The sequence below is a fragment of the Oncorhynchus mykiss genome, chromosome 13, assembly GCF_057628025.1.
Source record: "Oncorhynchus mykiss isolate SJ-2025 chromosome 13, ASM5762802v1, whole genome shotgun sequence".
NCBI lineage: Eukaryota > Metazoa > Chordata > Actinopteri > Salmoniformes > Salmonidae > Oncorhynchus > Oncorhynchus mykiss.
In genome coordinates this window covers 60,626,440-60,770,618 of record NC_143034.1, presented here as the reverse complement: position 1 = coordinate 60,770,618, position 144,179 = coordinate 60,626,440, and the positions used below count along the sequence as shown (strand labels likewise).

The following is a 144,179-nucleotide window of genomic DNA, read 5'->3' as shown; positions in this document are numbered from 1 at the left end:
GAGGACAGTGAGAGGATATGGAAAACTCAGAGAATTTGCAGGAGATGCTGAAAGACTCCTGGTTTTATGACCACTGGACTAGACTGGATGAGTTCAATATCGCAGTAGACACCTGTATAGAGAAACACACGTCAATGAACATCATTGTCAGTTTTCATCCAAACATAGAAATTACCATTCTGTATGAACAGATTCTCACAGAAGGCAGCTGCTAGCAGCATTAGGAGCAGATATGGAGGGGACAAGGTTTGTGTTGACTGTTGGGTGCTGCTTTTTTCAGGAAGTCAGACAGACACTGTTAATTAGGGAAATAATCAGAGGGAGGGTTTGCATTGACATGGAGATGGTGGGGGAGACAGTATATAGGAGGGTATATAAGACACTTCAGGACCATCACCACTATTAATGGACACAACCTTTACAATGTGAAAGCTCACAGACTGTTACGGTTTTCTTCTGACGAGGAGGTGTAGCAAGGATCAGACCAAAATGCAGCGTGGTAATTTTGATACATGTTTAATAAAGAAAGAACACAAGAAACGTGAAAACCTAAACAGCCTATCTGGTGAAAACAAACACAGAGACAGGAACAATCACCCACGAAAAAATACTCAAACAATATGGCTGCCTAAATATGGTTCCAAATCAGAGACAAGGATAAACACCTGCCTCTGATTGAGAACCACTTCAGGCAACCATAGACTTTTCTAGAAAACCCCACTATACCACAATCCCAATACCTACAAAAAAAAACAAGACTAAACACACCACAGGATAAACCCATGTCACACCCTGGCCTGACCAAAATAATAAAGAAAACACAAAATACTAAGACCAGGGCGTGACACAGACCCTCTTTAGATTATATTTGTGTTTATACCACGTGAAAGTAAATCATTTAGTTAATCCACCAGGTCATAAAACTCTTCGGGTACATACATCGGCAAACAAAAAGTAGATAAGGACGAATGACAAATGGTTAAAAATGTAAGCAGCAACTACATTCATGTTTTTATTAGAAAACTTCTAGAAGAATGATTCAATATTACATATTAATTCAACACATTGAAGATCCTCCATCAATTAACTAAAATATTGAGACATCAGTAAAATGAAGATAATGGGATATCTATTGTGCATCAACAACACTATAACATATCTAACAGGTGTGTTCTCTCTGTGTCACTGTGAGATGATACTGTATATGAACATCTATGTGGGTCTCATTTCCTTATCACAGCCAGATGATGTGTGTGCATGTACTTGTGTAAGTACATTCTTTCTACTACAAATGTTTTTTTGTACGGCTTCCCTGGACTGATTGGGAGTAAAATATTGATTGCCGTGCTAGCTGTGTCTACATAAGCAATCCACTCAACTCCCCCAGAAGTCTGTATGATTCAGTTTATTCCATAGCTACTGAATGTGAACCCAGATGCTGTACAGGTCAGTTTGTGTGATTCCCCAGGCTTTTAAACTACTGGTCCAGACTCAGTCAGTGTCTGACCATGAACACCTGTGGAAATAGAAAGCAGAGATGTCGGCGTTGAAATGAAAACCTTATGTCAAATTGTTCAACCTGTTAGATATACTGTCAGTAAGAGTATTACTGTGGAAGGAAACGTGGTGATATGTGTAGTTCTCTAAAGTTAGTTAATACAGTCCTCAGCAGAAACAACCTTCAACAGAGACGTTAATAAAGTTGGAGGACTAGAGAATTTGCATGAGCTCAACCTCACTGGGAGGACCAATCACAAGAGGCTTTGATAAATACCCCAAGTTCACCGTTTAAATACTTTCTATATAATTATCCTTTAATTTACTGGGTAAGTTGATGAACACATTCTCATTTACAACACTGACATGGTGAAGATATGCGATGTCAAAATGCTGAATAGTTATGTGAGTGGATCAATGTTTCTGTACTATATGTTACTGAAGAGTACCAGAGAGAAACCACGTTCTTTGAATCAACGTTTGAAAAATATATATTTTTAAAAAACATTGTGGAAAGCTTTTCAATACAGGGCAAATCCTTATTAACTAAGCCTGCCCCCTATAGTGTGAAATTGGAACTGAAAGTCACATCTCTGCTCTTCAGTTTCCATGTACTATAAAGTATGTCCCCAGAGAATAGGTTTTTGCACAGCTCTGGCGGTGGTTTGTATCACTGTGGGGGTAGCGAGCACAGTAATACACAGCTGTGTCTTCAGTCTGGAAATTCTTCCCTTGTAGAAACACTGTGCTGCTGGAGGAGTCAACAGTGAAGCTGATTTTGCTCTTTAATGAGTCTGTTGTGCCACTGCTACTACTACTACACAGGTATCCAATCCACTCCATAGCTTTTCCTTCAGAATGGCGAATCCAGTTGGTGCAAGTGCTAGTAACAGAATAACCAGCAACCTTACAGGGGATGGTGACAGACTCTCCTGGACTTACAACCATAGAACCAGGTTGGGTTAATGTGATATCACAGTAAATACCTGTAAGAATAAAATACACCAATATAGTAACATTGTTCACAAACAACCTTAAATATACATTAGAATTATTTATATTTCTGCCTATCCAAATACGTGTAGAGTCCCCACGCGCCCCCCCCCCCCCCCCCCAAATCAAGAGAGACTCACAGGAGGCAGCTGCCAGCAGCAGCAGCAGAGATGCAGGGATCATGGCTAGAAGCTGAACTCGTGGGAGCTGCTCTATTGTCCAGTACTTAGAGGGGCGTACTGGGACTAACATGCATAGACGGGTTGCTTTATATAAGACAGAGGTAGGGGTAGAGGTGGGAACTCAGAAATTTGCATAGGGAAAGAAGTGCATGTATGAAGAGATCAGGAATAACACTGAAAACAAGAGTACTGTCCTTATTAAAGCTGTCAGTTAATGACACTACATTTATCAGAGATGGAACTCTTAAATTATTTGAAAAACATTCACTTTGGGACACATGATTATATGGATATGTGCTTGCATTCTTTAGTAGTCTACTCTATAAATGCAGTTTTTTTTTCAATTATACAGTATGTATGTACATTTTGTCAAATGCATTTCCATGACTGACATTTGTGTGAACATTGTCTTTCTAAAACATTCATCTGAGGGTATTGATGCTGTGTGTGCTGAATGGAAAAGTGGTGCTATGGCCTCACTCTTCAGGATTTTCATATGTAGGTACAGCTTACTTCTGGAGTCTTCTCTGGAGATGGTGAATCTATCCTCTTATGACTGGGAGTAGTAAATATTACCACCATGAATATGACCAATCCACTCAAACGCTTTCCCTTTAGCTCATCTGATCCAATGTATTCATCATAAATGTTTTACAAATCCAGAGACACAGACAACAGCTGCCAGCAGCAGCTGCAGAGATGCAGGGAGCCATGGTTTGTGATGAAACTAAACTGGTGGGAAATGCTCTTCTTTACTCTCCAGGGCTCAGAGGGCCTCTAAGGACAGACAGACAATGTTTATAAAGAGAAAGAACCAGAGGGTGGGTTAGCATTGACGTAGAGAGATGTAAGGAGGGGTCGAACTGTAGAGGTGAGTGAAGGACTTAATAAGAAGGTCCACAGTTTGGAACTTGTGAGGTTGTGTAATGCCTGATTCCAACTCAGACCCTCAAACACGAAGATCCCCTGAACGCAGCTCACTCTCCAGATCCCAATCATCTGAATTCTAATCACCTGTTCACACACTATTTAGTTCAGTTCTGGGCACCCCATCACTGTGAGGTATTGTTTGTTTTGTGACACTTCTTTTGGAGGTTTGTTTTTCCCGTGATTTACTCCTCCCGTGTATGATAGTTTTTGCCTGCCTCACTAACGGCGCCTTTTGCCTATTCCATGCCTGTACTTTATCGGATTTCCTGTTACCTACTTGTTGCCTGATCTCCCGGACTACATTACTAGCCTTTTCCCTGCCTGTACTGTTCCCCATTTGGACCCCCTGTGTATAACCTTCTGCCTGCCCCTGGACCCAGCTACCTGCTTCCTCCTGAGGCCCTTTGCAATAAACACCTGCTGCGCCCAGTGCTTGAAACCAGCTCTCTGTCTCCCCTCGTGTACATTACAGAATACCTCACTAAAAACGGCAGATGGATTTAGCGGAGCTACAGCTATGTCTTGCCCGACAAGAGGAACGAATCTATGAACTCTGCGACCTCCTTCGCCAGTCCATTCCTGCTTCACCAATATCATGTTCCACAGCCTCCTCTCGTTCATCTCCCCCATATCCATGCCTAATCAATACGGTGGATCTCCAGGGAAATGTCAAGGATTTCTCATGCAGTGTAACCTGTACATTGACCATCACCGCGCTGACTTCACCTCTGACAAAGACAAGGTGGACTTTGTCATCTCCCTACTCACAGGCATAGCCCTGGATTGGGTCACAGCCCTGTGGGCTGCTCATAGTTCTGATCTGTCCTCCATGCGCTCTTCAAGGAGGTGTTCGACAATTCAGTTTCAGGTCGTCAAACCGGGTACCTGTTATGTGAGCTGCGACAGGGCCATCGCTCCACCACTGAGTATGCCCTTGAGTTCCGTACCATGGCTGCCGGCAGTGGATGGGGTGAACCAACTCTCCTTACAGTCTACCGGAGGGGTTGTAATTGGGAGTTACAGACCGAACTGGCCTGCAGAGGAGACTTAACGGACCTAAACCAATAAATCCAGATGTCCATATCCATTGGCAACCTACTGGTGGACCGCAGACCAATACAGTCGCCCATGGCCTGTGAGTCTTCCATGCCCTTCTCTCGTCCACCACTGTCCAATAGTCCAGAGCCCATGCAACTCGGCCGCGCCCGTCTTACGCCTGCCGAGAGACACCGGAGGTTACGTGAAACCCTGTGCCTCTATTGTGGAGAGAGTAACCACCTACTCAATAGCTGTCCGATTCGCTCCATGACCGAAAGTATCACCCTTCAGATTGGCATTCTTCACTCTGAGGTCATTCGGTTAACTTCTTTCAGATCAGTAGCGTCCCACCTCGACCACATCTGGTGAAATTGCAGACCACCAAATTTATATTAAATTACTGTAAATATTTAACTTTCATACAATCACAAGTGCAATACACCAAAATGAAGCTTAAAACCTGTTTGGGATAGGGGGCACCATTTTCACGTTCGGATGAAAAGCGTGCCCAGAGTAAACTTCCTGCTACTCTGGCCCTGATGCTAATGTATGCATATTAGTTGACTGTTGACGAGGTGGGACGCTAGCATCCCACATACCCTAGTGAGGTTAACCCACTGTTCCTAGGCCGTCATTGAAAATAAGAATTTGTTCTTAACTGACTTGCCTAATTAAATAAAGGTAAAATAAATAAAGAGTCTGTGTGTCCCTCTGAGTCCTGGAGAGTAGAGATTAACGCTTGCGGAATCCCTTGCCAACAGCCAATGAAATTGCAGGGCGCCAAATACAAATCAACAGAAATCTCATAAATCTCATAAATCAAATTTCTCAAACATACAAGTATTAGTTACCATTTTAAGGATACAATTCTTGTTAATCCAGCCACAGTGTTAAAAAATGCTTTACAGCGAAAGCTCCACAAACGATTATGTTAGGTCACCACCAACAGAAAAACCCAGCCATTTTTCCTCCAAAGAGAGGAGTCACAAAAAGCACAAATAGAGATCAAATTAACCACTATCCTGTGATGATCTTCATCACATGACACTCATAGTACTTCATGTTACACAATACATGTATGTTTTGTTCGGTAAAGTTAATATTTATATCCAAAAATCTTATTTTACATTGGCGTGTTACGTTCAGTAGTTCCAAAACATGCAGTGATATTGCAGAGAGCCACATGAATTTACAGAAATACTCATAATAAATGATGATCAAAATACAACTATTATACAAGGAACATTAGATACACTTCTCCTTTATTAACTTCTTGCGTCGAGCAATCCCATATCCGGGAGCGTAATCATCGCCTCAAGCTCATTACCATAACGCAACGTTAACTATTCATGAAAATCGCAAATGAAATGAAAGAAATATATTCACTCACAAGCTTAGCCTTTTGTTAACAACACTGTCATCTCAGATTTTCAAAATATGCTTTTCAACCATAGCTACACAAGCATTTGTGTAAGAGTATTGATAGCTAGCATAGCATTAAGCCTAGCATTCAGCAGGCAACATTTTCACAAAAACAAGAAAAGCATTCAAATAAAATAATTTACCTTTGAAGAACTTCGGGTGTTTTCAATGAGGAGACTCTCAGTTATTTAGCAAATGTTCAGTTTTTCCAAAAATATTATTTGTGTAGGAGAAATCGCTCCGTTTTGTTCATCACGTTTCGGATCAAGGAATCAGGTATTTTCATTTTTATGATAGACCTTGTTAGCAGTTGTATTAATTATATTATTTAATATTTTGAGTCATTCACTGCTACTCATCACAAACAATGTTATTGACACACCATATTCATGGTTTGTGTTTGTAATAGATTTAACACGCTTTTCAAGAATTGTATTGAATCATGCGGTTTCTCAGAGCTGCCCTGGGAAATTCCCCCTAAATACTTTAGTATGTCTTGGGGAGAATATGTTTAAGAATGTGTTTTTATTTGTCGTGTCTATAAAAATGAGCATTGGGCACAGTAGTTCAAAGCTAACCAAGCATGACTGCCACAGGACGCACCTGCACTCTGGTAAAGGCATTTCCCTGATATAGCATCTTGATTAACACCAAAAAGGACCAATGTCTAAATGTAAAAGTACAGTAACACATGTACGAGCTTCTTTTGTTGGCACTCCAATATGTCCCACAAACATCACAATTGTTCTTTTGTTAGATTCATTCCGTCCATATATATCAAAAATGTACATTTATTTGGCGCGTTTGATCCAGAAAAAAAACAGCTTCTAAAATGCGCAACATCACTACAAAATATTTCAAAAGTTGCCTATAAACTTTGTCAAAATATTTCAAACTACTTTTATAAAACAACTTTAGGTATTTTTAAACGTTAATAATCAATCAAATTGAAGACAGGTCTATCTGTGTTCAATACAGGAAGACAACAAACCAAGCTACTTTTCAAGTCTTGCGCAACTCTCAACAGTGTTACGCAGTTCCTAACAAATTCCAGAGACTGGTGACATCCAGTGGAAGCGGTAGGAAGTGAAAACAAGTTCCTAAGAAATATCGTTAGCCAATGAGAAATCACTGAACACACAGAGACCTAAAAAAAAAAAATGAACGGTTAGTCCTCTGGGTTTTTTCTGCTACATAAGTTCTGTTATACTCACAGACATGATTCAAACAGTTTTAGAAAGTTCAGAGTGTTTTCTTTCCAAATCTACTAATGATATGCATATCTTATATTCTTGGCATAAGCAGCAGGAAGTTGAAATTGGGCACGCTATTTATCCAAAAGTGAAAATGCTGCCCCATCTAGTGACTCCTCATCCCGCATGCGGGAGCGTAATCATCGCCTGACATTAATTAGCATAACGCAACAGACATAAATATTCCTAGAAAATATTCATATTCATGAAAATCACGAATGAAATATATTGAGACACAGCTTAGCCTTTTGTTAATCACCATGTCATCTCAGATTTTCAAAATATGCTTTACAGCCAAAGCTAGACAAGCATTTGTGTAAGTTTATCGATAGCCTAGCATAGCATTTTGTCCAGCTAGCAGCAGATAACTTGGTCACGGAAATCAGAAAATCAATCAAATTAAATCGTTTACCTTTGAGGTTCGGATGTTTTCACTCACGAGACTCCCAGTTAGATAGCAAATGTTCCTTTTTTCCAAAAATGTTAAAATTGCAGTCACGAAAACGGCAACAAATATTCCAAATTAGCTCCATAATATCGACAGAAACATGGCAAACGTTGTTTATAATCAATCCTCAAGGTGTTTTTCAAATATCTATTCGATAATATATCCATCGGGACAATTCGTTTTTCAGTAGGACCGATTGGAGTAATGGCTACCTCTGTATTTTAGGCGAGAGTCACTCTGGGAGCATCAGGTGACCACTTGCGCAATGTAGCCGCTTACGGGTATTCTTCAACATAAATGCGTAAAACTATGTCACAATGCTGTAGACACCTTCGGGAATACGGAGAAAGAGTAATCTGGTTGATAGCCCATTCACTGCTCAATAGGGACTCAATAGGGATTTGAACGCAGCGCTATCAAAACATGAGGCACTTCCGGATTGGATTTTTCTCAGGCTTTCGCCTGCAACATCAGTTCTGTTATACTCACAGACAATATTTTTACAGTTTTGGAAACTTTAGAGTGTTTTCTATCCTAAGCTGTCAATTATATGCATATTCTAGCATCTTGTCCTGACAAAATATCCCGTTTACTACGGGAACCTTTTTTTTCCAAAAATGAAAATACTGCCCCCTAGTCACAACAAGAAGTTAATGGCACAGTCAATTTAGTGTATGTAAACTTCTGACCCACTGGAATTGTGATAGTGAATTATAAGTGAAATACTCTGTCTGTAAACAATTGTTGGAAAAATTACTTGTGTCATGCACGAAGTAGATGTCTTAACTGACTTGCCAAAACTATAGTTTGTTAACAAGAAATTTGTGGAGTAGTTGAAAAACGAGTTCTAATGACTCTAACCTAAGTGTATGTAAACTTCCGACTTCAACTGTATGTCTGTATTGTATTGTACGAGCATATTTGATGAGTACATTATGCATATAGAATGCATCCATTGATGTATCAAACAATTGTCTTTGTAGGACAGACAGTATGCAAAATGTACCCCCTTCCAATGCTATATAGATTACCTGTTCTGACACAAACTTCCTCACTGCAACCACCCTGTCTGTTAGTACAAAGACAGACACTGCCAGAGATCCAACAGAGAAACATGTTTCTTACATCCCTACTCCTCCTGGCAGTCCTGCCATGTAAGTGGGGGGGATTTTGTCTCTTTGTATACAGGACACCAAACATTGTCAGTTGTTAGTCAGTTGTTAGTCAGTTGTTTTACCACTGTTAGTCGGTTGTTTTACCACTGTGTTAGTCAGTTGTTTTACCACTGTGTTAGTCGGTTGTTTTGCCATCGTATTAGTGAGTTATTTTGCTATTGTGACATACTGTCGTTTTTGGTGAATTTCTCTCATCTCTCTTTTTCTACACTCCCATCTCCTTCAGATATACACAGCATTAGTCTGACATCCTCCCCTGCTCAACTCAAACCTTCTGGAGAGTCAGTGAAACTATCTTGCAAAGTCTCTGGCTATGCCCTGACGGCCTATGGTACAGGATGGATACGACAGCAGCCAGGGAAAACACTGGAGTGGATTGGGATCATCTGGGGTAGTGGATCCATCACTTCTGGAGACTCTTTTAAGAGCAGATTCACCATCTCCAGAGACAGTAGTAATGTACTGTACTTAGACATTACCAGTCTGCAGGCTGAGGACACAGCTGTGTTTTATTGTGCAAAAACTGGAGGCACAGTACAACAGCTCAATGGAAGACCTGTACAAAAACATCATGCTAACATCCAGCCTACTGTAAGAACAACAGAGTGTGATAGAATGACAGCTTTAAGAGCTGTTCAAAAGCACAGCCAGTGAAATTCAATATTCAACAAATACACATGAAGTTGGGCGTAGATTATTTCAGTTTAACTTTTTATGGCTGCAGGGGCCGTATTGAGTAGCTTGGATGAAAAGGTGCCCATTGTAAACTGCCAGCTCCTCAGTCTCAGTTGCTAATATATGCATATTATTATTAGTATTGGATAGAAAACACTCTGAAGTTTCTAAAACTGTTTGAATTAAGTCTGTGAGTATAACAGAACTCATATTGCAGGCAAAAACCTGAGAAATTACACTTCCTGTTTGTATTTTTTCTGGGGGTGGCAGATTTTCAACCAAGCTCTCATTGAAATTACAACGAGATATGGATGAGTTTTTACTTCCTACGCCTTCCCCTAGATGGCAACAGTCAAAGGAACTTTGTCTGATGACTCTAATGTGAAGGGGGGTCGAATGAGACAGGAAATAGTCACCACTGCCATGAGTTGACCATGCTTTCACTATGTGCGTTCACATTCTGTATACTTCCGGCCCGTCCTTGGACACTGTGCTATCTAACCTCCAAACGAGCTTCAATGCCATACAACACTCCTTCTGTGGCCTCCAACTGCTCTTAAACGCTAGTAAAAGCAAATGCATGCTTTTCAACCGTTCGCTGCCTGCACCCGCACGCCCGACTAGCATCACCACCCTGGATGGTTCCGACCTAGAATATGTGGACATCTATAAGTACCTAGGTGTCTGGCTAGACAGTAAACTCTCCTTCCAGACTCATATCAAACATCTCCAATCTAAAATCAAATCTAGAGTCGGCTTTCTATTCCGCAACAAAGCCTCCTTCACTCACGCCGCCAAACTTACCCTAGTAAAATATCCTACCGATCCTCGACTTCGGCGATGTCATCTACAAAATAGCTTCCAACACTCTACTCAGCAAACTGGATGCAGTTTATCACAGTGCCATCCGTTTTGTTACTAAAGCACCTTATACCACCCACCACTGTGACCTGTATGCTCTAGTCGGCTGGCCCTCGCTACATATTCGTCGCCAGACCCACTGGCTCCAGGTCATCTACAAGTCCATGCTAGGTAAAGCTCCGCCTTATCTCAGTTCGCTGGTCACGATGGCAACACCCACCCGTAGCACGCGCTCCAGCAGGTGTATCTCATTGATCATCCCTAAAGCCAACACCTCATTTGGCCGCCTTTCGTTCCAGTTCTCTGCTGCCTGTGACTGGAACGAATTGCAAAAATCGCTGAAGTTGGAGACTTATCTCCCTCACCAACTTCAAACATCTGCTATCTGAGCAGCTAACCGATCGCTGCAGCTGTACATAGTCTATCGGTAAATAGCCCACCCAATTTTACCTACCTCTTCCCCATACTGTTTATATTTATTCACTTTTCTGCTCTTTTGCACACCAATATCTCTACCTGTACATGACCATCTGATCATTTATCACTCCAGTGTTAATCTGCTAAATTGTAATTATTCGCCTACCTCCTCATGCCTTTTGCACACAATGTATATAGACTCTTTTTTTTCTTTCTACTGTGTTATTGACTTGTTTATTGTTTACTCCCTGTGTAACTCTGTGTTGTTGTCTGTTCACACTGCTATGCTTTATCTTGGCCAGGTCGCAGTTGCAAATGAGAACTTGTTCTCAATTAGCCTACCTGGTTACATAAAGGTGAAATAAAAATTAAAAAAGGGGAAGGACCTGCGTTCCACCGGTCATCTGAAGTCATTCTAATTCTCCGGTTGTAATATTATTCAGGATATATGACATTCTAAAGATTGATTCAGTACATCGTTTGACATGTTTCTACTGACTGTTATGGAACTTTTGGACATTTCGTCACGTTATAGTGGACGCGCTTTGTGACTTTGGAATTGTTTACCAAGCGCGCTAACCAAAGTAGCTAATTGGACATAAATAACGGACATTTTCGAACAAATCAAGCATTTATTGTGGACCGGGATTCCTAGGACTGCATTCTGATGAAGTTCATCAAAGGTAAGGAAACATTTATCATGTATTTTCTGGTTTCTGTTGACTCCAACATGGAGGATAATTTGGCTTCTGGTCTGAGCGCCATCTCAGATTATTGCATGGGTTGCTTTTTCTGTAAACTTTTTTTGAAATCTGACACAGCGGTTGCATTAAGGAGAGGTATATCTATAATTCCATGTGTATAACTTATTATCATCTACATTTATGATGAGTATTTCTGTTAAAACGATGTGGTTATGCAAAATCACTTGATGTTTTTGAAACTAGTGAATCTAATAAGCCAATGTAAACTCAGATTTTTTTTAATAAATATGAACTTTATCAAACAAAACATGCATGTATTGTGAAACATGAAGTCCTATGAGTGTCATCTGATGAAGATAATTCAAGGTTAGTGATTCATTTTCTCTATTCTGCTTTTTCTGAATGCTATATTTGCTGGAAAATGGCTGTGCTTATTGTGGTTTGGTGGAGAGCTAACATAATCGTTTGTAGTGCTTTTGCTGAGAAGCATATTTGAAATCGGACACTTTAACAATGAGAATAGCTTTAAAATGGTATGAGACACATGTACAGTGGGGCAAAAAAGTATTTAGTCAGCCACCAATTGTGCAAGTTCTCCCAATTAAAAAGATGAGGCCTGTAATTTTGATCATAGGTACACTTCAACTATGACAGACAAAATTAGAAGAAAAAAATCCAGAAAATCAGATTGTAGGATTTTTGAATGAATTTATTTGCAAATGATGGTGGAAAATAAGTATTTGGTCAATAACAAAAGTTTATCTCAATACTTTGTTATATACCCTTTCTTCACAAGGTTTTCACACACTGTTGCTGGTATTTTGGCCCATTCCTCCATGCAGATCTCCTCTAGAGCAGTGATGTTTTGGGGCTGTTGCTGGGAAACATGGACTTTCAACTCCCTCCAAATATTTTCTATGGGGTTTTCAATGGGGTTGAGATCTGGAGACCTTGAAATGCTTCTTACGAAGCCACTCCTTCGTTGCCAAGGCGGTGTGTTTGGGATCATTGTCATGCTGAAAGACCCAGCCACGTTTCATCTTCAATGCCCTTGCTGATGGAATACGATACATGGCCCCATTCATTCTTTCCTTTACCCGGATCAGTCGTTCTGGTCCCTTTGCAGAAAAACAGCCCTAAAGCATGATGTTTCCACCCCCATGCTTCACAGTAGGTATGGTGTTCTTTGGATGCAACTCAACATTCTTTGTCCTCCAAACATGAGTTGAGTTTTTACCAAAAAGTTATATTTTGGTTTCATCTGACCATATGACATTCTCCCAATCTTCTTCTGGATCATCCAAATGCTCTCTATCTAGCAAACTTCAGACGGGCCTGGACATGTACTGGCTTAAGCAGGGGGACACGTCTGGCACTGCAGGATTTGAGTCCCTGGCGGCGTAGTGTGTTACTGATGGTAGGCTTTGTTACTTTGGTCCCAGCTCTCTGCAGGTCATTCACTAGGTCCCCCCGTGTGGTTCTGGGATTTTTGCTCACCGTTCTTGTGATCATTTTGACCCCACGGGGTGAGATCTTGCGTGGAGCCCCAGATCGTGTGAGATTATCAGTGGTCTTGTATGTCTTCCATTTCCTAATAATTGCTCCCACAGTTGATTTCTTCAAACCAAGCTGCTTACCTATTGCAGATTCAGTCTTCCCAGCCTGGTGCAGGTCTACAATTTTGTTTCAGTTGTCCTTTGACAGCTCTTTGGTCTTGGCCATAGTGGAGTTTGGAGTGTGACTGTTTGAGGTTGTGGACAAGTGTCTTTTATACTGATAACAAGTTCAAACAGGTGCCATTAATACAGGTAACGAGTGGAGGACAGGGGAGCCTCTTAAAGAATAAGTTACAGGTCTGTGAGAGCCAGAAATGTTGCTTGCTTGTTTGTAGGTGACCAAATACTTATTTCCACCATCATTTGCAAATAAATTCATTAAAAATCCTACAATGTGATTTTCTGGATTTTTTTTCTCATTTTAACTGTCATAGTTGAAGTGTACCTATGATGAAAATTACAGGCCTATCTCATCTTTTTAAGTGGGAGAACATGCACAATTGGTGGCTGACTTGGGAACTTCACAAAGGGCCTTTTACTTGAAAGAGGAGTATCCCATAGCCAGATAGCTATACATTATCGTTCAGTTTGGTCTCTTAGACGAGGTTTTACTTCTCGTTCTTGGTACTTCATAGAACCAAAACATTACCTCATCCAATGGCATATATCAATTGTCAATTCTAGATACTCCCATCTCAAATACCACCCTCCTGTACAAGAGGGGAGTGAGCCTCTAGGTCATATACTAGGTCAAGAGAAGGGCAACATCAGAGGGGATAATACAATGACTCCAGACACTGCCATACCCCTCCCCCAATGGGAAAAGGAGAGAATGACTGTAGTACAGACACAGTGGAGCCCTTCGCATGGTTTCACATATATATTCATTATGAAGACAATGTTCAAACCTGACTTCTCCCTTTCTGATATTATGCCTATTACCAGTCATGTAAAAGACAAGCCTGACCTCTCCCCTCTCTGGGCCCCAAGTGACTTTCCCTAGAGGAGATAGGGAAATGCAACTGCCAACAGTATAGTCCAAAAGAAGACATTCAAATGACAAGTATAAAATAAATAAAACATTATTTATCTATGTTCCCTAACTAATTCTGATTCAGCTACAACATTCGCCTCTCAAGGGACTCTGTCCCTTCTGGAGAATCAGAACAGTAACTTTACACCTTACTAACAGTAGTTACAGAGTATACAAATTAAAAAGTTCATCAGTATAAAAAAAATAAAGAATCAAATCCCTTCAATGTCAAGTACCTTAGCTTATATGTAAGCTTTCTCCCTTCTGAAACAAAGTTTACAACCTTTATTCTACAACACAGACTTGCACAGGTGTAATCACACAGAATAATCCATTGTTGAGAAATATTTTTAAAAAAACAGAACATAGAAATGCTCCCTAAGTTACATGAGAACTAGTATCTAAACACAGGCCTCGTCACAACGTAACTTCTTGATACTACCCACCCCGCATGCTGGAGCGTAATCATAGTCTCAAACTAATTAGCATAACACAGCGTACATAAATATCCCTAGAAAATGTTCCTATTCATGAAAATCACAAATGAAATATATTGAGACACAGCTTAGCCTTTTGTTAATCACACTGTCATCTCAGATTTCAAAATATGCTTTACAGCCAAAGCTAGACAAGCATTTTTGTAAGTTTTTCATGGCATAATGCTATGCTAGGCTCTGCTAGCATCAGGCAACATTTTCACGAAAATATGAAAAGCAATCAAATTAAATAATTTACCTTTGAAGAACTTCAGATGTTTTCACTCCTTGAGACCCTCAGTTAGATAGCAAATGTTCCTTTTTTCCCAAAATATTATTTTGGTAGGCGAAATAGCTCCCGTTTGTTCTTCACGTTTGGCTGAGAAATCGACCGGAAAATGCGGTCACGAAAACGCCAAACTTTTTTCCAAATTAGCTCCATAATAACGACAGAAACATGGCAAACGTTGTTTAGAATCAATCCTCAAGGTGTTTTTCACATATCTATTCGATAATATATCCGTCGGGAGAATTTGTTTCTTATTAGAAGCGATTGGAATAATGGCTACCTCAGTACTTTACGCAAGATTTTCTGCGGGAGCCATCATGTGACCACTTTCTCAATGTGGTCCCTTACGGCTATTCTTCAACATGAATGCGTAAAAAGACGTCACAATGCTGTAGACACCTTGGGGAATACGTAGAAAGCATAAACTCATTCGTAGCCCATTCACAGCCATATAAGGAGTCCTTAATTTAATTTGTTGTAGTTTCAGAGAGCACAACACATCCCTCACCCAATATTTATAAGATGGGGGAGCTACCATCTTCCAGTTCTGTAGTATTAGCCGTCTAGCTAAAAGAGTTGTATAAGCAACTGTGTCCGACTGGATTCTTGATAGGGGGGTACCCATGGGCAGTACTCCAAAAAGGGCTGTAAAGGGAGACGGATCTATAACAGTGTCATATATATCAGAGAAACATTTAAATATTAATTCCCAGAAACCTGACAGTTTATGACAGCCCCAAAACACATGCAATAGTGTGGCTGGTTCCACCTTACATCTGACACAGGTAGGATCAAAATCAGAGAATATTCTTCCAAGTTTGGCCCCCGACCAGTGGATACGGTGAACCACCCTGAATTGAATGAGGCTGTGTCTAGTGCTAAAAGAGGACGAGTGCACCCTGCGCAGCACAGATTCCCAGGCGTCTTCCCCAAGTTCCTCCCCCAAATCCTTTTCCCATCGAGTCTTTAAAGGCACCAAAGAAGGGTTCTGTAAGTCATGAATGATTGCATATACATCTGAAATTGCGCCTCTAGGAAGCTTGTTCAGCTCCAAGATGCTCTCTATAGCTGTATTCGCAGGCCTATTGGGAAATCCAGGTGTGTTAGCCCTGACAAAGTTTCTAGTCTGGAGATAGCGGAAAAAGTGGGATTGGGGGAGATTGAACTTTTCCTGCAGCTGAGAAAAAGAGGCAAATGTATCATCAAAGAATAATTGGGCTAGCGAGGAAAGGCCTAGTGAGTGCCAAATGCCAAAAGCCCCATCATTCAAAGATGGAGGAAATAAAATGTTCTGATTGATTGGGCCTGATAGAGAAAAGCCTCTGAGGCTAAAGGCTAAACGGAACTGATTCCAAATTTTAAGAGACTGCTTTACAATTGGGTTGGCACACCTTTTGCCTAGGGACACTGGGAGAGACGAGCACAGCACAGAAGAAAGTGCTGCAGGTTTACACGATTCAGACTCCATCTGGGCCCAGAGTGGTCTAGGGCCAGTAGGATCAGTCTGCAGCCAGTACAGAACGGCTCTGAAATTTGCAGCCCAGTAGTATGTCTGAAAATTTGGTAAAGCTAAACCCCCCAACGACCTAGGCTTCTGTAAATGTTTTCTACCAATCCGTGGTACCTTGCCATCCCAAATAAAATGCATGAATGTTTGATCCAGTGAAATAATACTCATTCATTTTATACAATAATTAGACGCAAATCTCATAATGGTGGCTCCTGTATAAACAGAGTTATGGTAATGTGGCTGTATTGTCTTCCATGAGGTCACAAACATGAAACAAAACAGACCGGGTCGTAGCTGGCTTCTCCACGGACCATTTACACGTTCTCCAAAACATGGATATTGGTCAGTTCTCAAGTTCTGGGATGTAGAAGAAGTTCCTTTGTTCTCTCTCTCTCTTTCTGCATGGCCAGGGGGATAGAGTCTCCTCCAGGAATTTACAACCTGAGATAACAGAACCTGGGTGTAAGAGAGGGGGAAGCCACTAGCTATACCCAAAGAGGGCCACGTCATGACACTCTGCGGCGCCTTGAGGTCGGAGGTCGAGCAGTTGCCATGCCAAGGAAGTGATGCAACCAGTGGTGGTCGATGGTGCAGCTGAAGATAATTTTGAGGATCTGAGGACTCATGCCAAGTCTTTTCAGTCTCATGAGGGGGAATAGGTTTTCTCGTGCCCTCTTCACGACAGTCTTGGTGTGCTTCGACCATGATAGTTAGCTGGTGATTTGGACGCCAAGGAACTTGAAGCTCTCAACCTGCTCCACTACAGCCCCGTCAATGAGAATGGGGGCGTGCTCGGTCCTCTTTTTCCTGTAGTCCACAATCATCTCCTTTGTCTTGATCACTTTGAGGTAGAGGTTGTTGTCTTGGCACCACGGCCAGGTCTCTGACCACCTCCCTATAGGCTGTCTCGTTGTTGTCGGTGATCAGGCCTACCACTGTTCTGTCATCGCCAAACTTAGTGATGGTGTTGGAATCATGCCTGGCTGAGCAGTCATGAGTGATCAGGGAGCACAGGAGGGGACTGTTAAGGATCAGCGTGGCGGATGTGGTGTTACCTACCCTTACCACCTGGGGGCAGCCTGTCAAGAAGTCCATGATCCAGTTGCAGAGGGAGGTGTTTAGTCCCAGGGTCCTTAGCTTATTGATGTGCTTTGAGGGCACTATGGTGTTGAACGCTGAGCTGTAGTCAATGAATAGCATTCTCACATAGGTGTTCCTTTTGTCCAGGTGGGAAAAGGCAGTGTGGAGTGCAATAGAGATTGCATCATCTGTGGATCTGTTAGGGCGGTATGGACATTGGAGTGTGTCTAGTGTTTCTGGGATAATGGTGTTGATGTGAGCCATGACCAGCATTTCAAAGCACTTCATGGCCACAGATATGAGTGCTACGGGTCGGTAGACAATTAGGCAGGTTTAACTTAGTGTTCTTGGACACAGAGACTATGGTGGTCTGCTTAAACTCCAGACCAAAGAACAAATTTCCACCGGCCTAATGTCCATTGCTCGTGTTTCTTGGCCCAAGCAAGTTACTTCTTATTGGTGTCTTTTAGTAGTGGTTTCTTTGCAGCAATTCAACCACGAAAGGCTGATTCACACAGTCTCCTCTGAACAGTTGATTTTGAGATGTGTCTCTAACTTGAATTCTGTGAAGCATTTATTTGGGCTGTAATTTCTGAGGCTGGTAACTCTGAACTAATCTTCTGCAGCAGAAGTAACTCTATGTCTTCCATTCCTGTGGCGGTCCTCATCAGAGCCAGTTTCATCATAGCACTTCATGGTTTTTGCGACTGCACTTGAAGAAACTTAAAGTTCTTGACATTTTCCGTATTGACTGACCTTCATGTCTTAAAGTAATGATGGACCGTCATTCGTCTTTGCTTATTTGAGCTGTTCTCGCCATCATATGGACTTGGTCTTTTATCAAATAGGGCTATCTTCTGTATACCTCCCCAACCTTGTCACAACACAACTGATTGGCTTAGATGCATTAAGAAGGAAATAAATTCCACAAATTAACTTTTAAGAAGGCCCACCTTTTAATTGAAATGCATTCCAGGTGACAACCTCATGCTGCTGGTTGAGAGAATGCCAAGAGTGTGCAAAGCTGTCATCAAGGCAAAGGGTGGCTATTTGAAGAATCTCAAATATAAAATATATTTTGATTTGTTTAACACTTTTCTGGTTACACAATGATTCCATGTGTTATTTCATAGATTTGGTGTCTTCACTTTTATGTAGAAAATAGTAAAAATAAAGAAAAATCCTTGAATGAGTAGGTGTTCTAAAAAACTTTTAACCGGTAGTGTATGTTGCACAGGTTGGTGGCACCTTAATTGGGGAGGACAGGCTCATGGTAACGGCTGGAGTGGAATGAGTGGAATGGTATCAAATGCATGAAACACATGGTTTGCATGTGTTTGATGCCATTCCATTCGATCAACTGGTATGTTGTAGTCATTAGATCATGGGATGTTTAGTATCTAGATTTAGATTCAGACTCAGATCGCTCCCTCCTGGTAGATACTTCTAAATTCAACTGAACAAGGGAGCAGTGAGTTTTAGTACAGGTCTAGTGCTGGTTTGTATCACTGTGGAGGCGAGCACAATAATACACAGCTGTGTCTTCAGTCTGCAGACTCTGTCCTGTTAAAAACAATGTGTTGCTGGGTAATGATGCTTCGAGGGTGACTGTTGATGTGTGCAGAGGGTCCCTGGTTCGCGCCCGGGTATGGGCGAGGGGACGGATTAAAGTTATACTGTTACATTGATGCTGTTGACCCGGATCACTGGTTGCTGCGGAAAAGGAGGAGGTCAAAAGGGGGGTGAGTGTAACGGATGTGAAATGGCTAGTTAGCGGTGGTGCGCGCTAAATAGCGTTTCAATTGGTGACGTCACTTGCTCTGAGACCTTGAAGTAGTGGTTCCCCTCGCTCTGCAAGGGCCGTGGATTTTGTGGAGCGATGGGTAACGATGCTTTGTGGGTGTCAGTTGTTGATGTGTGCAGAGGGACCCTGGTTCGAGCCCGGGTATGGACGAGGGGACGGACTAAAGTTATACTGAGTCTTTATAAGCTGTGCTTCCACCACTATTAATGAATCTAATACACTCTAGTGTTTTCCCTGCAGGTTGTATAAAAGCTACTAACTGAATATGAGACCTTACAGGAGATGGTCAGTGGTTGACCTGGCTGGACAGTCAAAGAGGCTGGCTGAGTGAGTTCATAGCTCTTTACACCTGTTGGAAGAAAAAATGGAACAATATTAAAACAGATAACATGATATTTCAACTACATTTAAGTCTGATGCAGTTCTCATTATTGTGTCTGTCCCCCCCATAGACACTCTCAGGAGGCAGCTGCCAGCAGCAGCAGATATGAAGGTAACATGGTTTGTGTTGAAGCTGAACTGATGGGAGTTGCTCTTCTCCACTCCCCAGGACTCAGAGGGACTGTTTATATAAACCCTAACTATAAGGGAAGGTAGATAGAGGGAGGAAGAGAGAGGCATGGTTCTCTTTGCATATGGTGAGGAGGGAAATCTGAAAGATCTTAGAATATCAATGAAAATTGTGAAAACTTCTATCAGCTTTACTACTCCAATGTATTGTCGTTGTAAAATACACTTCAGTAAATTGGCAGATAATGTTATTTGATACAATGAACAAAAACATTTTGCCAATATCTTCCCTATACAACAGTGTTATTGGAATATGAAAATTAAAACAAAGTATAAACAAAGTTCAAGTAAATTCATAGAATGCTTCATAAACCGGAAATGATTACAAGATTATTTCTATGCAATGAGAGGAATTTATTTACATACTTCTCTGTGTTACAAAACATATCATCAAGCACAACAGGTGGATATTTAATTAACCACCCTGAAGAAGGCACTGAAATGTTGGTTATTATGGTTACCCATCAAATTGTTGAGAGCATATACAGTATGAATGTGACTTTCTTTCTTTAATTTCATGGAGATTGAAGCAATAACATATATATTATATACAGACGGTCCCCACTATTCTCATTAGTTTAACCATAGTGAGTTTCTAGCACAGTAATACACTGCAGAGTCCTCTGGCTTCAACTGGCTCATGTGCAGATGGAAATTACTGCTGTCCTTCGATCCTGTGAATCAGCCCATTACTACAGGGGCATTGCTCTTGTAACTGTCAGAATAATAGTAAATGATCCATTCAAGTCCTTTTCCAGGTGCCTGGCGAATCCAGTGCATATTAGTGCCGCTTAGAGTAAATTCACTACAGGCACATGTCAGTTTTGGTGTCCCCTGGACTGACTGCTCATCCTGTGTGAGTATGACCTGACAGTGGACACCTGAGGAGGGAGAGGAATGACAGGTCAGATCAATCAAGGAGTCACATCAGTATCACATCAACACAGGTTATACTGATCAGACAATAGTCAGGAACTCACAGGAGGCAGCTGACAGCAGCAGACATGCAGGGAATATGGTTTGTGTTGAAGCTGAACTGGTGGGAGCAGCTCTTCTCTACGCTTAGAAAAAAAGGGGCTATCTAGAACCTAAAAGGGTTCGTTGGCTGTCTCCATGGGAGAATCCTTGGAAGAACCCTTTTTTGGTTCCATGTAGGACTATTTTCACAGAGGGTTCTAAATGTGGGGACAGCTGAATAATTATTTTGGAACCTTTTTTCTAAGAATGTAGGACAGACAGACAGAGCATTATATAACAGAGAGTGAGAGGAAGCGAGGGGTGAGATTATATTTGCATAATGAAGATAATCAGTATTAAAGCACTGGGAATATCAGTGCAAATGGTGGTAAAATATTTATAATGTGTCAGTTTCTAGCACTACACTCTAGAATGGTTAAACATTGTTTTCTCATTATTGGTAATCCTATACTATATGTATACAGTTATTATTGTAAAAACAAATGTATCGCTGTACTTATAAACATATTGCTATTAACATTCATCAGAAATAAATAAGATTATCTGTGCTGAAGGCGGAAGTGGTTTTTGTACGGCTTCTCCCATTAGTTTACCACTGTGACACAATAATACACTGCAGAGTCCTCACTCTTCAGGCTGTTCATCTGTAGATACATCTTACTGCTGGCGTCATCTCTGGAGATGGTGAATCTACCCTGGACTGACTGGGAATAAGAGATTGGATTACTCTGTGTGCTAATATAAGCAATCCACTCCAGTCCTTTCCCAGGAGCCTGTCTGATCCAACCCATCCTATAGCTACTGAATGTGAACCCAGATGCTGTACAGGTCAGTTTGTGTGATTCTCCAGGCTTTTTAACTACTGGTCCAGACTCAGTCAATGTCTGACCATGAACACCTGTGGAAATGGAACGCAGAGATATTGTTGAAGTTGAAGTTAAAATCTGATGTCAACTTGTTTATTTGATAGACAGTATAAACACCTGTTAGATATACTGTCAGTAAGAATATTCCTGTGGTAGGAAACATGGTGATCTGTTAAGTTCTCTAATGGTAGTTGAGAGTCTACAGCAGAATCCTCCTTCAACAGAGACATTAATAAATATGGAGGACTAGAATGTTTTGCATGAGCTCCTTCTTACTGGGAGGACCAATCACAAGAGGCTTTGATAGATACCCACAGATCACCTAGTATGAGGTCATCTTGAGATGCTCTGTTATGAAGAAGAAATCCTTCTGTTTGTGTTTCTATGTATTTATTTTACCAGGTAAATTGATGGAGAATACATTTCCATTACAACACAAACCCGAGGAGGAGTCAGAATGAATGTCCAAATTATTACTCATGACAGTAAAGTAATATTGGTACATGCTGCCATCATGTTGTCATAGCATGATAAAGGGGCATACTTCTGATACAACCACTAAATCAATCCCACAATATGTATTTGTTGAATAACATTTTAATCAATGGCACAAAGTACTTAAGTAAAAATACTTTAAAGTACTACTTAAGTCATTTTTTGGGGTATCTGTACTTTACTATTTATATTTTTGAGTACTTTTACTTTTAATTCACTACAGAAAATGTCATTTTTACTCCATACACTTTCCCTGACATCCAAAAGTTTTCATTACATTTTGAATGCTTAGCAGGACAGGAAAATGGTCCAATTCATGCACTTATCAAGAGAATATCCCTGGTCATCCCTACTGCCTCTGACCTGGCGGACTCACTAAACACACATGCTTCATTTGTAAAGGATGTCTGAGTGTTGGAGTGTGCCGCTGGCTATCCGTAAATAAAAAAACGACAATTGTGCCATCTGGTTTGCTTAAAAAGGAATTTGAAATGATTTATACTTACTTTTGATACGTAAGTATATTTGAGTATTTACATTTACTTTTAATACTTAAGTATATTTAAAACCAAATACTTTTTGACTTTTACTCAAGTCCTTTTCTATATCTATACTTGTATGTCAATTGGGTACTTTTTCTACCACTGATATTAACACATGTTTAATAGTGAGGGTATTGTGTTATACCTATCCTATAGTAGTCATATGTTATGACTAGTGACTGATACTACGTCTAATTCATACAGTCATCAGATCATATTAGGATTTATTTCATGTAAAGGCTAAGATCGCCCACTCCTGGTGGGTACATATAACTCCAACCGTTTATGGAGTAGGTGAGTTTTTGTACAGGTCTGGTGCTGGTTTCTATCTCTGTGGGTAGCGAGCACAATAATACACAGCTGTGTCCTCAGCCTGCAGACTGGTGATGTCTAAGTACAGTACATTACTACTGTCTCTGGAGATGGTGAATCTGCTCTTAAAAGAGGCCCCAGAGTTGATGGATCCACCACCCCAGATGATCCCAATCCACTCCAGTGTTTTCCCTGGCTGCTGTCGTATCCAAGCTGTGCCATAGTCTGTCAGGACATAGCCAGAGACTTGGCAAGATAGTTTCACTGACTGTCCAGGAGGTTTGAGTTGAGCAGGGGAGGAGGTCAAACTAATGCTGTGTATATCTGAAAGAGAGCAGGGAGAGAGCGAGAGAGAGAGGGGAAACTTAACCTGACGAAAGAGAATACATGACTTTTTCCATATATCTATGTCTTTTTATGTCTTTTTATTTAACTCTACAAACTCATGGGTAAAAACAACCTTATTTACCAGATTTACTCTACAATCTTGTTTTTGTACTCTGTATTTGAAGATATTAAAATGACCTCACTTACCTGGTAGGAAGGACAGGAGGAGGAGAGATGTAAGAAACATGTTTCTCTGTTGAATGGCAGACAGTGTCTGTCTGGGTACTGGCAGACAGGATGGTTGCAGTGATGAAGGTTGTGTCTGTGTGTGTGTGTGTGTGTGTCTGTGTGTGTGGCTGCCCCTCAGAGCTGGTCTTTGATATACAGTTTATATCAGAGGGGATTATTTGCATATTAGACACATGTCAAAATGGAGGATCTAGGATCTAGGAACTATGCTGTACAGCTTTCTATGCACACATACACAACTACCTCTACCATGCTTGAGGTAGGAAACTACTGTAAGTGATCAACATCAGATACTACCTATGCTACAGTGATCATGGAGGATTTAGGCTTTTTTTCCCCACAGGGACCAGACTGAGAGAATATTAATAAAGTACCTATCTAGTTTGTCAAAAGATAGCAGATCAAACCACCACCTACCCACAGCAGCACTACTTTAGATTGCATGGTCAGATGTTCTCGGTCAGATAGTTAGTTAGCTCAATGTATCATTCACCACAGAGATTTGGAACAGATTTTGTGCCTGCGGAGAGAGTCTCATTTCATACAAGCACATTTCTGTCCATGTTCCTTCTCCTCGCCACATCTCCTCGATTTTTTACCTTTATTTTTATTTATTTAACTAGGCAAGTCAGTTAAGAACAAATTCTTATTTTCAATGACGGCCTAGGAACAGTGGGTTAACTGCCTGTTCAGGGGCAGCACGACAGATTCGTACCTTGTCAGCTCGGGGGTTTGAACTTGCAACCTTCCGGTTACTAGTCCAAAACTCTGTGAAACATGTAGTCCTCCCTGCCGCCCTTTGGCCTTAAAAAAATGCAAGAATGACCCATTTGATTAAATAAAATGCATTATTACAATTCAGAGGTTGTTGTTTAAGCGTTGTGAACATATGTAATATGTAATATGTTGGGTGTGCAGGCTTTTACACAAACACATCTGATATTGACAGTCTAGGCCCTTATGCAGTGTCGCCTCTAGCCTTCTTGGGACCCTAAGCCAAATATGGTGGTCACCCCCCCTTGCCATGACTTATGACATGTTTATATGATATCTGTATGATAGTGACTAACAAAATCAACGGGGTCACCTTGGGGATTAGGGACCCTGTGCTCTTGCCCTGTGCACACAGTCAGTCATTTGGTTCTGATAGCCGGTTATATTACCTTACCTAGCAAACAAAATAATGGTAGCTGACATGGGCTTATTGAGTTACTGACATAACAAGTGGAAAACTGCTGATGCCCTACCAAAAAAATGTTTTAATTGGTTGGGCGCCACCTTGCGGTCGCAGTCTGCGTATAGGAAAAGGCGATAAGGTGTCCTTATCATCAGCGTATTTAATTTAGATGTGTTAGATCAGGTGTGTTAGCAAAATCCTGGTCATTGTGAAAGATGACTCCTACACATGATGACCTGTGCATGTTTATTGTCTTATTTTTCTAACCCTCCTAAAAAGAATATCAAGAAAAACTCAAGGCCCTATTCATGAAGCATAGACAGTGTTTCTGATATAAGGACATCTCATATTAAAGCATATGGTTGTTTACCCCAGCTGTTTGCAGAGGAGGGTTAGTGAAGTGTGTCAGGGGAGAACAACCGTGTGTACATGTTTCACAGCCTGTATCTATCCATGTCTGATGGGTTTTTGTACAGATCCACCACACATTCACATCACTGTGTCCTGCGTGCACAGTAATACACAGCAGAGTCCTCTGCCTTCAGACCAGACAGTTTCAGATGTGTCATGCTCACTGAGCTGTCTTTGGTCAGTTCAATCCGTCCCTCCAGGGATTTGGCATAGCCTGCTGCTCCAGTATTGGTGTTGATCCAGCCCATCCATTCCAATGGTTTCCCTGTAGGTTGGCGAATCCAGTTCATACCATAGCTTGTAAAGGTATACCCAGTTCCTCTGCAAGAGAGGTTGAGAGTTTCTCCTGGCTTTTTCTGGAGTGGACTGGAGGGAATGGATTCCATAGTTTGACTATTTAAACCTGAAGGAGAGAAGGATAGAGAGGAAACAGGGGGAGGAGAAAGGAGAGAGGGTGGAATATTGAGTGAAAACAATGGAAAATTGTCTTCAGTCTTTGCTCAGATGAAGAACAGATGATAAGGAGTAAAACCAAGCAGAACTCACAGGTCAGACAGAGAGAGAGCAGCAGAAGGTAGAGTGTTCCCGTCATACTGAGGGTGGAGATATGAACTCAGCTGCTCCACACAAGACAACAAGTCATCAGCAGAACATAAGTATATATGAACTCTGAGGGATCTGGATTTACATCATGATGTCATGGGGGAGGGACGGATAACTCTGAGGTCAGGGGTCAAGCTATGACTCATTGGTAGGGCCAGGAGTTTTCGTTGATAACATGACATGTCAAATGACACGGATAAACTCTGTCCACATGCCATAATCAGGGCCTAGAGCTTTTCCTGATCTGGTCAAGGTGTTTGGTAAAACTGCAGGGAATCTTGGAGGATGGTTTTCTGAGTATTTATAGAAATAATTCCCCATTGTGGTTAATTTACTATAAATGTCAGATTAGGGATCAATCCATCAAGGACAGTCACCTTGTTTAACAGGAATAAACACAACTACAGTATGTGATTCCTCTTTATGTTCTATCTCTCTCCTCAAGGAAATATGTACCTTGTGTTGATGTACAAGTAGTTCTGTTGTTTTGGCTCTTAAGGGAATATTATGCTTCAGTAGATGTTACTCTGTTGTACTGATGCTCTGTTGACTCTGTTGTACTGATGCTCTACTGCCTTCTGTTGACTCTGTTGTACTGATGCTCTACTGCCCTCTGTTGACTCTGTTGTACTGATGCTCTACTGCCTTCTGTTGACTCTGTTGTACTGATGCTCTACTGCCCTCTGTTGACTCTGTTGTACTGATGCTCTACTGCCTTCTGTTGACTCTGTTGTACTGATGCTCTACTGCCCTCTGTTGACTCTGTTGTACTGATGCTCTACTGCCCTCTGTTGACTCTGTTGTACTGATGCTCTACTGCCTTCTGTTGACTCTGTTGTACTGATGCTCTACTGCCCTCTGACCCTGTTGTACTGATGGTCTGTTGACTCTGTTGTACTGATGCTCTACTGCCTTCTGTTGACTCTGTTGTACTGATGCTCTACTGCCCTCTGTTGACTCTGTTGTACTGATGCTCTACTGCCCTCTGTTGACTCTGTTGTACTGATGCTCTACTGCCCTCTGTTGACTCTGTTGTACTGATGCTCTACTGCCTTCTGTTGACTCTGTTGTACTGATGCTCTACTGCCCTCTGACTCTGTTGTACTGATGCTCTACTGCCCTCTGTTGACCCTGTTGTACTGATGCTCTGTTGACTCTGTTGTACTGATGCTCTACTGCCTTCTGTTGACTCTGTTGTACTGATGCTCTACTGCCTTCTGTTGACTCTGTTGTACTGATGCTCTACTGCCTTCTGTTGACTCTGCTGTACTGATGCTCTACTGCCCTCTGTTGACTCTGTTGTACTGATGCTCTACTGCCCTCTGTTGACTCTGTTGTACTGATGCTCTACTGCCTTCTGTTGACTCTGTTGTACTGATGCTCTACTGCCTTCTGTTGACTCTGTTGTACTGATGCTCTACTGCCCTCTGTTGACCCTGTTGTACTGATGCTCTGTTGACTCTGTTGTACTGATGCTCTACTGCCCTCTGTTGACCCTGTTGTACTGATGCTCTGTTGACTGTTGTACTGATGCTCTGTTGACTGTTGTACTGATGCTCTACTGCCTTCTGTTGACTCTGCTGTACTGATGCTCTACTGCCCTCTGTTGACCCTGTTGTACTGATGCTCTGTTGACTCTGTTGTACTGATGCTCTACTGCCCTCTGTTGACTCTGTTGTACTGATGCTCTACTGCCTTCTGTTGACTCTGTTGTACTGATGCTCTACTGCCCTCTGTTGACTCTGCGGTACTGATGCTCTACTGCCTTCTGTTGACTCTGTTGTACTGATGCTCTACTGCCCTCTGTTGACTCTGCGGTACTGATGCTCTACTGCCCTCTGTTGACTCTGTTGTACTGATGCTCTACTGCCCTCTGTTGACTCTGTTGTACTGATGCTCTACTGCCTTCTGTTGACTCTGTTGTACAGATGCTCTACTGCCTTCTGTTGACTCTGTTGTACTGATGCTCTACTGCCCTCTGACTCTGTTGTACTGATGCTCTACTGCCCTCTGTTGACTCTGTTGTACTGATGCTCTTACTGCCCTCAGTTGACTCTGTTGTACTGATGCTCTACTGCCCTCTGTTGACTCTGTTGTACTGATGCTCTACAGCCCTCTGTTGACCCTGTTGTACTGATGCTCTGTTGACTCTGTTGTACTGATGCTCTACTGCCCTCTGACTCTGTTGTACTGATGCTCTACTGCCCTCTGTTGACTCTGTTGTACTGATGCTCTTCTGCCCTCTGTTGACTCTGTTGTACTGATGCTCTACTGCCCTCTGTTGACTCTGTTGTACTGATGCTCTACTGTCCTCTGACTCTGTTGTACTGATGCTCTACTGCCTTCTGTTGACTCTGTTGTACTGATGCTCTACTGCCCTCTGTTGACTCTGTTGTACTGATGCTCTACTGCCCTCTGTTGACTCTGTTGTACTGGTGCTCTACTGCCCTCTGTTGACTCTGTTGTACTGATGCTCTACTGCCCTCTGTTGACTCTGTTGTACTGATGCTCTACTGCCTTCTGTTGACTCTGTTGTACTGATGCTCTACTGCCTTCTGTTGACTCTGTTGTACTGATGCTCTACTGCCCTCTGTTGACCCTGTTGTACTGATGCTCTGTTGACTCTGTTGTACTGATGCTCTACTGCCTTCTGTTGACCCTGTTGTACTGATGCTCTGTTGACTCTGTTGTACTGATGCTCTACTGCCCTCTGTTGACCCTGTTGTACTGATGCTCTGTTGACTGTTGTACTGATGCTCTGTTGACTGTTGTACTGATGCTCTACTGCCTTCTGTTGACTCTGCTGTACTGATGCTCTACTGCCCTCTGTTGACCCTGTTGTACTGATGCTCTACTGCCTTCTGTTGACTCTGTTGTACTGATGCTCTACTGCCCTCTGTTGACTCTGCGGTACTGATGCTCTACTGCCCTCTGTTGACTCTGTTGTACTGATGCTCTACTGCCCTCTGTTGACTCTGTTGTACTGATGCTCTACTGCCCTCTGACTCTGTTGTACTGATGCTCTACTGCCCTCTGTTGACTCTGTTGTACTGATGCTCTTACTGCCCTCAGTTGACTCTGTTGTACTGATGCTCTACTGCCCTCTGTTGACTCTGTTGTACTGATGCTCTACAGCCCTCTGTTGACCCTGTTGTACTGATGCTCTGTTGACTCTGTTGTACTGATGCTCTACTGCCCTCTGACTCTGTTGTACTGATGCTCTACTGCCCTCTGACTCTGTTGTACTGATGCTCTTCTGCCCTCTGTTGACTCTGTTGTACTGATGCTCTACTGCCCTCTGTTGACTCTGTTGTACTGATGCTCTACTGTCCTCTGACTCTGTTGTACTGATGCTCTACTGCCTTCTGTTGACTCTGTTGTACTGATGCTCTACTGCCCTCTGTTGACTCTGTTGTACTGATGCTCTACTGCCCTCTGTTGACTCTGTTGTACTGATGCTCTACTGCCCTCTGTTGACTCTGTTGTTCTGATGCTCTACTGCCCTCTGTTGACTCTGTTGTACTGATGCTCTACTGCCCTCTGTTGACTCTGTTGTACTGATGCTCTACTGCTTTCTGTTGACTCTGTTGTACTGATGCTCTACTGCCCTCTGTTGACTCTGTTGTACTGATGCTCTACTGACCTCTGTTGACTCTGTTGTACTGATGCTCTACTGCCTTCTGTTGACTCTGTTGTACTGATGCTCTACTGCCTTCTGTTGACTCTGTTGTACTGATGCTCTACTGCCTTCAGTTGACTCTGTTGTACTGATGCTCTACTTCCCTCTGTTGACTATGTTGTACTGATGCTCTACTGCCCTCTGTTGACTCTGTTGTACTGATGCTCTACTGCCTTCTGTTGACTCTGTTGTACTGATGCTCTGTTGACTCTGTTGTACTGATGCTCTACTGCCTTCTGTTGACTCTGTTGTACTGATGCTCTACTGCCCTCTGTTGACTCTGTTGTACTGATGCTCTACTGCCTTCTGTTGACTCTGCTGTACTGATGCTCTACTGCCCTCTGTTGACTCTGTTGTACTGATGCTCTACTGCCTTCTGTTGACTCTGTTGTACTGATGCTCTACTGCCCTCTGTTGACTCTGTTGTACTGATGCTCTACTGCCCTCTGTTGACTCTGTTGTACTGATGCTCTACTGCCCTCTGTTGACCCTGTTGTACTGATGCTCTGTTGACTCTGTTGTACTGATGCTCTACTGCCTTCTGTTGACTCTGTTGTACTGATGCTCTACTGCCCTCTGTTGACTCTGTTGTACTGATGCTCTACTGCCCTCTGTTGACTCTGTTGTACTGATGCTCTACTGCCCTCTGTTGACTCTGTTGTACTGATGCTCTACTGCCTTCTGTTGACTCTGTTGTACTGATGCTCTACTGCCCTCTGTTGACTATGTTGTACTGATGCTCTACTGCCTTCTGTTGACTCTGTTGTACTGATGCTCTACTGCCCTCTGTTGACTCTGTTGTACTGATGCTCTACTGCCCTCTGTTGACGCTGTTGTACTGATGCTCTGTTGACTCTGTTGTACTGATGCTCTACTGCCCTCTGTTGACTCAGTTGTACTGATGCTCTACTGCCCTCTGTTGACTCTGTTGTACTGATGCTCTACTGCCTTCTGTTGACTCTGTTGTACTGATGCTCTACTGCCTTCTGTTGACCCTGTTGTACTGATGCTCTGTTGACTCTGTTGTACTGATGCTCTACTGCCTTCTGTTGACTCTGTTGTACTGATGCTCTACTGCCCTCTGTTGATCCTGTTGTACTGATGCTCTGTTGACTGTTGTACTGATGCTCTACTGCCTTCTGTTGACTCTGCTGTACTGATGCTCTACTGCCCTCTGTTGACCCTGCTGTACTGATGCTCTACTGCCCTCTGTTGACCCTGTTGTACTGATGCTCTGTTGACTCTGTTGTACTGATGCTCTACTGCCCTCTGTTGACTCTGTTGTACTGATGCTCTAATGCCCTCTGTTGACTCTGTTGTACTGATGCTCTACTGCCTTCTGTTGACTCTGTTGTACTGATGCTCTACTGCCCTCTGTTGACTCTGCAGTACTGATGCTCTACTGCCCTCTGTTGACTCTGTTGTACTGATGCTCTACTGCCCTCTGTTGACTCTGTTGTACTGATGCTCTACTGCCTTCTGTTGACTCTGTTGTACTGATGCTCTACTGCCCTCTGTTGACTCTGTTGTACTGATGCTCTACTGCCCTCTGTTGACTCTGTTGTACTGATGCTCTTACTGCCCTCTGTTGACTCTGTTGTACTGATGCTCTACTGCCCTCTGTTGACTCTGTTGTACTGATGCTCTACTGCCCTCTGTTGACCCTGTTGTACTGATGCTCTGTTGACTCTGTTGTACTGATGCTCTACTGCCCTCTGTTGACTCTGTTGTACTGATGCTCTACTGCCTTCTGTTGACTCTGTTGTACTGATGCTCTACTGCCCTCTGTTGACTCTGTTGTACTGATGCTCTACTGCCCTCTGTTGACTCTGTTGTACTGATGCTCTACTGCCCTCTGTTGACTCTGTTGTTCTGATGTTCTACTGCCCTCTGTTGACTCTGTTGTACTGATGCTCTACTGCCCTCTGTTGACTCTGTTGTACTGATGCTCTACTGCCCTCTGTTGACTCTGTTGTACTGATGCTCTACTGCCCTCTGTTGACTCTGTTGTACTGATGCTCTACTGCCCTCTGACTCTGTTGTTCTGATGCTCTACTGCCCTCTGTTGACTCTGTTGTACTGATGCTCTACTGCCCTCTGTTGACTCTGTTGTTCTGATGCTCTACTGCCCTCTGTTGACTCTGTTGTACTGATGCTCTACTGCCCTCTGTTGACTCTGTTGTACTGATGCTCTACTGCCTTCTGTTGACTCTGTTGTACTGATGCTCTACTGCCTTCTGTTGACCCTGTTGTACTGATGCTCTGTTGACTCTGTTGTACTGATGCTCTACTGCCTTCTGTTGACTCTGTTGTACTGATGCTCTACTGCCCTCTGTTGATCCTGTTGTACTGATGCTCTGTTGACTGTTGTACTGATGCTCTACTGCCTTCTGTTGACTCTGCTGTACTGATGCTCTACTGCCCTCTGTTGACCCTGCTGTACTGATGCTCTACCGCCCTCTGTTGACCCTGTTGTACTGATGCTCTGTTGACTGTTGTACTGATGCTCTACTGCCCTCTGTTGACTCTGTTGTACTGATGCTCTAATGCCCTCTGTTGACTCTGTTGTACTGATGCTCTACTGCCTTCTGTTGACTCTGTTGTACTGATGCTCTACTGCCCTCTGTTGACTCTGCGGTACTGATGCTCTACTGCCCTCTGTTGACTCTGTTGTACTGATGCTCTACTGCCTTCTGTTGACTCTGTTGTACTGATGCTCTACTGCCTTCTGTTGACTCTGTTGTACTGATGCTCTACTGCCCTCTGTTGACTCTGTTGTACTGATGCTCTACTGCCCTCTGTTGACTCTGTTGTACTGATGCTCTTACTGCCCTCTGTTGACTCTGTTGTACTGATGCTCTACTGCCCTCTGTTGACTCTGCTGTACTGATGCTCTACTGCCCTCTGTTGACCCTGCTGTACTGATGCTCTACCGCCCTCTGTTGACCCTGTTGTACTGATGCTCTGTTGACTCTGTTGTACTGATGCTCTACTGCCCTCTGTTGACTCTGTTGTACTGATGCTCTAATGCCCTCTGTTGACTCTGTTGTACTGATGCTCTACTGCCTTCTGTTGACTCTGTTGTACTGATGCTCTACTGCCCTCTGTTGACTCTGCGGTACTGATGCTCTACTGCCCTCTGTTGACTCTGTTGTACTGATGCTCTACTGCCTTCTGTTGACTCTGTTGTACTGATGCTCTACTGCCTTCTGTTGACTCTGTTGTACTGATGCTCTACTGCCCTCTGTTGACTCTGTTGTACTGATGCTCTACTGCCCTCTGTTGACTCTGTTGTACTGATGCTCTTACTGCCCTCTGTTGACTCTGTTGTACTGATGCTCTACTGCCCTCTGTTGACTCTGTTGTACTGATGCTCTACTGCCCTCTGTTGACCCTGTTGTACTGATGCTCTGTTGACTCTGTTGTACTGATGCTCTACTGCCCTCTGTTGACTCTGTTGTACTGATGCTCTAATGCCCTCTGTTGACTCTGTTGTACTGATGCTCTACTGCCTTCTGTTGACTCTGTTGTACTGATGCTCTACTGCCCTCTGTTGACTCTGCAGTACTGATGCTCTACTGCCCTCTGTTGACTCTGTTGTACTGATGCTCTACTGCCCTCTGTTGACTCTGTTGTACTGATGCTCTACTGCCTTCTGTTGACTCTGTTGTACTGATGCTCTACTGCCCTCTGTTGACTCTGTGGTACTGATGCTCTACTGCCCTCTGTTGACTCTGTTGTACTGATGCTCTTACTGCCCTCTGTTGACTCTGTTGTACTGATGCTCTACTGCCCTCTGTTGACTCTGTTGTACTGATGCTCTACTGCCCTCTGTTGACCCTGTTGTACTGATGCTCTGTTGACTCTGTTGTACTGATGCTCTACTGCCCTCTGTTGACTCTGTTGTACTGATGCTCTACTGCCTTCTGTTGACTCTGTTGTACTGATGCTCTACTGCCCTCTGTTGACTCTGTTGTACTGATGCTCTACTGCCCTCTGTTGACTCTGTTGTACTGATGCTCTACTGCCCTCTGTTGACTCTGTTGTTCTGATGCTCTACTGCCCTCTGTTGACTCTGTTGTACTGATGCTCTACTGCCCTCTGTTGACTCTGTTGTACTGATGCTCTACTGCCCTCTGTTGACTCTGTTGTACTGATGCTCTACTGCCCTCTGTTGACTCTGTTGTACTGATGCTCTACTGCCCTCTGTTGACCCTGTTGTACTGATGCTCTGTTGACTCTGTTGTACTGATGCTCTACTGCCCTCTGTTGACTCTGTTGTACTGATGCTCTACTGCCCTCTGTTGACTCTGTTGTACTGATGCTCTACTGCCCTCTGACTCTGTTGTTCTGATGCTCTACTGCCCTCTGTTGACTCTGTTGTACTGATGCTCTACTGCCCTCTGTTGACTCTGTTGTTCTGATGCTCTACTGCCCTCTGTTGACTCTGTTGTACTGATGCTCTACTGCCCTCTGTTGACTCTGTTGTACTGATGCTCTACTGCCCTCTGTTGACCCTGTTGTACTGATGCTCTACTGCCCTCTGTTGACTCTGTTGTACTGATGCTCTACTGCCCTCTGTTGACTCTGTTGTACTGATGCTCTACTGCCCTCTGTTGACTCTGTTGTACTGATGCTCTACTGCCTTCTGTTGACTCTGTTGTACTGATGCTCTACTGCCCTCTGTTGACTCTGTTGTACTGATGCTCTACTGCCCTCTGTTGACGCTGTTGTACTGATGCTCTGTTGACTCTGTTGTACTGATGCTCTACTGCCCTCTGTTGACTCTGTTGTACTGATGCTCTACTGCCCTCTGTTGACTCTGTTGTACTGATGCTCTACTGCCTTCTGTTGACTCTGTTGTACTGATGCTCTACTGCCTTCTGTTGACCCTGTTGTACTGATGCTCTGTTGACTCTGTTGTACTGATGCTCTACTGCCTTCTGTTGACTCTGTTGTACTGATGCTCTACTGCCCTCTGTTGATCCTGTTGTACTGATGCTCTGTTGACTGTTGTACTGATGCTCTACTGCCTTCTGTTGACTCTGCTGTACTGATGCTCTACTGCCCTCTGTTGACCCTGCTGTACTGATGCTCTACCGCCCTCTGTTGACCCTGTTGTACTGATGCTCTGTTGACTCTGTTGTACTGATGCTCTACTGCCCTCTGTTGACTCTGTTGTACTGATGCTCTAATGCCCTCTGTTGACTCTGTTGTACTGATGCTCTACTGCCTTCTGTTGACTCTGTTGTACTGATGCTCTACTGCCCTCTGTTGACTCTGCGGTACTGATGCTCTACTGCCCTCTGTTGACTCTGTTGTACTGATGCTCTACTGCCCTCTGTTGACTCTGTTGTACTGATGCTCTACTGCCCTCTGTTGACTCTGTTGTACTGATGCTCTTACTGCCCTCTGTTGACTCTGTTGTACTGATGCTCTACTGCCCTCTGTTGACTCTGTTGTACTGATGCTCTACTGCCCTCTGTTGACCCTGTTGTACTGATGCTCTGTTGACTCTGTTGTACTGATGCTCTACTGCCCTCTGTTGACTCTGTTGTACTGATGCTCTACTGCCCTCTGTTGACTCTGTTGTACTGATGCTCTACTGCCCTCTGTTGACTCTGTTGTACTGATGCTCTACTGCCCTCTGTTGACTCTGTTGTACTGATGCTCTACTGCCCTCTGTTGACTCTGTTGTACTGATGCTCTACTGTCCTCTGACTCTGTTGTACTGATGCTCTACTGCCTTCTGTTGACTCTGTTGTACTGATGCTCTACTGCCCTCTGTTGACTCTGTTGTACTGATGCTCTACTGCCCTCTGTTGACTCTGTTGTACTGATGCTCTACTGCCCTCTGTTGACTCTGTTGTTCTGATGCTCTACTGCCCTCTGTTGACTCTGTTGTACTGATGCTCTACTGCCCTCTGTTGACTCTGTTGTACTGATGCTCTACTGCCCTCTGTTGACTCTGTTGTACTGATGCTCTACTGCCCTCTGTTGACCCTGTTGTACTGATGCTCTGTTGACTCTTTTGTACTGATGCTCTACTGCCTTCTGTTGACTCTGTTGTACTGATGCTCTACTGCCCTCTGTTGACTCTGTTGTACTGATGCTCTACTGCCCTCTGACTCTGTTGTTCTGATGCTCTACTGCCCTCTGTTGACTCTGTTGTACTGATGCTCTACTGCCCTCTGTTGACTCTGTTGTTCTGATGCTCTACTGCCCTCTGTTGACTCTGTTGTACTGATGCTCTACTGCCCTCTGTTGACTCTGTTGTACTGATGCTCTACTGCCCTCTGTTGACCCTGTTGTACTGATGCTCTGTTGACTCTGTTGTACTGATGCTCTACTGCCTTCTGTTGACTCTGTTGTACTGATGCTCTACTGACCTCTGTTGACTCTGTTGTACTGATGCTCTACTGCCTTCTGTTGACTCTGTTGTACTGATGCTCTACTGCCTTCAGTTGACTCTGTTGTACTGATGCTCTACTTCCCTCTGTTGACTATGTTGTACTGATGCTCTACTGCCCTCTGTTGACCCTGTTGTACTGATGCTCTGTTGACTCTGTTGTACTGATGCTCTACTGCCTTCTGTTGACTCTGTTGTACTGATGCTCTACTGCCCTCTGTTGACTCTGTTGTACTGATGCTCTACTGCCTTCTGTTGACTCTGCTGTACTGATGCTCTACTGCCCTCTGTTGACCCTGTTGTACTGATGCTCTGTTGACTCTGTTGTACTGATGCTCTACTGCCTTCTGTTGACTCTGTTGTACTGATGCTCTACTGCCCTCTGTTGACCCTGTTGTACTGATGCTCTGTTGACTCTGTTGTACTGATGCTCTACTGCCTTCTGTTGACTCTGTTGTACTGATGCTCTACTGCCCTCTGTTGACTCTGTTGTACTGATGCTCTACTGCCTTCTGTTGACTCTGCTGTACTGATGCTCTACTGCCCTCTGTTGACTCTGTTGTACTGATGCTCTACTGCCCTCTGTTGACTCTGTTGTACTGATGCTCTACTGCCTTCTGTTGACTCTGTTGTACTGATGCTCTACTGCCCTCTGTTGACTCTGTTGTACTGATGCTCTACTGCCCTCTGTTGACTCTGTTGTACTGATGCTCTACTGCCCTCTGTTGACCCTGTTGTACTGATGCTCTGTTGACTCTGTTGTACTGATGCTCTACTGCCCTCTGTTGACCCTGTTGTACTGATGCTCTGTTGACTCTGTTGTACTGATGCTCTACTGCCCTCTGTTGACTCTGTTGTACTGATGCTCTACTGCCCTCTGTTGACCCTGTTGTACTGATGCTCTGTTGACTCTGTTGTACTGATGCTCTACTGCCTTCTGTTGACTCTGTTGTACTGATGCTCTACTGCCCTCTGTTGACTCTGTTGTACTGATGCTCTACTGCCCTCTGTTGACTCTGTTGTACTGATGCTCTACTGCCTTCTGTTGACTCTGTTGTACTGATGCTCTACTGCCCTCTGTTGACTCTGTTGTACTGATGCTCTACTGCCCTCTGTTGACTCTGTTGTACTGATGCTCTACTGCCCTCTGTTGACCCTGTTGTACTGATGCTCTGTTGACTCTGTTGTACTGATGCTCTACTGCCTTCTGTTGACTCTGTTGTACTGATGCTCTACTGCCCTCTGTTGACCCTGTTGTACTAATGCTCTGTTGACTCTGTTGTACTGATGCTCTACTGCCTTCTGTTGACTCTGTTGTACTGATGCTCTACTGCCCTCTGTTGACTCTGTTGTACTGATGCTCTACTGCCCTCTGTTGACTCTGTTGTACTGATGCTCTACTGCCTTCTGTTGACTCTGCTGTACTGATGCTCTACTGCCCTCTGACTCTGTTGTACTGATGCTCTACTGCCCTCTGTTGACTCTGTTGTACTGATGCTCTACTGCCTTCTGTTGACTCTGTTGTACTGATGCTCTACTGCCCTCTGTTGACTCTGTTGTACTGATGCTCTACTGCCCTCTGTTGACTCTGTTGTACTGATGCTCTACTGCCCTCTGTTGACCCTGTTGTACTGATGCTCTGTTGACTCTGTTGTACTGATGCTCTACTGCCCTCTGTTGACTCTGTTGTACTGATGCTCTACTGCCCTCTGTTGACCCTGTTGTACTGATGCTCTGTTGACTCTGTTGTACTGATGCTCTACTGCCCTCTGTTGACTGTTGTACTGATGCTCTACTGCCCTCTGTTGACCCTGTTGTACTGATGCTCTGTTGACTCTGTTGTACTGATGCTCTACTGCCTTCTGTTGACTCTGTTGTACTGATGCTCTACTGCCCTCTGTTGACTCTGTTGTACTGATGCTCTACTGCCCTCTGTTGACTCTGTTGTACTGATGCTCTACTGCCTTCTGTTGACTCTGTTGTACTGATGCTCTACTGCCCTCTGTTGACTCTGTTGTACTGATGCTCTACTGCCTTCTGTTGACTCTGCTGTACTGATGCTCTACTGCCCTCTGTTGACCCTGTTGTACTGATGCTCTGTTGACTCTGTTGTACTGATGCTCTACTGCCTTCTGTTGACTCTGTTGTACTGATGCTCTACTGCCCTCTGTTGACCCTGTTGTACTGATGCTCTGTTGACTCTGTTGTACTGATGCTCTACTGCCCTCTGTTGACTCTGTTGTACTGATGCTCTACTGCCTTCTGTTGACTCTGCTGTACTGATGCTCTACTGCCCTCTGTTGACTCTGTTGTACTGATGCTCTACTGCCCTCTGTTGACTCTGTTGTACTGATGCTCTACTGCCTTCTGTTGACTCTGTTGTACTGATGCTCTACTGCCCTCTGTTAACTCTGTTGTACTGATGCTCTACTGCCCTCTGTTGACTCTGTTGTACTGATGCTCTACTGCCCTCTGTTGACCCTGTTGTACTGATGCTCTGTTGACTCTGTTGTACTGATGCTCTACTGCCCTCTGTTGACCCTGTTGTACTGATGCTCTGTTGACTCTGTTGTACTGATGCTCTACTGCCCTCTGTTGACTCTGTTGTACTGATGCTCTACTGCCCTCTGTTGACCCTGTTGTACTGATGCTCTGTTGACTCTGTTGTACTGATGCTCTACTGCCTTCTGTTGACTCTGTTGTACTGATGCTCTACTGCCCTCTGTTGACTCTGTTGTACTGATGCTCTACTGCCCTCTGTTGACTCTGTTGTACTGATGCTCTACTGCCTTCTGTTGACTCTGTTGTACTGATGCTCTACTGCCCTCTGACTCTGTTGTACTGATGCTCTACTGCCCTCTGTTGACTCTGTTGTACTGATGCTCTACTGCCCTCTGTTGACTCTGTTGTACTGATGCTCTACTGCCTTCTGTTGACTCTGTTGTACTGATGCTCTACTGCCCTCTGTTGACCCTGTTGTACTGATGCTCTGTTGACTCTGTTGTACTGATGCTCTACTGCCTTCTGTTGACTCTGTTGTACTGATGCTCTACTGCCCTCTGTTGACTCTGTTGTACTGATGCTCTACTGCCCTCTGTTGACTCTGTTGTACTGATGCTCTACTGCCTTCTGTTGACTCTGCTGTACTGATGCTCTACTGCCCTCTGTTGACTCTGTTGTACTGATGCTCTACTGCCCTCTGTTGACTCTGTTGTACTGATGCTCTACTGCCTTCTGTTGACTCTGTTGTACTGATGCTCTACTGCCCTCTGTTGACTCTGTTGTACTGATGCTCTACTGCCCTCTGTTGACTCTGTTGTACTGATGCTCTACTGCCCTCTGTTGACCCTGTTGTACTGATGCTCTGTTGACTCTGTTGTACTGATGCTCTACTGCCCTCTGTTGACTCTGTTGTACTGATGCTCTACTGCCCTCTGTTGACCCTGTTGTACTGATGCTCTGTTGACTCTGTTGTACTGATGCTCTACTGCCCTCTGTTGACTCTGTTGTACTGATGCTCTACTGCCCTCTGTTGACTCTGTTGTACTGATGCTCTACTGCCCTCTGTTGACTCTGTTGTACTGATGCTCTACTGCCTTCTGTTGACTCTGTTGTACTGATGCTCTACTGCCCTCTGTTGACTCTGTTGTACTGATGCTCTACTGCCCTCTGTTGACTCTGTTGTACTGATGCTCTACTGCCCTCTGTTGACTATGTTGTACTGATGCTCTACTGCCCTCTGTTGACGCTGTTGTACTGATGCTCTGTTGACTCTGTTGTACTGATGCTCTACTGCCCTCTGTTGACTCTGTTGTACTGATGCTCTACTGCCTTCTGTTGACTCTGTTGTACTGATGCTCTACTGCCTTCTGTTGACCCTGTTGTACTGATGCTCTGTTGACTCTGTTGTACTGATGCTCTACTGCCTTCTGTTGACTCTGTTGTACTGATGCTCTACTGCCCTCTGTTGATCCTGTTGTACTGATGCTCTGTTGACTGTTGTACTGATGCTCTACTGCCTTCTGTTGACTCTGCTGTACTGATGCTCTACTGCCCTCTGTTGACCCTGCTGTACTGATGCTCTACCGCCCTCTGTTGACCCTGTTGTACTGATGCTCTGTTGACTCTGTTGTACTGATGCTCTACTGCCCTCTGTTGACTCTGTTGTACTGATGCTCTAATGCCCTCTGTTGACTCTGTTGTACTGATGCTCTACTGCCTTCTGTTGACTCTGTTGTACTGATGCTCTACTGCCCTCTGTTGACTCTGCGGTACTGATGCTCTACTGCCCTCTGTTGACTCTGTTGTACTGATGCTCTACTGCCTTCTGTTGACTCTGTTGTACTGATGCTCTACTGCCTTCTGTTGACTCTGTTGTACTGATGCTCTACTGCCCTCTGTTGACTCTGTTGTACTGATGCTCTACTGCCCTCTGTTGACTCTGTTGTACTGATGCTCTTACTGCCCTCTGTTGACTCTGTTGTACTGATGCTCTACTGCCCTCTGTTGACTCTGTTGTACTGATGCTCTACTGCCCTCTGTTGACCCTGTTGTACTGATGCTCTGTTGACTCTGTTGTACTGATGCTCTACTGCCCTCTGTTGACTCTGTTGTACTGATGCTCTACTGCCCTCTGTTGACTCTGTTGTACTGATGCTCTACTGCCCTCTGTTGACTCTGTTGTACTGATGCTCTACTGCCCTCTGACTCTGTTTTACTGATGCTCTACTGCCTTCTGTTGACTCTGTTGTACTGATGCTCTACTGCCCTCTGTTGACTCTGTTGTACTGATGCTCTACTGCCCTCTGTTGACGCTGTTGTACTGATGCTCTGTTGACTCTGTTGTACTGATGCTCTACTGCCTTCTGTTGACTCTGTTGTAGTGATGCTCTACTGCCTTCTGTTGACCCTGTTGTACTGATGCTCTGTTGACTCTGTTGTACTGATGCTCTACTGCCTTCTGTTGACCCTGTTGTACTGATGCTCTGTTGAATCTGTTGTACTGATGCTCTACTGCCTTCTGTTGACTCTGTTGTACTGATGCTCTACTGCCCTCTGTTGATCCTGTTGTACTGATGCTCTGTTGACTGTTGTACTGATGCTCTACTGCCTTCTGTTGACTCTGCTGTACTGATGCTCTACTGCCCTCTGTTGACCCTGCTGTACTGATGCTCTACTGCCCTCTGTTGACCCTGTTGTACTGATGCTCTGTTGACTCTGTTGTACTGATGCTCTACTGCCCTCTGTTGACTCTGTTGTACTGATGCTCTACTGCCCTCTGTTGACTCTGTTGTACTGATGCTCTACTGCCCTCTGTTGACTCTGTTGTACTGATGCTCTACTGCCCTCTGTTGACTCTGCGGTACTGATGCTCTACTGCCCTCTGTTGACTCTGTTGTACTGATGCTCTACTGCCCTCTGTTGACTCTGTTGTACTGATGCTCTACTGCCTTCTGTTGACTCTGTTGTACTGATGCTCTACTGCCTTCTGTTGACTCTGTTGTACTGATGCTCTACTGCCCTCTGTTGACTCTGTTGTACTGATGCTCTACTGCCCTCTGTTGACTCTGTTGTACTGATGCTCTACTGCCCTCTGTTGACCCTGTTGTACTGATGCTCTGTTGACTCTGTTGTACTGATGCTCTACTGCCCTCTGTTGACTCTGTTGTACTGATGCTCTACTGCCCTCTGTTGACTCTGTTGTACTGATGCTCTACTGCCCTCTGTTGACTCTGTTGTACTGATGCTCTACTGCCCTCTGACACTGTTGTACTGATGCTCTACTGCCTTCTGTTGACTCTGTTGTACTGATGCTCTACTGCCCTCTGTTGACTCTGTTGTACTGATGCTCTACTGCCCTCTGTTGACTCTGTTGTTCTGATGCTCTACTGCCCTCTGTTGACCCTGTTGTACTGATGCTCTGTTGACTCTGTTGTACTGATGCTCTACTGCCTTCTGTTGACTCTGTTGTACTGATGCTCTACTGCCCTCTGTTGACTCTGTTGTACTGATGCTCTACTGCCCTCTGTTGACTCTGTTGTACTGATGCTCTACTGCCCTCTGTTGACCCTGTTGTACTGATGCTCTGTTGACTCTGTTGTACTGATGCTCTACTGCCCTCTGTTGACTCTGTTGTACTGATGCTCTACTGCCCTCTGTTGACTCTGTTGTACTGATGCTCTACTGCCCTCTGTTGACTCTGTTGTACTGATGCTCTACTGCCCTCTGACTCTGTTGTACTGATGCTCTACTGCCCTCTGTTGACTCTGTTGTACTGATGCTCTACTGCCTTCTGTTGACTCTGTTGTACTGATGCTCTACTGCCTTCAGTTGACTCTGTTGTACTGATGCTCTACTTCCCTCTGTTGACTATGTTGTACTGATGCTCTACTGCCCTCTGTTGACCCTGTTGTACTGATGCTCTGTTGACTCTGTTGTACTGATGCTCTACTGCCTTCTGTTGACTCTGTTGTACTGATGCTCTACTGCCCTCTGTTGACCCTGTTGTACTGATGCTCTGTTGACTGTTGTACTGATGCTCTACTGCCTTCTGTTGACTCTGTTGTACTGATGCTCTACTGCCTTCTGTTGACTCTGTTGTACTGATACTCTACTGCCCTCTGTTGACTATGTTGTACTGATGCTCTACTGCCTTCTGTTGACTCTGTTGTACTGATGCTCTACTGCCCTCTGTTGACTCTGTTGTACTGATGCTCTACTGCCCTCTGTTGACCCTGTTGTACTGATGCTCTGTTGACTCTGTTGTACTGATGCTCTACTGCCTTCTGTTGACTCTGTTGTACTGATGCTCTACTGCCCTCTGTTGACCCTGTTGTACTGATGCTCTGTTGACTCTGTTGTACTGATGCTCTACTGCCTTCTGTTGACCCTGTTGTACTGATGCTCTGTTGACTCTGTTGTACTGATGCTCTACTGTCCTCTGTTGACTCTGTTGTACTGATGCTCTACTGCCCTCTGTTGACTCTGTTGTACTGATGCTCTACTGCCCTCTGTTGACTGTTGTACTGATGCTCTACTGCCCTCTGTTGACCCTGTTGTACTGATGCTCTGTTGACTCTGTTGTACTGATGCTCTACTGCCCTCTGTTGACTCTGTTGTACTGATGCTCTTCTGCCCTCTGTTGACTCTGTTGTACTGATGCTCTACTGCCCTCTGTTGACTCTGTTGTACTGATGCTCTACTGCCCTCTGACACTGTTGTACTGATGCTCTACTGCCTTCTGTTGACTCTGTTGTACTGATGCTCTACTGCCCTCTATTGACTCTGTTGTACTGATGCTCTACTGCCCTCTGTTGACTCTGTTGTACTGATGCTCTACTGCCCTCTGTTGACTCTGTTGTTCTGATGCTCTACTGCCCTCTGTTGACCCTGTTGTACTGATGCTCTGTTGACTCTGTTGTACTGATGCTCTACTGCCTTCTGTTGACCCTGTTGTACTGATGCTCTGTTGACTCTGTTGTACTGATGCTCTACTGTCCTCTGTTGACTCTGTTGTACTGATGCTCTACTGCCCTCTGTTGACTCTGTTGTACTGATGCTCTACTGCCCTCTGTTGACTCTGTTGTACTGATGCTCTACTGCCCTCTGTTGACCCTGTTGTACTGATGCTCTGTTGACTCTGTTGTACTGATGCTCTACTGCCCTCTGTTGACTCTGTTGTACTGATGCTCTACTGCCCTCTGTTGACTCTGTTGTACTGATGCTCTACTGCCCTCTGTTGACTCTGTTGTACTGATGCTCTACTGCCCTCTGACACTGTTGTACTGATGCTCTACTGCCTTCTGTTGACTCTGTTGTACTGATGCTCTACTGCCCTCTGTTGACTCTGTTGTACTGATGCTCTACTGCCCTCTGTTGACTCTGTTGTACTGATGCTCTACTGCCCTCTGTTGACTCTGTTGTTCTGATGCTCTACTGCCCTCTGTTGACTCTGTTGTACTGATGCTCTACTGCCCTCTGTTGACTCTGTTGTACTGATGCTCTACTGCTTTCTGTTGACTCTGTTGTACTGATGCTCTACTGCCCTCTGTTGACTCTGTTGTACTGATGCTCTACTGCCCTCTGTTGACCCTGTTGTACTGATGCTCTGTTGACTCTGTTGTACTGATGCTCTACTGCCCTCTGTTGACTCTGTTGTACTGATGCTCTACTGCCCTCTGTTGACTCTGTTGTACTGATGCTCTACTGCCTTCTGTTGACTCTGTTGTACTGATGCTCTACTGCCTTCTGTTGACTCTGTTGTACTGATGCTCTACTTCCCTCTGTTGACTATGTTGTACTGATGCTCTACTGCCCTCTGTTGACCCTGTTGTACTGATGCTCTGTTGACTCTGTTGTACTGATGCTCTACTGCCTTCTGTTGACTCTGTTGTACTGATGCTCTACTGCCCTCTGTTGACTCTGTTGTACTGATGCTCTACTGCCTTCTGTTGACTCTGCTGTACTGATGCTCTACTGCCCTCTGTTGACTCTGTTGTACTGATGCTCTACTGCCTTCTGTTGACTCTGTTGTACTGATGCTCTACTGCCCTCTGTTGACTCTGTTGTACTGATGCTCTACTGCCCTCTGTTGACCCTGTTGTACTGATGCTCTGTTGACTCTGTTGTACTGATGCTCTACTGTCCTCTGTTGACTCTGTTGTACTGATGCTCTACTGCCCTCTGTTGACTCTGTTGTACTGATGCTCTACTGCCTTCTGTTGACTCTGTTGTACTGATGCTCTACTGCCTTCTGTTGACTCTGTTGTACTGATACTCTACTGCCCTCTGTTGACTATGTTGTACTGATGCTCTACTGCCTTCTGTTGACTCTGTTGTACTGATGCTCTACTGCCCTCTGTTGACTCTGTTGTACTGATGCTCTACTGCCCTCTGTTGACCCTGTTGTACTGATGCTCTGTTGACTCTGTTGTACTGATGCTCTACTGCCTTCTGTTGACTCTGTTGTACTGATGCTCTACTGCCCTCTGTTGACTCTGTTGTACTGATGCTCTACTGCCTTCTGTTGACTCTGCTGTACTGATGCTCTACTGCCCTCTGTTGACTCTGTTGTACTGATGCTCTACTGCCCTCTGTTGACTCTGTTGTACTGATGCTCTACTGCCCTCTGTTGACTCTGTTGTACTGATGCTCTACTGCCTTCTGTTGACTCTGTTGTACTGATGCTCTACTGCCTTCTGTTGACTCTGTTGTACTGATGCTCTACTGCCCTCTGTTGACCCTGTTGTACTGATGCTCTGTTGACTCTGTTGTACTGATGCTCTACTGCCTTCTGTTGACCCTGTTGTACTGATGCTCTGTTGACTCTGTTGTACTGATGCTCTACTGTCCTCTGTTGACTCTGTTGTACTGATGCTCTACTGCCCTCTGACTCTGTTGTACTGATGCTCTACTGCCTTCTGTTGACTCTGTTGTACTGATGCTCTACTGCCTTCTGTTGACTCTGTTGTACTGATGCTCAACTGCCCACTGTTGACCCTGTTGTAGTGATGCTCTGTTGACTGTTGTACTGATGCTCTACTGCCTTCTGTTGACTCTGCTGTACTGATGCTCTACTGCCCTCTGTTGACCCTGTTGTACTGATGCTCTGTTGACTGTTGTACTGATGCTCTACTGCCTTCTGTTGACTCTGTTGTACTGATGCTCTACTGCCTTCTGTTGACTCTGTTGTACTGATGCTCTACTGCCCTCTGTTGACTCTGCGGTACTGATGCTCTACTGCCCTCTGACTCTGATGTACTGATGCTCTACTGCCCTCTGTTGACTCTGTTGTACTGATGCTCTACTGCCTTCTGTTGACTCTGTTGTACTGATGCTCTACTGCCTTCTGTTGACTCTGTTGTACTGATGCTCTACTGCCCTCGGTTGACTCTGTTGTTCTGATGCTCTACTGCCCTCTGTTGACTGTTGTACTGATGCTCTACTGCCCTCTGTTGACTCTGTTGTACTGATGCTCTACTGCTTTCTGTTGACTCTGTTGTACTGATGCTCTACTGCCCTCTGTTGACTCTGTTGTACTGATGCTCTACTGCCCTCTGTTGACTCTGTTGTACTGATGCTCTACTGCCTTCTGTTGACTCTGTTGTACTGATGCTCTACTGCCCTCTGTTGACTCTGTTGTACTGATGCTCTACTGCCTTCTGTTGACTCTGCTGTACTGATGCTCTACTGCCCTCTGTTGACTCTGCTGTACTGATGCTCTACTGCCCTCTGTTGACTCTGTTGACTCTGTTGTACTGATGCTCTACTGCCCTCTGTTGACTCTGTTGTACTGATGCTCTACTGCCCTCTGTTGACTCTGTTGTACTGATGCTCTACTGCCCTCTGTTGACTCTGTTGTACTGATGCTCTACTGCCCTCTGTTGACCCTGTTGTACTGATGCTCTGTTGACTGTTGTACTGATGCTCTACTGCCTTCTGTTGACTCTGCTGTACTGATGCTCTACTGCCCTCTGTTGACCCTGTTGTACTGATGCTCTGTTGACTGTTGTACTGATGCTCTACTGCCCTCTGTTGACTCTGTTGTACTGATGCTCTACTGCCCTCTGTTGACCCTGTTGTACTGATGCTCTGTTGACTCTGTTGTACTGATGCTCTACTGCCCTCTGTTGACTCTGTTGTACTGATGCTCTACTGCCCTCTGTTGACTCTGTTGTACTGATGCTCTACTGCCCTCTGACTCTGTTGTACTGATGCTCTACTGCCCTCTGTTGACTCTGTTGTACTGATGCTCTACTGCCCTCTGTTGACTCTGTTGTACTGATGCTCTACTGCCCTCTGTTGACTCTGTTGTACTGATGCTCTACTGCCTTCTGTTGACTCTGTTGTACTGATGCTCTACTGCCCTCTGTTGACTCTGTTGTACTGATGCTCTACTGCCCTCTGTTGACTCTGTTGTACTGATGCTCTTACTGCCCTCTGTTGACTCTGTTGTACTGATGCTCTACTGCCCTCTGTTGACTCTGTTGTACTGATGCTCTACTGCCCTCTGTTGACTCTGTTGTACTGATGCTCTGTTGACTCTGTTGTACTGATGCTCTACTGCCTTCTGTTGACCCTGTTGTACTGATGCTCTGTTGACTCTGTTGTACTGATGCTCTACTGTCCTCTGTTGACTCTGTTGTACTGATGCTCTACTGCCCTCTGACTCTGTTGTACTGATGCTCTACTGCCTTCTGTTGACTCTGTTGTACTGATGCTCTACTGCCTTCTGTTGACTCTGTTGTACTGATGCTCAACTGCCCACTGTTGACCCTGTTGTAGTGATGCTCTGTTGACTGTTGTACTGATGCTCTACTGCCTTCTGTTGACTCTGCTGTACTGATGCTCTACTGCCCTCTGTTGACCCTGTTGTACTGATGCTCTGTTGACTGTTGTACTGATGCTCTACTGCCTTCTGTTGACTCTGTTGTACTGATGCTCTACTGCCTTCTGTTGACTCTGTTGTACTGATGCTCTACTGCCCTCTGTTGACTCTGCGGTACTGATGCTCTACTGCCCTCTGACTCTGATGTACTGATGCTCTACTGCCCTCTGTTGACTCTGTTGTACTGATGCTCTACTGCCTTCTGTTGACTCTGTTGTACTGATGCTCTACTGCCTTCTGTTGACTCTGTTGTACTGATGCTCTACTGCCCTCGGTTGACTCTGTTGTTCTGATGCTCTACTGCCCTCTGTTGACTGTTGTACTGATGCTCTACTGCCCTCTGTTGACTCTGTTGTACTGATGCTCTACTGCTTTCTGTTGACTCTGTTGTACTGATGCTCTACTGCCCTCTGTTGACTCTGTTGTACTGATGCTCTACTGCCCTCTGTTGACTCTGTTGTACTGATGCTCTACTGCCTTCTGTTGACTCTGTTGTACTGATGCTCTACTGCCCTCTGTTGACTCTGTTGTACTGATGCTCTACTGCCTTCTGTTGACTCTGCTGTACTGATGCTCTACTGCCCTCTGTTGACTCTGTTGACTCTGTTGTACTGATGCTCTACTGCCCTCTGTTGACTCTGTTGTACTGATGCTCTACTGCCCTCTGTTGACTCTGTTGTACTGATGCTCTACTGCCCTCTGTTGACTCTGTTGTACTGATGCTCTACTGCCCTCTGTTGACCCTGTTGTACTGATGCTCTGTTGACTGTTGTACTGATGCTCTACTGCCTTCTGTTGACTCTGCTGTACTGATGCTCTACTGCCCTCTGTTGACCCTGTTGTACTGATGCTCTGTTGACTCTGTTGTACTGATGCTCTACTGCCCTCTGTTGACTCTGTTGTACTGATGCTCTACTGCCCTCTGTTGACCCTGTTGTACTGATGCTCTGTTGACTCTGTTGTACTGATGCTCTACTGCCCTCTGTTGACTCTGTTGTACTGATGCTCTACTGCCCTCTGTTGACTCTGTTGTACTGATGCTCTACTGCCCTCTGACTCTGTTGTACTGATGCTCTACTGCCCTCTGTTGACTCTGTTGTACTGATGCTCTACTGCCCTCTGTTGACTCTGTTGTACTGATGCTCTACTGCCCTCTGTTGACTCTGTTGTACTGATGCTCTACTGCCTTCTGTTGACTCTGTTGTACTGATGCTCTACTGCCCTCTGTTGACTCTGTTGTACTGATGCTCTACTGCCCTCTGTTGACTCTGTTGTACTGATGCTCTTACTGCCCTCTGTTGACTCTGTTGTACTGATGCTCTACTGCCCTCTGTTGACTCTGTTGTACTGATGCTCTACTGCCCTCTGTTGACTCTGTTGTACTGATGCTCTACTGCCCTCGGTTGACTCTGTTGTACTGATGCTCTTACTGCCTGCCCTCTGTTGACTCTGTTGTACTGATGCTCTACTGCCCTCTGTTGACTCTGTTGTACTGATGCTCTACTGCCCTCTGTTGACTCTGCTGCCAGTTAGATTGTCTGAGACATTTTGTACAGACACTCCACACACTCACACCACTGTCTCTCTTACACAGTAATACACAGCAGTCCTCTGTTCTCAGAACAGAAAGCTTCAGAGTCATAATGCTGTTGGAATTATCGTTAGGCATTTCCAGGCCTAGGTAAAAATGCTAAAAGTTCATGGTTACCTAGGCCTAATCCAGAGTAACCTATCCATTCCAATGCTTTCCTTGCAGTTTGTCTTATCCAACCTGGGTGTAGCTACTAAAAGTTTACCCAGATCCCTTACAGGAGAGACTGAGTTTCTCCAGGCTTTTTCTCGACTTAACTGGAGGGAATGGACTCCCGACTCCGGCCATTGAAACCAGATGGAGAGAGAGAAAGAAAATGAAATGCTAGAGAAAAAAAGGAAAACAGAAAATTGAAGGCAAGATAAGAGTGTTTTAAAAAATCCATTGTCCATGTTCACGAATTTCACTAAGATCAGCTGATTAAGTACAGTAGAACTGACAGGGCAGACAGAGAGAGAGCACTAGGAGGGAGAGTTTTCCTGTCATACTGAGGGTGGAGATATGAACTCAGCTGCTCCACACAAGACAACAAGTCAGCAGGAGAACAGAAGTAAATATGAACTCTGAGGGATCTGGATTTACATCATGATGTCATGGAGGAGGGGCTGATGAATGAGGTCAGTGGTCAATGTAGGGCTCATAGGTAGGGCCAGGAGTTGTCCGTTATCACATGACCTCACCAGGAGGTCATAGCTCAAACACATAACTGACTGAAGGACTGGAGGAACTGTGGGGAACATGATGATTTTCTAAATATTGATAACCTTCATGATTTCATTTAATTGTGGGTTCATTTAAATGGTATATACTGTAGAGACATCCATTTCCCAAGGAAAGAATGTATTGAAAAGTGTTTCCATTAAGGTCATGGGTGACAAAAACAGTATAGTAGTTTTCAAAGGACATGTTTCCAATGAGGCAGTTAAGAAAAATCAATAATAAACTAAAAGAGGCCCTTTTACATGTATACTTTCTGTCATGAATGAAAACAGTTTAATGAGATTCAACACCTCACATAGCCTGTACTTGGTTTTGTTTCTGCATACATGTGTATAGATGATGTAATTAAGCAGTAAGGTACAAGAGGCCGTGTTATGTGCTGAATACAGTCACAGGTTACTGACGTTGTTCAGCCCGAAGTGATAGCCCAGGCGTTGCTGATGCCTGTCGAATATTACAGAACCTGGATAGGTATTTTACCTATCAGCTAAACACATTGTATGTTATAGAAATCTATATAGAATTAGGAACTAGTGATTTAATAGGATCTCATCGACTCATCGACTGTCGATGACACAGTCGATGACGTGGCACACAACCATTGGTTGATGCATTCTCTCTACAGGGGAATTTACATTTCAAAAGTGAAAGAAATCTTCAGAGGTCTGATAGGCAGACAGGAAGGCTTCTATTAACCCCCGCTATACCAAACTAAATGTTGGGCTAGAAACTAGGGGAAATATTGTGCGAGTTGAGATAAATATAAGAGATGATTAGGACAGCAACATGAACATGATATTGTTATGGAGGTGCAGTGATCATTTTCAGATGGAACATTTTCAGATGGAACTGTCAGCACGGCTTGGAACGCTGCTTGTCCAATGAGCATTCAGGATCCAAACAACCCGTTTTATAATGTATTATAGCTGATACCAAATTACATACTGTACTATGTTTGTATATGATTACCTACAATGTCTCAAAACTCTGAATGGTCCACATTGTGGTTCTTAAATCTGCATTTTGTAATGTCAAACAATGTATCAGTATATATTGTGGAGTGAAACTTTCATACATTTTTCTAACTTCTAACTTTCTACTCTTGCCTATAGCACAATGCTCATGTTAATAGTAGTTCAGGTGATGGTTTACTGGTTGCTTTAGTTCTCAGGAAATTGATGCTCTACTGCCCTCTTTTGACTGTGCTGTACTGATGCTCTTCTGCCCTCTGCTGACTGTGCTGTACTGATGCTCTTCTGCCCTCTGCTGACTGTGCTGTACTGATGCTCTTCTGCCCTCTGCTGACTGTGCTGTACTGATGCTCTTCTGCCCTCTGCTGACTGTGCTGTACTGATGCTCTTCTGCCCTCTGCTGACTGTGCTGTACTGATGCTCTTCTGCCCTCTGCTGACTGTGCTGTACTGATGCTCTTCTGCCCTCTGCTGACTGTGCTGTACTGAAGCTCTTCTGCCCTCTGCTGACTGTGCTGTACTGATGCTCTTCTGCCCTCTGCTGACTGTGCTGTACTGATGCTCTTCTGCCCTCTGCTGACTGTGCTGTACTGATGCTCTTCTGCCCTCTGCTGACTGTGCTGTACTGATGCTCTTCTGCCCTCTGCTGACTGTGCTGTACTGATGCTCTACTGCCCTCTGACTGTGCTGTACTGATGCTCTACTGCCCTCTTGACTGTGCTGTACTGATGCTCTACTGCCCTCTGTTGACTGTGCTCTACTGCCCTCTGTTGACTGTGCTGTACTGATGCTCTACTGCTCTCTGTTGACTGTGCTGTACTGATGCTCTACTGCCGTCTGTTGACTGTGCTGTACTGATGCTCTACTGCTCTCTGTTGACTGTGCTGTACTGATGCTCTACTGCCGTCTGTTGACTGTGCTGTACTGATGCTCTTCTGCCCTCTCTTGACTATGCTACCAGTTAGATTCTCTAAGGGGCGTTTGTACAGATCCTCCACTCACACCACTGTGCCTCTCTTGCACAATAATAGACAGCTGAGTCCTCTGCTCTCAGACCAGACAGCTTCAGATACAACATGCTGTTAGAATTGTCTCTGGTGACTTCTATCCGTCCTTCAACACTTTTTGTATATACAGTTCCACCAGCATCACTTCATATAATGCCTATCCATTCAAGTGCTCTTCCTACAGGTTGACGTATCCAGGCCATGTTGTAGCTACTAAAGGTAAAGCCAGATCCCTTACAGGAGAGGCTGAGAGGTTCTGCAGGCTTTTTCAGGACTGGACTGGAGGGAATGTCCTCTAGACTCTGACCATATATCTAATAGAGAAAAGAGAAGGAAGACAATAAATCACTAATATGTTAAATCAATGGATGTTATAATTATCTCTATACGTAAAATACCTTGTTCCAATGAATTGCTAGATTATTGAGTACATACTACAGAGGCCCAGCAAGACCAGGAGGTGTAGTTTGCCTGTCATCTTTTCAGGATGGAAGACAATTCACACATGGTAGGAAACATCACAGAAGGACTTGGGAGACAGAACTTACATGACAATCATGGTTGGGTGATAACCCTTTTTTTGCATGTGACAGGCTTTCAAGACAATCAATTCTAAGACAAAGCCAGACATCAACGATCACTGTCAATCAGCAAACATGTTCTGTAATGTTTATACAGTAAAGTAAGTTGCAGGCTCCAGCCACAGCTGTGTTTTTTCACATCTCTCATTCAAACCTTTATTCATGTATTTAGAAGAGTAATTAAATAAATGATAATAAATCATATTACATTTTGATATTTCTCACAACAATAAGAAATTGTGGTATGTTGTCTTATACGTTCAAGGCATAGTTTTGAATCTGGCCTACTGCCCTTTGGCACAACCTCGATCTTTCATAACTGTCATCCTTTCTCTCTATCTGTTCAATAAAGTCAGAAAAAACCTTACAAATGTATTTTTTAAAATAACACACAAAACAAGTTAATTTTAAAAAATTAACCATTCACATCCTGAAGTACTGTACCCTGAAATGTGTTCCCGTTGTTTCAATGTCCAATGATCAGCAACTGTCACCAAACCAATACATGGCTAAACGTCACTCAATGACTTTTTCAAATCATAATTTGACATTTTCTCCCACATCTGCAATACATCACTGTAGTGTGTTGTTTTTAAACGTGTTACTGCACTTTCACAATGATATATTGGTCCTTTTTAGGGTTAATCAAGATGCTATATCAGGGAAATGCCTTTACCAGAGTGCAGGTGCATCCTGGGTTAGAAGTCATGCTTGGGTAGCTTTGAACTACTGTGCCCAATGCTCATTTTAATAGATACGCCTGATAAAAACACATTCTTAAACTCTCTCCCCTATAAACAAGTTCAGTTAGCAAGATACACTAAAGTATTTAGGGGGAGGTGCCCGGGAACAGCTATAAGAAACCACAAAGAGCAATTTGTTATTTTGGTTAAGAACTCATTGTTTTATGCAATTCTTGAAAAGTTTTGTTATATACATTACCAACACAAACAATGATAATGTGTGATGAGTGGCAGTGAATGACTGACAATATTAAATAATTGAAGTACTACTGCTGTGAACAAGGTCTATAATATAAATTAAATTGCGATTAAATTCTCATTATTTGATCATTCTCACCATTTAGTCAAATCAAATTAAAATTGTGTTCATGTGGTTGAAACATTGTATGGTTACCAGCCACCAGCTGGCTTATGCAAAAAGGCAGTTTCTCCTCAGCTGAAACAATGTAGTGAGAATTAGATCATGAAAGTGTATAGGAACAGTCCCTGCAGTCTCTGGACTACTTAAACTGTCTATCTGAATCATCAGAGATGCTAAACTGGGACCCTGAAACACCCAGGTGACAGACTGGAGTTCACCAAGCGTGGTGCCACACAGCTGTGAGGGTCACAAAGGGGAAGAGAGATGGGTGGGGTGTGAGAGAAACAGACACCTGAGAAAAGGAGAGAAGGACCGGCGTGTGTGTTTACTTCAAGATATCTACTACTGAATAAAAATATAAACTCAACATGTAAAGTGTTGGTCCCGTGTTTCATGAGCTGAAATAAAAGATCCCAAAAATGTTTGATACACACAACAAGCTTATTTCTCAAAAATGTTTGTTTCCATCCCTGTTAGTGAGCATTTCTCCTTTGCCAAGATAATCAATCCACCTGACAGGTGTGGCATATCAAGAAGCTGATTGAACAGCATCATCGTTACACAGGTGGACCTTGTGCTGGGGCAATAAAAGACCACTCTAAAATGTACAGTTTTGTCACACAACACAATGTCACAGATCTCAAGTTGAGGGAGTGTGCAATTGGCATACAGTGCAGGAATGTCCAACATAACTGTTGCCAGAGAATTGGATGTTAATTTCTCTACCATACGACGCCTCAAACGTCATTTTTGAGAACTTATCAGAACATCCAACCGGCCTGACAACCGCAGACTTTGTGTAACCACGCCAGCCCATGAGCTCCACATCCGGCTTCTTCGCCTGCGGGATTATCTGAGGAGGGGTAGAGGGGGTGCTGACAGTATAACTGTCTGTAATAAAGCCCTTTTGTGGGGAAAAACTCATTCTTGATTGGCTGGGCCTGGCTCCCCAGTGGGTGGGTTTATGCCCTCCCAGGCCCATCCATGGCTGCACCCCTGCCCAGTCGTGTGAAATCCATAGATTAGGGTCTAATGAATTCATTTCGATTAAATGATTTCCTTCTATGAACTGTAACTCAGTAAAATGTTTGAAATTGATGCATGTTACATTTATATATTTTCTTGAGTATACATCTCCTATTCATACAATTAAATAATACTGCTTGCAAGATAATGGTCTATACATAAATATACTCAATGCATTATATTCAGTAGGCTAGTGTATGGCAACTAAAACAGTCTGCCCACTTGAACCTGAATTTGATTCCAGGGATTTGATACCAGGGATATTCAAATATTACCCAATGAGGTCTGGATTAACCTACTGCTGTTTTTTGTTGTACCTAATAATTAATTTATCCTACCTGTTGTCCCTGATCATAATCATTCCCTGATTAGAGGGGATAGAATAAGAAACTAAGCAGCGAAAACTGGCTTTAGGTCCAGAGTTTAATTTGAAGGGCCTTTAGTCTATGGATACCCATGTTTTTCTTCAGCCCCAGACAGGTTTACAGGCTTGTTTTTCAAGTTCTACCAAAAGTATATTCTGCTTTCCAGATTAACTAGCCGCGTTGGTAGGAAAACCACTAGCACCCGGAAATGCGCCACTTTCTTCGGGTTCCCATAACAAGTCAAAGCCACCGGCAAGTTAGAATGTGATTTATCTGAATTCAGAGACCGGTCTAAAGAGTGGCTCGAAAGGGCAACATACGACCATTTAGGCTACCTTCGGGCAGAATCAGGTGCGTTTTAACTTTTTAATTTCCTCAAATTCCGACTAACATTTTGTTAGGCTTCAGTTTATTTTTATTCATCATCAGCATCTATTTACGGGAAAATTCAGGTAGGACTTCACAACTTCATCCATCCTGAAAAGAGTGCAGCTTGTACAGTTTCCTAACAAAGAGGGTTTCCGACGTAAACTGTTTTAATGTGTAACAATTTGGTACTCTAGTTTAAAATGTTAAAGTTGCATCATCCATGCCTGTCACTATTGACATCCCGCCCACGCGTTCACATAATTATTGAAGGTTTTGCCGCGTTCATTCAAATTACCCGTAACACAGCTGTGAGCAACAAACCGTGAATAACTTGCATCAAGGTCTGATTTTCACCTTTTTATAGCCCATATAACGGACCGCATATTTTGTCATCTTACCTTCTTAGCCTGCCTTTTTGCATTTTCTACACTTGACCTGAGCCAGGTGGTTCTAAAGATGAAGCCGTGCCCTGGGTGTAGGCCTATTCATTACACCTATTTTGCAACGAAAACGAGAATTTCTATTGGACACTTTTCTAGGTCCCTCCCGTTCCGTTCTTAAATGGTAAAAGGTTTCTGTTAAAATATAATGAATACACCCCTGGATTCATCATGTGTTCTCAATGCGCAACAAATGTATCTTGACTGAAAATATAAAACAGTGTTCAAGGCTACTTCATGTGGGCGTTTTTAAAAGATCACTGAAGTTTAGTCAGACAATGGCCAAGACCAGCAGCCATTGATATCTGGAATTTACAACTCTATATTGCTATTGGCAAAGTGAATGTCCAATAGCCAGGCTCTTCTCTCATCACTGGTTATTTTGGTTGTGTGGTGTCTCAATCCTGTTTTACCAGGTGACATTATCCGCTAACTCACTTTGTGTCTGTCTGTTGGGTGGACAGAGATGGCCAGCCAGAGCGAGGTGATTGACAGGTTGAGGGCTACATTCCGGTCAGGTGTGACCTTTCCAGAGCAGTTCCGTATGACCCAGCTCCAGAACCTTCTCTCCCTGGTCGAAGAAAACGAGCAGCTGATACAAGATGCTCTCCACAAGGACCTCCATAAGGTACTAGCATACACTCAGACACGCGCAGACTGCTATACACTCAGACACGCGCAGACTGCCGTGCCGTACACTCAGACACGCGCAGACTGCCGTGCCGTACACTCAGACACGCGCAGACTGCCGTGCCGTACACTCAGACACGCGCAGACTGCCGTGCCGTACACTCAGACACGCGCAGACTGCCGTGCCGTACACTCAGACACGTGCAGACTGCCGTGCCGTACACTCAGACACGCGCAGACTGCCGTGCCGTACACTCAGACACGCGCAGACTGCCGTACACTCAGACACGCGCAGACTGCCGTACACTCAGACACGCGCAGACTGCCGTACACTCTGCATGTCCTCTGCCTCCCTCTCCCCTCTCATTATTTCCTCTGTCACCGCTCTCTTTCACCCCATCCTCTTTCCCTGTCCCTTTTTCTTCACCTTGGATCTTTCGTTGTCCTGTTCCCTCTCTCCCTCGATCATTTCACCTTCTCCCCTCTCTCTCCCCCTTCAGCCCAAGTTTGAGTCGGTCCTGTCAGAGATTCAGATAACCCTGAATGACCTGTACTTCGCCATGGAAAACCTCAGGACCTGGATGCAGCCGGAATACAACATTGGCAAGAATCTGGTACAGATTCCATCAACATTCACTGTCAACTGTTTGACTCTACCACCTTTTACTATGGCTCAACATGTAAACACACACAATTGGAATATTATTTTACTGACTTATGTAATAATTGTCCAACCATCTACTTTCCTCTCTCCATCTTGTTCTAGGCCACTAGGATGGATGACTGTTTCATACGCAGGGAACCCTTGGGGGTAGTTTTAATCATCGGGGCGTGGAACTACCCTCTACATCTTATTCTCTTACCTTTGGTTGCTGCAATTGCTGCAGGTACACATCTATCATGCCTTTGTATACCTAGAGGCTTTGTTAATAGTAATGGATTGGATTTATAGCGTTTTAACAGTAGCTCAAAGCATTTTACATCCACCACCAATGTTGCCTTATCAGTAATGTATGTGTAAAGTGAATGCTGACTCTGTTAGCATTTCATTGTTGATTAGGTTTGATTTTGTGACGATGACATATTTATTCCATGATGTCGTGAACCAGGAAACTGTGCCATTCTGAAGCCGTCAGAGATCTGTCAGGCCACCGAGCAACTCCTGGCAGAACTCATCCCCAAATACCTGTCTCAGGTAGTACACACACACACCTATATGTGCTTTAATTTCCCCCTGCTTCTGTTACCTGTTGTGGATCATCGATGGAATGAAGGACAACAGTGCCATATTTACTCTATACCTGCCCACTTATTGTTTGTTTTTAATGTTTTGAGTTTTGCCATCTGACTATTGTAGGACTGCTATGCAGTACTATGTGGTGGAGCAGAGGACACCAAGTCATTGCTGAAGAATAAATTTGATCACATCTTCTACACAGGTAAACGCCTAACAGAGAGGACTCCTTAGACCAATAATATGTATTAGCTCAATCCCTCTTTTTAGTATGTTTTGTGTTTTAAAATTTCGGCCTTATGCCCCTTTTATCTCACCTCTGCCATATCACCTCTATCGCACACTCTTGCACACTCCTTCTCCTCTTCCTTTCCCTTCACCCTTCCCCATCTCCTCCCCAGGTTCCCAGGTGGTGGCCCGCTCCATCCTGCTAGCGGCGGCGCCTCACCTGACCCCCGTCACCCTGGAGCTGGGTGGCAAGAGCCCCTGCTTCATCTACGGCCATATCGACATCCATAAGGCCGCCAAGCGCCTGTGCTGGTCCAAGTTCTTCAACACTGGCCAGAGCTGTGTGGCACCTGACTACGTCCTCTGCACAACCCAGACCCGGGACGCCCTACTGCCCGCTCTCCGGGAGACCCTGCGGACCTTCTATGGGCCGGACCCCGGAGTGAGTCTGGACATGGGGCGCATAGTCACCCCACGCCACTGGAGACGCCTGATGGACATGCTAGAGAAGTCCAAGGGGAAGGTGGTGATCGGAGGGGAGAGCCGTGAGGAGGACAGGTATATTGGTGAGTTTAGGGGGGTACAGGAAAGGACGATGAGATGCAGGCAGTGGTGTTGAGTTTGGTTTGTATACTGCTGCCACCTTGTGGGTGTGAATGCAAGTTGAAATAGGTTGAGGTGGTAGCCTTGCTGTTAAAGTGGCTTTAATTTCAAATATGAGTAACTAATCAGGCATATACAGTGCCTTGCGAAAGTATTCGGCCCCCTTGAACTTTGCAACCTTTTGCCACATTTCAGGCTTCAAACATAAAGATATAAAACTGTATTTTTTTGTGAAGAATCAACAACAAGTGGGACACAATCATGAAGTGGAACGACATTTATTGGATATTTCAAACTTTTTTAACAAATCAAAAACTGAAAAATTGGGCGTGCAAAATTATTCAGCCCCTTTACTTTCAGTGCAGCAAACTCTCTCCAGAAGTTCAGTGAGGATCTCTGAATGATCCAATGTTGACCTAAATGACTCATGATGATGAATACAATCCACCTGTGTGTAATCAAGTCTCCGTATAAATGCACCTGCACTGTGATAGTCTCAGAGGTCCGTTAAAAGCGCAGAGAGCATCATGAAGAACAAGGAACACACCAGGCAGGTCCGAGATACTGTTGTGAAGAAGTTTAAAGCCGGATTTGGATACAAAAAGATTTCCCAAGCTTTAAACATCCCAAGGAGCACTGTGCAAGCGATAATATTGAAATGGAAGGAGTATCAGACCACTGCAAATCTACCAAGACCTGGCCGTCCCTCTAAACTTTCAGCTCATACAAGGAGAAGACTGATCAGAGATGTAGCCAAGAGGCCCATGATCACTCTGGATGAACTGCAGAGATCTACAGCTGAGGTGGGAGACTCTGTCCATAGGACAACAATCAGTCGTATATTGCACAAATCTGGCCTTTATGGAAGAGTGGCAAGAAGAAAGCCATTTCTTAAAGATATCCATAAAAAGTGTTGTTTAAAGTTTGCCACAAGCCACCTGGGAGACACACCAAACATGTGGAAGAAGGTTCTCTGGTCAGATGAAACCAAAATTGAACTTTTTGGCAACAATGCAAAATGTTATGTTTGGCGTAAAAGCAACACAGCTCATCACCCTGAACACACCATCCCCACTGTCAAACATGGTGGTGGCAGCATCATGGTTTGGGCCTGCTTTTCTTCAGCAGGGACAGGGAAGATGGTTAAAATTGATGGGAAGATGGATGGAGCCAAATACAGGACCATTCTGGAAGAAAACCTGATGGAGTCTGCAAAAGACCTGAGACTGGGACGGAGATTTGTCTTCCAACAAGACAATGATCCAAAGCATAAAGCAAAATCTACAATGGAATGGTTCAAAAATAAACATATCCAGGTGTTAGAATGGCCAGGTCAAAGTCCAGACCTGAATCCAATCGAGAATCTGTGGAAAGAACTGAAAACTGCTGTTCAAATGCTCTCCATCCAACCTCACTGAGCTCGAGCTGTTTTGCGAGGAGGAATGGGAGAAAATTTCAGTCTCTCGATGTGCAAAACTGATAGACATACCCCAAGCGACTTACAGCTGTAATCGCAGCAAAAGGTGGCGCTACAAAGTATTAACTTAAGGGGGCTGAATAATTTTGCACGCCCAATTTTTCAGTTTTTGATTTGTTTAAAAAGTTTGAAATATCCAATAAATGTCGTTCCACTTCATGATTGTGTCCCACTTGTTGTTGATTCTTCACAAAAAAATACAGTTTTATATCTTTATGTTTGAAGCCTGAAATGTGGCAAAAGGTCGCAAAGTTCAAGGGGGCCGAATACTTTCGCAAGGCACTGTAGAAGCAAATTCTTGCTGATCAAGTGGTGTTTCTAGCTCCCACAGTGTTGGTGGACGTGCAGGAGTCTGATGCTCTAATGCAGGAGGAGATCTTTGGCCCCATCCTGCCCATCCTAACCATAGAGTCTCTGGAGGAGGGCATAGACTACATCAACCGGCAAGAGAAACCCCTGGCCCTCTACGTCTTCTCTGACGAGACCTCGGTAAGACCATGACCTACATTACAGCACATAGATGTTTCTTCTCATATCTATTTTCTTATGTTATAGTCATGGTGGTGTCCTCCACAGAGCTATAGTGTAAAATTATGTAGTTCTATGGCTGCCTCTGCCTTCACTGTGGCTCCACTCTTATGGAAGAAATGCACATTCCTCCCCTCTCTCTGTCAGGTGGTGACCACAGTGTTGAACAACACCAATAGTGGTGGTTTCTGCGGCAATGATGGTATAGTACACATGGCCTTGCCAGGCCTGCCCTTTGGGGGAGTAGGTAAGTGTGTATCTGACAACGTAAATAAAGTAGTCATTATCAGAAGAAAAGCACTAGACATGGATCTGATCATGGTGCCCTGTCATCTTCCTCTACCCTCCAGGTGCCAGTGGGATGGGTAGCTACCACGGCCGCTGGGGCTTTGAGACATTCAGCCACAGGCGGGGCTGTATGAACCGGAGCTGGTTGCTGGAGAGGGTCAACGTCCTGCGCTACCCGCCCTACAGCGACTACAACCTGGGCTGGTTGCGCTGGGCCACCACCTTCAAAAAGAACAGCTGGGGAGGCTGCTCAGTCATGTGAGAGTGGCACCCGGTGCGTGCCTGACTGTACTTCCAAAGCTGATGGGCTTTTCTTAAAGGTCCAATGCAGCCGTTTTTATCTCAATGTCAAATCATTTTTGGGGTAACAATTAAGTACCTTACTGTGATTGATTTCAATTAAAATGGCCAACAAGTAACATCTTCTTAGCAAAGAGCAATTTGTCAAGAAAGAATTTAGCTAGGACTGCCTGGGAGTTGTCTGAGCGGGGAGGGGAAAACTAGCTGTTGGCAGAGGTTTGGATCTTTTATTGGTCTATTAACTCATTTACCGCCTGGAGTTGTCACCAGGCATTCCAAGAGTCCCTTCCCACCTAAATGGGCTGAAATTTCAGGCAGTCTTTATAAACTGCTCTTACACTAAAAGGATATTATCATTTTTCACAGTATTATTCCAACATCATAGTGTGGAATGTATAAAACCGTTTTTTTTACTGCACTGGGCCTTTTAAAGTATCTGTCCAGTGTTCCAGATTTCTATTAAATAATTTACCTAAAATGTAAAAAGATTAAGGATGTTAAAAACAGCTTATCTCTGTGGCCTGATTGGAAATAGTGGTTGGGTGTACTCTGGTTAAAAAATAAAGAAAAAAGCGCTGACATGCCAGCTCAGCCAATGAGATGCACAAACACTTGGATATTCAAATTAGCTACCAACGCCATGTGGGGCAGTGCTATCTGCACTGCCTAGCAGGCTTGCTTTCTTTTTTGGGGGGCCTTGGCTGTGTATAGGTTGCCTGCCCTGTCCACTAAGAATCCGAGTCACATTCTGCACATGTTATTTTACGCACACTACATAACTGCTGCTCACACTCCCCTTCCTTTACGTTTCTCTCTTTACTCACCCCTTCTGGACTATGATGATGATGATCTCTGCCTTGTTTCTGAACAGCTGAAATAAAATAACTGCTGTAAATTGATCGAACATTCCCCAAAATATTTTTTGAAGGCTAAACAACCTTCTCGGTTGTAACAGATATTTTAGTTGCACAAGCAGGACTCATTAAACTATCAGCGTTTTGTGTGATGTAGGCCCACCCATACTCAACTAGTGGACCGGATCGGTCGGGCTTCGATCCCTGGTATCATATAAACACACAGGACATGAAAGAATGCATAGAATTGCAGAATATTTGCTATACAAAAAGGCAAAAAATAATATTTGCCCCATACAAAATGTGTAGAATTGCAGGAAATTAGCTATAAAACTGCAACATTTTCAAGATGGGTGTGAACAGATTGAGGTCGCATGGGTTGTGAGGTGGGGGTTTGTTACTACATCGATAAATGACATTATCCATCTGGACCATTTCGGAAATGTGTGTGTGACTGGACCTTCTCAAATAGTACTTGAGTACCCCTGATTAGGCTAATCTTCATAGTTACTGTCATATTGTAGTAGTACTGTAGGAGAATACAGGAGAAGTACAATAGTAAAGTTCCTGGAAAAATAATGCAACTCCCCACTTAGAGTTTTGCATAGGAACTCTCTGTGTTTTCCCACACACAGGCCCTACTAACTGCTATTTCGCTTTTCAATGATCATGCAAGTACAGCATGAGTAGGGGTTCCACCTCTAGGCAGCCGAGCGTGTGAATCCGGACAGGTAACCTCAGTCTGACAATGGGCGAGTTCATTCTGTGGTGCACGTGTGCTATTATCTCTTGCATCGTTTGTCAACTACTGCCTACTATACTGAACAAAAATATACACGTACATTATTTTACAATTTTACTGATTTACAGTTCATATAAGGAAATCGGTCAATTTAAATAAATTCCTTAAACCTTAATCTCTGGATTTCACATGACTGGAGGGCATATTCCCACCTACATGGGAGCCAGGCCCAGCCCATCAGAATGAGTTTTTACCCACAAAGGGCTTTATTATGCCAAATACTCTGCAGTTAATCGGCTGTCCAGTCCTGGGCTGGTTGCACGTGCGGTTGTGAGGCCGGTTGGATGTACTGCCAAATTCTCTAAAATTACGTTGGAGGTGGTTTATGGTAAATAAATTAACATTACATTTTCTGGCAACCGCTCTGGTGGACATTCCTGCAGTCAGCATGTCAATTGCACGCTCACTCAACTTGAGACATCTGTGGCAATGTGTTGTGATTACAACTGCACATTTAGTGGCCTTTTATTGTCCCCAGCACAAGGTGCACCTGTGTAATGATCATGCTGTTTAATCAGCTGTCAGATGGATTATCTTGGCAAAGGATAAATGTTAACTAACAGGGATGTAAACAAATTTGTGCACAATTTGAGAGCAATAAGCTTTTTGTGCGAATGGAAATATTTCACACATTTTTGTTAATTATATTTGATTATAATTGTCATAGTTATGCTGCCATATCGTAGCAAGAGTTGCTGAAAAAAGAACTAGCCAATGTTTGCAATGAGAAAATAATTGCTATTTTGACTGCCTGTATATCGTACGTGTGTTTGATGTACCGTTACAACAGACAAAGTTTGTAGGAACATGTCGATCATGTTTTCTGTGTACAACATGATAGCTGCATGTTAGCCTAACACCCCTCCTGAAAAAATAACATGAAATTGCACTTGAGGCATGGAATGCATAGTTTGAACAGGCCCACCATATCTTTAGTGTACAACACAACGTTTCCCCCTCCATGTCAAGGAGGAAGTAGCGGCAGCAGAGCATGTTAGATTACTGCTTCTAAACAGCCAGCAGGCCAACTTACAAACCCCAGATTTTGAAATGGAAGTGACAGAGTTGTTGTATAGGGTTACTCCTTTTTGCTAACACAACCTGTGGATTGCTTGGCTTGTGTGCTGCAGTGTGCCCTCTCCATTAACTGTTTGTCACAAGTCAGTTTCAGTGGGCCTGTTTGGTTTGAGTACTTGAAAAGAAGGCTGTACTTGTATAGGGCCATTGAGTCAGCAGAAAAGAGCTGTGAGAAAGGGGGAAAGAGGTGCTACCTGTGGTTCTGGTTTAACCAGGTTATTCAAGGGAGGGACACAGGCTGCATCTCAAGTCTTGATTGGCTTCCTTCCCTTGTCTCCTCTCCTTTACCATGAAATGGAAAACTGAAGAAAGGTGAAAGTAATTTTTAGATGCCAATGGCTTTCACCTGTCCTGTTCTTTCAAATCTTTGCAGCTGAAGGGAAGGAGAGCCGCTATTGCAATCCACCCAGGGTGTGGTTTCAGTTCTGTGTTCACTGCTACATCACAATGGTCTAAACCTGCTTCATCCACTCGTCTTGCTTTGACCCATCAGATCAGATCAGAATAGATGAGTGGAAGCCACTATATTGAAATGTTTCCCCAGATTTTGAAATGCACTGGCTACCAGGGTCTGGAGAGGTAAAGGGTTTTTAGCACTGTTGCACAAGACCCCCATTGTTCACCATGGGGTTAGTATAGTTCACAGAACGGTCTTATGTAACAATTTTACTGGGTTTTGTTAGACTCTGTGTGACATATTAGGTGGTGGAAGTTTTTGATTTTAAAAGTTTTGTTCAGAAGACATTAACTAATAAAACCTTACTTTACATGAATATATTTGTTGGCTTATACTTTAAGTGTCAATTGTACTGTTATTGCCCCATTCTCCCTCATCCCAGCATGTTGCTTTTCTTTGCAAGTCATTGCAACAAGTGCTTTACTCTAACTTTTTGAATGTAAGGTGACTGACAAACTTTTCAATATCATTGAGACAAAATCCCACTCTTTAAACATTTCCATCATGACTTGATTAAAACTCACTCTTACAAGAGAGGCTTTATCTCCAAAATCCCCCTAGTCACTGACAGTGAGGCACTCTAGGCTTACACAAGTCGCATGTACAGTTGAAGTCAGAAGTTTACATACACTCGGGTTGGAGTCGTTAAAACTTGTTTTTCAACCACTCCAAAAAATATTGTTAACAAACTATAGTTTTGGCAAGTCGGTTAGGGCATCTACTTTGTGCATGACTCAAGTCATTTTTCCAAAAAGGTGTTTACAGATTATTTCACTGACACACTATCACAATTCCAGTGGGTCAGAAGTTTACATACACAAAGTTGAGTGTGCCTTTAAACAGCTTGGAAAATTCCAGAAAATTATGTCATGGCTTTAGAAGCTTGATAGACTAATTGACATAATTTGAGTCAATTGGAGGTGTACCTGTGGATGTATTTCAAGGCCTACCTTCAAACTCAGTTCTTCTTTGTTTGACAGCATGGGAAAATCAAAAGAAATCAGCCGAGACCTCAAACAATTGTAGACTTCCACAAGTCTGGTGCATCCTTGGGAGCAATTTCCAAATGGCGGAAGGTACCACGTTCATCTGTACAAACAATAGTACGCAAGTATAAACACCATGGTACCACGCAGCTGTCATACCGCTCAGGAAGGAGATGCGTTCTGTCTCCTAGAGATGAACGTCCTTTGGTGTGAAAAGTGCAAATCTATCCCAGAACAACAGCAAAAGACCTTGTGAAGATGCTGGAGGAAACCGGTACAAAAGTATCTATATCCACAGTAAAACAAGTCCTATATTCGACATAACCTGAAAGGCCGCTCAGCAGGAAGAAGCCACTGCTCCAAAACCTCCATAAAAAAGCCAGACTACGGTTTGCAACTGCACTTGGAGAAATGTCCTCTGGCCTGATGAAACAAAAATACAAAAACATCATGAGGATATATTGAAGCAACATCAAGACATCAGGAAGTTAAAGCTTAGTCGCAAATGTGTCTTCCAAATGGACAATGACCCCAAGCATACTTCCAAAGTTGTGGCAAAATGGCTTAAGGACAACAAAGTCAAGGTATTGGAGTGGCCATCACAAATCCCTGACATCAATCCTATAGAAAATTTGTGGGCAGAACTGAAAAAGCATGTGCGAGCAAGGAGACCTACAAACCTGACTCAGTTACACCAGCTCTGTCAGGAGGAATGGGCAAAAATTCACCCAAGTTATTGTGGGAAGCTACCCAAAACATTTGACCCAAGTTAAACAATTTAAAGGCAATGCTACCAAATACTAATTGAGTATGTACACTTCTTAACTAAGGTGTATGTAAACTTCTGACTTCTGTATATTGCAAAAGAAAACAGCTCATTTGATCTCATCACTGAGGCAATCAAAACACTACTTGTTACAGACTCAAATCACACGTTGATACAATTATAATCCGTTTTTACATCAGAGCCTGTATTCGTAAAGCATTAAGAGTAGGAGTGCTGATCTAGAATCCGTTTTGCCTTGTCTGTCACAATGAATAAGATTGCATGGACAGGAGGAACTGATCCTAGATCAACACTCCTACTCTTAGATGCTTTATGAGTACAGGCCCAGGTTGGGTGTGTGACTCAAAGAAAATGTATTTTATTCCAGTTCATGAAAATCAACATCACAATTGTGTCATGGCTTGTACAAATGGGGGCTATATTGTTTCCTTCACTGTAGAGATCTGCAGTCTTTGTTTGTAGTAAATACAGTGTGCATATTATGGGGGACAATACAAATCTGAGATTGGTCAAAAATGATCATTCTTAAATGTAAATATTCTAATACTGCTGCATTTTGCCTCCTCTCCCAGAGGTTTATCCAGCACAAAGGTATACAATGCAGGTCCTTTGTTCCAAACCAGCCCCTATCCACCCAGAGCACTTCTGTAAATTAAAGGATTGGACAGTTATAAGCAATATAGTAATACCTCCACTTTGCCCTCTGGTAGGCTACGCTGTAACTTCTCACATATTAGTATCCACTCCAATACATTTGGATTTAGGGTACATCAGCATATGCTTGCACCTGTCCAATCCATTCCGATCTACAGAAGTGCCTTTAGGTGGTTAGAGGATGGCTTGTGATTGGTGTGGGACTGCTTCCTAGTAGTCTGAGGTCAGGGTTCGGGTTTGTATGAGGAGGGGGGGTTGGTCACGGGGGGGCTCTGCTCGGTGGCGGAGGCTGGCGAGGGGCAGATGGCGGTAGGGGACTCCTTCTGGACTAGCTCTGGGTCATCCTGGCCCGCCTGGGGAGGATGCACCAACACTCGGTCGATGATCCCAAAGTCCTGTGCCTCAATGGGGCTCATGTAACGATCTCTCTCCATCACACTCTCTGGGAGAAAGAAAACAGAAGGGAATAATTGTATGGTTATGAGTTTTGGTGAAAATGTGCGACACATTGGTGGTGGCTGAGGTGAGTTCACTCTTACAAAGTGCTTTGAGTGAGGAAGGACTCAATCATCAAATCACTTCACCTTGAAATAGTGCTTGAATTTAGTTAGGAGTCACTAATTCATATGTGACTCAGAGGCTATGGTACATTTTCCATCAGACAATATTAAGACATTTTGAAGTATTTTTTATTGGAATATTACTGTTGCATATTGGGATGTGCTTGGAAATACACTTAAGTACTGTCACGTATTAGAAAACACAAAACAAGTATAATTTCATGCATTTGAACCCAGGTCTGTGTGGCCCTACGGGTATTTGAAATAAGACTAAACAATGTAATCAAATCGTCCCGCCCCCCTGGATGCCTTTTCCCCAGAGCTAAACAACCAAATCAAATTCTGTGCATATTGTGTTAGTCTCTGCCTCATCTTTATGAGCAGCTGAAATAAAAACCCTGCAGCGACTTAAAGCCAGACTACTGGACTGGATGCCTTAGCTACTTACCTATATGTGTCAACAGCTGGCCAGTGTGTTTAGCGTAGAGTTGATTGATCTGTTTCTTTAGCTTCATGATCTCCTCAGCCTGAATGGCGATGTCTGTAGCCTGACCCTAATAACACACAGGATAAAGAAGACAGATGTTATGTAAAGCAACTGACAACTGAGGTGTCAAATTACTTAACTCATATTTACATGCCCAATCACAGGTCTGGCTTTTGATGGCAACACAAGCTCAACCAACACCTGTACCAGGTTCTCTAACCCCCCCTCCCCCTTATCCCCTTACCTGCCTGACTTCAACCTGTCCCCCCCAGCTATTCCTGCTGCCTCCCTAGTCCCATTACCCCTTTCCATCCTTACCCTGGCTCCTCCGGAGGGCTGGTGCACCATGATGCGGGCGTTGGGCAGGGAGTGCCTCATGCCGGCCGTGCCCGAAGCCAGGAGAAGACTGCCCATGCTGGCCGCCTGGCCCACACACCACGTGGAGATTGGGTTGAGGATGTACTGCATGGTGTCGTAGATGGCTAGGCCTGCCGTCACAACACCGCCTGAGGGGGAAAAGAGGATAGGAGAGGAACATCATGGTGAACCAGGATTAATGTTTGTTGGATTTAGTTCATCGATGTTCCTCTTCTCCCAGACTTTTCTATCTCTCCATAAAGCTGGAATCCATAGCGGTGAACCTGCCATGTCCATTTGCGATATTACAACAAAGACGTTACCTTCAAACAAACACTTTTTTCCATCTGACATCATTGCACGCACAATAGAACCAAGTATGTACGATTTTTTTTTTACCACAATGCTGGATGCTCATTTCCTCAAAACAATAATACATGCGCCTGGGCCTGTTGCACCTATCATGGATCTCAGCTTTAACGTTAACCTAATGAAGTTCATTTGAAGTCTAGGTAAAAAGAGTTTCTGACTGCACCCTTTATCTCCTATTACTGTCATCTGATCCATATGTCACTTGTGTTCTCTCGGTCTCTTTCCCCTCCAAGAAACATGCTTTTTAAAGTAACCATCCCTATTCCACCAACCATCCCCTGCACCACCATCTGTTCCTCTTTGTGGGAGGTCCCCCTCTATTCTCCTCCCCTATTCTCTTACCAGGACTGTTGATGTACATGTGGATGGGTTTGTTGTTGCTCTCTGACTGCAGAAAGAGTAGTTGAGCAATAACCAGACTGGCCACAGAGTCATCAATCTGAAAAAAGGCAGGGGGAGAGGAGAGAGATTAACAAATGAATCTTAACTGCAACAGCAGACTCAGAAATCCAGATGTTTTAATCGGTGTGGGCTTACTTCGATTATGACCTTGCGCCGATAAGCAGAGTAAGTTGTATACATTTATTGTTTTACCTTTTATTTAACTAGGCAAGTCTTAAGAACAAATTCTTATTTACAATGACAGCCTAGGAACAGTGGGATAACTGCCTTGTTCGGGGGCAGAACAACAGATTTTTACCTTGTCAGCTCGGGGATTCCATCTAGCAACCTTTACTGCCATAATCAGTTTCATATCCAATTATTAGTGTGCATGTAAACATACCCAATGTCTCCTGGTGTAGGTTTTGAATCCCAAACTACTACACACACAGACTTACTGGCCCTATTACACCGACAGTGACACACAACTAGACTTACCGGCCCCGATACACAAACGGTGACACACAGCTAGAATTACCGGCCCCATTACACAGACAGTGATACACAGCGAGACTTACCGGCCCCATTACACAGATGATCCTCTCCCTCAGAAGACGAGAGTAGATGTCATACGCACGCTCTCCTCGACCCTAGGAAAGAAGAGAAAGACAAGGAAAAGGAATGAGGGGAAGAAAGAGGAATATCTTTGAACATTGGAAAGCAGCTAGAATAGCAAGGACCAGGAACTGACAGGTGAAACCCACTAACTAAACCGTTCCAAACTAAGAGTGAATCAAGTTGCATAGAAATGTTGCAGTCCTACATAGAACTCTGTTGGGGTTCCAATTCTTACCGTCTGCTCCACAACGATAGGTACGAGAGGACTCCTCCATTGAGCACTGTGGTGAATGGTCCTGCGTGACTTTAAAGCTGTCACTCCACATTGTAACACCCTCTAAAATAGGGGGATAGAGAGAAAAAGTTAACATTTGTCTCTAAGATCTTAACCTAAGTGTTGGGCAGGTTATTTCAATAATGATATTTTAAAGTTATATTCAGAGATAGCATGGTTATTTTTTTTCCAACTCTGGCCCCTTGAAGTGTGTTCAAGACAAAGCTATCAAATGTATTATGATCTTACATCAACTCTGAACATTACACACACTTTAGGAAATGCTACAGTTACTCATGATTTCACATTAACAGTTATGAAAATGTTGACAGGGGTTTCCTTAAAAATTAGTCATTAAATTTAGCTAGCTGGAGATGGGAATGAGTTAGGTTAGCTACACAATTTGTCACGTTACACAAGTGTGGCTAGCCAGTTAGCTTTAATCGTCGCAGGTGCATGATGCATTCTATTAATCTGATTCGAGAATGCACCGCTGAGACAGCTAATAAACATTTGCACATTGTAATCTATATAGTTTACAACACAAACGATGCATTTCCAAAATATGTTTTCACCATTTATCTCCAATACTTACTCGTATAAGCATTGTGATGTCTTGTAATGTGCAATCCCCTTTGTTTGACCCCAATTTAACCGGAAACAATTCTAATTTGAGCGTCGAACTGTTCCTGAAGTCGCTGAGCAATATTCCTCTGTCATGTGACGAGTTTGTGTTTACAGCCTCGAATATGACGGCGCTAGATGGCAATGGTGCACAAGCAAAATCCACTAACATAATACTACAGTATTGCTTACCGTTGCCTTGATAGTTTTCAGATACCGACTATTTTTAAAATACAAAAGCCTACTTGATATATAAATAATTATACTATTGAATAATAATGTGACGATTAAAGCTTAAAATTAAATGTCATTAAAATATAGAAATGTGGTGTTGAAGAGCCAAAACTCGTGACATTGTAGATGGGGGTCTCTATAAATAAATATTTTAAAAAAGGAGCACATGACGAGACTGTATTTCGCTAATGATATCCTCGTGGTTCTGGGGTTGTTTAGAAAAAAATATCTTTATACAAAAGAGCGCCAAGACCATTCTAATAAAATACGTTTCCTTTGATTTACTTCACCATAGCCTACTGTAGGTCTAGAAACCAGTGTATTATTGGCGACACAATATAAAACCCAAAGGAACATTTAATTTTCAGAAAATAGCCCATTAATTTGTTTAACTGACTGATCTATTATTATTATGTGGTTGTTGCTGTTGTTTTTTACATGTACACATAAGTGCCTCTCCTGATAACCATCTTTAATTAGGGGCCATTCTGAAAGCAGTGGGGAGAACATTGCGCAAAAAGAGCGGTGCGTTTTTTCAGAGAGAGGGGGAGCACTTGAGTCGCAGCGGCCTCATCAGAAAATCTCGTTCTTTCAAGTGATAGCCGGACACTTTCACTTGGCCGTTGGACAGACCTCGCAGACATGTCGAATAACAGCGCAAACAGCAGCAACTTGGTTATAGCTCAGAAGGTGGTAAAACAACTTCGCCTAGAGGCGAGTGTTCGCAGGATCAAGGTAAAGACATTACATTCAGAAAGACTGATCAAAAACTGTTCTGCATTTGGTGTGACTGGCTGACTTGTCAACATGGCCCTTTGGTAACTATTGAAAAGCTATAGATTATGTAAAGTTTGACTATTTTATGGGAAGCATCGCGTTATTTGTTACAAAATGCTGTTCCACTGGAACTATGCCATCTGTTTGCAGAATTGTAACTAACTGCAGCGCTGTCCCGTAGACTAACGGAGTAGCCCGTAAATTGACGTGCTCAATCGAGCGCCGCCTTTCACCTGTCATGTTACCGAAAGAAAAACGTAAGATTATAATGTGGTTCTAGTATTGCTGTATGCATAGGTGTTATGGCAAGTCTAGGCTACTCATCAGCTCTTCAGTTAGTTTAACGCCGTTTTGAATGGATATATTTAAGATATATTTAGAAGTTAACGATGTGCTGTTAATTGTGCTCTAAATTAATCGTGTGAAATATGAAGATTTCCTGCAGTAGGCTGTGTTGTCCGGAGAAAGCAAACAGCTCGTAGGTTAGTTTCCGCGAATGCTGCAGCACAGTGGTGGCCTTTGTTGATTGTGGCTGTGACAGTAGTGCGATTGTTGGCCAAATTACTCCTTTTAGAGGAGAAGATTAATCCGCAGACCTTAAACCACCCTGTAGCACTCAAGCATACTGTGCTTTGAAGGGCATATGAGAATGCAGAAAAAAATATAGGATTTTATCTATAGCCTATGAGATACGTTTATATCATATTATCAACTAACTAGATAAATAATAAACTCAATGCATAGCCCATTTGTGACTTGGTCCTAAAGTGCCATCTTGTGTTAATGGGGACAATGTTATTACAATGTTATGACAACTGTTATAGACTTCCCCCTTGAAACAACCCTCTAGTAAAGTACCAGATCATTATGCTATTGCTGAGTCAAGTCCTAGGTTAGGATTAGGAAAATAGCTGATCATTGCTCAGTTTCTCTCACAGTGTGAGCTTGGAGCATATTACTTTAGGTTCAGTAAACTGAGTATCAGTAGGAGTTTTGTGGCAGAGTGAAAGTGTTGGCCCCTCTATTTATTGATGCGTGGACCAGGTCTCTCTTGAAAAGCTGAGTTAAAACAAGTAGAAGCTAAGTAGAACAGGATTGAGCTCAATTTACTTGGAACTTCTTTATAGAAAACGCTGTCACTGTCAATGATGACTCGTTCTCATGAATGCCTATGACATTGAGATGTCATCTTTACTGCAGTCTTATGTAGCCTTTATGACACAGAATTAAAGTATAATGGAATTGACAGTGTCTCTGTTTCTACTCTCAGGTGTCCCAGGCAGCAGCGGACCTGAAGACCTTCTGCCTGCAGAACGCCCATAAAGACCCTCTCCTCATGGGGGTGCCCTCCAGCGACAACCCCTTCAGACCCCCCAAGTCCTGCGCCCTCTTCTGAGGTGAGATGACAGTCTGATGTGGTAGAGTAGGCTTCAACTAACTCCCTCTCTATCTCTCTCTTCTGTCTCTTTCTCTAACACACATGTGTGCATGGACACACACTCTCTCTCTCTCTCTCTCTCTCTCTCTGTCTCTTTCTGTCCTGCTTTCTTTCTCTACCTTCCCTCTACCTGTTCCTCACTCTCCTTTTCTCTCTCTGTTTGCTAACCTTTGACCCTTCTGGCTTTGATTGTTACAAAGAGAATGTAACCAATAGCAGCCATATCTCATCTAACTCCTGTGCCAGTGATCTGATCGGACTCTATGCTTTCTCACTGCAGGCGATGGTGATGATGGAGGCTTGTAAAACACGTCTGAACATTCCCCAAGGATGCCTTTCAGTTCCAAGCCCCTGGCGTCTCCTACAGCCTTCCCCACCACGTCCAGTCACTGAAGACCTCAAGGCCAGAACACAATCACAGGCATTAACCCTATGCTGAGTGAGTTTTGACATGTGTTCTGTTCTGTTCTACAGCTCAATAAGGATAACATTTGCAGTCCTTTGTGTGTTGAGATCATTAGAATGAAAGCCCTCCTCAAAGTATAAATATGGCAGTCTCTCCCTGTAGTCTCTACCTTTTGTTACTTTTATTTTACTCAAAGTGAAATTGAACTGTATTAGGTTTTACATATTGTTGTTGGTGAGTCTTTTAAAGTGGTTGACCAAGTGCCATTACATGAGTATAGCCTACCGTATCAATGTTGTGAAGCTACTGTATGTTCAACACACTACAAGATATTACACCCGAGTTTGATCTCAGAGCTTGTTTTTCAAAATGGTGCTCAGTTGGTTGCAAACACAATGCAAAGTTCCACACAAGCTCGCCTTAACACTGTCACTGTGATTTTTGTCAGATGAAATTGTGAAGCATTTCAATAAGTGTAATTTATGATTCTCTGCTAAAAGTGTGGTGACTCCATGAGCCTCAAGAGAATTTAGTCTTTTGACAGAAATTTTGCGCGCATTCTCATGTGTTAAACACTCGACTACACTGTTAAGATCCTCAGTTGACAGTTAAACCACTGTGATGCAACATTTAATTCAAAAGAAAATGGTGTTACTATGTCTTGAAAAGAGTGACTCAGATGTTAGAGGTTTCTTATGGGTGTTGGCATATAGAGATCTCAAACTCAGGTCATGCAAAATATCTGTTTCAATGCTGGTTTTGTGGTGTTGCTCAGTCAACATCAGAATAATGATATGAAGGATCATAACAAGAATATTAGGATTACTGTACTGACACTATAGATAAGTATAATTGCTGTGTATCATCATTATAAATAAGCCTGATCTTAGGACACTCAGTGGAAGGGGACTGCTACTCCATTGGTGCATCTACGTTAAAGTAAGGACACATTCTAAATGGTTTAAAGTCATTTTTCGGGTTCCCCACCCCTTTTACTCTTTGCGTACTGCTTCAAACTAATGTGCCTTAGTATGTGCCAAACCTCTGGTAATTTAAATGCCCCGGTTTTAACACGAGACCTGTTGAGGCCTAAATCTGCAGGACCTGAAGAAGTTGAAAAACAACACCAGAGAATGAGTCATGTTTAGGAACCATACTGTGTTCTTATTACAACATGAAGTGTTGCTAAAAACTGGAGAACAGCCCTTCAACATGTTCCAATACCCAGAAACATGTCTTCAATAATGTCCTCAGACTTGTCCACTGATAGGTGAAAGGACTAGGCCTACATAGATGTTCACAGTACTATTAGTCTTGCCTACCAAGTCCTTTCAAATCAGTGGCCATGCAGGAAAGGAGATGGAGGAACGCAAGCTCTTTTCACTATGGTGACAGAGACTGATCTCTGAATTCCTCTGACGTTATAATAAAGTGAACAGAGAACCTTTGAGGACTACAGTGTCCATAATGCATGGGGAAAGCAGAGCACCTCTTTTTACAAATATTAGTCACTGAAATGCTCTGGTGGATGGATTCATACATGTGGAAAACACTGTCATCCTCTTGTGCCTTAACGTTTATTTTGTTTGTATTTGTCTTAGAATGGTACCATGACATGTATTGACTGAAAAATGTAATAAAATGTATAATTTCACCTTCAACATCGCCTTGAGTCTCATGTTTTATCAAGGAGTTTGTTAAGAGTGCCCCCCTTAAGCTGACTGGCCAGAACACACAAGAGTATCAGGGGTAGGCAACTCCTGTCCTGCAGGGACCTGAGTGTCTGCTGCTTTTCTCTTTCGCCTGGCACTTAATTCATCCACTGATGCCATACCTGGTTTATAAATCAGATGCTGATTTGGAGAGAACAAAAGACAACAGACATGCACTCAGGCCCCCGTGGACCAGACTTGCTCATCCCTGTCACATAGAATGCTGCTCAAGTAATACCAGTGCATATTTGCCAATAGTCTGCCAGATAAACTGTATTTAGCCACTGCCCAAAGTTGTAGGTTTTGGTACTAGCTGCATGACATGTTACACATCAGAACCAATATTATTCACACAGATTTAACAGACCAGGATACGAAACGCAGCCTGGCTGACAGTCTGACATTTTTATTTAATTCAAATGATTATTCAAGATTCCCTATTTCTCTCTTTGTCCAACTAACTGTACTGTCTTTGCTGAAAGTGTACAGCAGTGACAACAGAAGTCAGTGCAGTCTACTGTATTTGCACTAAGCAGTTTGCCTCTCGGCCACAGAGTGGCAGTAGAGCTGTGTGTATCCCGTTTCCTGTCGTGAGTGCACGTCCAACGCTGGATGTGAGGCCACAGTGAGCTGTCTCTTCCCACAGATCGAAGATGGCGGTGTCGGTGTTTCCCGGCGTGCGGCTCCTCTCTATCGGAGACGCAAACGGAGAAATACAGCGTCACTCCGAGCAGCAGCCTCTACGACTGGAGGTGAAAGCCACACAAGACGCGGCCCTGATCAACCTCTCCAACGGTGAGTGGACTTGAGACAGCTCTTCCATATCCCGGTTCGGCCTGGGCTCCTTGTTAACTGACATTACCCTGGCTAACTAGCCAGAGCTAAATGCTAAAAAGATAGCTAGCTAACCGATGCGAGTGCCTGGTCTTGCACGTGTGTGCGGGTTCCACTTCAAAACCGACTGGTTCCACCTATAGAATCCAACGTAATGGGGACTGTTGTTGTCGCTTATCGCTATTAGCTAGCTAGCTAACATAACTTAGTTAGCTACGGTTAGTTAGCTTAGTTAGCTTCTCCAGTACCACGACAGCGCACTGTTGGTAGCTTAGCTAACTATAGGTGGTTAACTTTAGCAAGCTTACTGCGCTCATGTCGTGGTTTGTGGACCACGTTTTTTCTTACCTATCTATTTGTCTTGAGGAATATTCTTTAAAGTATTAATTTGATGCGAAGTAGTCAGTTTTAGCTCACACGAGACGTTTCCAGGACAGCAAGCTAAGTGTGACCAAGCACATTAGATACCTACCCTGTTTACTAATATCAACTTGCTAACGATTTAGCGCCAGATTGCATTTCAGCTCGCTACACATTGACGCAGGTAGCCAAAGCTAATTGACATGTTAACGTGCTCTTTCATTTTTGCCCCAATAAGCTATCAGCCATACTTCGCAATGGTTTGCCCTTAATGCCACAGAGTTCTAACAGTTAAAACAAACTGCGTCATATGAGCATTGCCCTCTTTATTAGCTAGTTAGATAGTTATGATAATGCAAGATAACATTTGACCCTTTGAGATGTTATCTTAAAAGTGTGAACATCGTCGTCTTTGCGCACAGATCATACTAGTAGCGGTGCAAACAAGCAAGCAAGCTAACCCCATTGGCTCGCGCGTGCTACTTTATGGTTATCTAATCTACTGTAGATGCCTAGCTGAGTGAATAAATATCGATAAACGAAATCGTTTTTTTTAAGGCTAAATATGGGTTCTTGTGTTTCGAAGAGCTAAACCAGGCTCGTATTAGTTATTCATCTTTGTTCTCCCCTGAACAATAGCCAGCTAGTCCCCCACCTCCCTACTCCCCTGTCGATCACTTGTGTGCTCGCGCTGAGCGCTTGCAGCTTTTGTTACACTGAGGCACCGATGGGATGTCCCTTTCAAGAAGCCGTGATGTCCCTAGTTTTGATACAGTCAAGCTTGGGCTGTGGGGAAAGTAGAAATGTATGTGTGGCAGGGTGTTTTTCAAGGTGTCCTATCAAAGTTTTATGATATGTGTGATTGCCTGGTCCGGTCCATAGGCCCAACAGCCGTTTCCTCTTCCAACATTCCCATGATGATGGAAGATAAATGTTTCCACACCGGGCAGGAATGAACTCCCGATTGAATTGCTACATGAATTGCACGACTGAGTCTAAAGTAATCTGACCAATTTTATGTTTTCCACTTGGAAAAATAACCTCAGTGTCTTGCCACACAATCATTTTATTTCTGCTTTATTATAGACACAAAAGCACCTCAATCAAACACAGCACACTAGTAATGTCTGTATCGTGCTGGAATGGGTGTATTTACATTGTCCATGAGGGGCAATGCCTTGGCCCAGCAAAAATAGCACCATTTTGCTCTTCACTTTGACAAGTGTCTATTATGACCTGACATTATCCTGTTAGAACATTGACATGACTATCATCTGGTTGTTACATATCTGTAACAGGTCTATAGTGACAGTCCTTGTCCCCCATCTGTCATTGTCGTTTCCCACAATGTTCAGCTGAAGGGCCTTGTAGACAGGCCAGGTCTAGTGGAGGGAGATGGTTGTAGCCTACATATTTTAAAGCATGCACTCTATCTCTCAGTCCTTGCATCGAACACACACTTGTTAAGCAACACACACACTCCCGCTCTCATATTTATCGCAGGTTAATCCGGTGTCAGTCGCTAGTTTGGTCTGTTAATAAAACATGCTGCATCTGGCTAATCTAAGTAACAGCGCTAGTCTTAATCCCATCACAACTGCTGGATTAAACCACAGATTATCTCACTGCCATGCAGGCACAGCACTAGACCTACCTTGCCAATATATTGCTTTCACAAATCCAGTCTTTAAAACTGTCATCTTAATCATCCAGGAGTGTGTGTGAAATAGATTCAATAGAAGAAATTACTCGCTTTCCCTCGGCTAAAGGAGGTTAAAAATAGCTCTTTGCTTGCTGCTATGCATGAGATGCTATAATGCTAATTGAGTCAATAAAGCGCTGTGTGTGATCAGGCCAGTTCTGTTAGCATGTTGTTCTTAGTGTTGTGTGACCTACGGTAAGCCACATGCTCCTGTGCCATGCTTATTCCATGAATGACCTGCTGTAGGAGTGTTGCTGGGCCCTAACTATTGTATGACTCCTCTCACAGCAGAGGAGACTTGTGTGTTCAAGTGTTCGGTCTCCAGGGACACAGAGTGCAGTCGCGTGGGGAAACAGTCGTTCATCATCACGCTGGGCTGCAACAGTGTCCTGCTACAGTTCACCTCACCTGCAGGTAGCTAACCCCCGGCAACCACCGCCGCTATGTCTCAGAGGATGCTGTCATTGTCTGTCTGTTTTTTCTGTCTGTCTTTGACTGCCTGCCAGTAGGCTATATCTGTCTCTGTCATTGACCCTCTGTCTCCTGTGTGTCTGTGTCTTTGACTCCCTGTCCTAGTGCACATGTTCCTGTCCTCATAAAGAGATTCTTATTGTTTCTCATACTTGTCTTGCCTCTGTCATCCTTGTGAACTGTTATTGGTTATTATTATTGTTTGATTTCTCCCCATTATGACTGGCTTAAGACCGTTTATAACTTATGTCTGATTTGTCCTGCTTATAACCTGTTATGACGATCTCCTCAGAGTTCTCATCGTTCTATAATCTCCTGAAGAACTGCCGCGGCCACAGTGGAGAGCAGTCGGTCTTCAGCGACAGGACAGAGGAATCATCCGCAGTACAGTACTTCCAGGTGCACATGCAGAATCTGCCATGCATTGCAATAAATCATTTATTCCAACCTTTATTAGCTCAGTGACAATATTAAAACACCTCATGAAAAATAAGCTGTTCTGTCACTTTATTTTCCTCTCACTCCCTTGTTCTCTTTCTCTCCTTCGCTCCTCCAGTTCTATGGCTACCTCTCCCAGCAGCAGAACATGATGCAGGACTACGTCAGGACAGGAACCTATCAGAGGGCCATCCTCCAGAACCACACTGACTTCAAGGACAAGGTACTGATGCACTGTCCTGGGACTTAAATATAGCTTGTTCTGAATTGAGTCCTTTGCTGTATTTGAAGCTAAACTGTTGTTTAGTTGGTTTGGGCAGTAGACACTGCTGGATTTCATTGATGTCTTTATCAGGGAAGAATTCGAGTCCATTCCTCTCTCTCTAGGTGGTGTTGGATGTGGGCTGTGGTTCAGGGATTCTGTCGTTCTTTGCTGCTCAGGCTGGGGCCAGGAAGGTCTACGCTGTGGAGGCCAGCACCATGGCCCAGCATGCAGAGGTAACAGGCACACTAAACTATGTCAATTAAGTGACCTATATATTTCCAATTAACTGCACTTTTTCTGGCCCGCAAATTGATTTTGACAAACCACCCCTGCTCAAACCCTATCCTCTTCTTGACATGCTATGTAGCCATAAATCTGGCAGATGTATCAGCCTCCCTCTAATACACACACACACACTAACCCTCCACTAGGTCCGGGTGACCTCTAACCCCCTGGTGTCCCCTCCACTAGGTCCTGGTGAACACTAACCCTCTGGTGTCCCCTCCACTAGGTCCTGATGAAGTCTAACCCTCTGGTGTCCCCTCCACTAGGTCCTGGTGAACACTAACCGTCTGGGGGACCGTGTGGTGGTGATCCCTGGTAAAGTAGAGGAGGTTACGCTACCTGAGCAGGTGGACATCATCATCTCAGAGCCCATGGGCTACATGCTATTCAACGAGAGGATGTTGGAGAGCTACCTCCACGCCAAGAAGTTCCTCAAGCCTAGTGGTGAGACAGAGGGAAGGTTGGAGGGAGAGCATAGAAAGGGGTAGAGTAGGGGGGAAGGAGAAAGGGAGAAAATGTCAAAAGGTCTGAAGATTATTTTAAAGCCCAAGCAGTATATAATATTAAAGTCTTCATTTTAAAAATGAGAGACATATTCATCATGACTAGCCACTGGTGATTGTACCATCATTAACTGACTTCATGTGTGTCGCAGGTAAAATGTTCCCCACCATCGGTGACGTGCACCTGGCCCCCTTCACAGACGAACAGCTCTACATGGAGCAGTTCACCAAGGCCAACTTCTGGTGAGTAGGAGGGGAGGGAGGAGAGAAACGGGGAGTAGGAGGGCAGGGAGGAGAGAAACGGGGAGTAGGAGGGGAGGGAGGAGAGAAACAGGGAGTAGGAGGGGAGGGAGGAGAGAAACAGGGAGTAGGAGGGGAGGGAGGAGAGAAACAGGGAGTAGGAGGGGAGGGAGGAGAGAAACAGGGAGTAGGAGGGGAGGGAGGAGAGAAACGGGGAGTAGGAGGGGAGGGAGGAGAGAAACGGGGAGTAGGAGGGGAGGGAGGAGAGAAACGGGGAGTAGGAGGGGAGGGAGGAGAGAAACGGGGAGTAGGAGGGGAGGGAGGAGAGAAACGGGGAGTAGGAGGGGAGGGAGGAGAGAAACGGGGAGTAGGAGGGGAGGGAGGAGAGAAACGGGGAGTAGGAGGGGAGGGAGGAGAGAAACGGGGAGTAGGAGGGGAGGGAGGAGAGAAACGGGGAGTAGGAGGGGAGGGAGGAGAGAAACGGGGAGTAGGAGGGGAGGGAGGAGAGAAACGGGGAGTAGGAGGGGAGGGAGGAGAGAAACGGGGAGTAGGAGGGGAGGGAGGAGAGAAACGGGGAGTAGGAGGGGAGGGAGGAGAGAAACGGGGAGTAGGAGGGGAGGGAGGAGAGAAACGGGGAGTAGGAGGGGAGGGAGGAGAGAAACGGGGAGTAGGAGGGGAAGGGAGGAGAGAAACGGGGAGGGGGAGGGAGGAGAGAAACGGGGAGGGGGAGGGAGGAGAGAAACGGGGAGGGGGAGGGAGGAGAGAAACGGAGAGGGGGAGGGAGGAGAGAAACGGGGAGGGGGAGGGAGGAGAGAAACGGGGAGGGGGAGGGAGGAGAGAAACGGGGAGGGGGAGGGAGGAGAGAAACGGGGAGGGGGAGGGAGGAGAGAAACGGGGAGTAGGAGGGGAGGGAGGAGAGAAACGGGGAGTAGGAGGGGAGGGAGGAGAGAAACGGGGAGGGAGGAGAGAAACGGGGAGTAGGAGGGGAGGGAGGAGAGAAACGGGGAGTAGGAGGGGAGGGAGGAGAGAAACGGGGAGGGAGGAGAGAAACTGGGAGTAGGAGGGGAGGGAGGAGAGAAACGGGGAGTAGGAGGGGAGGGAGGAGAGAAACGGGGAATAGGAGGGGAGGGAGGAGAGAACCGGGGAGTAGGAGGAAGGATGGGGTTGGAGGGACAAGGGGAAATGGCAAGAGAAGAAGCTCTGGGAGTAGAAGCAGTGAATGTACGGAGATATCAGTCACTTTTCATTGGGCTGCTGTAGTTGCTGAGATTGAGTTGATGATGATGATGATGATTCTCTCACTCCCTCATTCAGGTACCAGCCTTCCTTCCATGGTGTGGACCTCTCAGCCCTGCGAGGAGCAGCGGTGGATGAGTACTTTCGCCAGCCCATTGTGGTACGTAGAATTCTCAGTTGTATGTCAGACTCTTGAACACCTATCTTCTGACATTGCCTGCCCTGCCCACCATGTCGGTTAAAGCGATACCCCCCAAGATGATTGGGGTGCAGGGGGGCGGTTAACTAGGAAATGTTTATGGGAGGGGTGTTTAAGGCCTGAAATAGTCAGGGGTTATGTGGGGACAAGAGCTGTTTGTGGAAAATTGGGTTGCATAGTACGGACTGGCCTGTGTGTTTGTTTATGTCTAAGGGTGGTACATGAGGTGTGTGTGTTTATGGGCAAACGCTGATGCAGGATAGGAGATTGACTGTATGGGACTGTGTGTTTGTGGTAGAAGATACCACCGACACACTGTGTGTTATGACGGCTGGAACAAATAAGTTAGATGCGGTCTGAGTTTAGGATCCCAATGTTTACGCCCAGTCCAGCTCCCCAGTCTAACACCACAGAACCAACAGTGAGGTTTCAACAGTACTATCACTGCTTATAAGGGGTATTCATTGAATTAATCTCAACCCTTTTATCACACACAGCGACACACCACACACACCGTCAACGACACACACACATCATTTTCCAGCGGTAGTCAGCTGGGTAGGCCTCCTCCGTGCCTGCTCCTCTGTCACTCTGCTGGGAGAGCCGGGCCCGGCCGGAAGGCCTGGTTCTGGGTACAGCCTCTGTTCTAGATCATTAAATTAAGGCATAGACCGTCTCCGTACCCACTCTAGCCAATGCTGCCATAAAACATTTCTACCTCACTGGGACTTACCTGGATACTCTTGCTTCCCTCTTCCCCGTCTCTCTCCTTCCTCCTTTTTCTTTCCCTCCCCCTCTCAGGACACATTTGATATCCGTATCTTGATGGCCAAGTCTGTCAAATACACAGTCAACTTCCTGGAGGCCAAAGAGGAGGATTTGTACAGGTCTGTGTGCCGTCTGTCTGTGTCTGTTATTCCCTCATATATTTATTAATGAATTGTTATTCATAGATTGAGTTGAGAATTGAGATGCGTAGATACATGTTACTGAATGTAGGGATGTCCTACTTCTCTAATATGGGGCTACTTCCAATTTTGAATTTTCTACATCAGCAAAAATACTACATAATTCCTTCTAGTGTCTAAAAATAACCTTAAAGCAGCAATCAGAAGTTGAAACAATAACAAAGCAAATTCCCCGCCCTTTATGTAAAAAGCTGAGGGATGGGGCTGGAGAAATGTAACCACTCTCAAATTCATAGACTGAGCTATGGATGCAAGGATTGACCATCCATGATATCAAAATTATAATTTTAACCATGTTTTGATGATATATATATTGTTTACATTTACTTTCTTTACAAACATTGGAGTAAAACAAACTTATATTTTGGGTTCTGATGGGGTACGGCAGTTGAACTAAGCTCATGAGGTATTTATAAGTTATATTCTTCAAGACATAATGGGTATATATCATTCATTTATAAGTCCAAAAAATGGATGTAGCAACAGCTGATTGCCCCTTTAACTAGACTAACACTTATCCCACTCTTTTCTCTCTTTCCCTCTCGCCTTCCCTTCTCTCGCTCTCTCTTTCAGGATAGAGATTCCCTTTAAGTTCCATATGATGCACTCAGGGCTGGTGCACGGCCTGGCCTTCTGGTTCGACGTAGCGTTCATGGGATCAATGTAAGTTGGCCTGAGCTGCCTTAACCAGGGCTGAAGTGTGTGTATGGTCAAGGAGTAAAATCACTTGATCCAGGACTCCTGACCTACATGGATCCTGACTACAGCTACACCGTCACTTTCCTTTTTCTTTCATCACTTGTTTTTCCTCACAGACATTGTAATAAACACAAAGACAGAAAATGGGTGCAACTTAAAAGCAATACAATATAGTACAATACATTCACTATAGAAACATTTCACAATAAGTTGTAAAGGGCTGTTCCTACCGAATATCTGACCATGCTTGTACTGGAGTAGGATGACCTCTAACCCCCTCCCTCTCTCTGCAGGGTGACAGTGTGGCTCTCTACAGCCCCCACAGAGCCCCTGACCCACTGGTACCAGGTCCGCTGTCTGCTCCAGTCACCCCTCTTCACCAAGGCAGGAGACACACTTTCCGGCACAGCACTGCTTATCGCCAACAAGAGGTGAGAGACTGTAGAGGGATCTACTGGGAGTCTGTTGGGGAAGGGAGGCTTTGGTGTTAGTGTGTTGCCATTCACCTCTAGGCCCAGGCTTGTGTTTATATTATGACAGTTCTGAATGAATGTGTGTAGGTGATACACAGTGAGCTCCAAAAGTATTTGGACAGCGACAATTATAAAGAAAATTGCCTCATACAATGACTATGGGGATAAAGTGCAGACTGTCAGCTTTAATTTGAGGGTATTTTCATCCATATCGGGTGAACCATTTAGAAATTGTTTCCAATTATTTTGTGCCCAATTGAAATTGATGGTAAATAATGAATTGTCATTTTTGAGTCACTTTTATTGGAAATAACAATAGAATGTTTCTAAATACTGTGGATGCTACCATGATTACATAATATCCTGAATTAATCGTAAATAATGAGTGAGGAAGTTAGTGTAAGGGTTCCTTCCATGTTTACACTGTAACCTCATTCTAACCTCTCCCCACTACAATAACCGGGGAGGTTAGCATTTGGTGGGGTGGGGGGTTGTGGATGATATGTGCGTCTGCAACCTCATGTATCAAAACAACAAAATGTCTCACTGCCTCAATACTTTTGGAGCTACCCAGTGCATTTGGAAAGTCTTCAGATCCCTTGACTTTGTTAGGTTATAGTCTTACTCTAAAATGTATTAAATAACAAAAATCCTCAGCAATTTACACACACCAGCCCATAACGACAAAGCGAAAACACGTTTGTAGAAATGTTTTCAAATTTATTTAAAATACATAAACTTACCTTATTCACGTAAGTATTCAGACCCTTTGCTATGAGACTCGAAATTGAGCTCCGATGCATCCTGTTTCCATTGATCATCATTGAGCTGTTACTACAGCTTGGTTGGAGTCCACCTGTGGTAAATTCAATTGATTGGACATTATTTGGAAAGGCACACACCTGTCTATATAAGGTCTCACAGTTGACAGTGCATGTCAAAGCAAAAACCAAGCCATGAGGTCGAAGGAATTGTCCGTAGAGCTCCGAGACAGGATAGTGTCGAGGCACAGATCTGGAGAAGGGTACCAAAACATTTCTGCACCATTGAAGGTAACAAAGAACACAGTGGCCTCCATCATTCTTAAATTGGAAGAAGTTTGGAACCACCAAGACTCTTACTGGAGCTGGCCTCCCGGCCAAGCTGAGCAATCGGGGGAGAAGGGCCTTGGTCAGGGAGGTGACCAAGAACCCGGTGGTCACTCTGACAGAGCTCCAGAGTTCATCTGTGGCGATTGGAGAACCTTCCAGAAGGACAACCATCTCTGCAACACTCCACCAATCAGGCCTTAATGGTTGTGGTCAGATGGAAGCCACTCCTCATTAAAATGCACATGACAGCCTGCTTGGAGTTTGCCAAAAGGCACCTAAAAGACTCTCAGAACATGATAAACAATATTCTCTGGTCTGATGAAACCAAGATTGAACTCTTTGGTCCGAATGCCAAGTGTCACATCTGGGGGAAACCTGGCACCATCTCTACGGTGAGGCATGGTAGTGGCAGCATCATGCTGTGGGGATGTTTTTCAGCGGCAGCGACTGGGAGACCAGTCAGGATCGAGGCAAAATGAACAAAGCAAATTTCAGAGAGATCCTTGATGAAAATCAGCTCTAGAGCACTAGGGCGAAGGTTCACCTTCCAACAGGACAACAACTCTAAGCACACCGCCAAGACAACGCAGGCGTGGCTTCGGGAAAAGTCTCTGAATGTCCTTGAGTGCCCAGCCAGAGTCCAGACTTTAACCCAATCAAACATGTCTGGAGAGACCAGAAAATCATATCAAATTGTATTTGTCACATGCGCCGAATTCAGCAGGTGTAGACCTTACCGTGAAATGCATACTTACAAGCCCTTAACCAACAATGCAGTTTTAAGAAAATACAAATAAAAAAGTATGCCATAAGAATAACTAATAATTAAAGAGCAGCAGTAAATAACAATGGCTATATACAGGGGGTACCGGTACAGAGTCAATGTGTGGGGGCACCAGTGTCAAGGTAATTGAGGTATTATGTACATATAGGTAGAGTTATTAAAGTGACTATGCATAGATAATAACAGATTAGTAGCAGTGTAGGGGGGGGGGGGTGCAAATAGTCTGGGTAGCCATTTGATTAGCTGTTCAGGAGTCTTATGGCTTGGGGGTAGAAGCTGTTTCGAAGCCTCTTGGACCTAGACTTGGCGCTTCGGTACCGCTTGCCATGCGGTAGCCGAGAGAATAGTCTGACTAGGGTGGCAGGAGTCTTTGAACATTTTTAGGGCCTTCCTCTGACACAGCCTGGTATAGAGATCCTGGATGGCAGGAAGCTTGACACCAGTGATGTACTGGGCCGTACGCACTACCCTCTGTAGTGCCTTGTGGTCTTAGGCCAAGTAGTTGCCATACCAGGCAGTGATGCAACCCGTCAGGATGCTCTTGATGATTGTAGAACCTTTTGAGGATCTGAGGACCCATGACAAATCTTTTCAGCCTCCTGAGATGGAATAGGTTTTGTCATGCCCTCTTCACGACGTCCTTGGTGTGCTTGGACCATGTTAGTTTGTTGGTGATGTGGATGCCTAGGAACATGAAGCTCTCAACCTGCTCCACTACAGCCCCGTTGATGAGAATGGGGGTGTGCTCAGTCCTCCTTTTCCTGTAGTCCACAATCCTCTCCTTTGTCTTGATCACATTGAGAGAGAGGTTGTTCTCCTTGCACCGCACGGTCAGGTCTCTGACCTCCTTATAGGCTGTCTCAACGTTGTCGGCTATAATTGGCTAGGCTATAATTGCTGCCAAAGGTGCTTCAACAAAGTACTTAGTAAAGGATTTGAATACTTATGTAAATGTCATATTTCAGTTTTTTTTATGATATAAATCAGGAAAAATGTCTAACTTGTTTTTGCTTTGTCATAATGAGGTATTGTGTTTAGATTATTATTTTTTTTTTTAATTTAATCTATAACAAAATGTGGAAAACGTCAAGGGGTCTGAATACCTTCCAAAAGCACTGTATATATGTGTATTACAGATGTGTGCTTGCTGAATCTGTGCTTCTCTGTCTGTCTGTGTTGGTCTGTGTTAATCTATCCACCTCCCTTCTCACCTCCTCCCATACCAATCCCTGGCTCTCTTCCCTCCTCACAGACAAAGCTACGACATCAGTATTGTCGCCCAAGTGGACCAGACAGGCTCCAAGTCCAGCAACCTCCTGGACTTGAAGAACCCCTTTTTCAGGTGAGTTGGTCTGTTCCGCTGCCCTCGGCCTGTGCCATTCAGGATAACGAGGGGGGAAGGGGAGCTCCCTCTCATGGCGTGTATGTTGTTGTGTATGTGTGTGTTTTTGTAGGTACACAGGCAGCACCCCCACACCCCCTCCTGGGTCGCACTACACCTCCCCCTCTGAGACCATGTGGAACACTGGGGGGGCCTACAGCATGAGCCAGGGCATGGCTGTGTCAGGTAAATACACACACATAGAGGACACTGGTAGAGGACACACACACAGAGGACATACCCACACACACACACTGCATGAGGCAGAACAATGCTGTGTCAGGTAAACACACAGACGATACAAACACAATCTGACCCATGATAGCATCATCAGGCAAAAGCATCCATACAGCATCACCACTAAATGTCTTACTAAACTGTAGGGATATCACAGAATAGATCAGGCTAACAGAGTAGCTGATAGACAGGGGATGCATGCTCTCTCTGAGGGGAAAACGGTGTGTGAGAGAGAAAGGATGCTTATGCTTCTCCTGTGCTTTTCTCCCATTTCGCTCCCTTTCTCTCCCCATCTCTCTTGTTCTCTCTCCTCCCCATCTCACTCTCTTCCCTGTCTCACCCTCTCATCTCTCTCTCTCTCTCTCTCTCTCAGGGATGCCTACAGCCTATGACCTCAGTACAGTCATGGGCAGCGGCTCGACGGTGTCCCACAACAACCTCATCCCCCTCGGTAGGATACTATGGACTGATGGACTGACTGACAGACAAGCACAGACAGTGTGACTGACTGTGTGTTTGTGTGTGCGTTAATACAGTTTCACTATTTCCTCTGTTCCCGCCCTCAGTGAACACAGGGATAGTGAATCACACCCACTCCAGGATGGGCTCCATCATGAGCACCGGAATCGTCCAGGGTACGTCTCTTTATACACTATACAAGAGTTTCCTAAACTCGGTCCTGATTTAAATAATGACCTCATCGAGCTTTGATTATTTGTAGTGCTAGGGCAAAAACAAAACGTGCACCTGGGGGGGGGGGGGTCGTCAAGTTCCCTAAACGCCTATCATTTGTGTAAATGGAGGGGATGGATTCTGAAGTGTGTGACATAGTTGGCCCACAACCAATCAAGGGAAGGTGATAACACTCTTTCCCATTTTCTCCCCCTCACTCCAGGAGCTTCTACTGGCCAATCAGGTCCTAGCAGCAGCAGCAGCTCTAACCAGCAGCAGCAGCAGCATTATCCCGTCACCAACCAGTTCACCATGGGGGGACCCGCCATCTCCATGGCCTCTCCCATGGCCATCCCTAGCAACACCATGCATTATGGGAGTTAAGACCTCGTCACCCTTCACCTCCGAACCCCTGCATGACCTCTACTAGCCCCTCCCCCTGACTGACCACAGCCAGAACCAGAATACCAAAACCAGTGCTGTCGTGTTGTCCCTTCAGCACCTTCCTTTCACCTTTACTGTCCATCTCTCTATCACTGGAGTTATTCTCATATCCGTCCCTCCTCGCCGTTCTCTCCGCTTTGAGAGCTGTTCCCCATCTCCCCCCCTCTCATCATCGTGCAGCAGCTATGATATCACCAGTCCAGCCAGAGGGTGGCAGCACCTCTACGTTCAACTGACAGACTGATCAGCACAAAGAATTGGCAGTTTTTCTGAATGGAGAGCGGAACTGAACTTTGATTGACTGGACCTTTTTATGCTTTACAGACACATGTACACCTACACATACACATTGAACACAGAGACTTTTGTTGCAAAGAATAACTCATTGCACGACTGTACAGCAGGTATCATCTCCTTTATCCGGGTTCCCTCCCTTTTGGACATTTCGCCTCCCCTAGTGCCAGTGTGATGCCCCACCCTTCCCCCTCCTCCACCAAACACACACACAACCCCATCCACTACAGCCAGTCGCTATCCCCCCTCCCCTTATCACTGGATTGGATGTCCCCCACTACAGATCTGCACTGAAAGGACAGGGGGCTTTCCTGTACAGTAGAACACTATGAACACCCCTCACTGATGCCATTTTGTTTTCATATCGAGGCACTTCTCCACCTGCCTGTAGAGCCTCTCTCCTTAAACGGCCCCATTCCAGAGCGATAGCTAGCTCCCCCCAAGGTGTTTGTCTGGTCATCCATAGTGGTAGTCTTTAGCCCAGTAGACCTAGGCTATCTCAAAAGACACCCTATTCCATATACAGTGCTCTACTTTTGACTAGAGCCACATGGACAAATGAAGTGCACTGTATAGGGACTAGGGTGTCATTTGAGAGACAGCCTAGATGTGAGTGTGTAGGAGAACGCTGTAGAACGTGATCTTGAAAAACACCAACTCTGGAACTCTGTTAGAACCTCACCTCCGATTGAGGTGTGTTGTCCAAAGCCAATGAGCTTCGAGGACACAGCAGCAGACCCGGCCCCCCACTCCTCTTCATAGCCAATCAGGATTGCAGTGAGCCGATGGTATTGGTGGAAGCAGGATGAACCCACAGAAAGACAGACTGGACCAAGGACACTGATGTTGGCCGTTGGAGCAGCTGAATCCTAGTTTACATTCTTCCCCGGTTTCCTTTCCTTCATTTTGAGACTGCGGTGGGGAGTTCGGGATAGAGGGAGTCACCTCTTTCCCTCCTCACTACCTATGATATATCTAAACCTCTCCTCCCTCCTTTCCCGGGCAAGTCGATTGCTCAACCTTCAGACAAAGACTTAATGGACATGTATGCATTGCTTCCAGTCACAATTTGTGGACTGAGTTTAAATTTTGATTTAGCAAGTTTTATGAAGAGAAAATGTCTTGCTAGTTTGTAGGGTTAACTTTTCAGTTGTCTTTATTTGTTTTATTTCTTTCACAGAAAAGCAACAAACAAAAAACAAGTATAAAAGGAGTAAATTAAATGTTGGTGGAGAAGTCCCCAAAAAAATCTTTGGATCAGGTCTTATAATTGATATTACAGTTAGAATTTTAACACCAATGTTGTGATAGTTGCTAGCTTAGCATTCAAACACTACTTTTCTCTGGGACCTCAAGGGACATCTATTGATGGAAAGTGCATCAGGAAGACTCCTGTTTGTATTGCTCGAGGTAATAAATTGCCACAGACCTAGGATCGGCTTTTCCAAACCAAAACCAGCAGTTAGGGACGACTAATGAAATCTGATTTTATAACGTCATCTTGAGCCTACATGGTCAGCAGACATTGATGTGCCCAAGGAATATAGCTGTAAATGTGTGTTCTCCAAGCGCACACACCTCAAATCTCAGGGATCATTGCTGAGCCTAGCCCCTGAGGCTTCAGGACAAACAAGAATACATGTTTTCAAAGTATAGTAAGCTGAGGGCTGGAACAAATGCTGCATACCTGGGATCTCTATACTTCATGTAGATGGTGGATATTTCGCAGCCTTTGTCCCAGCCCAATACCTACCAACTAATTAAACTAATATTCATTTAAATCAGATGTGGTAGTGCTGGGCTGGAACAAAAGCCTGCCAAGACAGCACTCCGGGACCAGCGTTAGACCCCTGCCCTCAACACCAAGAAGACGAAACAATTGACTGGAATGACAGTTTAATCACAAACCCAGAAGTGTGAACAAAGAATAAATAAATACACTGACAAACCCTTTAATTTACAAGTCTATCTACAAAAAGAAAAAGTGGTCTGGATACATTAGTCAGCACAGTACTACACGTTCCAGGTCATAGGAGTAGTTTGAGTTCTAGAACAACCCTTTTCCATCTCGGAGGTATACAACCTCACCCACAGAGGGCTGGTGTGGGTGTAGTAGGCCTTGGTTCCAGCCAAGCTGTAACATACCTGTTGATCCAACTCGTCTGATGGTAGAATCAGGTGTTTTTGCTTGGCTGGAACAAAAGCATGCACCTTTATGGGTAAGGTTGGCCACCCCTGTATTAGTACATTAGTTAAACATTCATACAGCATTTCCCTTCAATAGGTTCATCTCAAGATCAGACTGCAGCTGAGGATTTCAAGTCTAAAAATAATTCCTTTCCTTGTATCTATCTGCACTGACAGAACTGAGCTGGTTAGAGCAGATCTCATGCTTCCTCCTTTCCTATGTTTTTTAAGTGCAGATAAAATTAGATAAGAGGAAGTCTCCCGACTATTGCGGTACACCCACCTTCTCCATGATAAATATTGATTTATTACAATATACAAGTGCGGAATCATTTCTGCAGCAGAAGCAAAACATTTCCCCCCAATGCAATCCTCATAACCCATAACTTGTTTATACTCATAGGCCTCTATCCTTGTCCCTTCTCTTTGTAATAACATTTGTAGTCAATTACACAGTACTTTAATGGGCTGCTGATCCAGTTAAGTCCATAATGTACTAGAGTAGGATATCTCACATATCCAGAACCTCCAACACAACGTTATGGGTACCTTTCTGACCACTTGTCAGTCCTCTATCCTTATTATTGGTTAGAGCATCAGAGTATGCAGGCGCCTAAACCTTTTATCTAGTCCTTTCAGATTCCCCAGTGGTCTCAAACATTGACACATCTCCCTCCCTCTGGTTCCTCTTGGTCAGTGGGTCTTGTTGGTCAATACTGCTGCTGTGTGGTTGGGTGCGAGTGTAGGAACTGGTGTGTGAGTCGCTGTCTGGAAGAAATACATCTGAAAGATAGCATAGAGGGACATGTGTAAAGGGTTAGAAACTTAACGAAGAATGAGGGACGTGAGGTTTATAGCTAGCCATAGACTGAAGTAGGGTGTTGGAGATGAGACATTCCCATTTACATTATGATTAGGGCCTGGCTCAAACATTTTTTGTTTAAGTAAAATGAGGACTAATTTCTATACAAATGTCAGACCATGATCACTGCCATTCTTCTTCAAATTATTTGAACAGGGCCTAGGAGGATGGGGCTAGGTAACTATTGCCCATAGCACTCTTATAGTGGGCTCTTACCTTGCAGCCAATTGATAGCAGCGCATGGAGAACGACGATTGTTGCCACAGTGGCAAAAGCAGTCACCTTGGTGTCATCGCGGACGACAGGCCAGAAGGTGAGCACCAGGACCGACCCAGAGATCACCATGGCGACCAGGATGAGGAGCCATCGGAGCCATTCGAATGGTAAGATCCACAACACCTGAGAGGGAGGTGATTGGTTTGTTACTTGAGAATAAAATGTTCGGATTGGGTCCCAATCAGATAGAAATATACTATAAAGGAAAGGGTCATATTCACTAGGCACAAAAACAAAAGAAAACTATGAAACCGTAAAGTAGGTACCACCTGAACTTCATTTTCCATTGCAAAACATTTAGCTAGGAGATTAGTAAGTTTTGCTAGCTGAATACAACCCAGACATTCACTAGTGTGTCTGCTGACTCACTGAGGTGGGGATGTAGATGAAGAGGGAGTAGCCGTAGACACACACTGTCTCCAGGAAGGAGTAACCACTCTGCTGCCGCTCCTCCCTCTGCCTCCAGGTCAGGAAACCCCATACACCCAGGGGCACCAGCCAGGCATACAGGAAGATCACTACTGCAGCTATTGTCACTGAGGGAGTGAGAAAAAGCAATCAACATCAACACTGCTATTGCATGTAATATAACATGGTCTTGAAAAAGGCCTCTGTGCTGAAAAGTAAAGATAAAACAGTCAACAATCCCCTTTGTTTACATAGCAAATCTCACATGAAACCATTGATAAGGAGCCAAGCTGTAACCCCCAGGTACCATACCTCTGTGGAACTGGGGTCTGAAGTGGTAATCGGGGCTCCCCAGAGAGTTCAGGAAGGTGGACAGGTTTCCACTGATGGCCAGAGAGAACACCAGCGTCACGCAGATCCAGAAGGGACCTGGACATACGGGGAACCAGGAGGTAAGGTTAGTCTGGGTAGAGGTGGTTCACATTACAACCTAAGATATGCAGAGTTTGGCAAACTGTCGTCCAGTTTTACGGCAATAAAAGTTAACATTCTACGGTCCATTCTAATTCAGATCTAACTATCTAGGAACAATTTGATCTACGCTATAGTGGCGATTTGTGTCCCATTACCATATAAATCCGGACTCGACTGGAGGGTATGTTTGATAAAGTGCCGTCCTGGTAAAGGCATCACCGACCCCTTGACCCTGTCCAGCACCTGCATCCCATGACAGGAAGTCAGTCAACCAATGGACATTGTACAGCAACTAACACCACTACATTTACAGTTTCTATATGGCAGATGTTAAACAGCAACATATAGGCCAGCCTCATGAGTGCAGATTAAACTGTTATTTCAAGCATATTGTACCTGCATTGTATCCACATTGAAGAATGACTGGTAGTACTCAAAGGTCCAGAAACCGCTAGTTTGTTTCTCCCCTCTTAGGAGCTGTAAACAGTAATGTCAATCAGTTATCCCCATATTGCTTGGTTTTTGGCTGTTTGTGCAAACATCATTACAAAAGCAAAATTTCAGATTATCAATGGAGCGATGTGATTGGACTCATTCATTGTCCTGACCTCTGAACTCTCCTCCTGTCCCTCATCATCGGACATGTCCAGTTTGATGTCCCCAGTGGCACCGGCCGGGAACGTACTGCTGGAGCCAGACATACTGAGGGTGGAGGCCCCAGGGTCTGCTAACAGCAGGTCAGTGGCCTCCTCAAACTCTAGAGGAGAAGACAGAGGAGGTTAGAGTGAGGGAATGAAGGAGGGACCGAGAGAGGAGGTGCGGGACAGTGGCAGTGAGAGATGAAGAGACAAGGTGAGAAGTGAAGATGAGGTGAAAGGGGATAAACAGAGAGGAGGATGGGAGCCACTCCATGCGCCTCACCTTGGAACTTCAGATCATCTGGACTCGCCATGGTAACTCTGGAAAGATGACCACCTCATGCAAGACCTGGAAGGAGATGAGAAATGTACTCATAACCGTAGAGTCGGACGTATGGCAACAGTCTGTTCTTCTCCCGGATAGGGTAGCCTGCTAGCTTTTGCTACATATGGACAAGATGTTCTCTTTGTTGGCTGCCTTCTAAAGCATACGTAACAGCATCATGTGTAGGCATGCGACATCGAATATGCAGGTGCAATTTTTTAATCTGACAAATGACAGATTGTGTTGATCTGTTTGGCAGGCAAGCAGTCTGTGTGTCATGTTTATGCCTATAGTTTACTGTAACTCTAGCTAGCTAGCTTCAGATTTATAGTCAGTCATACGTTGGCCGTCGTGATCCGATATTTACCTGTTTGTTGCAGGAGGTTCTGTTGTGTTTTATCCGCAATGCGAGCCAGTCAGCTATGTTAGCAGTGCTGACACGACCACCTCGCTAGCCTGACAGCTGTCGAGCTAGCACTGTTTTCTCGCTTTATATCTCAATAGCAACTCACCTAACAACAGCAGCACATAGTTAAATCTTTTTTTTAAACGTGTACTGCGTTGGATGTCTGAATAAACTAGCTAGCTAATGGTGTTAATTTCAACCACGGTGCACTAAATTCACATTATCACTCGCCTGTTCCACGTCACCTTATGTACACAACCATCCTGTGTTGGCTCAAGACGGATCATCGTGTTCACGTGACCAGGTACAGACGGAAGATAAATGTGCCAAATGTGTTTTCTTTGTAATAGGGATGTTACCCGAATGTAAAAAAACGAAAAAACATTTGTACTTACATTATATTTATTAGTTTCTAATGATATTACAGGGATTTAATAACATTATTTTTAAGCAGAACTGGATATTAGATATTAGTTTTTTTACGGGAAAAATAATAATAATACAACTTCTCACTGACATGCCATTTTGTCTCAATACATTTTTTTTTTTAAATTCCCATTGGAAATTAATGTATTTTCCGGTCCGCTGTGTTTTTCCGATCCGAGCCAGTCCGAATGTGAACTTCCGGAACGATCGGCTTCTGTCTGACGAACATGGCTGCCTCGTGGGTGCTCAGGAGATGGTGCTCCACCTCTATAGCAGAAGCAGGAGCAGCACCCGTCAATGGCACCCGATGGGAGAGGTTGAAAAATAGCAAATTGGGTAAGAAATCGATCTATCTCTTGGTTGCCGTGTTAGCCCACCACGCCTTTACGAACCTGAACGAACGCATGATCTTTCTTGTTTAACTGTCTTGCCAAAGTCATTCATGGGGTTATCAGATTATGTGACATTAGCTTCAAACAAACTGTATCACGTTGTGGTTTTTACACAAGTTAGATTTGAAAATGTACTTCATACACGTCTATGTAAAGGCATTGTTAGCTTTTGATCCTTTACAGTTGCCCCTGCTTGCAATCACAGGGTGGAGGAAGGCACGCGACTGAAGTTATTGCTGTGACCTCTCTCTGAGACAACCCCTGTCAGTTTGGAGATGCAATACAATACAATACAGTGTTGGCACACAAAACATTATAATTGTGTGCATGCCTCACTACCATGTCTAGGGATATTGTGTTAGTCTGTTTTGCCATTGTTTTCATCTATCTTATCTCGTGTGAATGCTGTCTGTCTTTTTCTCACAATTCTCTCCCCTCTCAATCAGGTGTGTGGTTTAGCGGCATGTCCAGAGACTACAAGGAGGCGTGTCGTGAGATTGTGGTGGGCGCATGGGAGAGGCCAATCAAAGCTTCCATCTACCTGAGCCTTCTGGGTGGAGCCGGCACCTGCATCTACACAAACCCCGACGACGCCTCCTTTGAGACCACCGTCCTGGATACAGCCAATCAGCTCGGGCTCCTGACGCCGTGGATACGCAGTGGAACATCGGATGGGCACGTGCAGAAGCTGACGAAGCTTCGTAACGAGGGAAGGTTACGTCACCTCAGCCTGGGAGTGGTCTCACTCACCTACTTCGCCGATTACAACCCGGACGCCAGTCTTTACGAGGCCCAGTGCTCCAACCTCTCTATCCCCTGGAGGGAGCTCCACACGCGGGTACTGGACGTTGGCTTCGCGGGTCGCTGGTGGATCCTGGACCATAAGATGAAGGACTATGATGTGAACGATGAAGAGTTCAAGCACCTGCCGCCTGCTATGGCCGCCACAGTGCCCCCTGGTGTCCAGGGGGTGGAGAATAACGAGAGGCTGCACAAAGAGTCATGGATGCCTCTGAAGACGGAGGAGAATGAGGAGAAGGCATCGGCAGCCGTAGAGGAGGAGGGGGGCATTGTAGAACAGATAAAGATGGACAGTTTAGATCTTGTAGAAACAATAAAAATAAAGACAGGCATTGTAGCTCAACCACAGGAGATAGCTGACCCAGAACCACAGGAGCTACCTGACCCAGAACCACAGGAGCTGACGCTTATAGAGACGGAGACACAGGAGTAGCAGACACAAGCTCAAGCAAAGGCCTAATGTGTCATGGACCAATGGACTCACACTAGCAGGACAATGACTGCTGGACGCATAATGAGATGGCTGAACAAGAATCTCTAAAAGGACATATTTATTGGATGTTGACAAGATGATATGTGTGTATAAGAGTACCTTCTGCACTGTTTAACGTGTTATATAGCGCCCAAGCCTATTAACACTCTGGACTATAGCTACACATGACATGATGTTAAAGGGTCTCCTTTATAGAATATATTACTGTTAACAGTTTATTAATGATACTGATTTGGTATGTAGTGCTCTATACTGAGATATGATAATTGATGCCATGGTCAGCAACCGAGATTCTCTAAACAGCCACTACAAACTTCAAATAACTTGATATTCTCTGGCACTTTTGAATTCATTTTAGCCAGTAGTTCTGAAAGTAGAGCTCACGAGCTAAAAGTGGTTCCCGGAAATGGCGTACTACGTCACATGTGCACCATGTCATTGCTCTCGCTCTGCTGTGTGCATCTTGTTAGCTGCCACTCAAATGGTAAGGGGCTGAAGCTCATTAGCTAGAACTAGAATTGTTAGGGGGCTGGCCCAGGTGGGGGAAAATGTAGGAAAATGGCGAAGCACAGCTTCCAGGAAAACAGTTGCTTTCAAACTAGGGATTTCGTGGTTAATTGAGGTGAAACAGTAATTCTGCTCATAGATTATGCCTGTATGAACTACACATTGACACATCCAGCCCAAAGCGGGAGGTTTAAAAAATATTTAGAAGTCGCCAAAGTTCCGGAGCACGTCTTTAACAATACAATAAACCTCCTCTAAATGGTCTGGATTTATTCATTATGAATTATTGTCAAATTAAAGTACTATTGGAATGAATTTGAATTTTGTGATGATCATTTCCTCTGAATACCTCCCCATGATTTGATCTTAGACAAAGCAGAGGCACTATCCAGGGAAGAATATACCAAGATATTCAAATTAAGTGGAACGGGTAGCCATTTTTTATTCCTCCAGTCCAGACTGTTTTTCAATACTTTCCTCCTCAGGACTAATATCACAGTAGCATTAATTCTCAGTGTGTGACTTCTTCCATAAGAAGTGCATGTTTGTCTCCCTGAGGTAAGTCAATCAGTATTTTTGCTGCCGCTTCTTCCTGGGATTATAGAAGCTGTGTATTGCTGTGCTGCCCTTCAGGCAGATAGAATGGGCATCCTTTCTTCCTAACGTTTGAGAGTAATTATTCTGTTAATCATATTGCCTTTGACCAACCTCCCTTATCATTGTGGAGCTTAACTCATTTTGTGGAAAAATCCTCTCCAGATTAATCTCTCTCATACCCTTCTAGCTCTCTCTTTCACTTCATCTCTCTTCTCTCTCTGTTCATGTCTGTTATTGATCCTGCTGTTGTCTTGACACTGATCCTGCTTTGGCTCCAGTTACTGATCGCCATCTGATCTTTAGGACAGGATCATTCATCCTGATCAGGGGCCATTCACACAAGGACGGGGAGCTATTGAGGTCTGCAACACAAGTCAAGGTGGACTAATAGTCTCTCACACAAACAACTAGACTCTCAAGCATGCTCAAACAGAACTAGACTCTCAAACATGTCTAGACATATACACAGCCTACATCTCACTCAGTGCATGCCAGATGTGCATGATATCTCTGAGCAGCTCAGCAACATTATTGTATCTGGATGATGGCTACTTGCAAATACTCAGAGAAACATACACACTAACAAAGGCAGCAGTTATCAGAGTACGAGTTTCAAAAGGTGACTGAGGGCCTGCCCTGAAGTTGGCCCCCTCTTGGATCTCGACCCCTGAGGTCCCGATTCTTTGTAACCCAACCCCAGGATGGAACCAAAGACTAACCTGAAACTGACCTTTTTTTTTAAAACTAGGCAAGTCAGTTAAGAACACATTCTTATTTACAATGACGGCCTACCCCGGCCAAACCCAGATGACGCTGTGCCAATTGTGCGCCGCCCTATGGGACTCCCAGTCATGTCCAGATATGATCCAGCCTGGATTCAAACCAGGGACTGAGATGCAGTGCCTTAGACCTCTGCGCCACTCCGGAGCCCAAAGGGGTCAAGAGGTGAAACAATTGTCATTTACAAACCACTGGTGAGGACGGTCGAATGTCACCTACGAGAGACAGGTGTTCTGGATCAGAACTGCCTTAGTAGAAGGATGAATATTTTATGGTTCAAAACCCCTTGTCAAACCTAATGCTCATGAATAATACAAATTATTCAAACCAAACAGCCTTGTTTTGGGATGGTACTCATACACTCTGTTTATGTGTGTCAAGTCCACAGAACTAGAATGAGATACTATTTCTATGGTCAAGTCAATATAGGCAGTGATAATACCAGTCTACAATCTCCTTTAAGACAAATGGGTAAGAACATAAAATGTACTAAAACTGTTTTAATCAGCGTGGAATTCCTGTCATCCATCATCACTCTATCTTACATCCTTCCACCCAGCTGTCTCTCAATCCCCTTTCCCCTCTCATCCTTCCACCCAGCCGTCTCTCAATCCCCTTTCCCCTCCTCTCATCCTTCCACCCAGCCGTCTCTCAATCCCCTTTCCCCTCCTCTCATCCTTCCACCCATCCGTCTCTCAATCCCCTTTCCCCTCCTCTCATCCTTCCACCCAGCCGTCTCTCAATCCCCTTTCCCCTCCTCTCATCCTTCCACCCAGCCGCCTCTCAATCCCCTTTCCCCTCCTCTCATCCTTCCACCCAGCCGTCTCTCAATCCCCTTTCCCCTCCTCTCATCCTTCCACCCAGCCCCCTCTCAATCCCCTTTCCCCTCCTCTCATCCTTCCACCCAGCCCCCTCTCAATCCCCTTTCCCCTCCTCTCATCCTTCCACCCAGCCGTCTCTCAATCCCCTTTCCCCTCCTCTCATCCATCCCCGATGCCCCCTTTCGACCATGACTCCCAACCCCATCCCTCTCCTCCATTGACTGCTGATGGTCATTCTCTCTACCAGAGGGGTCAGTGTTGTCATTGTCAGTTTGTGTGGTCTATCAGCAGATGACCACTGCTGGTCAATCAGGTTGGTCTCATAGACTGGACATTACATAGTAAAGGAACATCTGGGACACTCAAATTAGTATGATATGTTACTTTTGATTTATTTCTGTTATGTGTCACATGTTATGTAACATGTCACATGTCTGTGGAACTTGTTCAGTTTATGTCTGTTGTTGAATCTTGTTATGTTCATACAAATATTTACACATGTTATGTTTGCTGAAAATAAACGCAGTTGACAGTGAGAGGACATTTCTTCAAATCAAATCAAAGTTTATTTGTCAGGTGCGCTGAATACAACAGTATTTACAGTGAAATGCTTACTTGCAGACTCTAACCAATAGTGCAAAAAAGGTATTAGGTGAACAGTAGGTAGGTAATGAAATAAAACAACAGTAAAAAGACAGGCTATATACAGTAGTGAGGCTACATACAGACATCGGTTAGTCAGTCTGATTGAGGTAGTATGTACATGTAGATATGGTTAAAGTGATATGATGAATGAGAGTAGCAGTAGCGTAAAAGAGGGGTTTGGCGGGTGGTAGGTGGCACACAATGCAAATAGTCCGAGTAGCCATTTGATTACCTGTTCAGGAGTCTTATGGCTTGGGGGTACAAACTGTTGAGAAGCCTTTTTGTCCTAGTTTTGGCACCCCGGTACCACTTGCCATGCGGTAGTAGAGAGAACAGTCTATGACTGGGGTGGCTGGGGTCTTTGACCATTTTTAGGGCCTTCCTCTGACACCGCCTGTTGTGGAAGTCCTGGATGGCAGGCAGCTTAGCCCCAGTGATGTACTGCGCCGTACGCACTACCCTCTGTAGTGCCTTGCGGTCAGAGGCCGAGCAGTTGCCATACCAGGCAGTGATGCAACCAGTTGCTCTCGATGTTGCAGCTGTAGAACCTTTTGAGGATCTCAGGACCCATGCAAAATCTTTTTAGTTTCCTGAGGGGGAATAGGCTTTGTCGTGCCCTCTTCATGACTGTCTTGGTGTGTTTGGACCATTCTAGTTTGTTGTTGATGTGGACACCAAGGAACTTGAAGCTCTCCACCTGTCCATTACAGCCCCGTCGATGAGAATGTGGGCATGCTCGGTCCTCCTTTTCCCGTAGTCCGAAATAATCTCCTTAGTCTTGGTTACGTTGAGGGATAGGTTGTTATTCTGGCACCACCCGGCCAGGTCTCTGACCTCCTCCCTATAGGCTGTCTCGTCGTTGTGCCTACCACTGTTGTGTTGTCTGCAAACATAATAATGGTGTTGGAGTCGAGCCTGGCCATGCAGTCATGGGTAAACAGGGAGTATAGGAGGGGACTGAGCACACACCCCTGGGGAGCTCCAGTGTTGAGGATCAGCGTGGCAGATGTGTTGCTACCTACCCTCACCACCTGGGGGCGGCCCGTCAGGAAGTCCAGGATCCAGTTGTAGAGGGAGGCGTTTAGTCCCAGGATCCTTAACTTAGTGATGAGCTTTGAGGGTACTATGGTGTTGAACGCTTAGCTGGAGTCAATGAATAGCATTCTCACGTAAGTGTTCCTTTTGTCCAGGTGGGAAAGGGCAGTGTGGAGTGCAATAGAGATTGCATCATCTGTGGATCTGTTTGGGCGATATGCAAATTGGAGTGGGTCTAGGGTTTCTGGGATAATGGTGTTGATGTGAGCCATTACCAACCTTTCAAAGCACTTCATGGCAACGGACGTGAGTGCTACGGGTCTGTAGTCATTTAGGCAGGTTGCCTTTGTGTTCCTGGGCACAGGGACTATGGTGGTCTGCTTGAAACATGTGGGTATTACAGACTTAATCAGGGACATGTTAAAAATGTCAGTGAAGACACCTGCCAGTTGGTCAGCACATGCCCGGAGCACACGTCCTGGTAATCCGTCTGGCCCCGCAGCCTTGTGTATGTTGACCTGTTTAAAGGTCTTACTCACGTCAGCTACGGAGAGCGTGATCACACAGTCGCCTGGAACAGCTGATGCTCTCATGCATGCCTCAATGTTGCTTGCCTCAAAGCTGAGTTTAAAATTGTGTTAACCCCTCTACCCCCCCCCCCCCCCCTCTTCGGAGGACAAATATCTTAGTTTTTTTTTACAGGTTTTTGGCTACATATACATATATGTTACATACACATTTTACATACATGGTACTTTTATATAAAGCAGTCACATAACAATAACACATTACCAAACATAAGCTCTTTAATACCAACCCTCACCATAGACTACCCCTCAGCCTCTCTCAGCCCATCCCAACGATCACCATAGACCACCCTCATTTGGTTTCCATGTGCCAAATATTTTTCAATTGTGCTGTGGTGTTTTACAAAATGTTTGAACCTTTCTAATCATATTTTATCCACAGGTTGTGAGCTTAATATGAAAACCTTTCCTATGAGTATTATTATATTATTTATTGACTATGCCTTTCCAAATCGCCCAACGTTGCTATTTGTAAGGTTCATTTTAATTGGATGTTGTGATTTTTTTTAACCATTCCTGAACCTGTGACCAGAAACAGGCTACATCGTGGCAATACCAGAATAAATTAACTATTGATTCTGTCTCTTCGCAGCAAAATCTACAGAGCTGAGATTGTTGTATGCCCCATATACAGTGGGGCAAAAAAGTATTTAGTCAACCACCAATTGTGCAAGTTCTCCCACTTAAAAAGATGAGAGAGGCCTGTAATTTTCATCATAGGTACACTTCAACTATGACAGACAAAATGAGGAAAACTAAATTCAGAAAATCACATTGTAGGATTCTTTATGAATTTATTTGCAAATTATGGTGGAAAATAAGTATTTGGTCACCTACAAACAAGCAAAATGTCTGGCTCTCACAGACCAGTAACTTCTTCTTTAAGAGGCTCCTCTGTCCTCCACTCGTTACCTGTATTAATGGCACCTGTTTGAACTTGTTATCAGTATAAAAGACACCTGTCCACAACCTCAAACAGTCACACTCCAATCTCCACTATGGCCAAGACCAAAGAGCTGTCAAAGGACACCAGAAACAAAATTGTAGACCTGCACCAGGCTGGGAAGACTGAATCTGCAATAGGTAAGCAGCTTGGTTTGAAGAAATCAACTGTGGGAGCAATTATTAGGTAATGGAAGACATACAAGACCACTGATAATCTCCCTCGATCTGGGGCTCCACGCAAGATCTCACCCCGTGGGGTCAAAATGATCACAAGAACGGTGAGCAAAAATCCCAGAACCACACGGGGGGACCTAGTGAATGACCTGCAGAGAGCTGGGACCAAAGTAACAAAGCCTACCATCAGTAACACACTACGCCGCCAGGGACTCAAATCCTGCAGTGACAGTATGTGTCCAGGCCCGTCTGAAGTTTGCTGGAGAGCATGTCATATGGTCAGATGAAACCAAAATATAACGTTTTGGTAAAAACTCAACTCGTCATGTTTGGAGGACAAAGAATGCTGAGTTGCATCCAAAGAACACTATACCTACTGTGAAGCATGGGGGTGGAAACCTCATGCTTTGGGGCTGTTTTTCTGCAAAGGGACCAGGACGACTGATCTGTGTAAAGGGAAGAATGAATGGGGCCATGTATCGTGAGATTTTGAGTGAAAACCTCCTTCCATCAGCAAGGGCATTGAAGATGAAACGTGGCTGGGTCTTTCAGCATGACAATGATCCCAAACACACCGCCCGGGCAATGAAGGAGTGGCTTCGTAAGAAGCATTTCAAGGTCCTGGAGTGGCCTAGCCAGTCTCCAGATCTCAACCCCATAGAAAATCTTTGGAGGGAGTTGAAAGTCTGTGTTGCCCAGCAACAGCCCCAAAACATCACTGCTCTATAGGAGATCTGCATGGAGGAATGGGCCAAAATACCAGCAACAGTGTGTGAAAACCTTGTGAAGACTTACAGAAAACGTTTGACCTCTGTCATTGCCAACAAAGGGTATATAACAAAGTATTGAGATAAACTTTTGTTATTGACCAAATACTTATTTTCCACCATAATTTGCAAATAAATTCATTAAAAATCCTACAATGTGATTTTTTGGATTTTTTTTTCTCATTTTGTCTGTCATAGTTGAAGTGTACCTATGATGAAAATTACAGGCCTCTCATCTTTTTAAGTGGGAGAACTTGCACAGTGGCTGACTAAATACTTTTTTGCCCCACTGTATATAGCAATCTATTGGTGGCAATAATTTTATATAATAATTTAAATTGAAAAACTAAGTGTTGAATCAAGTGTAGTTTTTTGTACCAGTTCATAAACCATATGCCATGGAATTGGTACAAAGGTTCCTCCTATTTATGTTGCACCCTGTATGGTGCAACTGTCAACATTTGTCCTCAGATGAAACAGGTATATTATTCTATTTATGCCAGTTCCTTTCAGCCAGTTTGTATCTTTAATATATGGCAGGCAAACTAGTTCCCTACCTTCTCCGTTTTCCACTTGCCTCCTCCAGTTTTGTGGTAGTGCTGCAATCAATTGGTTGTAAGTTTGGATTGAGCCGATATGCAGTTATCGAAAATATGTGGGAATATGTGACAACTCCTCCGTTTCTATTTATAACATGAAAAAATATAATACCATATTTAAACATTTTTTCCATAAAGAATGTTTTTTTATTAATCAGTATATTTTAATTTAATCATAACATTTGATGTAATATTTGTTCTATCTTTTCTGGAGGATAAAACTGAAATTGTATGGCTTGTGTAACGGTATTCGTCGTCGGAAGACGAGGAATCATCGGGCCAAAGCGCAGCGTGGTAAGTGTTCATGCTTTCTTTATTAAAACTGAACACTATCACAAAATAACAAAGGGAATCAGCGAAACAGTCCTGAAAGGTGCAAAACACTAAACAGAAAATAACTACCCACAAAAACCCTGTGGGAAAAAGCTACCTAAGTATTGTTCCCAATCAGAGACAATGATGGACAACTGTCCCTGATTGAGAACCATACCCGGCCAAAACAAAGAAATACAAAAACATAGAAAAAGGAACATAGAATGCCCACCCAAATCACCCTGACCCTGACCAAACCAAAATAGAGACATAAAAAGCTCTAAGGTCAGAGCGTGACAGCTTGTTTAAGAAAGGGCAATACTTTAAACACAATTTCATTTTCAATTAGTCGGAAATGAGAAGTTGTAATCTGTATAAAGGCAAAAAGGCAATTTTTGAACAAAGGATGAGCCTTTCTTAATAATCTACTTGAAAACCGTTTTGGGTTTATCATATTCATTTTAATTCATAACATATCATACAAATTGTAATTTGTAACATATCATACAAATTGTAATTTGTAACATATCATACAAATTGTAATTTGTAACATATCATACAAAATGGATGATGGACATTCACAAATGAATACATACCATACCTGTCACGTTGGCATAAATGATTCGGGAGACAGACACAGGAATGCGTAATAAGGTTTTTTATTAAGCCCCAAATTATGGTGTGCCGTGTAAAGGCACGAGGACGAAGACCAAACAAACACGTAACAAAAACACAGAGTTGAAACCCAAACAAAAGAGAGAGGAGTACCTCTATTAAATAACACACGCGCACAATAATTATCACACTGGACACGACCCGTAATCATCTGCGCAATCCACAATGGCATGAAGGCCAAAACACACAGCACAGGTACTCACACACACGATTATAACAATAATCGACAGCCCAATGGGAACCAAAGGGCACACTTATACAAGTACTAATCAGTGGGTATAGGGGACAGTTGTGCGTAATGAAAGTTCCTGGAGGGATCCGTGACAATACCAAACACAACATATCATACTAATTTCAGTGTCCCGGATTTTCATTTACTATGTTACGCCAACCCCTCAGTCCAAGTTGCAGGTCTATAGGATTAGGACAGGACCAGATGTACAGGATATTCAGCCTCATATTCTATACATGGATCGGGAGAGGACGACCATGATGTCATAGACTAAAGCGATGTTCCTCTGCTGCTCTTTTGGTTTGCCAGATTGTTATCTTATACAGATTTAGTGAACTCTCAAGTGTTTGTTGCAATGTAAGTGGTCCACAAAGAAGGAACAGCAATATCATGTCCGGTCCCGCATGGCCCAAAGTTGAGAGACACTGGAACAAGGAAAAGCTCTTATCCAGTTCCACTCACCAGTACAGGAATAGTCTCTGGAGAATGTTGGCATTGTTGTCCCATGTCTTTTTCACATAATTCTATAGCTGATTGCAATGTGCATGCCTGGCTTCTGCATGAAGAGAGAGGAAGAGAGAGGGAGGGGGTTGTCTGGCCACCATGTTGACCTCAATGACCACAGCAGCACCAGCCCCATACACAGGAACTAATCAATATGTAACTAAGGAAGGAGAGCGGATGATGGAGGGGTAGAGAGCAAGAAGAGTAGAGGAACAATGATATTGGAGGAGAGGTTTATCAATAACGCGGGGAAATTGTTCTGTTTTTAGGTTTATCAATAACGCGGGGGAATTGTTCTGTTTTTAGGTTTATCAATAACGCAGGGGAATTGTTCTGTTTTTAGGTTTATCAATAACGCAGGGGAATTGTTCTGTTTTTAGGTTTATCAATAACGCGGGGGAATTGTTCTGTTTTTAGGTTTATCAATAACGCAGGGGAATTGTTCTGTTTTTAGGTTTATCAATAACGCAGGGGAATTGTTCTGTTTTTAGGTTTATCAATAACGCGGGGGAATTGTTCTGTTTTTAGGTTTATCAATAACGCAGGGGAATTGTTCTGTTTTTAGGTTTATCAATAACGCAGGGGAATTGTTCTGTTTTTAGGTTTATCAATAACGCAGGGGAATTGTTCTGTTTTTAGGTTTATCAATAACGCAGGGGAATTGTTCTGTTTTTAGGTTTATCAATAACGCAGGGGAATTGTTCTGTTTTTAGGTTTATCCCACAAACAGCAAGCTTATTTTTTATTTGTGTTCGGCTTTGGTTAGTTTTATTTCATGCAAATTACATTCATAAAATTTGAACCAATGCATCCATCCAAACTCTATGGAAGATACAAAACACAAGTAACAGTATTTGTTTCACTTGCCATTTTTTGGCACATGGCTGAATTTAGATTTGTTTTAGTTTCTTTATCAAAGTAGTACGACTACAAAAGGAAACATCATAGCTCCAAATATCTCCCAATAAATAATGACATGCCTGTGAGTCTATAGTCTTTCAGTTACAAAAGACTGGGAATAGAGCAGCATTTACTGTCACGATTGTCGTAGTGAGGAGACCAAAGCGCAGCGTGGTGTCAATACATACTTTTAATGAATGACGAAAAAAAAACACGAAGCACACTAAACAAACAAACAAAATAACAAAATGAACGTGACCGCTATCAACACTGAGTGCAAACATGCAACATCACATAGACAATAACCCACCAACCACAATACAAAACAGGCTACCTAAATATGGTTCCCAATCCGAGACAACGACAAACACCTGCCACTGATTGAGAACCATCTCAGGCCAAAACACATAGAAACAGACTAACTAGACATGCAACATAGAATGCCCACTCATATCACACCCTGACCAAACAAAACATAGAAACAAACAACGCAAATAATGGTCAGAGTGTGACAGTACCCCCCCTAAGGTGCGGACTCCGCAAAACCTAAACCTATATGGGAGGGTCTGGGTGGGCATCTGGCCGTGGTGGCGGCTCTGGCCCGGCACGTGGACCCCACCCCACCATAGTCATTTCCCTCTTCAAGGGCCTCTTTCGAGTGGCGACCCTCGCCTCCGAACTTGGGTCTAAGACCCTAATTAAAGGTCCCACTGGACTGAGGGGCAGCTCCGGACTGAGGGGCAGCTCCGGACTGAGGGGCAGCTCCGGACTGGCTGACGGCTCTGGCGGCTCCTGGCTGACTGACGGGAGACTCTGGCGCCTCAGGACAGACGGGAGACTCTGGCGCCTCAGGACAGACGGGAGACTCTGGCGCCTCAGGACAGACGGGAGACTCTGGCGCCTCAGGACAGACGGGAGACTCTGGCGCCTCAGGACAGACGGGAGACTCTGGCGCCTCAGGACAGACGGGAGACTCTGGCGCCTCAGGACAGACGGGAGACTCTGGCGCCTCAGGACAGACGGGAGACTCTGGCGCCTCAGGACAGACGGGAGACTCTGGCGCCTCAGGACAGACGGGAGACTCTGGCGCCTCAGGACAGACGGGAGACTCTGGCGCCTCAGGACAGACGGGAGACTCTGGCGCCTCAGGACAGACGGGAGACTCTGGCGCCTCAGGACAGACGGGAGACTCTGGCGCCTCAGGACAGACGGGAGACTCTGGCGCCTCAGGACAGACGGGAGACTCTGGCGCCTCAGGACAGACGGGAGACTCTGGCGCCTCAGGACAGACGGGAGACTCTGGCGCCTCAGGACAGACGGGAGACTCTGGCGCCTCAGGACAGACGGGAGACTCTGGCGCCTCAGGACAGACGGGAGACTCTGGCGCCTCAGGACAGACGGGAGACTCTGGCGCCTCAGGACAGACGGGAGACTCTGGCGCCTCAGGACAGACGGGAGACTCTGGCGCCTCAGGACAGACGGGAGACTCTGGCGCCTCAGGACAGACGGGAGACTCTGGCGCCTCAGGACAGACGGGAGACTCTGGCGCCTCAGGACAGACGGGAGACTCTGGCGCCTCAGGACAGACGGGAGACTCTGGCGCCTCAGGACAGACGGGAGACTCTGGCGCCTCAGGACAGACGGGAGACTCTGGCGCCTCAGGACAGACGGGAGACTCTGGCGCCTCAGGACAGACGGGAGACTCTGGCGCCTCAGGACAGACGGGAGACTCTGGCGCCTCAGGACAGACGGGAGACTCTGGCGCCTCAGGACAGACGGGAGCACCTGTAGGGATGAGACGGAAAGACAGTCTGGTGCGGGGGGCTGCCACCGGAGGGCTGGTGCGTGGAGGTGGCACCGGATAGACCGGACCGTGAAGGCGCACTGGAGATCTTGAGCACCGAGCCTGCCCAACCTTACCTGGTTGAATGCTCCCCGTAGCCAGGCCATTGCGGCGAGGTGGAATAGCCCGCACTGGGCTGTGCTGGAGAACCGGGGACACCATGCGTAAGGCAAGTGCCATGTATGCCAGCCCAAGGAGACGCACTGGAGACCACATGCGTAGAGCAGGCTTCATGGCACCTGGCTCGATGCCCACTCAAGCCCAGCCGATAGAGGAGCTGGAATGTACCGAACCGGGCTATGCACACACACTGGGGACACAGTGCGCTCCACCGCATAAAACGGTGTCTAAAAAAACGGTGTTCCTCTCTCTCTCCGGTAAGCATAGGAAGTTGGCGCAGGTCTCCTACCTGGCTTCGCCACACTCCCTGTGTGCCCCCCCCCCCCAATAATTTTTTGGGGCTGCCTCTCGGGCTTCCAGCCACGCTGCCGTGCTGCCTCCTCATACCGGCGCCTCTCTGCTTTCGCTGTCTCCAGCTCTGCTTTTTGGGCGGAGATATTCCCCTGGCTGTGCCCAGGGTCCTTTGCCGTCCAGAATCTCCTCCCAAGTCCAAGAGTCCTGCGTTCTTTGCTGCTGGCCGTTACCACGCTGCTTGGTCCATTGTTGGTGGGTTATTCTGTCACGATCGTCGTAGTGAGGAGTGAATACATACTTTTATTGAATGACGAAAAAACATGAAGTACACTAAACAAACAAACAAAATAACAAAACGACCGTGACCGCTATCAACACTGAGTGCAAACATGCAACATCACATAGACTATAACCCACCAACCACAATACAAAACAGGCTACCTTAATATGGTTCCCAATCAGAGACAACGACAAACACCTGCCACTGATTGAGAACCATATCAGGCCAAAACACATAGAAACAGACTAACTAGACATGCAACATAGAATGCCCACTCATATCACACCCTGACCAAACAAAACATAGAAACAAACAACGCAAATAAGGGTCAGATTGTGACATTTATATGATAGTATTATACAAAGATTATACAAAGGGGGTTAATAAATACAGTGTGTGTGTGTGCGTGTGTGCAAGAGAAAGAAAGAAAGAAAGAATAAAGATAGTGGAATGACAGGGATTAAGGGTGGCATGTGTATAAATATAAATGGAGTGTGAACAGTTTTGAAGGTGGGAGAGAGAGTATGCAAGCACACACTAGAGGGAGAGAGAGACAGGGTGGAGGAGGGGGAGAGGGGGGGAATAGGGAGAAGCAGAGCGTACACAATATTCATTCAAACTGACACAGGCTGCATGTCCTGGTTTGCACTTCCCTCTCTCTCTCTCTCTCTCTCTCTCCCTCTCTCTCTCACTCTCACTCTCTCTCTCTCTCTCTCTCTCTCTCTCTCTCTCTCTCTCTCTCTCTCTCTCTCTCTCTCTCTCTCTCCCTCTCTCTCTCACTCTCACTCTCTCTCTCTCTCTCTCTCTCCCTCTCTCTCTCCCTCTCTCTCTCTCTCTCTCTCCCTCTCTCTCTCACTCTCACTCTCTCTCTCTCTCTCTCTCTCTCTCTCTCTCTCTCTCCCTCTCTCTCTCCCTCTCTCTCTCACTCTCACTCTCTCTCTCCCTCTCTCTCTCCCTCTCTCTCTCACTCTCTCGCTCTCTCTCTCTCTCACACACACATAGGCACAGAAACACCAGACAGTCTGCAGTTAAGTTTACAGCAGCAGGAAGAAGACATTGGAGAGGTGAAGAAGGAGAGAGAAAGAGACCGGGGAGGGGAAGGAAGAAAATACAAAACAGGGAGAGGCACTGGGGGGGGGGGGGGGGGGGGGTGAAGGAGACGGATGAGTGAGAATAGAGAGAGAGAAAGAGAGGGCAGAGTTTGCAAACGGGGAGAATAGAGGATGTAAAGGAGAGGGGGTAAAGGAAGGGATAGACAGAGATAGAGGAATGCGGGGCGAGGGAGAGAAACGGGGCTTGGCGTACGGAGGGGGCAGAGAGGAAGAGAGAGAGACAGAGTGTCTGGCTGCATGTGTCGGGGCTGGACACAGGAGGACAGAGGGTAAGTGCATTCTACCTGCAATCTATCTTAAATCATTACAGTCATTTACTATTTTTATATCCTGCTTATAATGTTGTATATAAAGTAGATTTCCATGTTGTAAGGAAGGACATAGCACTTTCATAGATCTGGATATAACATCTGAGTGCATTGTCATCCTATGGAAGAGTTTCTTACAACCAGACATAAATATGATGTGACAAATGTGTCAAGGGCTGTTTGTGTGCTTGGACATTAACGCATGATGCAGCTACTGGGGGCTATTTAACGGAGGCTTGCATGGCTAGTGTTTTAATTGTAGTCGTGCATGTATGGAGAACATTTTCACAATAGTATGAGTTCCAGCGAGTGAATTTATTTGTGGTGAGTGATTTCCATTCACACCTCAGAGTGTTATATGATAGTAGTAGTGACAGTGCATGTTGTCGTCTCACCCATGTCGGTATGATAGTACTAATTGAAACCATGCCACTGAATGTGTGTCTGTTTTAGAGTGTTAGGCATAATTAATTAACGTGTGTGTTGTGAGGGTTATTGACGAAGATGTCAGAGGTAATGGGAATGGTGATGGACCTTCCCCCTCGTCTGGGTGACTGAGTCTGTGTCTACCTGCCCCAGACTGGATCAATACTTTAATGCAATTGCCATTCACTTCAATTGGGACTGGTTCACACACACACACACACACACACACACACACACACACACACACACACACACACACACACACACACACACACACACACACACACATACACACACACACACACACACACACACACACACACACACACACACACACACACACACACACACACACACACACTGACCCTGACATAGCAGTTCAGCAATATCAGACAGAGACAGAGTAAAACCCTCGCTCCCCCTTCGCTCTGTGTGTGTGTGGACTTGAGCGTACGTAAGTGCATGTGTGTTTGCGTGTGAGGGTCAATGCTAAATGTTTATTTTGGTTGTTGTTAGCTGAGAGTTGTGCTAACAGTGGAGTGTTAAGTGTCCCCACTCCATCACTGTCTGTGTGGGTGCAATTAGCATGCTCTCTCTGTCTGCAATTTGTGTGGTTTTGTTTTCCTATCCTTGTGGGGACCAGAAGTCTGGGACCAGAAGCCTTCACAAGGATAGTTAAACAAGTACAATTCAGACATTTGGCCAGTCCCCACAAGAAAAATGTTTTTTTAGGTTTAGGGGTTAGGTTTAAGTTTAAGGTTAAGATTAGGGCTAGAAATGGGGTTAGGGGTTACGTTTAGAATGAGGGATTAGGGAACATAGGATTTTGAATGGGAATCAATTGTTTGTTCCCCACAAGGATAGTACAATAAATGTGTGTGTTAGACAAGTGGCTAAAACATTTTACTTCAAGCCCTGTATATATGTAGCCTACCAATATATACGTGCATGTGTGTTTGTTTATGTGTGCAAATATATAAATAGCCTAGATGTTTTGGATATCTGTATATGTTTATGTCCGTGGGTAATTATACATGTATAACGTGGGTTTTAATAAGTGTATAGGATACAGCTGTGTGTGTAAGTGGGGGTGTGCATGGGTGTTAGTATCTATTTAGATGTTTGTTGCTGGCGGTATGTCCATGTGATCTTGTTATGTGAGCAGCCAGCCCAGCCCCATGCAGGAGGAGTGCGGGAGCAGACAGACAAACACACGCATGGCCAAACCAGACAGACACACACAACCTCTCTTTCATAGGAAATGAGACCAGGTGACCTCTGACCATTCAGCCTGTCTGGAAACGCCAAGCCTGGAATCGATCAACACCCCCCTGCCCAGACAGCCTCCCTCCCTTCCTCCACCTCTACTCCTTCCAACCATTCCTCCTCCCCCCCCCCCCCCCCCACTTTCTCTCTACCCGATGACCCCCCTCACCCTTAACTCACTCCCCTCCCCCACAATCAGATGATCAACCCCACAGTGGCTATGCTATACCTCACTCAGCAGCACAGCAACCTCCAAACACTGAACAAGACCTACCGCTCCCTCTCTCTTCTTCTCCTCCTCTTGCTGGGTCTGAACCTCTGACCAAACACTGCACAGGACCCTGCTATGTTCCCAAAACATAAGGTAAGAGGAGGCAAGTCTTTATTTATTTTTTTACCTTTATCTAACTAGGCAAGTCAGTTAATTAAGAACAAATCCTTTTTTACAATGACGGCCTACACCGGCCAAACCCGGACAATTGTGTGCCGCCCTATGGGACTCCCAATCACGGGCCGGTTGTGATACAGCCTGGATTTGAACCAGGGTGTCTGTAGTGACGCCTCAAGCACTGAGATGCAGTGCCTTAGACCGCTGCACCACTCGGGAGTGTGTGTGTGAAATAGATGGCAATTTATGAGTTGTCATCTATACATGTCATTCTATATGCAAGTTAGATTTGGGATTTCCCACTGTACTTTGTTCAGTCAAATGTATTTTATAAAGCCATTTTACATCCGCAGTTGTCACAAAGTGCTATACAGATACCCATCCTAAATCCCCATAGAGCAAGCAATGTTTTTGATCACTATGTGTACAGGTGTATGTAATCCGGATTGTGTGTTATGTTACATTCTATATTGGGGTTTTATGTGTACAGGAGTATGTAATCCAGATTGTGTGTTATGTTACATTCTATATTGGGGTTTTATGTGTACAGGAGTATGTAATCCAGATTGTGTGTTATGATGTGTGTTATGTTACATTCTATATTGGGGTTTTATGTGTACAGGTGTATGTAATCCAGATTGTGTGTTATGTTACATTCTATATTGGGGTTTTATGTGTACAGGAGTATGTAATCCAGATTGTGTGTTATGTTACATTCTATATTGGGGTTTTATGTGTACAGGTGTATGTAATCCAGATTGTGTGTTATGTTACATTCTATATTGGGGTTTTATGTGTACAGGAGTATGTAATCCAGATTGTGTGTTATGTTACATTCTATATTGGGGTTTTATGTGTACAGGAGTATGTAATCCAGATTGTGTGTTATGTTACATTCTATATTGGGGTTTTATGTGTACAGGAGTATGTAATCCAGATTGTGTGTTCTGTTACATTCTATATTGGGGTTTTATGTGTACAGGAGTATGTAATCCAGATTGTGTGTTATGTTACATTCTATATTGGGGTTTTATGTGTACAGGAGTATGTAATCCAGATTGTGTGTTATGATGTGTGTTATGTTACATTCTATATTGGGGTTTTATGTGTACAGATGTATGTAATCCAGATTGTGTGTTATGATGTGTGTTATGTTACATTCTATATTGGGGTTTTATGTGTACAGGAGTATGTAATCCAGATTGTGTGTTATGATGTGTGTTATGTTACATTCTATATTGGGGTTTTATGTGTACAGGAGTATGTAATCCAGATTGTGTGTTATGTTACATTCTATATTGGGGTTTTATGTGTACAGGAGTATGTAATCCAGATTGTGTGTTATGATGTGTGTTATGTTACATTCTATATTGGGGTTTTATGTGTACAGGAGTATGTAATCCAGATTGTGTGTTATGATGTGTGTTATGTTACATTCTATATTGGGGTTTTATGTGTACAGGAGTATGTAATCCAGATTGTGTGTTATGTTACATTCTATATTGGGGTTTTATGTGTACAGGAGTATGTAATCCAGATTGTGTGTTATATTACATTCTATATTGGGGTTTTATGTGTACAGGAGTATGTAATCCAGATTGTGTGTTCTGTTACATTCTATATTGGGGTTTTATGTGTACAGGAGTATGTAATCCAGATTGTGTGTTATGTTACATTCTATATTGGGGTTTTATGTGTACAGGTGTATGTAATCCAGATTGTGTGTTATGTTACATTCTATATTGGGGTTTTATGTGTACAGGTGTATGTAATCCAGATTGTGTGTTATGATGTGTGTTATGTTACATTCTATATTGGGGTTTTATGTGTACAGGAGTATGTAATCCAGATTGTGTGTTATGATGTGTGTTATGTTACATTCTATATTGGGGTTTTATGTGTACAGGAGTATGTAATCCAGATTGTGTGTTATGATGTGTGTTATGTTACATTCTATATTGGGGTTTTATGTGTACAGGAGTATGTAATCCAGATTGTGTGTTATGATGTGTGTTATGTTACATTCTATATTGGGGTTTTATGTGTACAGGTGTATGTAATCCAGATTGTGTGTTATGATGTGTGTTATGTTACATTCTATATTGAGGTTTTATGTGTACAGGTGTATGTAATCCAGATTGTGTGTTATGATGTGTGTTATGTTACATTCTATATTGGGGTTTTATGTGTACAGGTGTATGTAATCCAGATTGTGTGTTATGTTACATTCTATATTGGGGTTTTATGTGTACAGATGTATGTAATCCAGATTGTGTGTTATGATGTGTGTTATGTTACATTCTATATTGGGGTTTTATGTGTACAGGAGTATGTAATCCAGATTGTGTGTTATGATGTGTGTTATGTTACATTCTATATTGGGGTTTTATGTGTACAGGAGTATGTAATCCAGATTGTGTGTTATGTTACATTCTATATTGGGGTTTTATGTGTACAGGAGTATGTAATCCAGATTGTGTGTTATATTACATTCTATATTGGGGTTTTATGTGTACAGGAGTATGTAATCCAGATTGTGTGTTATGTTACATTCTATATTGGGGTTTTATGTGTACAGGAGTATGTAATCCAGATTGTGTGTTATATTACATTCTATATTGGGGTTTTATGTGTACAGGTGTATGTAATCCAGATTGTGTGTTATGATGTGTGTTATGTTACATTCTATATTGAGGTTTTATGTGTACAGGAGTATGTAATCCAGATTGTGTGTTATATTACATTCTATATTGGGGTTTTATGTGTACAGGTGTATGTAATCCAGATTGTGTGTTATGATGTGTGTTATGTTACATTCTATATTGGGGTTTTATGTGTACAGGTGTATGTAATCCAGATTGTGTGTTATGTTACATTCTATATTGAGGTTTTATGTGTACAGGTGTATGTAATCCAGATTGTGTGTTATGATGTGTGTTATGTTACATTCTATATTGGGGTTTTATGTGTACAGGTGTATGTAATCCAGATTGTGTGTTATGATGTGTGTTATGTTACATTCTATATTGGGGTTTTATGTGTACAGGAGTATGTAATCCAGATTGTGTGTTATATTACATTCTATATTGGGGTCTTTTTTTTCCATATTTACTAAATAGCACCAGGTTACTGGTTTGCACCTATTACACACAGTAAAACATAGTAAAACAGGTTATGACACAGTAGGCTGTATGCAGGTCTGGTAGTCAGTCTGTCTATAGCATTCAAGTCCCAGTGAACATTCAACGCTGTCGGTGAGTTTGTGACTTAGAGAAACCATCGAGTGTTGAGTGTACCCTGCCTCTTGAGTTCACATCTTTGCACACACACTTGTACTAAAACACATGCACGCACGCACGCACGCACACACACACACACACACACACACACACACACACACACACACACACACACACACACACACACACACACACACACACACACACACACACACACACACACACACACACACCTCATCTGGATTAGAGTACACACTGTAGCGCTTACCAAGATGGCTGCCAACGAGGTCCTTCAGTGAGCAGTGATGTTGCTATGAAAAGGCCTTATCTCTTCACCCGCTATGATGTCATAAGGAAAAGACTCTCTTCACCAACTCTCACAGAGCAGGGTCCCGGTTCACATTCATCGCTGTCGGTGGGTTTCAATGCTTTGACTCGCCCGATGATGAATGACAACTGTGGCCAAGCCTGACCTAATTTCCCCCCGATGAAACATCCTTCATGTCTGCTGTCTGGATCTATCTGTCTGTCTTCCTGTCTGAAGGGATTAGTTATTACCCGTATAAAAATTGTGATTTTGTCAGAGGTGAGATTTACTTTTCAATAAACCCCCTAAAATGTATAACCTGAGAATTCTCATGTTGTATTTTATTAAATGTCATGATTTCACAGTATTCGCACACAAAAAAGGCTGGGTAAGGACATCAATGCAACACCTGTTTTTTCATGTGATGGTTACTCATAATTCATCCATGGAGTTTAAGTGAAGAGTCATTTTTACAGTACAGCCCTGTAAAACAGATAGAGATAAAGAGAAATTGAGATAAGAAGTTGACATAAAAAGTGTAGATAAAGAAAAGGAGAGTCTCCCTCAAATGAGATAAGAAGGAGAGAGGAGAAAGAGGAGGAGCCATGTTTTAACCTCCAGACAGCTCCAGTATATATACACTATATACACACACTCAAACACACAACACTTTCACTCTTACAAACCCATCAAATTCACATGCACTACATATGCACACAAACACTAGGCTACCCTGCCGCCCCAGGGTTAGAGCGTTGGACTAGTAACCGGAATGTTGCAAGTTCAAACCCCCGAGCTGACAAGGTAGATTTGATTTGATTTGATTTTGATTTGAGGTACAAATCTGTCGTTCTGTCCCTGAACATGGCAGTTAACCCACTGTTCCTAGGCCGTCATTGAAAATAAGAATTTGTTCTTAACTGACTTGCCTAGTTAAATAAAGGTAAAATAAAAAATAACAAACATAAGCATACCGATGCCAGACAAGCATACGGTACACACACACACACTTTCACACTCACATGCTGCTGCTACTCTGTTCTTTTCCTTATTCTTATTATTATCTATCCTGATGCCTAGCCACTTTACCCTGCCTTCATGTACATATCTACCTCAAATCCCTTGTTCCTCTGCACAGTGATATGGTACTGGTACTCCTTGAATATAGCTTCATTCTTTGTATTTTATTCCTCTTGTACTACTATTTTTATATAATTGGATTGATTGATTGTCTATATGGCCTCCAGACAGCTCCAATATGAATGTATAGCCTCCAGGCAGCTCCAGTATGACTGTATGGCCTCCAGACAGCTCCAGTATGACTGTATGGCCTCCAGACAGCTCCAATATGACTGCATGGCCTCCAGACAGCTCCTGTATGAATGCACGGCCTCCAGACAGCTCCAGTATGACTGAATGGCCTCCAGGCAGCTCCAGTATGAATGTATGGCCTCCAGACAGCTCCAATATGACTGCATGGCCTCCAGACAGCTCCAGTATGACTGCATGGCCTCCAGACAGCTCCAGTATGACTGTATGGCCTCCAGGCAGCTCCAGTATGACTGCATGGCCTCCAGACAGCTCCAGTATGACTGCATGGCCTCCAGACAGCTCCAGTATGACTGCATGGCCTCCAGACAGCTCCAGGATGAATGTATAGCCTCCAGGCAGCTCCAGTATGACTGCATGGCCTCTAGACAGCTCCAGTATGACTGCATGTCCTCCAGACAGCTCCAGGATGAATGTATAGCCTCCATGCACCTCCAGTATGACTGCATGGCCTCCAGGCAACTCCAGTATGACATGCTGAGCCATCTCAATTGGGTTGAGGTTGGATGATTGTGTAGGCCAGGTCATCTGATGCAGCACTCCATCACTCTCCTTTTTAGTCAAATAGCCCTTACACAGCCTGGAGGTGTGTTGGGTCATTGTCCTGTTGAAAAACAAATGATAGTCCCACTAAGCGCATGCCAGATGGGATGGTGTATCGCTGCAGAATGCTGTGGTAGCCATGCTGGTTAAGTGTGCCTTGAATTCAAAATAAATCAATCACTGACAGTGTCACCAGCAAAGCACCCCACACCATCACACCTCCTCCTCCATGCTTCACGGTGGGAACCACACATGCAGAGATCATCCGCTCACCTATTCTGCATCTCACAAAGACACAGAACCAAAAATCTAAAATTTGGACTCAACAGACCATAGGACAGATTTCCACCAGTCCAATATCCATTGCTCATGTTTCTTGGCCCAAGCAAGTCTCTTCTTCTTATTGGAGTCCTCTAGTAGTGTTTTTTTTGCAGCAATTCGACCATGAAAGCCTGATTTTGTATACGTGTTTGTTTGGTCTTTGTCCTCGTGCCTTTACATGGCACGCTGTAATTTGGGTAAAGAAATGTAAAAAACTATTACACATTCCTGTGCCTGTCGCCCGATCCTTCACACAACGTGACTCTTCTTGTCTTAAAGTAATGATGTACTTTCGTTTCTCTTTGCTTATTTGAGCTGTTCTTCCCACAATATGGACTTTGCCTTTTACCAAATAGGGCTATCTTCTGTATACCACCTCTACGTTGTGACAACACAACTGATTGGGTCAAACGAATTAAGAAAGAAAGAAATTAGACAAAATAACTTTTAACAAGGCACACCTGTCAATTGAAATGCATTCCAGGTGACTACCTCATGATGCTGGTTGAGAGACTGCCAGAGTGTGCAAATCTAAATCAAATCAAATCTTATTAGTCACATGCGCCGATACAACAGGTGAAGACCTTACAGTGAAATGCTTACTTACGAGCCCCTAATCAAGAATGCAGTTTAAAAAAAGAATACGGAAAAGAATAAGAGATAAAAGGAACAAGTAATTAAAGAGTAGCAGTAAAATAACAATAGCGATACTATATACAGGGGGGTACCAATACAGTCAATGAATAGACTGACGTGTTTCAGAAGAAAGATCTTTGTTTCTGGCCATTTTGAGCCTGTAATTGAACCCTCTGATGCTCCAGATAATCGACTAGTCTAAAGAAGGCCAGTTTTATTGCTTCTTTAATCAAAACAACAGTTTTCAGCTATGCTAACATAATTGCAAAAGGGTTTTCTAATGATCAATTAGCCTTTGAAATGTATAAATTTGGATTAGCTAACACAACGTGCCATTGGAACACAGGAGTGATGGTTGCTGATAATGGGCCTCTGTACGCCTATGTGGAAATGTCATTAAAAATCAGCTTTTTCCAGCTACAATAGTAATTTACAACATTAACAATGTCTACACTGTATTTCTGATCAATTTGATGTTATTTTAATGGACAAAAAATGTGCTTTTCTTTAAAAAACAAGGACATTTCTAAGTGACTCCAAACTTCTGAACGGTAGTGTATATTGTACACAATAAAGAAAAGAAAATACGGTTCAACAGCTGAATAATGCTCCCAGTGTTGATCAAAGCTCAGAACGCTTATATTCTTGACCTGAGTTTTAATCGCGCCTGCCTCTTTGCGAACAAGTGGAGTAATGAAGAGTGATTTGTTCGCTATGTTCACCTGCATTCCCCGGATTTGCCTCCTGGATTTTCCTTTATAACAGCGCGTTCACCACCCGGCCAGCTCTGCCCTCTCGCAGCTCAGGCCAATGTCCTGAGACATAAAACAAACTACCCTAGCTCGCAGTCAGCTCAAGTAGGTGAATAGAGACACTGCTGATGTGAGATGCCGGACAAAAGGCAATTTTTAAAAAACTTCTCCAGACTCCCGCCGTGTCAACAGACATCCCCCAAACAAACAAAAACTCTCGGAGAATGACTGAACAAATAGTAGTTTATAGATATGTCAGTCAGTAAGGTGGCTAGCTGCTGGCAGAGACTTCTATTGCAGTAACATTGAAGGGTTCTGGTTAGTATTACTTAGCCAGCTAGAAGAATGAAGTATGAAGCTAACGTTAAACGGAGTCTACCTCAGCAGGAGCAAAAAATACACTACTAGGTTCTCATAATAACCTTACTTTACAAAGAGTAGGATACTGAGACAGACAATGATGTGGTGCTGAGTGGTGAGGCTGAGCCAGGCTGCAATGCATGCAGGAGGAAGCACAGGAGACAGAGAGAGGAAGGAAGCAGTAAGAGAGGTTGGTACAGTGGTTCCCAAACTAACAGTGGTTCCTAAACTAAACCCTGCTTATGGCCCTGAATAGGATGTCAAATGTAGTGCACTAGTACAGGTAAATGGCTGTCATCTCTGAGGCAGCACCTGTCAAAAGCTATACCACAAAACCCTGAGCTGTGGTGGTAAGTGGTGGGGGTGACAGTACTTCAGGTCCCAGGGTAGGTTGATGTAACTGTGGTAATGTCACTTAAAATAGTTGTCATTTGCTTCGGTTACTCCATAGAAGCCTCTCCAAGCCAATGAAACAACAGAGGCAAACATCCCCACCAATCAGAGACACACTTGAGGGGGCTTTGGGTTCTATATGAGCTTCTCCTTCAAACCACAAGCAAAAAAATGAGGGGCGGCGCCTGAGGAGGCTTCAATGTATGAAGTAACCTGTTCCAGGGCGTATCTCAATAGAATAGTCTGAAGTGGCTTCCTCTCCTTGTTTCCTCTCCTTAATCTGAACTGATCTAAAAGGAGAAGACATCTGAAAACATTAGGGTTTAAGCCCACACAACGGACCTTCTCCTTACAAGGTCAATGCATACAAAAGGAGAGAGAGCAACTTCGGACAATTGACAAACACAGCATTTCCTGCAAAGCTGACTGCCTCCACACGCAGTCTAGTCCTCTTTGACCCCCATGACCTATGACCCCTGTTCATTATCTGAAGCATCTTCTGCCACGGGGGCTCAGAATAAATTAGTGGAGCTGCAGTGATCATACATAACACTATAACTGACTTGGATTGGATCTGTACAGCCCTAAGAAAGAGAGAGAGAACTGTGATGCCAAGGATTGGATTGAGAGAGCGAGAGAGAGACAGAAAGAGAGACAGAGCGAGAGAAATGTCATGCTAAAAATTGGATTGAGAGAAAGAGGCCCCAGACTCCACTGATAAGCAGACACGCTAGCTAATGTGAAAACAGCAGGTCTGTGCCTGTGTGTGTGTGTCTCTTTACAGTCCCTGCTGTTCAATAAGGTGTATTTTTATCTGTTTTTTTAAATCTGATTCAACTGCATCAGTTACCTGATGTGGAGTAGAGTTCCATGTAGTCATGGCTCTATGTAGTACTGTGCACCTCCCATAGTCTATTCTTGACTTGGGGATTGTGAAGAAACCTCTGGTGGCATGTCTTATGAGGTAAGCCTGGATGTCCGCGCTGTGTGCTAGTAGTTTAAACAGACACCCGTTTGCATTCAGCATGTCAACACTTCTTACAAGAACAAGTAGTGATGAAGTCAATCTCTCCTCCACTTCGAGCCATGAGAGACTTACATGCATGTTGTTAATGATAGTTCTCCGTATACATTTAAGAGCAAGCTGTGCTGCCGTTCTGAGCCAATGTTCCTGAGTCCCTCTTTGTGGCACCTGACTACACGACTGGACAGTAGTCTAGGTGTGACAAAACTAGGGCCTGTAGGACCTGCCTTGTTGACAATGTTGTAGCTTAGCTACTCTTGCATTAACATGTTTTGACCATGACAATTTACAATCCAGGGTTACTCCAAGCAGTTGTAACCTCAACTTGCTCAATTTCCACATTATTCATTACAAGATTGAGGTTAGTTGAGGTTTAGGGTTTAATGAATGATTTGACCCAAATACAATGCTATTAGTTTTTTAAATATTTAGGACTAACTTATTTATTGCCAACCATTCTGAAACTGACTGCAGATCTTTGTTAAGTGTTGCAGTAATTTCACTTGATCTAGTAGCTGACGTGTGAAGTGTTGAGTCATCCACATACATAGACACACTGCCATGTCATTAGTAAAGATTGAAAAAAGTAAGGGACCTACACAGCTGCCCTGGGGAATTCCTGATTCTACCTGGATTATGCTGGAGAGGTTTCCATTAAAGAACACCCTCTGTGTTCTGTTAGACAGGTAACTCTTTATCCACAATATACTGTAGTGGGGGGTGTAAAGCCATAACACAAGTTTTTCCAGCAGCAGACTATGATCGATAATGTCAAAAGCCACACTGAATACTAACAAACATTATCATAAATTTCTCTCCGCTAATCATCAGTCATTTGAATGTCCATCGTGCATGTTGAATGTCCTTCCCTATAAGCGTGCTGAAAGTCTATTGTCAATTTATTTACTGTAAAATAGCAATGCATCTGGTCAAACAATTTTTTCACAAAGTTTACTAAGGGTTGGTAACAGACTGATTGGTCGGCTATTTGAGACAGTAAAGGGGGCTTTACTATTCATGGATAGCGGAATTACTTTTGTTTCCCTTTAGGCCTGAGGGCAAACGCTTTCTTGTAGGCTTAGATTGAAGATAAGGCAAATAGGAGTGGCAATATCGTCCGCTATTATCCTCAGTAATTTTCCATCCAAGTTGTCAGACCCAGGTGGCTTGTCATTGTTCATAGACAACTGCAATTGTTTTACCTCTTCCACACTCACTTTTCGAGTGAATTCAAAATTACAATGTTTGTCTTCCATAATTTGCTCAGTTATACTTGGATGTGTAGCGTTGGCATTTGTTGCTCACATGTCATGTCTAAGTTAGCAGATTTTGCCAATGAAAAATCATTAAGGTAGTTGGCAATATCAGTGGTTTCTGTGATGAATGAGCCATCTGATTCTATGAATGATGGAGCTGAGTTTGTCTTTTTGGCAAAAAATGTATTTAAGGTGCTCCAAAGCTTTTTACTATCATTATGGTTAGTGACAGAGACAGGGACTGGCTGGTTGAAAGCTGCTTTTTCATTAGCTTTAAGGCGTGGGTCTGTGGAGTCTAGGGCATCTCTCTTTTCCCCTCTCTCTCTCTCTTCCTTTTTCTCTCTCCCATGCACAGGCCTACTCTTGTCCCTCTGCAGTCAGTCGAGTGTAAATCACAGTGAACACATGCTCATAAACCAGCGATATGAGGCCACACCTCACCCTACTCCTCTACACCAACCCACAGCCTTCCTTCCTCTCTTTCTCTAATAACGCCTTCAATCTCGCTACCATCTCCTTTCTCTCTCTCTCCCTCGCTCTCTCACAACTCCTCATATCCTCTTCACCTTATGATGTCTCAGTCTTGTTACCCTTTTTCCACACCTCACTCTCACATCTCCTTCACTCACAGCCTCTGTCACTCTTCTGCCTCACTCCATCCCTTCCACACAACTCTCTCTGTCCTTCTCACCCGCTCCCACGCTATCTCTCTATGTCTCCCCCATGCCTATGTCTCTTTTGCTCCCTCCCCATTCTCCCTATCGCTCTCTGCTCTCTGCCTCCCTCTCTCTCTCTTTCTCTCTCTCTCTCTCTTCCCATCTCTCTCTCTCTCTTGCCTCCCCCCTCTCTCTCTCTCTCTGTATCTGTCTCTATCTTTCTCACTCCAACCAGCCTTCCCTTCCTTCCTCTCTCTCTCTTTCCTGCAGTTTTATGATCTTCAGCTGGGAGGTCAGTCACAGTACCAAGAGCACAAGTAGAGGGCAAGCGCGTCAAAGCCAGGATCAGCTGCTTTGGCTACTTCTAGATTTCCTAGTCTTTTAAAGGCGTTCTTTGTTAATAGAATAATAACGGAGTGCTTGAGAATTCTGTAAATATGTGTGCATGTTGTTGCATTGCAAGACTGGTAGTGGTATCTTGTAACTGTGTTTTTTTAGGTCTACAGTATGTGTGTGCTCTCCACTAAGAGCAGGAGAGGACAACCCCACAGTCAACATCCATGTAAACACTCCTAAACAACACACACCATCAAAGCTGCCACCATCTCCCCTAAGCTGAAACACAAGCCATTCATACCCAACTGAGATGATGATTTATGTCCTGGGACTATACCTGTTTTTCCAGTGATCCCCTTAGGAACCAGTTCAATGGCTTCTAATTTGGAATCGGAAGGTTTGTCAATTCAATCTACTGATCTCCAACTGCCACCCAACATTGGGGGGGTGAAACTCTTGTGACCTGTTGTCACAAACACACAAAGTACACAGATACAGTGTACTCACAAGTGACAGTAATACAGCATTCCAAATTCAGTCTAAGAGTGTTCACTATGGCAGCAAAAAAGAAAATACTCCAAAAAGGAAAAACAATGGCAGCAGAAATGGGAAAGAGAGAGTGTGTATATCTGACGGTGAGAAAAAGAGAATGTGTGTGTGCAGTATAGACAGGGTCGTGTGTGTGAGAGAAACACAGGTCTGCAAGAGAGAGGAGCAGACAGGTGATAGAGAGAGAGAGAGAGAGAGAGAGAGAGAGAGAGAGAGAGGGGAGCAGACAGGTGAGTGAGTGAGAGAGAGAGAGAGAGAGAGAGAGAGAGAGAGAGAGAGAGAGAGAGAGAGAGAGAGAGAGAGAGAGAGAGAGAAATGGAGAAGCTGAGATTATGTACAGTACTTTGGTCATCCCCAGTCTGCACACGCACAGGGGACCAGCATCACAGAGCCAGGAGAGCAAAGTCATAGCTCATCTCATAGCCCACCAGTGTGCTGGGGGGGTTGTCTGGGAGGAAAACAATACATACTGTATGGATGCTGTGAGTCTGAGACTGGGATGTGACTCTCATACCAAATGCACGTTTTTAGCCTACAGTTAAATGGTCTGTTATGAAAACACCCTCTGTTATTCTGAGTGAAGAGATATCGATTCAAAGTCCACCACACCCCTGTTGTTGATACATGCTAGGCCACCACCACATATACAGTGACTTCAGAAGTATTCATTATCCTTGACTTATTGCACATTTTCTTGTGTAAGCACCTGAATTCGGACCAGGATGTCCTGCTCCCAGGCAGACTAAACTTTTTTGCCTGCTTTGAGGACAATACAGTGCCACTGACACGGCCTTGGCCTGCAACGAAAACTTGCGGTCTCTCCTTCACTGCAGCAGAGGTGAGTAAGACATTTAAACGTGTTAACCCTCGCAAGGCTGCAGGCCCAGACGGCATCCCCAGCCGCGCCCTCAGAGCATGCGCAGACCAGCTGGCCAGTGTGTTTACGGACATATTCAATCAATCCCTATACCAGTCTGCTGTTCCCACATGCTTCAAGAGGGCCACCATTGTTCCTGTTCCCAAGAAAGCTAAGGTAACTGAGCTAAACGACTACCGCCCCGTAGCACTCACTTCCGTCATCATGAAGTGCTTTGAGAGACTAGTCAAGGACCATATCACCTCCACCCTACCTGACACCCTAGACCCACTCCAATTTGCTTACCGCCCAAATAGGTCCACAGACGATGCAATCTCAACCACACTGCACACTGCCCTAACCCATCTGGACAAGAGGAATACCTATGTGAGAATGCTGTTCATTAACTACAGCTCGGCATTCAACACCATAGTACCCTCCAAGCTCGTCATCAAGCTCGAGACCCTGGGTCTCGACCCCGCCCTGTGCAACTGGGTACTGGACTTCCTGACGGGCCGCCCCCAGGTGGTGAGGGTACGCAACAACATCTCCTCCCCGCTGATCCTCAACACTGGGGCCCCACAAGGGTGCGTTCTGAGCCCTCTCCTGTACTCCCTGTTCACCCACGACTGCGTGGCCACGCACGCCTCCAACTCAATCATCAAGTTTGCGGACGACACAACAGCGGTAGGCTTGATTACCAACAACGACGAGACGGCCTACAGGGAGGAGGTGACCTGAAAATAACCTCACACTCAACGTCAACAAAACTAAGGAGATGATTGTGGACTTCAGGAAACAGCAGAGGGAACACCCCCCTATCCACATCGATGGAACAGTAGTGGAGAGGGTAGCAAGTTTTAAGTTCCTCGGCATACACATCACAGACAAACTGAATTGGTCCACTCACACAGATAGCATTGTGAAGAAGGTGCAGCAGCGCCTCTTCAACCTCAGGAAGCTGAAGAAATTCGGCTTGTCACCAAAAGCACTCACAAACTTCTACAGATGCACAATCGAGAGCATCCTGGCGGGCTGTATCACCGCCTGGTACGGCAACTGCTCCGCCCTCAACCGTAAGGCTCTCCAGAGGGTAGTGAGGTCTGCACAACGCATCACCGGGGGCAAACTACCTGCCCTCCAGGACACCTACACCACCCGATGTCACAGGAAGGCCATAAAGATCATCAAGGACATCAACCACCCGAGCCACTGCCTGTTCACCCCGCTATCATCCAGAAGGCGAGGTCAGTACAGGTGCATCAAAGCTGGGACCGAGAGACTGAAAAACAGCTTCTATCTCAAGGCCATCAGACTGTTAAACAGCCACCACTAACACTGAGTGGCTCCTGCCAACACACTGACACTGACTCAACTCCAGCCACTTTAATATTGGGAATTGATGGGAAATGATGTAAATATATCACTAGCCACTTTAAACAATGCTACCTTATATAATGTTACTTACCCTACATTATTCATCTCATATGCATACGTATATACTGTACTCTATATCATTGACTGTATCCTTATGTAATACATGTATCACTAGCCACTTTAACTATGCCACTTTGTTTACATACTCATCTCATATGTATATACTGTACTCGATACCATCTACTGTATCTTGCCTATGCTGCTCTGTACCATCACGCATTCATATATCCTTATGTACATATTCTTTATCCCCTCACACTGTGTACAAGACAGTAGTTTTGGAATTGTTAGTTAGATTACTTGTTGGTTATTACTGCATTGTCGGAACTAGAAGCACAAGCATTTCGCTACACTCGCATTAACATCTGCTAACCATGTGTATGTGACAAATAAAATTTGATTTGATTTGAATTCACCCATCTACACACAATACCCATTAAAGACAAGGTGAAAACATGTTTTTATGAATTTTTTCAAATTTATCGAAAAGGAAATACAGAAATATCTAATTTCCCTACGTATTCACATGCCCGAGTCAATACTTAGTAGAAGCACCTTTGGCAGAAAGTACAGCTTTGAGTTGTCTTAGGTATGTCTATATCAGCTTTGAGTTGTCTTAGGTATGTCTATATCAGCTTTGTGTTGTCTTAGGTATGTCTATATCAGCTTTGAACATCTGGATTTGGGCATTTTTCCCCATTCTTCCATGCATATTTTCTCAAGCTCCATTAAGTTAGATGGGGAGCAGCAGTGAACAGCAATCTTCAAGTTGTTCTACAGATTTTCAATGAGATTTAAGTCTGGGCTTTGGCTGGGCCATTTAAAGACTTTCACATTCCTGTTCTAAAGCCTTTTCAGCATTATTTTGGCTGTATACTCGGGGTCATTCGCCTGTTGGGACATAAATCTTCGCCCCAGTCTAAGGTCATTTGCACTCTGAAGCATGTTCTCATCAAGGATTTGCCTGTATTTGACTCCATTCATTTTCCCCTTTATCCTCCTCTTATCCTTACCAGTATCCCAGTCCCTGCTGCCGAAAACCATCCCCACAGCATAATGCTGCCGCCACCATGTTTCATGGTAGGGATGATTTTTGACGGATGATGACCTGTGCCTGGTTTTCTCCAGACATAGCGCTTTGCATTCAGGCCAAAGAGTAAAAATATTGTCTCATCAGACCACAGAATATTTTGCCTTATTCTCTGAGTATTTCATGTGCCTTTTTGCAAGCTCCAGGTATGCCGTCATGTGCCTATTTCTCAGGAGTGGCTTCTGTCTGGTCACTCTCCCATAACGCCCAGATTAGTGTTGTGCTGTAGAGACTGTTCTGGCAGGTTCTCAAATATCAGCCGAGGATCTCTGTACTTCTGTCAGAGTGGCTATCAGGTTCTTGATCACCTCCCTGACCAAGGTCCTTCTTGCCCAGTTGCTCAGTGTGGTCAGATGGCCAGCTCTAGGCAGAGTCTGGGTAGTTCCATTTCCCAATGACAGAGACCACTGTGGTCCTGGAAACTTCAAACACTCTAGAAATAGTTTTATACCCTTCCCCAGATATATGCCTCATCATAAATCTATTTCGTAGATCTACGGATAGTTCCCTGGACTTGGTATAGTTTCTTCTCTGACATGCACTGTCAACTATGGGACCTTATATAGACAGGTGTGTTTCTTACTAAATCATGTCCAAACAATTTAATTGGCCACAGGTGGACTCCAATCAAGTTGTAGTGACATCTCAAGGATGATTGGAAATTGGAGCTCCATTTGGAGTTTTATTCCAAAGGGGGTGAATACTTATGTAAATTAGATATTTCTGTATTTTATTTTCAATATATTTGCTAAAATTTCAAAAAAACATGTTTTCACTTTGTCATTATGGGGTATTGTGTGTAGATGGGTGAGAGAAAAAAACGATTTAATCCATTTTGAATCCAGGCTGTAACAAAAGAAAATGTGTAATAAGTCAAGGGGTGTTAATGCTTTCTGAAGGCACTGTATGTAGTTACATGGTTATAAACCGTTTTGCTTTTTGTTTCCATCGTTCATGTCATCATGGTGCAGGAACATAAGTGAAGGCTCTCTAGTCTGTGACAAGAGGTCTGGACCTTTATGGCACACATGAAGTAGTTATAGTGGTGTGGGGGCTGTGCTTTGTGGTGTGGGGGCTGTGCTTTGGCAAAGTGGGTGGGGTTATATCCTTCCTGTTTGGCACTGTCCGGGGGTGTCCTCGGATGGGGCCACAGTGTCTCCTGACCCCTCCTGTCTCAGCCTCCAGTTTTTATTCTGCAGTAGTTTATGTGTCTGGGGGCTAGGGTCAGTTTGTTATGTCTGGAGTACTTCTCCTGTCCTATTCGGTGTCCTGTGTGAATTTAAGTGTGCTCTCTCTAATTCTCTCTTTCTTTCTCTCTTTCTTTCTCTCTCTCGGAGGACCTGAGCCCTAGGACCATGCCTCAGGACTACCTGACATGATGACTCCTTGCTGTCCCCAGTCCACCTGGCCGTGCTGCTGCTCCAGTTTCAACTGTTCTGCCTTATTATTATTGGACCATGCTGGTCATTTATGAACATTTGAACATCTTGGCCATGTTCTGTTATAATCTCCACCCGGCACAGCCAGAAGAGGACTGGCAGCCCCACATAGCCTGGTTCCTCTCTAGGTTTCTTCCTAGGTTTTGGCCTTTCTAGGGAGTTTTTCCTAGCCACCGTGCTTCTACACCTGCATTGCTTGCTGTTTGGGGTTTTAGGCTGCGTTTCTGTACAGCACTTTGAGATATCAGCTGATGTACGAAGGGCTATATAAATAAATTTGATTTGATTTGAAGTAGTTCACTGGGCTGGCTAGATGCAGTGGCTGTTCCAGCCTGTGGACTCTTCCTCTAAATATTAAACAGATGCTTTAATCCAGAATTGACAGGCCAGGCCTGTATAGAGATTATAAAGTATAGAGGCTATATAATAGCGTACATTTTATTGTTAAAATATTAGGTTCAACTCACTTGCTGCAACCAATGTATATATAAATCATCGGCTGCGACCCGCAACATGCAGCAGAGAGACAAAAGGACGATGTTCATTTCAGAAGTCTCTATGATTGGTTGTTCGTGTTACCATTGGAAACAGTGAGAAGGAGGAAGTCAGTTTCCAATTTTCCTTAACCTTTTCCCTCACCTCGACATGGTAATGTTATGATTTTTTACAGACATGAGAATTTCACATCATTGTATCCGGTGCATACAGCTGACAAGAACAGACACATACTGAAGATATCCTAATATAACGTATTCATGGTGTGTTTGACAAAGGTGAACTACCTGATATAGTCTTACATGGCTAGGTGTGTTAAATTACACATCAAGTAGACTGGGGTTACACTAGCATGAGGCGTAATAGGTTTACCTTTATATAGTGGTCTATAGGGGCCATTTACAATGCAAAACATTTACAGAATGCTGTCTATGAAGGACTCATAAATTATCAGAAAGAGTCAGAGAGAGAGAGATAGTCATTTGTTTTCCAGAGAAAGTCATTAATTTGCTCCACCATTTTATGAAATGTTTCGAACAACTTTGGGCAGAAGTGTCTAGGAATGAGATTAGGAATAACCAAATATCTGACATCATGTTTTGTTTACAGGTACTGCACATTCTGATCTGACTCTGATTGGTCAACCATGAGTGACAGCAGGGAGGACCCTCCTCCTCAGACACAGGGTTCTGGAGGAGACAGAAAGGTAAGCTAGGCTAACATGAGTAGGATGATGCTGATATGCTAACATGAGTAGGATGATGCTGATAGGCTAACAGGAGTATGATGATGCTGATAGGCTAACATGAGCATGATGATGCTGATAGGCTAACATGAGTATAATGATGCTGATAGGCTAGCATGAGTAGGATGATGCTGATAGGCTAACAGGAGTAGGATGATGCTGATATGCTAACATGAGTAGGATGATGCTGATAGGCTAACAGGAGTATGATGATACTGATAGGCTAACATGAGCATGATGATGCTGATAGGCTAACATGAGTAGGATGATGCTGATAGGCTAACATGAGTAGGATGATGCTGATAGGCTAACATGAGTAGGATGATGCTGATAGGCTAACATGAGTATGATGATGCTGATAGGCTAACATGAGTATGATGATGATGATAAGATCAGTTTGGTGAATTGATACTGGCTATAGTCTGTGTGAAATTAGTTATTAGTTACTGAGTAATTACGTGTAATTACCAAATAGAGAGACAGTCTCAGCAGTTTGTTGCGTCACTCCCCTGGGACTCTGTCTGGTGACTAACACACCATTAATAGTGTATAGACCAATCAGCACACCTTTGTTAACAGTGTCATCATAAGTGCAGTTTTCTACCCACCAAATCCAGCTCCTACATTTGTGTGTTACACCCCCCCGGATGCATTTACACCAGCTCACCCTATTACACAGCGGCCTCCAGTCTTGGTGTCTGACTACCTTTCTTAGAGGGGTCCCAAAATCCCAACCTTAACCCTTAGTGGATGAATGAGTAATATTGACCCTGTGATTATGGAACTTTCATGTACTCATGTACTCTAACCCAGCATGGACGCATGTTTGCCCACGGTAGTGCCTCTTTTAATGGGTATAATGAGGCAGCCTCCATCTGTCATTATGATGGAAATAAGACTGTGTGTAGAGCCAAGAGGCTCTTGTCCAACAGGTGTTTCATACAAGCACAGCCACCGCCAATAACCTGATATAGTCTTACATGGCTAGGTGTGTTAAATTACACATCAAGTAGACTGGGGTTACACTAGCATGAGGCGTAATAGGTTTACCTTTATATAGTGGTCTATAGGGGCCATTTACAATGCAAAACATTTACAGAATGCTGTCTATGAAGGACTCATAAATTATCAGAAAGAGTCAGAGAGAGAGAGATAGTCATTTGTTTTCCAGAGAATGTCATTAATTTGCTCCACCATTTTATGAAATGTTTCGAACAACTTTGGGCAGAAGTGTCTAGGAATGAGATTAGGAATAACCAAATATCTGACATCATGTTTTGTTTACAGGTACTGCACATTCTGATCTGACTCTGATTGGTCAACCATGAGTGACAGCAGGGAGGACCCTCCTCCTCAGACACAGGGTTCTGGAGGAGACAGAAAGGTAAGCTAGGCTAACATGAGTAGGATGATGCTGATATGCTAACATGAGTAGGATGATGCTGATAGGCTAACAGGAGTATGATGATGCTGATAGGCTAACATGAGCATGATGATGCTGATAGGCTAACATGAGTAGGATGATGCTTGGGCTAACATGAGTAGGATGATGCTGATAGGCTAACATGAGTAGGATGATGCTGATAGGCTAACATGAGTAGGATGATGCTGATAGGCTAACATGAGTAGGATGATGCTGATAGGCTAACATGAGTAGGATGATGCGGATAGGCTAACATGAGCATGATGATGCTGATAGGCTAACATGAGTAGGATGATGCTGATAGGCTAACATGAGTAGGATGATGCTGATAGGCTAACAGGAGTATGATGATGCTGATAGGCTAACATGAGCATGATGATGCTGATAGGCTAACATGAGTAGGATGATGCTGCTAGGCTAACATGAGCATGATGATGCTGATAGGCTAACATGAGTAGGATGATGCTGATAGGCTAACATGAGTATAATGATGCTGATAGGCTAGCATGAGTAGGATGATGCTGATAGGCTAACATTAGTATAATGATGCTGATAGGCTAACATGAGTAGGATGATGCTGATAGGCTAACATGAGTAGGATGATGCTGATAGGCTAACATGAGCATGATGATGCTGATAGGCTAACATGAGTAGGATGATGCTGATAGGCTAACATGAGTAGGATGATGCTGATAGGCTAACATGAGTATGATGATGCTGATAGGCTAACATGAGTATGATGATGATGATAAGATCAGTTTGGTGAATTGATACTGGCTATAGTCTGTGTGAAATTAGTTATTAGTTACTGAGTAATTACGTGTAATTACCAAATAGAGAGACAGTCTCAGCAGTTTGTTGCGTCACTCCCCTGGGACTCTGTCTGGTGACTAACACACCATTAATAGTGTATAGACCAATCAGCACACCTTTGTTAACAGTGTCATCATAAGTGCAGTTTTCTACCCACCAAATCCAGCTCCTACATTTGTGTGTTACACCCCCCCGGATGCATTTACACCAGCTCACCCTATTACACAGCGGCCTCCAGTCTTGGTGTCTGACTACCTTTCTTAGAGGGGTCCCAAAATCCCAACCTTAACCCTTAGTGGATGAATGAGTAATATTGACCCTGTGATTATGGAACTTTCATGTACTCATGTACTCTAACCCAGCATGGACGCATGTTTGCCCACGGTAGTGCCTCTTTTAATGGGTATAATGAGGCAGCCTCCATCTGTCATTATGATGGAAATAAGACTGTGTGTAGAGCCAAGAGGCTCTTGTCCAACAGGTGTTTCATACAAGCACAGCCACCGCCAATAACCTGATATAGTCTTACATGGCTAGGTGTGTTAAATTACACATCAAGTAGACTGGGGTTACACTAGCATGAGGCGTAATAGGTTTACCTTTATATAGTGGTCTATAGGGGCCATTTACAATGCAAAACATTTACAGAATGCTGTCTATGAAGGACTCATAAATTATTAGAAAGAGTCAGAGAGAGAGAGATAGTCATTTGTTTTCCAGAGAATGTCATTAATTTGCTCCACCATTTTATGAAATGTTTCGAACAACTTTGGGCAGAAGTGTCTAGGAATGAGATTAGGAATAACCAAATATCTGACATCATGTTTTGTTTAACAGGAGTATGATGATGCTGATAGGCTAACATGAGCATGATGATGCTGATAGGCTAACATGAGTAGGATGATGCTGCTAGGCTAACATGAGCATGATGATGCTGATAGGCTAACATGAGTAGGATGATGCTGATAGGCTAACATGAGTATAATGATACTGATAGGCTAGCATGAGTAGGATGATGCTGATAGGCTAACATTAGTATAATGATGCAGATAGGCTAACATGAGTAGGATGATGCTGATAGGCTAACATGAGTAGGATGATGCTGATATGCTAACATGAGTAGGATGATGCTGATAGGCTAACAGGAGTATGATGATGCTGATAGGCTAACATGAGCATGATGATGCTGATAGGCTAACATGAGTAGGATGATGCTTGGGCTAACATGAGTAGGATGATGCTGATAGGCTAACATGAGTAGGATGATGCTGATAGGCTAACATGAGTAGGATGATGCTGCTAGGCTAACATGAGCATGATGATGCTGATAGGCTAACATGAGTAGGATGATGCTGATAGGCTAACATGAGTATAATGATGCTGATAGGCTAGCATGAGTAGGATGATGCTGATAGGCTAACATTAGTATAATGATGCTGATAGGCTAACATGAGTAGGATGATGCTGATAGGCTAACATGAGTAGGATGATGCTGATAGGCTAACATGAGCATGATGATGCTGATAGGCTAACATGAGTATGATGATGCTGATAGGCTAACATGAGTAGGATGATGCTGATAGGCTAACAGGAGTATGATGATGCTGATAGGCTAACATGAGCATGATGATGCTGATAGGCTAACATGAGTAGGATGATGCTTAGGCTAACATGAGTAGGATGATGCTGATAGGCTAACATGAGTAGGATGATGCTGATAGGCTAACATGAGTATAATGATGGTGATAGGCTAACATGAGTATAATGATGCTGATAGGCTAACATGAGTAGGATGATGCTGATAGGCTAACATGAGTATAATGATGCTGATAGGCTAACATGAGTATAATGATGCTGATAGGCTAACATGAGTAGGATGATGCTGATAGGCTAACATGAGTATAATGATGCTGATAGGCTAACATGAGTAGGATGATGCTAATAGGCTAACATGAGTAGGATGATGCTGATAGGCTAACATGAGTAGGATGATGCTGATAGGCTAACATGAGTAGGATGATGCTGATAGGCTAACATGAGTAGGATGATGCTGATAGGCTAACATGAGTATGATGATGATTCTGATAGGCTAACATGAGTATGATGATGATGATAAGATCAGTTTGGTGAATTGATACTGGCTATAGTCTGTGTGAAATTAGTTATTAGTTACTGAGTAATTACGTGTAATTACCAAATAGAGAGACAGTCTCAGCAGTTTGTTGCGTCACTCCCCTGGGACTCTGTCTGGTGACTAACACACCATTAATAGTGTATAGACCAATCAGCACACCTTTGTTAACAGTGTCATCATAAGTGCAGTTTTCTACCCACCAAATCCAGCTCCTACATTTGTGTGTTACACCCCCTCGGATGCATTTACACCAGCTCACCCTATTACACAGCGGCCTCCAGTCTTGGTGTCTGACTACCTTTCTTAGAGGGGTCCCAAAATCCCAACCTTAACCCTTAGTGGATGAATGAGTAATATTGACCCTGTGATTATGGAACTTTCATGTACTCATGTACTCTAACCCAGCATGGACGCATGTTTGCCCACGGTAGTGCCTCTTTTAATGGGTATAATGAGGCAGCCTCCATCTGTCATTATGATGGAAATAAGACTGTGTGTAGAGCCAAGAGGCTCTTGTCCAACAGGTGTTTCATACAAGCACAGCCACCGCCAATAACCTGATATAGTCTTACATGGCTAGGTGTGTTAAATTACACATCAAGTAGACTGGGGTTACACTAGCATGAGGCGTAATAGGTTTACCTTTATATAGTGGTCTATAGGGGCCATTTACAATGCAAAACATTTACAGAATGCTGTCTATGAAGGACTCATAAATTATCAGAAAGAGTCAGAGAGAGAGAGATAGTCATTTGTTTTCCAGAGAATGTCATTAATTTGCTCCACCATTTTATGAAATGTTTCGAACAACTTTGGGCAGAAGTGTCTAGGAATGAGATTAGGAATAACCAAATATCTGACATCATGTTTTGTTTACAGGTACTGCACATTCTGATCTGACTCTGATTGGTCAACCATGAGTGACAGCAGGGAGGACCCTCCTCCTCAGACACAGGGTTCTGGAGGAGACAGAAAGGTAAGCTAGGCTAACATGAGTAGGATGATGCTGATATGCTAACATGAGTAGGATGATGCTGATAGGCTAACAGGAGTATGATGATGCTGATAGGCTAACATGAGCATGATGATGCTGATAGGCTAACATGAGTAGGATGATGCTTGGGCTAACATGAGTAGGATGATGCTGATAGGCTAACATGAGTAGGATGATGCTGATAGGCTAACATGAGTAGGATGATGCTGATAGGCTAACATGAGTAGGATGATGCTGATAGGCTAACATGAGTAGGATGATGCGGATAGGCTAACATGAGCATGATGATGCTGATAGGCTAACATGAGTAGGATGATGCTGATAGGCTAACATGAGTAGGATGATGCTGATAGGCTAACAGGAGTATGATGATGCTGATAGGCTAACATGAGCATGATGATGCTGATAGGCTAACATGAGTAGGATGATGCTGCTAGGCTAACATGAGCATGATGATGCTGATAGGCTAACATGAGTAGGATGATGCTGATAGGCTAACATGAGTATAATGATGCTGATAGGCTAGCATGAGTAGGATGATGCTGATAGGCTAACATTAGTATAATGATGCTGATAGGCTAACATGAGTAGGATGATGCTGATAGGCTAACATGAGTAGGATGATGCTGATAGGCTAACATGAGCATGATGATGCTGATAGGCTAACATGAGTAGGATGATGCTGATAGGCTAACATGAGTAGGATGATGCTGATAGGCTAACATGAGTATGATGATGCTGATAGGCTAACATGAGTATGATGATGATGATAAGATCAGTTTGGTGAATTGATACTGGCTATAGTCTGTGTGAAATTAGTTATTAGTTACTGAGTAATTACGTGTAATTACCAAATAGAGAGACAGTCTCAGCAGTTTGTTGCGTCACTCCCCTGGGACTCTGTCTGGTGACTAACACACCATTAATAGTGTATAGACCAATCAGCACACCTTTGTTAACAGTGTCATCATAAGTGCAGTTTTCTACCCACCAAATCCAGCTCCTACATTTGTGTGTTACACCCCCCCGGATGCATTTACACCAGCTCACCCTATTACACAGCGGCCTCCAGTCTTGGTGTCTGACTACCTTTCTTAGAGGGGTCCCAAAATCCCAACCTTAACCCTTAGTGGATGAATGAGTAATATTGACCCTGTGATTATGGAACTTTCATGTACTCATGTACTCTAACCCAGCATGGACGCATGTTTGCCCACGGTAGTGCCTCTTTTAATGGGTATAATGAGGCAGCCTCCATCTGTCATTATGATGGAAATAAGACTGTGTGTAGAGCCAAGAGGCTCTTGTCCAACAGGTGTTTCATACAAGCACAGCCACCGCCAATAACCTGATATAGTCTTACATGGCTAGGTGTGTTAAATTACACATCAAGTAGACTGGGGTTACACTAGCATGAGGCGTAATAGGTTTACCTTTATATAGTGGTCTATAGGGGCCATTTACAATGCAAAACATTTACAGAATGCTGTCTATGAAGGACTCATAAATTATTAGAAAGAGTCAGAGAGAGAGAGATAGTCATTTGTTTTCCAGAGAATGTCATTAATTTGCTCCACCATTTTATGAAATGTTTCGAACAACTTTGGGCAGAAGTGTCTAGGAATGAGATTAGGAATAACCAAATATCTGACATCATGTTTTGTTTAACAGGAGTATGATGATGCTGATAGGCTAACATGAGCATGATGATGCTGATAGGCTAACATGAGTAGGATGATGCTGCTAGGCTAACATGAGCATGATGATGCTGATAGGCTAACATGAGTAGGATGATGCTGATAGGCTAACATGAGTATAATGATACTGATAGGCTAGCATGAGTAGGATGATGCTGATAGGCTAACATTAGTATAATGATGCAGATAGGCTAACATGAGTAGGATGATGCTGATAGGCTAACATGAGTAGGATGATGCTGATATGCTAACATGAGTAGGATGATGCTGATAGGCTAACAGGAGTATGATGATGCTGATAGGCTAACATGAGCATGATGATGCTGATAGGCTAACATGAGTAGGATGATGCTTGGGCTAACATGAGTAGGATGATGCTGATAGGCTAACATGAGTAGGATGATGCTTGGGCTAACATGAGTAGGATGATGCTGATAGGCTAACATGAGTAGGATGATGCTGATAGGCTAACATGAGTAGGATGATGCTGCTAGGCTAACATGAGCATGATGATGCTGATAGGCTAACATGAGTAGGATGATGCTGATAGGCTAACATGAGTATAATGATGCTGATAGGCTAGCATGAGTAGGATGATGCTGATAGGCTAACATTAGTATAATGATGCTGATAGGCTAACATGAGTAGGATGATGCTGATAGGCTAACATGAGTAGGATGATGCTGATAGGCTAACATGAGCATGATGATGCTGATAGGCTAACATGAGTATGATGATGCTGATAGGCTAACATGAGTAGGATGATGCTGATAGGCTAACATGAGTATAATGATGCTGATAGGCTAACATGAGTATAATGATGCTGATAGGCTAACATGAGTAGGATGATGCTGATAGGCTAACATGAGTATAATGATGCTGATAGGCTAACATGAGTAGGATGATGCTAATAGGCTAACATGAGTAGGATGATGCTGATAGGCTAACATGAGTAGGATGATGCTGATAGGCTAACATGAGTAGGATGATGCTGATAGGCTAACATGAGTAGGATGATGCTGATAGGCTAACATGAGTATGATGATGATTCTGATAGGCTAACATGAGTATGATGATGATGATAAGATCAGTTTGGTGAATTGATACTGGCTATAGTCTGTGTGAAATTAGTTATTAGTTACTGAGTAATTACGTGTAATTACCAAATAGAGAGACAGTCTCAGCAGTTTGTTGCGTCACTCCCCTGGGACTCTGTCTGGTGACTAACACACCATTAATAGTGTATAGACCAATCAGCACACCTTTGTTAACAGTGTCATCATAAGTGCAGTTTTCTACCCACCAAATCCAGCTCCTACATTTGTGTGTTACACCCCCTCGGATGCATTTACACCAGCTCACCCTATTACACAGCGGCCTCCAGTCTTGGTGTCTGACTACCTTTCTTAGAGGGGTCCCAAAATCCCAACCTTAACCCTTAGTGGATGAATGAGTAATATTGACCCTGTGATTATGGAACTTTCTTGTACTCTAACCCAGCATGGACTTGGCTGTTTGCCCATGGTAGGGCCTCTTTTAATGGGTATAATGAGGCAGCCTCCATCTGTCATTATGATGGAAATAAGACTGTGTGTAGAGCCAAGAGGCTCTTGTCCAACAGGTGTTTCATACAAGCACAGCCACCGCCAATAAGTTAGGAGCACTAATGAAAAATCTTTCATAGAATATTCAGTCCTCTGTATTATCACAAATGGGCAAAAGGCGTCTATCCCTCCTTCTCTCTTATCCTTCTCTCCATCCCTTTCTTCTCCTTCAGCATCACACCCTTCTCTTCTTCCCCATCCATCCTTTCTCCTCCTCCATCCATCTCTCAGCTTGACGTGCAGAGGGTGGAACCTGTAGTCGATGTTGAGGTTCAGACAGCAGGTGAAAGAATGCTGAGGGTGAGGCAGGTGAGACATAATGACCTAATACTGTTCACAGTATTGAAGAAGTGCTATGAGACTCTCAAATATCAAATCAGTCAATTGAAGGCCTGTGTGATCAAGAAAATGGCATTGAGTATCGGTGGTGTTTCCTCTCAACCTAGGTCTGTGGCTCAAAGTGCACTCTAAGGCCACCGTTGTACGACAAGAGTACGAACAGGCCCTGTTTTATATGCAGGATTCCAGTGAAGAGGAGGAGGAGGAAGGAGGAGAGGAACTGTGGGATCTAGAAGCAGACACAGAGACAATGGTAAGGAACTGTTACTAGGTCTGGTGTGACAACCTGGATCAAAAAGAGACACAGCCATAAACCCACTCAGACACGGATGGACAGGTAATGGCTAAACTAAACTTGAGATCTGTGCACATGACATGTTTTTTCATGCAAAGCGCCCATTGACATTAACATCACATTGCAATCATGTGTTCAATTTACCAGGCAGAGTTGAAGAAGATAATGAGGGAGTGGAGTACAGAACCATGCAAGTTTGACGACCAATCCAATGTGCTCTCATGGCCTCTGTCTCCTCTTGGCTCGTCTCCTTTGGAGCCCCTCCTCATTGAGAGGATTGACATGTATCTTGACACCCTCCTTGTTACCTTGGAGGATGGGTTAGGGCAGAGCAGTAGAGAACACAGGTTGTTACCTTGGAGGATGGGTTAGGGCAGAGCAGTAGAGAACACAGGTTGTTACCTTGGAGGATGGGTTAGGGCAGAGCAGCAGAGAACACAGGTTGTTACCTTGGAGGATGGGTTAGGGCAGAGCAGCAGAGAACACAGGTTGTTACCTTGGAAGATGGGTTAGGGCAGAGCAGTAGAGAACACAGGTTGTTACCTTGGAGGATGGGTTAGGGCAGAGCAGCAGAGAACACAGGTTGTTACCTTGGAGGATGGGTTAGGGCAGAGCAGTAGAGAACACAGGTTGTTACCTTGGAGGATGGGTTAGGGCAGAGCAGTAGAGAACACAGGTTGTTCCCTTGGAGGATGGGTTAGGGCAGAGCAGCAGAGAACACAGGTTGTTACCTTGGAGGATGGGTTAGGGCAGAGCAGCAGAGAACACAGGTTGTTCCCTTGGAGGATGGGTTAGGGCAGAGCAGCAGAGAACACAGGTTGTTACCTTGGAGGATGGGTTAGGGCAGAGCAGTAGAGAACACGGGTTGTTACCTTGGAGGATGGGTTAGGGCAGAGCAGTAGAGAACACAGGTTCATAAGAGCAGACCAGGTGAAGAGGGTGGAACGAATAGATAGATACTCAATATAGATCATCACAAATGTGTATGCACATTGTCATATACTGGCATTTTACTTCAAGCCTTTCTGAAACAAATGCAAAGAATGTAATTGAATTCATATAAGAACTACACACATTACCTCTGAATGGTTGAGTCTTGTGTTTTTTTTGTTGCATAATATATATATATATATATATTTACCAATAGATCAATAAAAACGAATTGCATGATGTGAATTGAATGGCCATAAATCAACATAATCCATATAACTGAATTAATATGTTTTTAATATTGTGAATGGTGCTCATTGACATTTTTCATTCATTCTTTATAGACCCTTCAATCCTTTATTGTCTTTTAGACCCTGCTGTCCATGTTGGCCACCGTAAAATGGGACAAATTAATCAATAAGGAGGTAATCCCACCACATGTAGCCACAGGCCACAGCAACCCTGTCATTCAAGTCACTGGTGAGGAGCAGGGTTATCACTCGCCTCCATCTACTACCTCAACCAATGACAATGCTGTGTTGAGCCAACCCCCTCTGACACGCCCAGCCAACCAGAGCTCAGTCATTCATGTACAAGAGTGCATATTGTCAACTAACTAAGTATTGTGTAGATGACAGAGTGGGACTAGGAAGACACACACACACACACACACACACACACACACACACACACACACACACACACACTCACCTAACTCTCAGACTCCCGCGCCAGAATTAGACACTTGGCACCAGCATCTCTAGGCTCCACCCAACCACAACCCAAGCCTGAGTTGTTACTGCATCTCCAAACCCGACAGTCAGTTCTTTATCATCAATACTATTAAACCGTGGCCTTCTCTTAATGAGATTTATAGGCGTGGCTTTCACAACGTGATCTGCCCTCTCAGTCTGCTGTGATTGATCACTGTGTGTGGGTCCCCTTCGTCTCCACAGACTGAGAGTGAATTAGCTATTGATCCCGGCCTGGGGTCACTGTGTGTTATAGGACAGGACTGGAAGTGTGGTTTGTGGGGTGTGAAGACACTCCTACTGCTTAAAGTCATGGAATGATAGTTTCCTCTTGGTGTTATTGAGGAGATGATGAATTATATAACAGGAAATATTGGAAGCCACTGTATGTTGGTTGACTGTGGATCAGGGATGGATGCTCTTCCACTGGCTACTACAGTATACAGTGGTGGTGATATGGATGTGTGTGTTCATCCAGATCCTCAGGGCTTGGTCCTGAGCAGACAGAGAGTACAGAGTGGCAGCAGTCCAGGCCAAGCGGGCAAGAGACATGGAGCTAGCCAGACGTTACTATCGGACAGCAAAGGTACCACACACACCACTCATTCACTCTCACCTAACTAAGGCGAGTCACACACCACATGCCCAAACATGACACACAGCCAAGATGCCACCAGCGTGCTACCAACCAGCGACTTGGCAAACACTGCTCTGCCCAGTGGAGCCAAACCCAGATGGGCATCTTTACTGCCATCCTTCCCTGTGCCCACCAACCAACCAGGGATCTGGGTCACAGCCATACAGTATATTCTGCCCGGGCAGACGTCTATCATAACTCTCCTCAGGATAATGTGTGTGTGTGTATATGCCATTTAGCAGAAGCTTTTGTGTGTATGTGTGTGTGAGTACACAACAGTCAGTCTGATAGATGGCCTCAGCAGCATGCAATATAATAGAGTCAATAATGAGGGTCATAAGTCAAGTTAATGTTTTGTTTGCTTGCTTGTGTGTATTTGTGTGTTTCTCTCGCTCTCTTCTACCCTCTCTCCTCCTTCCTCCTCCTCCCCTCTTTTCCTCTCTCTCTCTCCCTCTCTCTTCTACCCTCTTTCCTCCTCCCCTCTTTTCCTCTCTCTCTCTCCCTCTCTCTTCTACCCTCTCTCCTCCTTCCTCCTCCTCCCCTCTTTTCCTCTCTCCCTCTCTCTTCTACCCTCTCTCCTCCTTCCTCCTCCTCCCCTCTTTTCCTCTCTCTCTCCCTCTCTATTCTACCCTCTCTCCTCCTTCCTCCTCCTCCCCTCTTTTCCTCTCTCTCTCTCCCTCTCTCTTCTACCCTCTTTCCTCCTCCCCTCTTTTCCTCTCTCTCTCTCCCTCTCTCTTCTACCCTCTCTCCTCCTTCCTCCTCCTCCCCTCTTTTCCTCTCTCTCTCTCCCTCTCTCTTCTACCCTCTCTCCTCCTTCCTCCTCCTCCCCTCTTTTCCTCTCTCTCTCTCCCTCTCTCTTCTACCCTCTCTCCTCCTTCCTCCTCCTCCCCTCTTTTCATCTCTCTCTCTCCCTCTCTCTTCTACCCTCTCTCCTCCTTCCTCCTCCTCCCCTCTTTTCCTCTCTCTCTCCCTCTCTCTTCTACCCTCTCTCCTCCTTCCTCCTCCTCCCCTCTTTTCCTCTCTCTCTCTCCCTCTCTATTCTACCCTCTCTCCTCCTTCCTCCTCCTCCCCTCTTTTCCCCTCTCTCTCTCCCTCTCTATTCTACCCTCTCTCCTCCTTCCTCCTCCTCCCCTCTTTTCCCCTCTCTCTCTCCCTCTCTCTTCTACCCTCTCTCCTCCTTCCTCCTCCTCCCCTCTTTTCCCCTCTCTCTCTCCCTCTCTCTTCTACCCTCTCTCCTCCTTCCTCCTCCTCCCCTCTTTTCCCCTCTCTCTCTCCCTCTCTCTTATACCCTCTCTCCTCCTTCCTCCTCCTCCCCTCTTTTCCCCTCTCGCTCTCCCTCTCTCTTCTACCCTCTCTCCTCCTTCCTCCTCCTCCCCTCTTTTCCTCTCTCTCTCTCCCTCTCTCTTCTACCCTCTCCTCCTTCCTCCTCCTCCCCTCTTTTCCTCTCTCTCTCTCCCTCTCTCTTCTACCCTCTCTCCTCCTTCCTCCTCCTCCCCTCTTTTCCTCTCTCTCTCTCCCTCTCTCTTCTACCCTCTCTCCTCCTTCCTCCTCCTCCCCTCTTTTCCTCTCTCTCTCTCCCTCTCTCTTTCTCTCTCTTTCTCTCTCTCTCTCAACCCCTCTCATTCATTATCTCTCTCCATCCATCTCATGCCCTCCCTTTCTTCTTCTCTCAGAAATTAGAGGTGATGGTTGAAGAGGCATCTGAGAGGAGTGAGTGGTCATCAGCTCTATACCACCCCTCCTGGTGAGTCCTTATCATTACACCACAATGGGAACTGGCAGTAGTGCTGGATCTCAGACTACTACTCCATCGATTACTGCTCTCTCCCCAGTAACACCAATGTCGTTTTTTTAGTGCATAATACCCCATAATATGTAGTTCATATACTCCAATGAAGCTTTAAGGGTAGCTAGTACAGACAGTGGTCTGGTAATTAATAACAGCTTTTTGAGAGAATTTCAAACAAAAAAGGACAGTCTCCCTCTCATTTAATTTTTCTGAGGGCTTGATCTCTATAATGGGAGTAGGCTAATGAAGAGGGCTAATGAGGGAGCGAGAGGAAGTCGCTTACTAATTCTCTCTCTCCTGAGGCGGACTGGTTGTTTTCATCTCCTCCTCCCCCAGACGAACCACTCAAACAACAGACAGAGACAGACGCCAGCCTCAGTCACATGACTTGTCCTGCCAGTAAGAAGGAGCCTCCTGGCAGCATGATCATGGTATATATCCTCTCCTCTCTAGCCGCTTCAAGTCATCCTCTATGTTTTCACCTCCACCACTGTGTTGTCATTCTAGATGTCAAGAACAGAAGACAAGGTACAAGTCCACTCCCAGCCCCTCCCAGTGCCTCCTGGAGCCTCAGACCAGTACAACCAGCTGATAGAGGTCCTCACACAGCAACAACGGGTTACTATAACACTTCCTTTATTACACAATGAATTACACTGGTTATCACAGTACCCTAACTGACTCTGTGCCTCTCCTCCCTCCATCAGAAGTGTCTGTGCCAGCAGTTCACCCACATGGGGGAGATCACTGAGACAACTAGGTCTGTACTGGCCCTTTTCATTACCTCTTGTGCATTGATAAACGATATATAAGTTATATAACGGATAGCAGACAGGTGGACATGTGCTGCCTTAGGACAGGTCAGACACGCAGAACGACACCGTTGATGTGAGAATGTGTATTGTTTAGACAGGTTGGAGGTGCTGTCAGAGGGGTGTAGGAGACACCTGGGGGTAGTGAAAC

At 44.2% G+C, this 144,179-nt stretch overlaps 6 protein-coding genes across 12 annotated transcripts; 4 read left to right on the top strand and 2 right to left on the bottom strand.

The window, feature by feature from the left end:
• The first annotated feature begins 49,402 nt into the window (after positions 1–49,402).
• LOC110486749 (aldehyde dehydrogenase family 3 member B1) lies at positions 49,403–64,314 on the top strand. Of its 3 annotated transcripts, none has more exons than XM_036941454.2 (10): positions 49,403–49,555; positions 55,985–56,148; positions 56,651–56,764; positions 56,917–57,037; positions 57,260–57,345; positions 57,508–57,589; positions 57,786–58,178; positions 60,015–60,181; positions 60,368–60,467; positions 60,571–64,314. In XM_036941454.2, exons 2-10 carry the CDS (start codon positions 55,987–55,989, stop codon positions 60,768–60,770), a joined length of 1,425 nt encoding a protein of 474 aa, XP_036797349.2. In that variant the 5' UTR covers positions 49,403–49,555; positions 55,985–55,986; the 3' UTR covers positions 60,771–64,314. The 3 variants fall into 3 exon arrangements, with proteins under 3 accessions (XP_036797349.2, XP_021414250.3, XP_021414251.3); XM_021558575.3 differs by lacking the exon at positions 49,403–49,555 and adding an exon at positions 54,713–55,062; XM_021558576.3 differs by lacking the exon at positions 49,403–49,555 and adding an exon at positions 54,876–55,163.
• A 141-nt stretch (positions 64,315–64,455) lies between these two features.
• On the bottom strand, positions 64,456–70,205 carry LOC110486751 (ATP-dependent Clp protease proteolytic subunit, mitochondrial-like). 2 transcript variants are annotated; one of them, XM_021558577.3, is made up of 7 exons: positions 70,070–70,205; positions 69,436–69,537; positions 69,161–69,232; positions 68,544–68,640; positions 67,791–67,978; positions 67,434–67,539; positions 64,456–66,867 (listed from the first exon to the last, which is right to left on the bottom strand). In XM_021558577.3, exons 1-7 carry the CDS (start codon positions 70,079–70,081, stop codon positions 66,650–66,652), a joined length of 795 nt encoding a protein of 264 aa, XP_021414252.1. In that variant the 5' UTR covers positions 70,082–70,205; the 3' UTR covers positions 64,456–66,649. The 2 variants fall into 2 exon arrangements, with proteins under 2 accessions (XP_021414252.1, XP_090053169.1); XM_090197043.1 differs by having other exon boundaries at positions 69,121–69,232; positions 70,070–70,121.
• A 36-nt stretch (positions 70,206–70,241) lies between these two features.
• LOC110486760 (guanine nucleotide-binding protein G(I)/G(S)/G(O) subunit gamma-5) lies at positions 70,242–74,614 on the top strand. Its single transcript, XM_021558579.3, has 3 exons — positions 70,242–71,067; positions 72,380–72,506; positions 72,828–74,614. Exons 1-2 carry the CDS (start codon positions 70,975–70,977, stop codon positions 72,503–72,505), a joined length of 219 nt encoding a protein of 72 aa, XP_021414254.1. The 5' UTR covers positions 70,242–70,974; the 3' UTR covers position 72,506; positions 72,828–74,614.
• A 603-nt stretch (positions 74,615–75,217) lies between these two features.
• Positions 75,218–89,490, top strand: carm1 (coactivator-associated arginine methyltransferase 1). Of its 4 annotated transcripts, none has more exons than XM_036941446.2 (16): positions 75,218–75,460; positions 77,850–77,975; positions 78,325–78,431; positions 78,589–78,693; positions 78,858–78,968; positions 79,287–79,464; positions 79,676–79,766; positions 81,078–81,159; positions 82,000–82,085; positions 82,740–82,829; positions 83,159–83,296; positions 86,466–86,555; positions 86,668–86,780; positions 87,205–87,282; positions 87,398–87,466; positions 87,727–89,490. In XM_036941446.2, exons 1-16 carry the CDS (start codon positions 75,319–75,321, stop codon positions 87,885–87,887), a joined length of 1,767 nt encoding a protein of 588 aa, XP_036797341.1. In that variant the 5' UTR covers positions 75,218–75,318; the 3' UTR covers positions 87,888–89,490. The 4 variants fall into 4 exon arrangements, 2 of the variants coding, with proteins under 2 accessions (XP_036797341.1, XP_036797342.1); XM_036941447.2 differs by having other exon boundaries at positions 75,226–75,460; positions 77,853–77,975; XR_016486032.1 differs by lacking the exon at positions 86,668–86,780.
• Positions 89,491–90,120: 630 nt separating this feature from the next.
• Positions 90,121–94,463, bottom strand: LOC110486745 (protein YIPF1). Its single transcript, XM_021558573.3, has 9 exons — positions 93,779–94,463; positions 93,370–93,435; positions 93,057–93,205; positions 92,845–92,925; positions 92,604–92,691; positions 92,287–92,403; positions 91,936–92,102; positions 91,507–91,689; positions 90,121–91,211 (listed from the first exon to the last, which is right to left on the bottom strand). The coding sequence occupies exons 2-9, from the start codon at positions 93,398–93,400 to the stop codon at positions 91,122–91,124; spliced, it is 906 nt and encodes a 301-aa protein (XP_021414248.2). The 5' UTR covers positions 93,401–93,435; positions 93,779–94,463; the 3' UTR covers positions 90,121–91,121.
• timm29 (translocase of inner mitochondrial membrane 29) lies at positions 94,423–96,751 on the top strand. Its single transcript, XM_021558574.3, has 2 exons — positions 94,423–94,579; positions 95,082–96,751. Exons 1-2 carry the CDS (start codon positions 94,471–94,473, stop codon positions 95,867–95,869), a joined length of 897 nt encoding a protein of 298 aa, XP_021414249.3. The 5' UTR covers positions 94,423–94,470; the 3' UTR covers positions 95,870–96,751.
• The last annotated feature ends 47,428 nt before the right edge of the window (positions 96,752–144,179 follow it).

What these genes read in the sequence shown, in the direction of transcription:
- LOC110486749 (XM_036941454.2), top strand. Translation starts at nt 55,987, where the DNA reads ATGGCCAGCCAGAGCGAGGTGATTGACAGGTTGAGGGCTACATTCCGG. An exon ending in ACAACATTGGCAAGAATCTG is followed by an intron (nt 56,765 to 56,916) that starts GTACAGATTCCA and finishes ATCTTGTTCTAG; the next exon opens with GCCACTAGGATGGATGACTG. An exon ending in TCCCCAAATACCTGTCTCAG is followed by an intron (nt 57,346 to 57,507) that starts GTAGTACACACA and finishes TGACTATTGTAG; the next exon opens with GACTGCTATGCAGTACTATG.
- LOC110486751 (XM_021558577.3), bottom strand. An exon ending in CATGTACATCAACAGTCCTG is followed by an intron (nt 67,979 to 68,543) that starts GTAAGAGAATAG and finishes TTTCCCCCTCAG; the next exon opens with GCGGTGTTGTGACGGCAGGC. An exon ending in CCAGCTGTTGACACATATAG is followed by an intron (nt 66,868 to 67,433) that starts GTAAGTAGCTAA and finishes TCTTTCTCCCAG; the next exon opens with AGAGTGTGATGGAGAGAGAT.
- LOC110486760 (XM_021558579.3), top strand. Translation starts at nt 70,975, where the DNA reads ATGTCGAATAACAGCGCAAACAGCAGCAACTTGGTTATAGCTCAGAAG. An exon ending in CGAGTGTTCGCAGGATCAAG is followed by an intron (nt 71,068 to 72,379) that starts GTAAAGACATTA and finishes TTCTACTCTCAG; the next exon opens with GTGTCCCAGGCAGCAGCGGA.
- carm1 (XM_036941446.2), top strand. Translation starts at nt 75,319, where the DNA reads ATGGCGGTGTCGGTGTTTCCCGGCGTGCGGCTCCTCTCTATCGGAGAC. An exon ending in CCATGGCCCAGCATGCAGAG is followed by an intron (nt 78,969 to 79,286) that starts GTAACAGGCACA and finishes CCCCTCCACTAG; the next exon opens with GTCCTGGTGAACACTAACCG. An exon ending in GTAGCGTTCATGGGATCAAT is followed by an intron (nt 82,830 to 83,158) that starts GTAAGTTGGCCT and finishes CTCTCTCTGCAG; the next exon opens with GGTGACAGTGTGGCTCTCTA.
- LOC110486745 (XM_021558573.3), bottom strand. Translation starts at nt 93,400, where the DNA reads ATGGCGAGTCCAGATGATCTGAAGTTCCAAG. An exon ending in TCATCTACATCCCCACCTCA is followed by an intron (nt 91,690 to 91,935) that starts GTGAGTCAGCAG and finishes CCTCCCTCTCAG; the next exon opens with GTGTTGTGGATCTTACCATT. An exon ending in TGCTATCAATTGGCTGCAAG is followed by an intron (nt 91,212 to 91,506) that starts GTAAGAGCCCAC and finishes GCTATCTTTCAG; the next exon opens with ATGTATTTCTTCCAGACAGC.
- timm29 (XM_021558574.3), top strand. Translation starts at nt 94,471, where the DNA reads ATGGCTGCCTCGTGGGTGCTCAGGAGATGGTGCTCCACCTCTATAGCA. An exon ending in GTTGAAAAATAGCAAATTGG is followed by an intron (nt 94,580 to 95,081) that starts GTAAGAAATCGA and finishes CCTCTCAATCAG; the next exon opens with GTGTGTGGTTTAGCGGCATG.